This window comes from Myotis daubentonii, chromosome 15 (genome assembly GCF_963259705.1).
Source record: "Myotis daubentonii chromosome 15, mMyoDau2.1, whole genome shotgun sequence".
In the NCBI taxonomy this organism is placed as follows: Eukaryota; Metazoa; Chordata; class Mammalia; order Chiroptera; family Vespertilionidae; genus Myotis; species Myotis daubentonii.
Window position 1 is genome coordinate 40,571,434 of NC_081854.1, and position 123,105 is coordinate 40,694,538.

The 123,105-nt window shown below is 42.1% G+C and overlaps 1 protein-coding gene and 1 non-coding gene across 2 annotated transcripts; one reads left to right on the plus strand and one right to left on the minus strand.

Moving 5' to 3' along the window:
• Nucleotides 1-559: 559 nt before the first annotated feature.
• Nucleotides 560-103,915, plus strand: CFDP1 (craniofacial development protein 1). Its single transcript, XM_059667422.1, has 7 exons — nucleotides 560-763; nucleotides 11,167-11,284; nucleotides 12,682-12,901; nucleotides 13,531-13,658; nucleotides 25,091-25,210; nucleotides 91,470-91,628; nucleotides 103,598-103,915. Exons 1-7 carry the CDS (start codon nucleotides 568-570, stop codon nucleotides 103,686-103,688), a joined length of 1,032 nt encoding a protein of 343 aa, XP_059523405.1. The 5' UTR covers nucleotides 560-567; the 3' UTR covers nucleotides 103,689-103,915.
• Nucleotides 103,916-112,323: 8,408 nt separating this feature from the next.
• On the minus strand, nucleotides 112,324-112,451 carry LOC132217691 (small Cajal body-specific RNA 24). The gene has a single exon (XR_009448965.1). It is a non-coding gene; the product is annotated as a small Cajal body-specific RNA 24 (non-coding RNA).
• Nucleotides 112,452-123,105: the final 10,654 nt, after the last annotated feature.

The following is a 123,105-nucleotide window of genomic DNA, read 5'->3' on the forward strand; positions in this document are numbered from 1 at the left end:
GCTATGACACGCATTGACCACCAGGGGGCAGATGCTCAAGGCAGGAGCTGTCCCCTGGTGGTCAGTGCGCACCCACAGCGGGAGGCCAAGGGGCTCACAGCCGGCCAGCACAGCAGGGATGGCTGGAGCAAAACAAACAAACAAAACCCATGTGGCACTAAATAGACTGCAAAAAGTACACTTATACACAGTATGAGAGCTGAACCAAAAATCTGATCGTCTGCCTTGCTCATTCTTAGCTGGTAAAATGCATCGACTCATAATTGTCACCCTCTGTGCATGTCTGCAAATAATCCCAGAAAGCACTGCTAATTTTGATTTTGGAGTTACAATAGATTTTAGCAAGTAAACGAATACGAAAATACCAACCTGTGACTAGTGAGGGTCAACTGTATTCCCATAGATATGTAATTTTGTGTAAAGCACATTTACTAAATTAACGAGGCTATGTAGCACCAAAGACTACAAGTCCCAGTACGCATCGCTTCGTCACGGAGCCCGTGCTGGGATAACTGCCACGGGATTGGCCCGGAAATGTCGCGTTACTATCACGTACACTCTGTGCGCATGTGCAGACTCAGCGGGGGCTCGCCCCAACCGCCACTGCCCCCGACTCTACTTTTTGGTCTATCCCCAGAGCTTTGCGTTGGCGTCAGCCGCTGCGGTCCTGTGGCTTGGCCCGCCCCGCGTGGCAGCGATATGGAGGAATTCGACTCGGAAGACTTCTCCTCCTCAGAGGAGGACGAGGACTACGTGCCTTCGGGTAAGCGATTCCTCCTGAAGAGGCTTGCCCCGCCCCGCGACCCACGTGAGGCGCGCTTGGCTCGGCGTTCGTGGGCCCGGTGGCCCGTGGCGCGGGTCTCGAGCATCCCTGACCGCTCCGTCCCTGTGGCCCGAGGCGTGTGCGTGTGCACATCTCGCGCCGTCGCTGCCGGCGGCCTGACTGCGGCCGCAGCCCCCTGTGGGAGTGTGGGAACCGTCGCGCGAACACGGCTCTGCCTCAGGGGACGCTGGCGGGGTCCGCCGTCCCGTAGTCACGCCAGTGCTGAAATGGACCGACCGTCTGAGCTTTGGAAGTTATTTTATTCCGACCCGAGGTTATGACCAGCCAGCATCGCGTCCAAGATAGATCTGTCCGCTTTCTGCCGTCAGAAGGGGTCTGGTTGGTGGAAAGTTCACATGATGACGCTTTTTGCCTGTTTGCAACTTATATGCCCATTGCTCCCTTCTCAGAATTTTTTGTTAATTTTCACCTGAAAATATTTTTTCCATTGTTTTTCAGAGAGAGAGAGAGAGAGCAAGAGACACATATCGATTGGTTGCCTCCCCAAGCCCCGACGGGGCGGCGGCGGGGAGCGAATCCTGCCCTTGATGGGGAATGGAACCCGCGAAGCGTCCGTGTGCGGCCAACACTAACTACTGTGCACACCGGCCAATGCCTCAGAACTCATTTTGTGTATTGTTTTGTGTAGGGACCTCAAACTGAGCGGGGCCAAAATAAATCGTCACGCAAACAAACTTACCTCGACCGCCATCCTGCGCCTTCCCCGACTTTCCCATCTCATTAGAAGTATCCATACAATCGCTTTGGTAGAAAGCAAACAAAACCCCGAGGAGTGGAGTCATCCTTATTCCTCACTTTTGGTCCAACCTGTCAGTAAGTTCTGTTGTGTCTACGTGGAGAACACATTTCTGACCACGCCCTTGCCAGTCTCACTGCTACTGAACTGTGGTGATCCTTCGCTAGGGCTCGTCATAGCTTCCCCACTGGTTTCCCGGATTCCAGTCTTGTCCACCAGCTTTGGTCTTACAGTAATGGCCAGAGTGATCATTGGAAGACTAGTTTTCATTTTAATCAAAAAGGCTTGTTTTGAAACCAGGCAGTTCCCATCATCCCTGTCAATCATCCCCAGTCTCATTCCTCCCACTCCCAGCGCAGACTCCACTGCAGGTCCTGAGCAACTCTCCAGTTTGCCATTGTTCTTATGTCCAATTTTGGTTAGGTCAGTATTCAGTTTGTTGATATAAGAAATACCCAAACCTGTAGAGAATTTTTTTATAAGAGTTTATTTGAGCCCCAGCTGGTTTGGCTCAGTGGATATAGCCTGGGCCTGTGGACTGAAGGGTCCCGGGTTCCATTCCGGGCAAGGGCACATGCCCAGGTGGCAGGCTCGATCCCCAGCAGGGGGCGTGCAGGAGGCAGCCAATCAGTGATTCTCTCTCATCATTGAAGTTTCTGTCTCTCCCTCTCCCTTCCTCTCTGAAATAAATAAAAATATATTTTAAAAAAAGATTTTATTTGAGCCAAATTGATGATGTATGTCAGTTGAGTAGCAAAATCTCATATGTTCCAGAGAATAGCAGTTTGCAGTTTCTTTTATGCATTTAAGATTAAGGAGGGCCTGGCAGGGGTGGCTCAGTGGTTGAGCTTTGACCTATGAACCGGGAGGTCACTGTTCATTTGACTCCGGTCAAGGACATATGCCCGGGTTGCGGGCTCGATTTCCAGTGTGGGGTGTGCAGGAGGCAGCTGATCAATGACTCATCACTGATGTTTCTATCTCTCCCTCCCTTTGCCCCTCTGAAATCAATAAAAATATATTTAAAAAGATTAAGGAGGGATCCTAAGAAAGATTACTGAAAGTGGGGGAAGGCAAGGGGAGATTGGGGATTGGATTACAGGATAATTGAGGTTATGTGGCCTGATTTAGGAGGAAGGGTCTGAAAGGGGTTATTTCCAAGGGGGCATTTTGCTTAAGGCAAAAATAAGCCTGCCTATTTATTTATTTATTTATTTATTTATTTATTTATTTATTTATTTATTGTTTTTATTGACTTTTTAAAGAGAGAGAAGCAGGAAGAGAGAGAGAGAAACATCATTATGAGAGCAAAACATAGTGGGCTGCCTCCTGCTCCCTACCAGGGATCAAGCCCCAAACCAGAGCCCTGACTTGAATCCAGCAGTCTTTTGGTGCACAGGACAACGCCCAACCAGCTGAGCCAACTGGCCAGGGAAGGCAGTTCCATTTTTAATTTTTTGAGGACCCTCCATACTGTTTTCCATAGCGGCTGCACCAATCTGCATTCCCACCAACAGGGCAGGAGGGCTCCCTTTTCTCCACCTCCTCACCAACACTTATTGTTTGTTGATTTATTGATGATAGCCATCTGACAGGTATAAGGAGATAACTCATTGTGGTTTTAATTTGCATTTCTCTGATGATTAATGATGTTGAGCATCTTTTCATATGTCTGTTGGCCATCTTATGTCCTCTTTGGAGAAGTGCTTATTTAGGTCCTCTGCCCATTTTTTAAATTGGATTATTTGTGGTTTTAGTATTGAATTGTTTGAATTTTTTTTTAAAAAATATTTTATTGATTTTTTACAGAGAGGAAGGGAGAGGGATAGACATGTGTGGGCGAGCACGTACAGTGCAATTGAAACTTCGTGGCCATGCGCAGAAGTCGGTATTTTGTGGAAGAGCCACACTCAAGGGGCCAAAGAGCCACATGTGGCTCTCGAGCCACAGTTTGCCGGCCACTGACCTAGGGCAATAATACTTACATTTAAAAAAATTGTAACTTACATACAGTAACATTCACTCTTTTTGGTGTACTGCTCTATGAGTTTCTATAAATGCTTAGAATTGTGTAACTACCACCAAAATCAACAAGTCCAAGGCTTATTCTCCCCCCCCATGGAGCATGTCTGTGAGTAGAAACAGTTTTATTTATTCCTTTCCCTAGATATATCTTTAATTTTTTTTGCTTGCCTTATTGTACTTGATATGACTTCCAGTATGATGTTGAATAATAATGATGATAGTGACCATCCTTGCCTTGAAAGAATCAGAGTGAAATGTTAGCTATAGATTTTTCACAGTTGACTTTTATGTGTGTGTGTTTGTTTTAAGCATTTTCATTGACTAACTAAATCACATAATACCACTTTACTGATAAAGGAACTGAGGCCCCCAAAGTGACCCAGCTAAATAGTAGCTAAGCTGGGATTTGAACGCTGGCATTCTGCATATACTGCCTCTCACAGATGCTCTTTATCAGGTTAAAGTTTCCTCTATTCCTAATTTGCTGAGAGGTGAACTTTGTCAAATGCCTTTTCTCTATGTATTGATTATGTGTTTTTCTTCTGTTGTCTGTTAATGTGGTGAATTAGTGATTGATTAAAAATTTTTTTTTACCTTTTTATTGAATTTATTGGGGTGACACTGATTAACAAAATTATACAGGTTTCAGATGCACAATTTTACAACACATCATCTGTATTGTGTGTTCACTACCCCAAGTCAAGTCTCAGTGCATCACCATTTATGCCCCCATCCCTCCTCACCACACTGTTGTCTATGCCCATGAGTTTTTTCTCTTTTTTTCCTTCTTTTTTGCTTCATCCCTCACACTTACCTCCAGCCCCCATTTGTCAGCCTGCTCTCTGTCTATGAATCTGTCTCCGTTTTGCTTGTTAATTGATTTTTAAATTTTGAACAGCCTTTTAATACTGAGATAAACTTATGTGGTCATAATATATTCTTTTTATACATTGCTGTTTGTTTTTGGCTTTATTATGTTAGATCAGTGATGGCGAACCTTTTGAGCTCGGCGTGTCAGCATTTTGAAAAACCCTAACTTAACTGGTGCCGTGTCACATATAGAAATTTTTTGATATTTGCAAACATAGTAAAACAAAGACTTATATTTTTGATATTTATTTTATATATTTAAATCCCATTTAACAAAGAAAAATCAACCAAAAAAATGAGTTCGCGTGTCACCTCTGACACACGTGTCATAGGTTCGCCATCACTGTGTAAGATGCTTTCTCAGATTTTCTGTGATTCTTAGTTGTTTTGCTCATATTTAAGCATGGAGGAATAAAAAGGTGATATAATCTCTGAGTCTTTGGACAATACAGTATTTGTCCATTTTGTGCTTTATTGTTTATAGGGTTGTTATTCTGCTTCTTATTCCCTCCCCATTCCTCCAACCCTGCCCCCATAGTAGCTGCATGGAATTTGATCTTGTTTTGTTTAATTTAAAATGTGTTTATCTCTTATCAGTCAGATTGAGCATCTTTTTACATGTTTGAGATCCAGAGCCATGTGCACCTTCTTGCCTGAACCGTCTGCAATGCAACATTTGTCCATTTATATGATGAAAAGTAACTTTATATTATGAAAGCAGTTCACGGGCTTTGCAGAAAATTAGAAAATGCAGGCAATTAAACATTAAAAAAAATAGAATCATTACATTCTCACCACCCAGAGATTGTCAGTTTTAATTCCTTAGTAAATATTCACTCTGATCTTTTTCTACACCCACAAATAGATATTTGTATTTTCATCAACCTGAAATTATACTTTTTCATGTTACTTTGTAACCTCCTCTTTCCAGTGAATGAATCTTTCCCTATCCATTTCTGTAAACTTTCAACTCATTTAATATACAGACCATATTCATATTTTCCCAGTTGACCCCAAAATAGCTATAGCTTGTCTGTCCAAATCACAGTTCAGTTCAGGACTATACATATCATGTAGTTGTTCCATCCCTGAAATCTGTTTAATCTAATAGAAGCTTTTGTCTAATGACATTGATTTGCCTAAGAGGATCAGGCCATGTGTCCTGCAGAATGTCTCACCTTCAGGATTTGTTGCTCCCTCATTGTATTGTTTTAAGTTGTTCCTTTGTCCCTTGAATTTACCATACATTAGAAGTTAGATCTAAATGCTCAGTTGGTTTAAATAAAATATTTTTGGCTAGAATATATTATAGATGACTTGTGTGTTATACAATGCATAACATCAGAAGACACATTATACCTGGTTGATTCCCATAGTTGTGACTACTGAATCAAGATGATGAGAGTCTGATCCCTCTTTATGTAAACCTTCTTGGAACTGAAAGTATACTCTGTGGCAGTTTACCTAATGGTTAAAACTTAAACTGTGTGTGGGTGTTTTTTTTTTTTTTTTTTAACATTACTTGATAATTCTTGCCTAAATTACTACTATTATTAGAGAAGTGCTGTTTTTCTAATTCTATGGGGTTTTTTTTACATTTATTAATTGATGTTCTTCTGTAAAGTATATATAGCTTTCCCTCATCACTTGGGAGAGGATAAATTTTTAATTCATTTTCCTTAATTGTCAATTTTCAACATGGGGAGTTACTTTATTATTTTTATTGATTGATTTTAGAAAGAGAGGAAGGGGGGGAGAGAGAGAGAGACCTCTCTTAATTGCCTCAAATTCCATGCAGCTACTATGGGGGCAGGGGTTGGGGGTGGGAAGGGAATAAGAAGCAGAATAACAACCCTATCCTATATAATAAAAGCCTAATATTCAAGTCGACCGAACATCAGAATGACTGGTGGAACGACCGGTCTATGACGTGCACTGACCACCAGAGGGCAGACGCTCAATGCAGGAGCTGCCCCCAGCCTGCAGGCCCCAGGCCAGCCAAGGCAGGTGCGAGTGGGCCCCCCCCCCCCATTGCCCCACAGAGGGAGGCGACTGGCGGTGGTGGGGGGCAGGGCTGGCCGGCGAGTGGGCGACACCAGGCCAGCCAAGGCTGGTGCCAGCGGGGACCCTCAATCAGCCCTGCTGGTTACCCCACAGAGGGAGTTGACCAGCAGGGGTTGGGAGTGGGGGCAGGGCTGGGGAGCAGGTGGCGCCAGGCTGGCCAAGGTGGGTGCCAGTGGGGGCCCCTCCCTGATCGCCCTGCTGGTCACCCCACAGATCGGCCCTGATCGTCAGCCACGCCTAGGGACCCTACCCATGCATGAATTTTGTGCACTGGGCCTCTAGTAGATAATAAAGCACAAAATGGACAAATATTGTCCAATTTTGCCAACTGGGGATCGAGCCTGCAACCTTTTGATATGCAGGATGATGCTCCAACCAACTGAGCCACCCTGCCAGGGCAAAATGGGGAGTTATTTTAATAGTACCCTAAAATGGTACAAATTATTTTTAGTATTTTTGGATATCATAAAGGGCTCATAGATTTTAAAATTTTTTTATTGATTACAGAGAGGAAGAGAGAGAGAATCATCGATCAGCTGCACGACCCCTACTGGGGATTGAGCCCACAACCCGGGCATGTGCCCCGGCTGGGAATCTAACTGTGACCTCCTGGTTCATAGGTCAATGCTCAACTACTGAACCACGAAGTCTGGGCAGGTTCACAGATTTTTATCCTTACATGTGTTTTTTAAAAAATACATATTTTATTGATTTTTTACAGAGAGGAAGGGAGAGGGATAGAAAGTTAGAAACATCCACGAGAGAGAAACATCGATCAGCTGCCTCCTGCACACCCCCTACTGGGGATGTGCCCGAAACCCAGGTACATGCCCTTGACCGGAATCAAACCTGGGACTCTTCAGTCCACAGGCCGACCCTCTAGCCCAGGGGTGGGCAAACTTTTTGACTCGAGGGCCACAATGGGTTCTTAAACTGGACCGGCTGGCCGGAACAAAAGCATGGATGGAGTGTTTGTGTGAACTAATATAAATTCAAAGTAAACATCATTACATAAAAGGGTACGGTCTTTTTTTTTTTTTTAGTTTTATTCATTTCAAATGGGCCAGATCCGGCCCGTAGGCCGTAGTTTGCCCACGGCTGCACCACTGAACCAAACTGGTCAGGGCTCATTACATGTGTTTTAATCTACCAACAGTTACTCCTTTTAATGCTCATGTTACCACTTTTGGCCACTAGGACTTCTTTCAAGCTGGGTCTTAAAACCTTTTAAAGTGACCCATTCCTTGCTTTCTGGCACAGCAAACGACCCAGTTTCACATTATGCTTTCCTTCTCTTAGACCTGAAATTAGCTCGTTTTTTTTCTTTTTTTTTCCAGGGAGCACTTTTGGTGATGAAACATATCAAAGAATGAGATCTGAACTTTAAAGAGATTATCATTGCTACTAGTATGATATTTTTTCTGTTCCATTTGAGTGAACAAACTAGAACATATTTATCTTAAAATGAGAGTTCATATTGGTACTTTAAATTCTGTTTTAACATTTGTGTTTTCTCTCTTAATTTCTTTGATTTTATAATTGTGTCATTTCTCTTATTCTCAGCATCCAGATTCCTAACGTGATTAACATAATTCATTACTTGCTTTCACCTAACATATAAAGGAAATAGTTTCACAATACCAACATGGATGTAACTACAAGGAGTAGAACTCTTCATCTTTACACTGCATCTTGCTAAGGATGCAAAATCAAAATACTATGTTTCTAACTCCTTGGAATCCCTTTTTTGTGGGTTATGTTATTGTTTGGTCATATAGTTATATTTATTTACTTAAATTGTTCTTTTCTTTTTTTTAAAATATATTTTATTGATTTTTTACAGAGAGGAAGGGAGAGAGATAGAGAGTTAGAAACATCGATGAGAGAGAAACATCTATCAGCTGCCTCCTGCACATCTCCTACTAGGGATGTGCCCGCAACCAAGGTACATGCCCTTGACCGGAATCGAACCTGAGACCTTTCAGTCCGCAGGCCGATGCTCTATCCACTGAGCCAAACCGATTTCGGCTGTTTACTTAAATTGTTCTTAAGAGAATGTTCAAAATTCTGTAGAAAGATAAACATGGAGAACTCTAGCTTCTGCCTCTGCCTACTCCACCCTGTTCTGTCCTAACCCATATAGATGGCTATTTTCATTCCTTTTTTGTTTATCCTTCTAGTGTTGCCTTTTGCAAATATAAACAAATACAATGCAATTAAGTACCCACCATTGTAGGTTCATGTCTTTTAAAAGTCCTTTGCTGTAGTGATTTTACTGGGGTGTCAGGAGGAATCAAAATTACACTTGTGTGTTCAGACTGCCATCTTAACCTGGTTAAGTGTTCCTCCTTCATGAAACCCTTTTACCTATCACTTGGTGTCAAGATACCAAACTTGTTTCCATTTTAGAACCCTTATATTTACTGTTTCCCCAGCCTCGATTGTTCTCCAGGTTATCACATGGCTGGCTTCTTCTCAGCATCTTACTTCTCTTTTTCTAATCTCTGCTATCATAGTTGTAGGTTTCAAGAGTTTTGTTTTAGCCTTTTGAAAAAAATATTTTAAAATCATTTTTATTTCATGGATGTCTCTTTGAGGATATTAATTATAAAGGCTTTTTTTTTTTTTAAAGTAACTTTTGGGTGTTTTTCTTTTCTGTTTCTTTTGATTTTCTTTCTGCTTGTTTTTAGTATTGCCTTTCATATTGGAGGCCTCCCTGAAGTGGTTGGTTCATTGTGAGTGAGATATTTCAAAGCTGATTAGATGTAAGGAATATTCAAAACAGCACTATTTCTAAGGGTTTCAAACTGGAAACAACCTAAATGTCTATCAACAGAAGAATGGATAAATACGTTGTGGTCTAGTCATACAATGAAATACTATTTTGGAGTGAGAATGAATAAACTACGTCTACATGCAATAATAAGGGTGCCTGTCACAAACAGAAGGTTGAGTGAAAGCAACCAGACACAAAAGAGTACATACTGTAGGCTTCTGTTTCTTTAATGCTCAAAAACACACCAAACTATTCTGAGGTATTGGAAGTCAGGATAGTGGTTGCCTTTGGGATGGGCCCAGTGACTAGTGACTGGAAGGGGACCCAAGGGGCATTGTGGAATTCTGATCATCATGTTCAGCTTCTTTTTTTTTTTTTTTAAATATATTTTTATTGATTTTTTACAGAGAGGAAGGGAAAGGGATAGAGAGTTAGAAACATCGATGAGAGAGAAACATCGATCAGCTGCCTCCTGCACATTTCCCACTGGGGATGTGCCCGCAACCCAGGTACATGCCCTTGACCGGAATCGAACCTGGGACCTTTCAGTCCGCAGGCCGACGCTCTATCCACTGAGCCAAACCGGTTTTGGCATGTTCAGCTTCTTGAATTGGGTCCTAGTTCTTTTTTTTTTTTTTTTTTTTTTTAATATATTTTATTGAGTTTTTACAGAGAGGAAAGGAGAGATAGAGAGTTAGAAACATCGATGAGAGAGAAACATCGACCAGCTGCCTCCTGCACACTCCCCACTGGGGATGTGCCCGCAACCAAGGTACATGCCCTTGACCGGAATCGAACCTGGGACCTTTCAGTCCGCAGGCCGACGCTCTATCCACTGAGCCAAACCGGTTTCGGCGGGTCCTAGTTCTATGTGTGTTCACTTCACATAATTTTATTGAAGTATACATTAGATTTGTGTGTTTTTTCATACATGTGTTATGCTTCAAATAAAAGTTTATATGAAGTGCCCTAGCCGGTTTGGTTCAGTGGATAGAGCATTGGCCTGCAGACCAAAGGGTCCCCGGTTCGATTCCTGTCAAGGGCACGTACCTCGGTTGCAGGCTCCTCCCCAGCTCCGACCCTGGTCTGGGTGCATGCATGAGGCAACCAATCGATGTGTTTCTCTCACATCGATGTTTCTCTCCATCTTTCTCTCTTTCTTCCACTCTCTAGAAAGATCAGTGGAAAAATATCCTCTGGTGAGGATTAACAACAACAACAAAAAGTTTCTATGAAGTAAAAAAGCTAGTTGAATATCTATGTGAGCAGGATTTATTGACTGGTGCCCACAGTGTGGTCAGTCTGGGCATCCAAGCAACACTTTTTCATTGGGGATGCCAGAGTGTCAGTGTCTGAGAATGGGGAATAGATATGTTTGTTCTTTCTGCTATGTCTAACTGGAAGTCTTTAGACCTCTTTCTAAACCTTCGTTATTGACAAGACAAGATATTACTTGCTCACTTTTGAAATGTATCCAAGATAAAGTGGGAACATCAGGTTCTTTGAAAAGTACAGTAGGTAGAATTGGAATTTCTATTCATTCATTTATTCAGAAAAAATCTATAAAGACAAAACAGGATCCATATCCTCATGGTGTGTAGAATAGAGCAGAAATTGCAAACATTAAATCTAAGTGGAATGAGTTATGGAGGAAAATATATACTGCCGTGGAAGCGTAGAATCCGGGAACCTAGCCTTGTCTCCAGGGACCGGGAAGCTTTCTCTAAGGAAGTAAATATTGTAGTTAGGTGAAGAATAGAGGAAAGTACTAGACTTTTTCCTTAATGCAAATGTCTCAACTTGATGTGTAAACCTTTATTCCTGCCTGACCACTCTATTATGTGATTTCAGGTGGAGAGTATAGTGAAGATGATGTAAATGAATTAGTGAAGGAAGATGAAGTGGATGGTGAAGAGCAAACACAGAAAACCAAAGGGAAAAAAGGAAAGGCTCAGAGCATTCCTGCCAGGTAACGCTGCCCTCAGGGCCCTTAGAAGTCAGGGCTAGTGTCACTACCATCCTGATTGCTGGGATTGGAGTTGCTGCTAGGGTTTCTTACCGTTGAAGGGAAACATTTGGTGACATTTCAGGATTAAAATTATTTTGAGTACTAATTTAAAAAATTTAATAGGTAATATGTACACAGTTAAAATGAAAAACTTAGTTACTACCAAAATGTGTACCCCATTTCTAGCCCTTGTTGCTGTGCCTCAGAAGAACTTTGCTACCAGAGATATTCTGTGCATGTGCAAGTGTGTATGTATATATTTCCTACTCTCTTTAAAAACAACAACAGCAAATGTCATACTCTGCATATCGTTTCTTATTTTCATTATTTTACATCTTGAAGATGATACCATGGAAATATATCTAGCTATATTTTATTCTTTTCAGTGGCTGCATAATATTTCACTGTATGAATAGACCTTACTTTATTTAAGGATTCTCTTATTGAGACATATTTAATTTGTACCTCATCTTTCCTACAACAAACAAGACTGCAGTGAATATTTTTTATATATATCTTCATGTAAATGTGGAAGTATACCTGTAAATCAGGTCTGTAGAAGTAGATGTTTAATCAAAGGTTATATGCAATAAAAAAATTATTTATAGATATTAGCAAATTACCTTCCATAGACTTGGTACTGAATTACACTCCCTCCAAAAATTATGAAAATTCTGTTGGGTTATTTAACTCACATAAGAGAATCTTCTATAGAAGTCTTTTACTCTCTTTGATTGGTGTTTCTGTCTCTCTGGCAAAAAGCAAATTGTAATTTATGAAAAGGGAAAAAGGAATTTTAGGTATTAAATTCACTTGAAGTTAAAATCACTTTACTTGCATAAGTTTTGGGTCCAATTTCTTTGTCTTTGAAATTTTCTGTATTCCAGCTTTCATATCATCAGAAAATGGGAAGAAATATGGATCCTGTCCCTGGGGAATTGTAGGAATAAACAGTGCAAATAAATTTGAGGCTCTTCTCAATAAAGCATGTTCTCCAAATGTGTTGACTTCAAAAAGTCAAAAAAATCTGCTATATATATTCTTGGAACACTCTTGCTAGACAGATTGATTCTGTGAGGTGATTTGGGGTGTTTCTTGGTGAAAATAGCTGGTCCTGACTTAGAAGTAGAACACTGTATTTTGATTCCAAGTGTTTTAGAGGAAGCTAAGAGCTCAATTCTTTTTTTCTTCCACAAAATCTCAGTGTACCTCTTCTATGCTTCCTCAGTGTGCATCTTTGTAGTCCCGCATTTAAAAGTTTTCTTGAGTTTGCAACATTATGTTTGGAATTGAGGAAAGATAACTGAAATCATTTTGCATGACTTCTCTTTCTTTTTCCTTGTAATCTTGGTGATTAGGAAGAGAAAACAAAGTGGCCTCTCATTAGAAGAAGAGGAAGAGGAGGATGTCAGTGGGGAATCTGGAGGAAGCAGCAATGAGGAGGAAGACACAGCTGCAGAGCAAGAAGAAGGCACCAAGTCCGAGGATGCAAGGAAAAAGAAGGAGGATGAACTGTGGGCCAGCTTCCTCAATGATGTGGGACCAAAATCAAAAGTGCCCTCGAGTCCACAAGTTAAAGTAAGTTGTTAGGTGAATGAGATGAAGTTTCTGCAGAAATACCCTAAGTTGTCCAAATAGATTTTATTACATTTACAAATTGAGATTTGAATCTTCTAGCAGAAATCAGACTACATAGCCCTAACTAGTTTGGCTCAGTGGATAGAGTGCCGGCCTGCAGACTGAAGGGTCCTGGGTTTGATTCCTGTCAAGGGCACATGCCCAGGTTGTGGGTTCGATCTCCAGTGGGGGACCTGTAGGAGGCAGCCAATCAGTGATTGTCATCGTTGATGTTTCTGTATCTCTTTCTCTCTTCCTTCCTCTCTATATCCCCCAGTGTGCATCTTAATCAGTAGTCCCAGATTTAAAAGTTTTCTTGAGTTTGCAACATTATGTTGCAAAAATAAAAATAGATTTAAAAGAATAAAAAAAGAAAGACTACATAGATGCCTTTTGATAGTAACTCTATTAAGTGAAAAGTAAAGCATTCCCTCTGGTAGGAAAAATTAGCTTTTCCAATCAAATAAGTTTTCAGTAGATTTTTAACTGTTTAGAGATGAAACATTTATGAATAGCCATAAACAGCATGTTTGAATGGTTCGTTTATATTTAATTCTTATGTGAAACTGATTACATTTCTCTTTTCATAGAAAAGAGAAGAGACTGAAGAGACTAGTTCAAATAAACTGTTGGTCAAAGCAGAAGAGCTAGAGAAACCTAAAGAAACAGAAAAAGTTAAAATCACCAAGGTGTTCGATTTTGCTGGTGAAGAAGTCAGGTAAGATGACCTTCACAAACTTGCAAACTAGTTCTTTTAAAAATGAGCATCTTTCTAAATGGTGCTATGAGTCATCTGTCCTCATTCTACCCCATCATAATATTTTGGGAGAGTTATATTTGATCTCAGAGAAAACAGTAGTTCCATGAATTATCAGAGAATGTGAGAAAGGGCCTTTCACGTATGAAAATCTAGTTTTGGAGTATTATGAAGTGGTTGGCTGAACAGAAACAGGAAAATGTATGAGTAAAGTATACGGTTCCACATACTCATTGACATGTCTTGTGACTTCAGCTGTCATTTCTCCATTTATTACTTTACCTGACTATGAAATATGAGCCCCAGTGAAGCCTCTGAAATCAGGTAAGTGCCAGGAGAGAAATTTGGTTCCAATATTATTTCCTTACCTTAATATTACTATTACTATTACTATTACTATTACTATTACTATTATTATTGTTTTTTATTGATTTCAGAGAGGAAGGAAGAGGCAGAGATAGAAACATCAATGATTGGCTGCTTCCTGAATGTACCCTACTGGGGATCGAGCCCAGAACCTGGGCACGTGCCCTTAACCGGAATCAAACCGGGGCCCCTTTAGTCCACAGGCTGACGCTCTATCCACTGAGCAAAACTGGCTAGGGCATTAATATTATTTTTTAAATTGATTCAGGAGGTTTGTTATTGTTACTGGTTTAGAAAAACAGTTAGGGACTTAATAACCTCCTGACCATTCCAGGTAATAACCACATGCCAAGAATTTCCTCTTTCCTACTTACTTAAACTTTATTATGTGAAAACAGCAGATCTGTAATTTAGAGCTAAATGAGAATACATGAAGTGCCAATTAATAATTTTTAGGTAATCACATTTATTTTTTTTTTGACAGTAATTAATTAGACCTGTATGCTCTTTGAAAAGATAATTGCCCCTAAAATTGACATTCTTTTTTTTTTAATCCTCACCTGAGGACATGTTTTTATTGATTTTTAGAGAGAGATGAAGGGAGAGAGAGAAAAACATCGATGTGAGAGAGAAAAACATTAATTGGTTTCCTCCCATACGTGCCCAACCAATAATGGAACCCACAACCTAGGCATATACCCTGACTGGAAATTGAACCTGCAGCTTTTTGGTGTATGGGATGACACTCCAAGTAACTGAGCCACCTGGGCAGGGCTAAAATAGATATTCTTAAAAATAATATCTAAGTTTCCAGCAATTATTTCATCCAGTGAAAATACATCTTGAAAAATAGAATTTGGTAATACTAGTTTTATAAATGGTGCGGAGCAAAACTTCTTAATACTTAAAAAAAATTTTCTCCCCCACTTTTTCTTCTGAAAAATTTCACTTAAAGTTTTTAATGAAATAAAATAGCTTATTTTTTTCATGTTAATGTATCTAATCTGAGTTGGGTTGATGACAATACTACTCCTGGAGGATAATGTATATGTAAATTATTTCTGTGTTGTTTCTTTTTTTAAAAGATAATATTCATCATAAAGAAATTAATCTCAGCCCTAGCTGGTTTGGCTCAGTGGATAGAGTGTCGGCATGTGGACTGAAGGGTCCCAGGTTCAATTTTGGTCAAAGGCACAGGCCCTGGTCGCAGGCTTGATCCCCAGTAGCGGCGTTCAGGAAGCAGCCAATCAATATATTCTCTCATCATTGATGTTTCTATCTCTCTATCCCTCTCCCTTTCTCTCTGAAATCAATAAAAATATATTTTAGAAAAAGAAATTAATCTCAGATATTCCCATGAGAATAGAAGTTTAGATTTTAAAGCCATTTCACTAAGTTCAAGATTTTCATTTTTACTTTTGTTTGAAATGAAGCCAGTGATACTGTATTTTCAAAGTTCATCTTTAGTACTTTATCAGTATCCTGCCCATCAATAGTTTATTCTGTCAAATTATAATTAAACTAGAGGCCTGATGCACGAAATTCCTGCAAGGGACTCGGCCCTCGCAGCCCAGGCAGCTTGCCTCGGCCCTCGCAGCCCCGGCTTCATCCAGGACGTCCAGAAGGTCGTTTGGCCATCTGGTCTAATTAGCATATTACACTTTTATTATAGACTAGAGGCCTGGTGCCTGAAAATTCATGCACTGGACGGGGGCGGGGGGGCAGGGGGGGGACGGACCCTCAGCCTGGCCTGCCCCCTCTCACAGCCTAGGAGCCCTCAGGGGCGGGAGTCAATCCAGCGATCAGGGGAAGGTGATGCCCCATCACACCTCTGCTGCTACCACTGCCAGCAGCGCAAGCCTTGACCGGCCCTGGGTGGCTGGGCAGCTGCCATCCGAGGGTTGCCTGTGCCTCGGGCCAGCCCTGGGTAGCCGGGGGGCTGAGGGGACTGAGGGACTCCGGAGGCAGGCGCACCTGCCGCCCTGGTGGGGCAGAGGGACTGGGCACCACCATCTTGTGACTTTGGGTGCCACCATCTTTGAGGGTGTGGCAGTCAATTAGCATATTCCCTCCTTATTGGCTGTGGGTGCCACCATCTTTAAGGGTGGGGCAGTCAGTTAGCATATTCCTTCTTATTGGCTGTGAATGCCGCCATCTTTGAATGCGGGGCAGTCAATTAGCATATTCCCTCCTTATTGGCTGTGGGTGCCGCCATCTTTGAGGGCAGAGAAGTCAATTAACATATTCCCTCTTTATTAGCTAGGATTTAAGTTATACACACATGAATTCTTGTGTGTGGGTATTATTTTGATAGAAAATACAGTTCTAAACCTTCTATAAAATTGTTAATCTATAGTAACTCTGTTCTTCCAGGCATCTTAATTTTCATTGTTTACCCTTATATTTTATTTGCTACTGAAAAATATGTTGACATGTCCTTGCATGGGAGTACTAAGATTACTAAACATACCAAAGATATCACAGAAATAAGCAAGTTTTATTTACTGTCTAGTTGAGATCTTTAAAATTGGGAAGCACCTGATTATTTTTTCTTTTGGAAAAACTGTTTATTTCCTAGTTCATCATTCTCAGCAGCATTTTTTTCTTCCATAACCATTGTATTTTAGCATGCAGTATAGCATATACACATTTATGATCTGCTTTCAGTTTATCACTTATAGAGTCATTTAAAATTTTAAGGCATTAACCTTAGATAATTCATAATCTTTACTGCTGTAGCAAGATTTTTTTTGGTAGCAAGACTTTTATCCGTGAAGGAAGCAGTGTGTTAATGTACATTCTAGCACAAGCTTCTTAATCTAAATTGTTTTTCCATCTTGCCAGCTGTGTCTTTGGAATATACTCTTCCAAATACTATACTTCAAATCACATTTGTTGACAATATGACCCTAGTTTTATCGTACATATTAGTGTCCGGTATGTTTGTCAGCAAGAAACTGATAAAAGAATCCTTTATATCACCCTTATGTTTAAATCACAAACATACCATGATAATTTTCATGTTTGAAGTAATCTGTCATTCTTCAAATTGCATTGAAAAATCACTTTGCTAACTTTATTTTAGTTTTCACTACTATAAGTCAGAGCCCGAACTACTTCAAGCTTTGGTGTCATTGGAAAGTTGTCACAGATTTACTTTATTTGTCACAGATATCTAAGCAAACATCTTTGATATAGTCTTTTACTAGTGTCTTGGTAATGTTTTTTAGTTAGCAACCAAATGTGCTCCTTTCTCAGAAAGCCGCAATTCACTAATGTTAATGTATGGAATTTTGCATCTGTTTTTTTTTTTTTTTTTTTAAATATATTTTATTGATTTTTTACAGAGAGGAAGGGAGAGAGATAGAGAGTTAGAAACATCGATGAGAGAGAAACATCGATCAGCTGCCTCCCGCACATCTCCCACCGGGGATGTGCCCGCAACCCAGGTACATGCCCTTGACCGGAATCGAACCTGGGACCCTTCAGTCCGCAGGCCGACGCTCTATCCACTGAGTCAAACCGGTTTCGGCTGCATCTGTTTTTATTGGCTTAATAGTTTAGTGCTCTTTCTTTTGAAAAATTCTTTTGATTTGAACTTATTTCTTTATGTTTTGTATGTAAATGCTGCATTAGCCAAAACATCACTGCAAAGAACTCACTTTGGTTTTAGTACTGCATGATCAATGTGGCTCAGTGGTTGAGCATCAACCCATGAACCAGGTCACGGCACATGCCAGGGTTGCAGGCTTGATCCCCAGTAGGGGGTGTGCAGGAGACAGGCGATCAATGATTCTCTCTCATCATTGATGTTTCTGTATCTCTCTCCCTCTTTCTACTCTCTGAAATCAATAAAAGTACATTAAAAAAATCAGAGGACTCATAGAATAAAAACAGTGTGAACTTGGTTGTCCTTCATTTTTTTGGAATTATTTCCATTATCGTCTTATGGTTTATTACTACTGCTGCATTCAGAAAAGATGTGGGATATGGAGAAAAGGGAACCCTAGTACACTGCTGGTGGGATTGCAGACTGGTGCAGCCATTATGGAAAACAGTATGGAGTTTCCTAAAACAATTAAATATGGAACTGCCATTTGACCCAGTGATCCCACTTCTAGGAATATATCCTAAGAAATTCAAAATACCAATCAGAAAGAATGTATGCACCCCTATGTTATAGCAGCACAATTTACAACAGCTAAGATCAAGAAACAGCCCAAGTGCCCATCAGCAGATTAGTGGCTAAAAAAGCAGTGGTACATTTACACCATGGAATACTCTGCAGCAGTAAAAAAAAAAAAAAAAAAAAAGATCTTTTACCCTTTGAGATAGCATGGAGGGACCTGGAGAGTATTATGCTAACTGAAATAAGTCAGTCAGAGGAATACAAGTATCATATGATCTCACTCATATGTGAAATCTAATGAACAAAATAAACTGATGAATAAAATAGATCCAGAGACATAGCAGCATAGAACAGACTGCAGAATCTCAGAGGGAAGGAGGGGGAAGGTGGGTGGGTGGGAAGAGATCAACCAAAGAACTTGTATGCATATATGCATAACCCGTGGACACAGACAATAGGGTGGTGAAGGCCTGGGGTTGGGGGTGGGGGCAGGCTGGAAGGTGTTAATGGAGGAAAAAGGGAGACATGTAATACTTTCAACAATAAAGATTTAATTTACAAAAGAAAAAAGAATAGATGTGTTTTCTTCACAAAAACAGTGAGGCTGCCTGACCGGTGTGGCTCAGTAGTTGAGCATTGTCTTTTGAACCAGGAGGTCACAGTTCTATTCCTGGTCAGAGCACATGCCTGGTTTGTAGTCTGGATCCCCCATAGGGGGAGTGCAGGAGGCAGCCAATCAATGATTCTCTCTATTGACATTTCTATTTCTCCCTCTGTGAAATCAATAAAAATATATTTAAAAATATGTATAATGTATAAAAATAAATGCTTATAATTCCACTTCTGAGTATTCAAAGAAATCCAAAACACTAATTTGGAAAAGATATATGCATTCCTAAGTTCACTGAAGCATTACTTACAGTAGCATTTAAGCAGCCTACATCTCCATCAATATATGGATAAAGATGAAGTGGTACAGATATATAATGGAATATTACTTGGCCATAAAAAAGAATGAAATCTTACCATTTGGGACAAGATGGATGGGCCTAGTGTATTATGCTAAATTAATTAATAAGTCAGACAGACAGACAAATACCATATTATTTACATGTGGAAATCTAATGAAGAAAATAAATGAACAAACAAAAATAGACTTATACAGAGAACAAATTGATGGTTGCCAGATGGGAGAGGGATTGGGGGCTGGGTGAAAAAAGTTAAGGAATTGAGTACAAATTGGCAGTTACAAAATAGTCACGGGGGTGTAAAGTACAGTTTAGGGAATATTATATAGTCGGTAATATTGTAATACTCATGTATGGTATCAGATGGATACAAGACTTATCAGGGGGATCACTTTGTAAGTTAAATGTCTAACCACTATACTGTACAACTGAAACTAATATAATATTCTATGTCAACTGTAATAAAAAAATAAGACAATTATAATTTTGAAAATCAGTGCTTTCATTTTATCACATTTTTGGGTTTATCACCTAAACACATTTTAATGTGGTCTTTCTGCACATGACTAATACACTATCAAATGTGACCACCTTGCAATTTTGACAGTACCTGAATTGATCTATATTCTGTTTAATGCAGTGAGTGCACTGATCATATCTTGAATATTACGACATTGTCAAATTGCAAACAAGTTTCTAAATACTATTCCGTACCTACCTTGTTTTGGGCCAATAACAGATAGTTTTGCAGCCCACATTTTAAGTAGCTCTTTATATAATTCTATTCAGATTTCCCCCCAGTTATTCCAGTAATGTTCTTTTTTCAAAAAAGTATTTTATTGATTTTTTACAGAGAGGAAGGGAGAGGGATAGAGACTTAGAAACATCGATGAGAGAGAAACATCAATCAGCTGCCTCCTGCACACCCCCTATCGGGGATGTGCCTGCAACCATGGTACATGCCCTTGATCAGAATCGAATCTGGGACCCTTCAATTCATAGGCCGATGCTCTATCCACTGAGTCAAACCAGTTAGGGCCAGTAATGTTTTTTATAACTATTTCTTGTTCAGTCCAACATCCAACCCAGGATTATATACTGCATTTAGTCTTTTTAGCCTCCTTGAAATTAGAACTGTTCTAAAGCCTTTTTGTATTTCTTGACATATATTGTTTGAGTTCATCTGTATTGTAGAATGTCCCTTAGTTTGGATTGTTGAATTGTTTCCTTATGCATAGAGTCAGATGAATAACTTTAGATAAAAATGCTACATTGGTGATGCTTTTTCCTCCTCGCTGCACCCAGTATTGGGGGTGATAAGTTAGACCACTTAAGGCAATATCTTTCAGAATTCTCCATTGTAAAAAACACCCTTTTCCTTGCTAAACAGTCATTTTGCAGATCCATTTTGACCAGAGATCACCCTGGAAACTATGGAGTTGTCCAATAGAGGGTAGCAGAACACTGATGTTAAACCTTTAATGGTTTGGAAGGCCTACAAAAGTAATACTGAAAGTGTTTAATATACCTTTAGAAATAAGATTTGCTTTATTTTCCATGTGTCATATAGGACATCTAAGAAAGATTTATTATAACAACCACTGGCTCTACATGAGAGTAAGAAAAGCTGGTAACCGTTATTTTGAGAAATCATTAAATTTCCTGATCAAATTAAATTTTATGGACTTACTACTATTTATTAACAAAGTTGTTTGACACAAATTTCCTATTTCACTTTTAAAGCAAATGAATGGCAATTTTAAATACTGGATGGATGTTCAGGGAGACTGCTATTTCTATGATTTGTCAGAAGAGGGCAGCACCATATTTGTCAACAAATAGCAGGGACGCACTTTTTCATAAATATAACATTCAAAAGTAATATATGCTTATTTTTTTAAAATATATTTTATTGATTTTTTACAGAGAGGAAGGGAGAGGGATAGAGAGTTAGAAACATCGCTGAGAGAGAAACATCGATCAGCTGCCTCCTGCACACTCCCTACTGGGGATGTGCCTGCAACCAAGGTACATGCCCTTGACCGGAATCAAACCTTGGACACTCTATCCACTGAGCCAAACCGGTTTGGGCTATGCTTATTACTTTTAAAACATACATTATAGAGCTATATAACATGACAAGTCAAAGTTCTCTAATTCTTTCGAAGAAAACTAAATAGCAATTTGGCAGGATTTTTTTTTTAACTTAAATTATATTTAAATTTATCATAAGGAACTCTCATGTAGTGACTTGGAAGGCCTGAATTTTTTTTAATTGATTAAGGTATTACAAATGTGTGCTTATCCCCCCATTGCCCTCCCACCCCACCCCCAACAATCCTGCCCTCACCCTCTGTTGTCTGTGTCCATTGGTTATGCTTATATACATGCATACAAGTCTCTTGGTTGATCTCTCCCCCTTACCCCCACCCTCCCCTACCTTCCCTCTGAGGTTTGAGCATCTGATCAATGTTTCTCTGTCTCTGGATCTGTTTTTGTTCATTGGTTTATGTTGTTCATTATAATCCACAAATGAGTGAGGTCATGTGATATTTATCTCTCTCTGACTGACTTAACTTAGCATAATGCTCTCCAGCTCCATCCATGCTGTTGCAAATGGTAGGAGTTTCTTCCTTTATACAGCAGTACAGTATTCCATTGTGTAGATGTACCAAAGTTTTTTAATCTACTCATATGCTGATGGACACTTAGGCTGATTCCAAATCTTAGCTATTGTAAATTGTGCTGCTATGGCCTGAATTGTAATTGACAACCAGATGCAAATATAGTGTCTAGATTCAAGCATATCTTTACTCTTTTCATGTCATTCTGCTTTTTCTTTTTGTATGAAGTTAAGAGCATTACTACATCTTTAAGAAATGTGAGAAAGAACTAGTGATGACTGGGAAGAATTTGTAAGTATAAGCATATGGTAGCATTAGTACAAAATTAGTCTTTTAGTTTTTTCTAATTATACTTTAATAGTTAAATTTTGGGTCTTTACCCCCCCCCCCCCCCCCCCACACACACACACTTGAAAAATGGGTAGCTTATTAACCAGAGGAATGAGGAAAAGTAGTATTTTTTATCCTTCCCTATCACATACCATCTGAGCCAGTTAGCTCAGACTTTCCTAAATGATTCACCTTTTGGAAAAGGCTAGTCATGGAAAGTTTGTGCCTAAATAAATACTTTTCAGGAAGTTCTGAGTAAGTGAAAATGAACTTAAAATGTAATTTCTGCTGATAACACTTGAATTAACTACTGCTAATAGTGGGCATTTTCCTGTCAGGATTCCCTCTTATATATTAGAAGTGGTCTGTAATTTAAACCACTCCTACTTGAAGATATTTGATAGCTGGACCTCTTCTTATTGCTTGTTAAAAGGAGTTCTTTCAGGTGTACTGTCAATGAAGAGTAATCTGCTAATTCAGCGGTTCTGAACCTGTGGGTCGTGACCCCTTTGGCAGTTGAACGACCCTTTCACAGGGGTCGCCTAAGACCATCCTGCATATCAGATATTTACATTACGATTCATAACAGTAGCAACATTACAGTTATGAAGTAGCAACGAAAATAATTTTATGGTTGGGTCACAACATGAGGAACTGTATTTAAAGGGCCAGAAGGTTGAGAACCACTATGCTAATACTACTTTATGTCAATTAGCAAAGACCCTGAAAGAAATACACCAGTTTATAGAACGTGTTTCCTAGTCAATATGAATAGGACGTTGACACTAGAAATTAACAGAGATACTCTCACGGTTATACTTTTTCCATGCTCCCTTTAATGGCACTTAACTCTAGATCATTTATTGTCATACTTGTTTTCATGGTTGGCTGCCCTGATAGACTGTGAGCCCCTTAAGGGCAGAGGCCATGTCATTTTTTTATAGGTTCCACATCTACAGGGTTCTCTCTAGCATTGCTACTTAATCTCTGACTAGTCTTGAAAAAAGTAACTGAATCCCTGAAGATTTAATTTTTCTCGCTCGTAAAATGTAAATGTGTTAGCTGTTGCTGCGGAACTACTGTATAACAAGCCATCCTAAGACTCAGTGATATACACCAATAAGCATTTATTTGTTGCTAGTGTGTTTCTGGCTGACTGGGGCTCAGGTGATCTAGGCTTGGCTCCAAGCTACTGGTTGGCTCAGATCTGCAGCATGTGTCTTTCACCCACCTTGGACCAGCAGCTGCTTGAGGCATATTCTTTTTATGGCTAGAGATTGTCAAGGGGCACATGAAACAACAGAAACATTTAAAGCTTCTGTTGCTGTCAAATCAGTTAGCATCTGACTGATCACTGAAACAAGTCATGTGTCCAAGGTTAACATCAGTGGGGTGGGGAAGTAGGTTAAGAGGGAAGGAGTGAATATTTGCTCAATGATGGTTTAATCTATCATATACATTCTCTCTCTTAGTTTTGACTCTCTACTCTTACTGCTGAGAGGTTCGTTTGGGAGAATTGAGAAGACATCTCATAGAAAGTAGGTCCAGATTTTAGAGGACTTTGAAGGCAAGGTTCAGCAGCTTATGTTTGATTCTCGAGTAATACTGAGCCATCACAAGAACTTGAGTGGGGGATTGAGTTTTTTGTTTTGTTTTTCAAGTCACTCTTCAAGAGTAACTCCTCAATCTTTCCCAGTGAAGATTCTTTTTTCTTTCCCCCCAGTGAAGATTCTTAATATAAAACTCTCAAAATTATATATTCTGTGTCACTTTTGTGGGTGACACAGTACTGAGTGCAGGAGTGAGATGGCTCTTGATAAGAAAATTTGGTTCTGCTCCTAAGTAGCCTACAAGGAAGGAGAGAAGAGATAGAGACTTACATTCCTGCAAAGATGGAATTTATAGGATTCGCCTGTCATTATTCTTGGCCAGCCTTATTCTGGATGACCTGGTTGAACACCCATAACACAATGACTATAATTTTCCACCCTCCTACAGATGGATTGGAATTTAAACAAAATTCCTCAGATGTTTTTGAATTGGCAAGCCTAGGCAAGCTTTAGGCATTTCTCTTTATCTGAAATTTCAGGCACCATGAATATCCTTCTTTGCTCCTTATTTGATCATCAGTTTTATTGAGGGCAATTTTTGCAGATTTGAAATTAGGTAGGATTCTGAACTATAATTTTCTTCCATTCCCAAATTAGTGCCAAATTAGCCAGCTTTAAGGGATCTTGTTTCATCTTTGGGTTCTGGGTGTAGAATAGGACCTTCTACAGAGTATTTTCAAATTTTATACTGTTGCTTTTCTCTTTGAAATAAAACCAGTATTTTTCTCCCAAATATTTCATTCCCCATTTTAATTTTTACTAGGCCTTTAAAAATATATATATATTTAAATTGATTTCAAGAGAAGACGGGAAAGGGAGAGAGAGAGAGAAGCATCAATGATAAGAGAGAATCATTGATCAGCTGCCTCCCGCACACCCCCTACTGGGGATCAAGCCCACAACCCAGTCATGTTCCCTTGACCGGAATCGAATCCGGGACCCTTCAGTCTGCAAGCCAACGCTCTATCCACTGAGCCAAACCTACTAGGGCTTTACAGGCCTTTAAATGTGGGTCCTAATCTACAAGTGAGGTGCAGTAGGAGAGCCTTTTTCAGCCTTCACATCAATAACCCACAAGGACTGTGATTCAGTAGTGACTACTGGAGTGTTTCATGCTGACAGAAGTAATGGAGGGGATTTTAGAGAGCTCAAGTTTATATGCATTGCTGTTTCATTTAGCATGGGAAAATGTTAAATGAATGTTAAATGTTAAATCCGTTGTAGTAAACTTGAACCATAAAGCTTAGCAGCCAGAACTTATTGAAAGCCCAGTGGATGTTTTTCCTTGTCATTTATTCCCTTTATTTAGATTTGTTTCTGTCTTTTTAATTCTTTTGTAAACTTAATGTTTCCTTCCTTGGCACAGGGTGACTAAGGAGGTGGATGCTACATCTAAAGAGGCCAAATCCTTCCTCAAGCAAAATGAGAAAGAGAAACCACAGACTAATATCCCTTCGACTCTAGCGTCACTCCCTGCCGGATCAGGGTGAGTACTCTAGTCCCAGGCCCAGGTGTACCTGGTACATTGGAGAAGTTGTTTTCGGTATAAGGACCCGCTGTCATGACTCCTTTCCTGAAAGGGAAGGAATTATGTTGCTGCTCTGCCTTTGCTGAAATATTTGCTAAATGGAAGATGCAAAGGAAAATTAGCCAAAGGTCTCTCTTGGATACCAGTCTGAAAAAAGCCCTGGTTTACAGTGTTGATCACAGGGCTGAACATGTAGTAAACTTTACATAAAAAAAAAATAACTTACAAATAAAAATATCAGCAGTTCTTCAGAACATCTAATGAAGATTTGGGTCGTGTACTCCAATCCTCTAAGGACCTCAAAGGAACATAAAAAGATGAAAGCTTATTTACAGATAATTCTATTAACACATTTTCAGGAACTTAATAGATTTTCTTCCTTCATATAATCTATATTATTTGAGTTATTTTTAGCTGAAGACTAGAATAGAAACCTTTCTCTTTGGAGAAAATAAAAACCTCTTTTTTCTTAACCTAGATGTAAGAAGTAAAGCCTCACAGTAATATGAGAAACCAGGGCACTAGCCTACAGAGAAGTGAACATGGACCACCCCGTATAGGTAGCACTGACCACCTGCTGACTCCTGTGGGGGACTCTGTGTCCTTGAGATGTTTGGGGTAGAAAAGTCACCAATAGGGGCTTTTCTGACCCTTCTGTCAGAGTTTGCTGCTTCTTCCCTCCCCAGACATACTTATGTCATTGCTATGAATAGCAAAGTTGTTGTTTTTTTACATTAAAAAAATAATTGGTTTTTCTATCAGGGTATGAGCTTTTCTAGGACAGGCCTTTCTCATCTCTGCAGCCCTGGCTCCAAACAACACTATGTTAGACGGGTGTGCTCACTAGGGTTACATTTACCCAGAAGCAAACCCTGACATAGAGGTTTGAGTGCAAGCCTTTAATGTGAGAGGTGATTCCAAGAAGCCCCAGTAGGGAGGTGAGAAGGGGTGGGAAGAAAGCCAGCGCAGGGTGCATTACGCAGCAGGTTGCTGCTGGTGGTGGCTGGTATTCAGTCCTGCTGAGGAACTCAGGGAGATTGTGAAGAACATGGCCAGGGCGAAAAGGCTGGGATATTTATCCTCCAACTCCCATCAGTCCTCAGGCTGGGGGCTGCAGGGGCTGTAGTAAGGTGCTGCTCTCACGGTATGCCGTGGTGGTAAGTGCGAGGACGTGTGGCTGGGGCTCTGTCCACATCTGCGCCATGCTCTGTATCTGCTTCTGACTACAAGTGAACAGTTTGCTCGCTGGACAAACTGGGTTGCAGAGGTCATGTAGTAGTTACACAGAAACCTAGGAATCAAAAGGAGGGAGTGCTTGCTACCACAGTGGGAGTGATACAAACACCGACCAAGGCAGCTCTGGAAGGACCATGGTATGTGAGCAGAGTTTTCCAGGCCTGGCCCTGAACTTTTTAAGCTGTGGTTTGCAATCATCATTTAAAAGAAATAAAATGGAATAAAAGATATTAGAGGACATCACATATTAAGAGTAAATATTGTTTCATAACATTTTTATTTCAGTTATTGATGTGTTTGTCACAAAATAAACTATTTTTAGTGAGGGTTGAGATTTTCAAAAGGTTAGGTTGTAGGCTAAGCAACATGTTTTTAGTCTTATAATCATTATATTGTTTGAAAGGAATTCTCTTCAGACCAGTAGCTTTCAGACTTTATTGACTGCCACTCAAAGTAAGGAATACATTTTACAGTATGCCCTAGTACACCCATAAATATAGGTATGTAAAAAAGTGAAATAGTATTTCCCTTTACTATATATGATGAACTCTGATTTTCTGCCTTACGTTATTATGTCAAGAATGTGTTGCCCTAACCGGTTTGGCTCAGTGGCTAGAGCGTCGGCCTGCGGACTGAAAGGTCCCAGGTTCGATTCCGGCCAAGGGCATGTACCTTGGTTGCGGGCACATCCCCAGTAGGAGGTGTGCAAGAGGCAGCTGATCGATGTTTCTCTCCCATCGATGTTTCTAACTCTCTATCCCTCTCCCTTCCTCTCTGTAAAAAATCAATAAAATATATTAAAAAAAAAAAAGAATGTGTTATTTTAAAAATGTGATAACTCAATTGATTTTACAATCTACTACAACCTGAATTTGAAAAATTCCTGCTTTAGACTATATATGGAGTTAGCCTCTGCAGGCTTCTACTTGGGTTACTGATATTTATTAAGTAATGTCTCTTGCATTTATTAAAAGTGTTACTATGACTGTTACCTCTGGATTAAGTACCAAATATATATACAGGCAAAGGTTCTTCTAACTTAGGTTTCTAGCATAGTTTCAGCTAGCACAATTTTCACTTCTAGCCCCCTTGGGTGGTTTTTTTTTTTTTTGTAAGAGAACATTTATTTGGGGGCGGGGGGGGTGAAAAAAAAAGAGAACATTTATTTGGTAAATCATAGAGGTAGAAAAAGTAATTCCTAGAAGAAATGGGCTTAGCAAACAAGTTCTGGAGGTAAAGGAAGGGCCCTTGGAACTTGGGAGTGGGGAAGCTAATGGTAAAGTGCCTGGGGTGTAGGGGTGGGGAGAGAGGGGGAGGGGGAAGGCACAGGCGAGCTCCCAGGAGGGGAGCCCTCCTTGGGCATTTCTTTTTTTAAATATATTTTTATCGATTTCAGAGAGAAAGGGAGAGGGAGAGAGAGAAACACCAATGATGAAAGAGAATCATTGATCAGCTGCCTCCTGCATGCCCCACACTGGGGATCGAGCCCACAAACCTGGGCATGTGCCCTTGACCGGAATCGAACCTGGGACCCTTCAGTCCATAGGCTGACGCTCTATCCGCTGAGCCAAACCGGCTAGGGCAGGGCATTTCTTAATATAATTCTTATTGATACTTAGAGAATCAGTATGTTTCAGAAAATACCCTGTTGCTATGATTATGAAGCTAACTAGAGAAGGGAGAAGTGGCAGCTTAACAAGGTCAACTTATTTGTCACTAAGTCACTCACATGGAAAGATCACTGCATCCTGTAATCATGCCTTTCTTTCTGGGGATAATAACCTTTCTAGGATAAGAAATCTGCTGTGGGGGGTGGGGCGGGCGGGGGCTGCGGGGGATATGCAGAGATGAGATCTGTATTAGGGAGACCCAGCAGGAAACAGATGGTATCCTCATATTAGGATACTTTGAGGAGAGTTTAATAACTCACAAAGTGCTGAAAAACCACAGGGATAGGAATAGTGCGGTGTCCGCAGGGCTGGTAATAATGAGGCTCCATTACCACCCCTAGACCTGAAGGGGTAGGAGGGGGAGCAGGTTATGACAGACAGAGAGGGCCTCCTGACAGGAACTGAGGCCTTCACTTGAGTGATGGGCCCTCTTAGGGGGTTCTGGGAGAATAAATACCCAGATCTCCCTTCTTCCATCTCTTGCCAGGATGCTCCAGTGACCACTGAGTCTTGTGAAAGAAAAGGTTATTCTGACACTTTTTTATTTTTATTTATTTATTTATTTATTTATTTTTTAAATACATTTTATTGATTTTTTACAGAGAGGAAGGGAGAGGGACAGAGAGTCAGAAACATCGAGGAGAGAGAAACACCGATTAGCTGCATCTTGCACACCCCCTACTGGGGATGTGCCTGCAACCAAGGTACATGCCCTTGACCAGAATCGAACCCGGGACCATTCAGTCCCCAGGCCGATGCTCTATCCACTGAGCCAAACCGATCAGGGCTATTCTGACACTTTTTTAAATGGTAAGGAAGACTTACTCAGGATTATTGCAGTGGATATTAAGACTACCACAATATGGGAGAGAGAGAAGGCTCAACTTTGAAAAACAATAAAGACAGCTGAGGATTCATAGCCAAGGAGCAGAATGAGAGGGGGCGGGATCAGTGGGTAGAATATGACTAAGAGGAGACATCAGGGGTGGGGGGATTCTTGCTGAACCTGCCTAACAGGATTCTTGCTGAAGTCAGGCTAGGAAATATATATCAAAGATGGGAAATGAGGAATTCGATCAGATAATGAGAGTGATCAGATATTAAGAATGGGGGATTCTCTTCAAATTGACTTTGCAGGATTTTTGCTAAAACTGGGCTATGCAAGCCCAGCAAGGACAGGGCCCAAGACTGAAGCCTAGTAGAGAAGAGGGCTCACAGAAGCTTGACTAAGCTTTGATCCAGAAGAAAGTCTTTTGCCCATCCAGGACAGCATCTGGGGCAGAGAGCAGCATGGAGGAGGGCTTAAGGCAGTGGTTCTCATCTTGTGGTCGTGACTCCTTTGGGGGTAGACCGACCCTTTCACAGGGGTCGCCTAAGACCATCGGAAAACACATATATAATTACATATTTTTTGTGTGATTAATCACTATGCTTTATGTTCATTTTGTAACAATGAAATTGGGGGTTACTGCAACATGAAGAACTGTGTTAAAGGGTCACGGCATTAGGGAGGTTGAGACCACTGCCTTAAAGGGAATCAACTGATAAAATATCTTTCAATAGATTAATGAACTACTTACTGACTCCCTTATAAAGGGGTAAAGTGAAATTTGATCAAAATCAGTTTTTTTAAAATAATGAAACATAACAGATACAAGGATATGTCTGCCTGAGTAAAAAAGCCCTCAGAGTAATATATGAAAATGGGGACTCATTGAATTATGATGCAGTATACTTTGAATTTCTGAATAAATCTAGAAGATGACCCTCAAGGTTGGCCTGATTGTTTTTCTTACATTTCAAAAAGCTTCTGCAGTTGTAATTGTGCTTGGGAAAAGACAGGGTCAGGAAGAATTCAGCTGACCTGGGGTGTCTAAGTGGGCACATTTTATTAGTGCCAACATTAGTGTCTTCTGCAGGCTGCACATGCATGTTATGGAAAATCTTTTTAGGGAGAAAAATCTATAGGAATAAACTAATGTATTAAAAGAAAATTATTCTAATATTTTTTCCACAGACTTTTTATTTTAATTTTTGGAGTTGCTTCAGTTTATAGAAATTGTCCAGCAGAAACACTTTATTTATTTATTTTTTCTTTTCTCTAAACAATTTTAAGCAATACAGGAAAACCAGAGCAGCAGAGTAAAACATCCTGTCCCACATCCTTTGCTAGCAAATAGGAACAAATTTACAGCAGCAAATGTTTGTAACTGAAAATGCATTTCCTCCACATGTTTAAAATAGCACACTGCTTAGGCTATAAAAAGCCGAAGTTTATGCTTTGGGAATGGAGTAAACCAAATACCCAATTTTAATTAGAGGCAGGAATTAGAGACCGAAAAAAGCACTCTCTACATTTGGTAGTAGAAAGCACAATGCTCAGTGTCTAAATTCCTGTAGTTTTGTTACTTTAAGCTCGTGAGCACGCCTCCCTCTACCCCACCCCCACCCCCATCATCATTACCAATACTGTTGGCCACTTACATCCAGCTTCTCCCAGCATTTGTGCATATCTGGCTGGTTAGCCTTCAACCCCACATTCATTACTTAACCTTATTCTAGCACTGGGCTATTACAAAGTTTGTACTCCGACAGTAGGCATTAACTTGTCTAATTAAGGGCTTATTATTTAGTTGCCTCCTTATACAGGGGTAGACAAAAGTAGTTTGAGTTACCAGTCATCATTACCTAAAAGATAAATCATAAGCCTGGTTGGGCGTCTTCCTGTGCACCAAAATGTTGCTGGTTAGATTCCCTGACAGGGCACAGGCTCCATCCCTGGTAAGGGGCATACAGAAGGCAGCTGATCGATGTTTAGCTTTCACACTGATGTTTCTCTCTCTCCCTCTCTCTCCCTCCTTCTTTCCTCTCTTTCTAAAAATCAATAAACAATCATAAGTAAGGACATGAAATAATAAGGCAATGACAAATAATACAAATAATAAAATAATATATAAATAATAATGCAAGAGTAAACTTTTGAATTGTCACAACTGTAAACCTACCTTTGCCCACTCCCGTAAATTGGGAATGACCTAAAAAAAAAAAGAAAAGGCTTTCTTGATGTCTTAAACAATCTTATGGGTGGTGTCAGTTTAGCATTATTTGCCCCAAAGATAGGAGAGAGAGGATTCTTTACAGTCATAGTAAAGATAGAAGACCCAGAACTTGGGAAGACAGGAAAAATGCCTGACTTTCTGAGGTTGGTCAGTATTCAGGCTGTTGACCAATCCAGTTCCCAGGAATCTTTAATTTGTGTAACAGAGTATTTCTGTACGAACAGTTAATCTGCTCTCTCCCAAACTCCCTGAACGTAAGTTAATATAACTTTGTTGGCTTTTTAACATTTTAAAAATGTTCAGTATATATAGTCTTTTGATAGAGAGTATTGGACATTTAAAGTAACAAAAGTCTGATATTGCCACTATGTTAGGTAGAAATGTTTCTTCTTTTTTTTTAATCTTCACCCCAGGATATATTTTCCATTGCTTTTTAGAGAGTGTAAGGAAGGGGAAGAGAGAGAGAGAAACATGAATGTGAAAGAGACACATCAATTAGTTGCCTTCTGCATGAGCCCTGACCGGTACCAGGGATCGAACCTGCAACTCAGGTACGTGCCCTTGACTGGGAATCGAACCCGAGACCCTTCAGTGTGCAGGCCGATGCTCTAATCGCTGAGCCATACTGGCCAGGGCAAATGTTTCTTACTTTTTTTAAAAAAAAGATGTTTTTATTGATATTTAGAGGGAGAGGAAGGGAGAGGGATAGAGATAGAAACATTATCGATTGGCTGCTTCCTGCACACCCTCTACTGGGGATCCAGTCTGAAACTTCAAGTATGTACCTTGATCTGGAATCTAACCAGTGACCTCTTGGTTTATGGGTCGATGCTCAACCACTGGGCCACACCAGCCGGGCTGTTTCTAATATTTGATCAGACTCTCTTGTTATGTGATCAATCAGACCTCTGACCTATGTTAATTTATGTCTTTAGACTCTTTTAGTTTTAAAGGAATTGCTTTCATGTTGAGAGGAGCATTTCAAAGCAAATATATTTCACATGTTTTTACAAACAAGGAAGAAAAGACCCCTAAATTATTCAAAGCAAATGTATTTACATCAACAACAACAAAAAGATATATATATATATATATACTAGAAAATATATACTATAAGTATGTACTATAAAGTATGCCCATCAATTAATATACTATAAAATATATACTATATACTTATAGTATATTAATTAATGGGCATAGGGTTGTTTCTACTTTTGGCTATTACGAATAATGCTTCTATGAACACTAATGTATAAGTTTTTGAATAGACATGAATTTTCATTTCACTCGTGTATGTACCTGGGTGTAGAATTGTTGGGTCATATGGTAATTTGAATATGGTCTTAAAAAGGAGAATGCCCATAAGGGAAATATCTAGGAGTTTTAGTTACCCAGGGGTGGGTGACTTGGGTGCCTAGATTTCTTGCACCATGATTTCTTTGAAGCATGTGCAGTTCCGTAAGTAATCTCCTGCTGTAGGACAAAAGAGAGTGATGGAAAGTTGTAATGTCTAGTAGTACTATAAAAGCAATGGCTACAGAAAAGATAAGGCAGTTTCCTCTGTTGTAATTAATTTAGAAGTAAGGAAAGGGAATTAGGCCTTGATTTGTTCCCATAGCCAGCTGTAAGCTTTGTATTCAGTGAGATTTCCTGTTTGATGATAATTTGGGATTTTAGTTTTAGTTGACTCCAGGCTGGCCCTGTCCTTATTTTATTACTGTTTGTAAATAGATGTTCTTGCCCTTCCCACTAACTTTGAAATTAACTTTGTTATTCTTAGCAGATGTGGTACTGCCAATAGGAGGTGTTCAGAAATTTGTGGTGAGATATTTTGGTTGTTATATGACTTGAGGAGACCACTGGTAGGGTCCAGTGGTACTAAATATCCTGCATTGCTTAGGACAGTTTGTACAGAAAATTTTCTTTCCCAATATGCCAGCAGTGTCCCCTTTGAGACACATTGTTTTAGGGAGCTGGAGCCCCTCAGTTATATAACCAGTGAGCTTCCTTCAGTTTCTGGAGACTCCACTCAAGGACAGACACAAATGGGCAGTCCTTAGACAATCTGTCCCTAGTTGGTCATTAGGAGAGCCCTAACTGGTTTGGCTCAGTGGATGGGGCGTCGGCCTGAGGACTGGAAGGTCCCAGATTTGATTCCGGTCAAGGGCATGTACCTTGGTTGCGGGCACATCCCCAATAAGAGGTGTGCAGGAGGCAGCTGATCGATGTTTCTCTCCCATCGATGTTTCTCTCCCGTCGATGTTTCTAACTCTATCCCTTTCCCTTCCTCTCTGTAAAAAATCAATAAAATATATATTTTTTTAAAAACCAGGAGAGTTGACATAAAAGTCTGGGTTACTAGCTTTTCGTCAGAAATGAGAAGTTGTGCCACTGCTCCCTCTTTCCTTACAGCAGCAATGAACTGGAGCAGAGTAAGCGGGGTTTGCCCTTTGCTGGTCCCTCCTCAGCTGCTTCACTCATTTATGTACCTGCTTGGCTCCTGTAGGCAGGGGTTTCTCACACTCTGGGATGACAAGTTTCCCTTTAATGATCAGATCAGTTTCCTTTTGGATCCAGTTTGTTGTTTAGATTAAATATCTGACATATTATCTTTTCAGACTTCAAGTTAAACATTTCTTTACCTTTTTTAAAAAGACTAAATAGCTTCTGTTGACAACTTACCAAATTTAAGGCACAGTGCTAAGTGTTTTATTTCAGAATTCCAGTCCAGATCTATTTGAGACCAAAGCCTGTGCTCTCAGCTGCTGTGTCCTATAGCACTCTCTCTTATCCTCCTAATTGGCTTTTTACGTTAAAAGCATTTCTTTTCAACTTTATAATTCATGAAGGACTTTTTAAAAATATATTTTTATTGATTTCAGAGAAGAAGGGAAAGGGAGAGAGAGATAGAAACATCAATGATGAGAGAGAATCACTGATCAGCTCCTCCTGCATGCCCTCCATTGGGGATTGAGCCCACAACCCGGGCACGTGCCCTTGACCGGAATCGAACCAGGGACCCTTCAGTCCACAGGCCGAAGCTCTATCCTCTGAGCCAAACCGGCCAGGGCTGATAAAGGACTTTTTGAAAGCTCTTTTGTACCTTGCTGGTTTTGAAGGAAATGAGATGACTGTTTCCTCCCTTTTCCTTTGTAAGCTTTCCCCCCATTAACCATGGTTAGTCCAGGTTTCCTCTATTTCAGTCTCATTCCTATCTGATGAAATTGAAGAGACTAGCATGATTTAAAAATTGAGTTTCAGTTATGTTTGTAAATGTACAAACATAATCTTTTAATAGTCAACAAGCTGTGGACAAGATGTGATCAGTCAGCTGGGGAATAATGGCTGTTTCTATATGGTAATAAGCTCCGACTGAGGTCTGAATCCTACGTGGTAAGCAGTGTATATGATAGTGTTGCCAGGGGAGTTGGATAGGAGATATCCTTGCCCAGCTTGTGTTAAGTGCATTTCTTCTGGCAGCCATTTGTTCCAGAATAGCACTAGCTAGAAACAGCTTTTAAGAGAATGCTTCTCGGAGCTAGTGTGGCGAATGGAAATGATTGATTCTGGCACCGCTGGTGGTACTGCTTATCAGCTCCAGAATGATGTGCTTTGTGTCAGGGCAAGAAAACCCTTTATCAGATTTTTACCTTTTTGTTCTTCAATGGATGCTAAACTCTGCTTTGTTTGTTTCATTTATTCTTAACTTGCTTTTTAAATAAACATCTATAGGTATTACAGGTATAGAGTAAATGAATTTGAAAGTTAAATATTTTTTTAAAGATTTCTCTGTGAATAGTTGGCATGTTTTGAATATATTAAAGGTGATCTTATTCTCATTCACATTCTTGATTTGAAGAGATTGTTCCAGGCCATGTGGGTAACTGGAAGAATTATAATTATGTAGAGACTAGTGATAATCCTTTTTGTTGTTGGGGGGCCCACAGTATTTGACACTTGGATCAAACAGTGAAGAGCCTGCCAATGTGAGCATCTCAATGAGATCCCAAACAATGAAAAGCTTTCAAAGCAAGACCTTTTTTTCATTTGTGGTCACCAAATTCGGGTAATTTCTGTCAATTTGGATTAAATACCTGCATCAAATACTATGAATCTAGCAAGTGTCCCTAGTGGTTTTCAAAGTTGCTGAGAGGTAAACTAATTCTGCCTGGTGTTCTTAGAAAATCCTCTGAGGAGAAAGACTTTATTGTATAGTGCAGCCTTTTCCCTTTACCTTTATTCTTGAGCTATAGTGCCACCAAGTTTCAGAAATGTGAGTTTACTAGTAAGAGCCAAGTGCCTATATCTGTTATAAACTTTAAAAACTTTATTTTGCTATATTTCTATATCATTAGTTATGCCAAATTTCTCTTGGTGTGAATTATGAGTCAGTAAAGTGAGGATCTTGGAGATGTAAAGAAGAATAGGAAGAATCGGTAGCCAAAGTTATGACGGTCACAAAGTTTACTGAGTCTGATTATAGGAAATTGATTTAGAAACAAGGATATAGAAGCTTCCATTGAAGGAGAAAATTGTGATGTTCTAGGAATGAAGTGGAAATACTTCATTTCACTAATGAAATCACTTAATTTCACTAATTTATTAATGGCTTCATGTATTTTAACTTCTCTTTGTACACTAGAGGGCAGAATCCCCCCTGGGAAGACAGTTAGTTGTCTTTGGCAAGATCCCAGGAACTTGAAGCGTTCCCAAGGTTTGGTATAAGAGTGTGTCACATTTTTCTTTGGCTAATTAGGTTAGTCTCTTGATATTAGAGTTCTATGTGCTATATAGTTTCTACATTTTTCTTTTATTAGAATTTGTTTCAAATTCTACCATTGTGTTTAGAAAGTGAAGATGATTTTTCTTTTCTCATTTATTTCCTTGAGATGCAAAGCTTTTATTGTTGTTGTTTTTTATTACAAATAAGAAAGTAAAAATGACGCATAGTCCCACCACTTAAATTTTTTCAGAAAGCAGGCAGTGAAAGTTTCTTCTACCTACCTTTTCTTCATTCCCAGTCTAAGAGGCTAATTGTTGTAAACTATTTATTAGTTTTGTGCTTATTTTTCCATATGCTTTGCTAATATATTGTAATTATATATACATTAAAACAAAAATGGACTCACTCTATTTTAGTCTGCAATTTGAATTTTTAACAATCTAGGGCATCTTTCCAGGCTCAGTATAAACACCTCTATTTTTTTTTTAAATGCCTGAATGGTACTTTCTTGTGTGAATAATCTATAATTTGAGTAACAATTCCATTATTGATGAATACTAGTTTTCCAAATTTTACAGTTATGAGTAATTCTGTAATAATCCTTGCAATACAGTATATGTTACTTCTGGAGGATAGATTCTTAGAAGTGTGATTGCTGGGTCACCAGATGTGTGTGCACTGTAAATCCTAATAGATGTTGCCAATTAGGCAACACCAATTTGAAATCTCTCCATTGTTACGCAAGGGTCCATTTCTGCACACCATTACCAGTAGTCGTCAGGGTTTTCTCCACAATTATGTTAACTAGATCTTCACAAACTGCTGGTTTGAGTTGTGGCTTAAAATTTCCCCTCCTTTGAAAACCTCTACCAAAAACATACTTCTTTTCAAGAAGTAAATTAATGTTACATTTTTGTGCTTTTGTCAAGTGTTACAAAAAAAAGAATAAATTAAGATTTGGGGTGTCATCTATATCATATTGTATCAAATCATCAGAGTTAATTCTCAGTCACTTAAGAATTCATGTAAAAATATGAGTTTTATAAATACTGGGGGAAATTGTGAGCCAATTTAGGGACTGTATATTATAGATCCTTTAAAACATTGTGCTACTTCTCTCTTAGGTCCTTAATGTTGGAAGTTACATATTTCCAAATGTTTCAACATTAGTGAAGAACAATTTCTTCAAAGCATGACAATCAATGATTCTTATATTCTCATCAGGTTCTAATACAGGTATTTTGCTGCCATTTCATGGAAGGTTATGATTATATACAAAGATTCATATTGGGTAAATATTTTAATTTGGATTGGGGGATTTTTCTTATGGGAGAGGCTGAGCAGCTGTGTTCTAATTATTTTGGTCAGGGATTGAAGAGCCGGCTGATCTGATGTTTAGCATTTACTGTATTCAGTTACTTAGCCTTGGATTCTTGCCAAAGCCTTATGTTACCCAAGGGAACCTATGATAAATTTAAGCTGAAATAATTTAAAACTTTTAAACTAGGCTAATATTTCCATATCGTTGAGAAAATGGAAAGCTGAACAAGTCTTCATCTTTAGGTCTAGTAATTCTGGATGCATATGATCCATAAAAAAGTCACAGCCTTTTGATTATTAACCTTTCCTTTCCTTTGAAATGTGTTACAATTCAATGGCTGCTAATTTGAGAATGAGCAGGGAAAAACCGTCCTTTGTATTGACTTCTGCTTGAAACTGGGATCCCTTAGCCTTAGCTGCCTGTGAGATGGTGAGCTATAGGAGTCAGAAACCAAAAATGAGTTTTCTCTATAGTCAGAGGGAATGTCACATGACTTATTTGGACCAGAAGTGAGAATTAGAATGATCCAAGGAATACAATGTACCAAACACTCTTGATCTTGGTCTTTTGTCTAGTATAGCTAGCTTCAAAGAAAAGATTTGAGGGAAAGTTTCCTTTAAAATAGTAACCACAAATGTTGTGTCTGCTTCTCAGCTATGTTTCTGTGTTGTACTGTGTGTGGGTTAACTAAATTCAAGTTTTTTATATCATTTCAGAAAGTCATTCTGATTTAACTTGCGTTGGACCAATCTGAACCTTATTTTCTCAGTCTTGATGTGGTGAAGCCAATTTTCCTGTTGGGCTAAACTTGGGTCTGCTGTGCGATTTACATTATTGTACAAGAATGAGCCAGGCAGAATTTCAGCTCTGTGAAGGTTTAGATTATGAAGTATCTGTCTTTATAAAATTGGAGTTATATTTTTTAAAAACTTCTTCGATGTTAGGACTTTGTTTAACACCATAATGAAAGCAAAGGATCATTATTTCCCAGGTATGGAAGGGAAAGTCTATGATAAAGGCTTTTATTTTTCCTTACATTGTATCAATCACTGAGGTAATTGGTTGGCAATGGAAAATGGAACACAACTCCTTGCTCCTAATATGATGTGTCATCTAATTTTGATATACTGTCTCAGAAATCCAAGGTCAAAGATACTTCTTTCTGATAAGACTGGTACACCTTTGAGCTTTCTACTGTCATCTTTCTATATTTGTTTAGAGTTTTCCCCAGATTCACAGGCCTCCTCTCCTTATGCATTTAATAATAGCATTCGTCTACTCCAACAGCTTTAACCATCTATAGGACTGCCTTTTTCCTGAGCTCCTGCTTGTGGAAATGTATTCTGAATTCCCTTAGCACCACATTGGTCCAGCGTTTAACTCATTATCTCTAAATCCTCCCATTTTACAAAGCTGAAGAAATACAGTCTATGAAGTTAAATAGCTTGCAGGAGAGAGAGAGCCTAGACTAGAATGTAAGGCTGCTTTCCAATCCAGTTTCCTAATCTGCTGCGCCAAAGTGTGAACCACCACTATTCTCTCATTCACTCAGGCCCCAACCTCAGTGCCATCTTCAATTCTTCCCTTTTCTTTCTTGCCTTCCCCACTACCCAACTGCCCAATCCATTACCTTCTTTTAATTTCACCTTCAAAATGTCTAAAAAATATTCATTTATATTCTTCCTGTTTTGCTCCTTCCCCTCTTTCCTCTATAGTTCATCTTAATTCCCATTGCCTTTATTTCTGGATTTTCTGAAGTATCTGACTTCATGTAATTTCTTTTGAAAGGCTTGGACTATTGTAATTATTTCCTAAATTACAATATTCTATATCCACTCTACATGCCTCTGCTAGAATAATTTGGTAGAGATTTAATTTAGATCATACCACTTGCTCAAAAATTTGATCTTTGTTTCCTAATATTAAGTTCAAATTCTTTAGCCTGATATTAGTGAACACCACACTTGAGCTCCAGCCAACCACACCTTTTTCTGAGTTACTTTATTTGACAGCCAGAAAGGAGTCCTTCCCTTTGACCCTTACTCTCTTTCAGCTTTGTTCAAACTGTTCGACCCCCTCCTCCGTTGCCCTCATTTCTCTCCATCCTGCCCATTTTTCAAGCCCCACCTCTGCCCTCCCAAACCCTTCCCTAATACATGTCCTCTTTCTTCGTATTCCTGTTCCCCTAATGGCCCTTTAAATATTTGACCATGAAGCATAGTTATTTTATTCTTTCTTATTCATGCCCTACAAAGAGTAAAGACTCTTAAGATCTTTTCTTCGACTTTGGATTTCTGTAGTTTCAGTAATGTGCATGATGTGGATTTTGTTCCTTAAATCTAAGCATTTGTGGCTTTTGAAAGTTCTTGAAGATTCTCAGGTGTTATCTCTTTGAATGTTGCCCCTTTGCACTCTATTATCTCCTAGAATTTCAGTTATGTAGTCAGATCTCATGTTGTTCTCCTTATCACTGTACTTCTCTGGCATTTTCCATTTCATTATTTCTCTGAGTTGTCTTCTGGCTATTCCCTATGTTCCAGTTCTTGTTTTTCAGCTGTGTTTAACCTATTTCAACTTGTCCATTGAATTTAATTTCAGTGACTACATTTTTTAGTTTTAAAAATCCTATTTGGTTAGTTTTCAGATCTACCTGTTCTTTTTCTATAGGATCTGAGATTTTCTTTTATATGTGTAATAATTTTAAGTATACTTTCTTTATAGTTGCTGTCTGATGTTTTTTTTTTTTTATCAGAAGTTCTTGGGGTTCTAAAGCTGTTTTTATTTTACTTGTGGGATGTCATAGTAGATTATTTCCTTTCCTGTTTAGTATTTTTTGCACTTATCGTTAGCAAGGTTTTATCTGTGGGGTGATCTCAGGTGCCCTGAGGTGAAGTTGTATTTCTCTAAAGTGGAGATAAATTTCTTTCTTTTCAGATGTCCTGGCTTGGGATTATTTTTATGTTAATTTCTTACTTTGGAGTTCTTGGAATATTCAGGTATTATATTTGCAAAAATTATGAGCCACAAATTCATGTGATTGCAGGCCCAGGCTATGAGTTGTCAGGAGCCACTCCCCCCCCACCCCCCACCCCCATTCCCTATAGCCCAAGCCGAGAGAAACTTTCTTGTCTGTTTCCTGTGCTGTTAGGTGAATGTTTTCTAGTCTGTCCTTTCCCTGAGGATGCATAGTTTCCACTTTATTTAGGGTTTTAGTTCTAGATTTCCACTTTCTTATAAGCTTAAGATCAGTTCTGTTATTATGTGGATAATAAAACCCATGTCGAAAGTTATTGAAACTTCTTCCCTTACCCCACTGACAACCGCCCCCCCCCCCCCCCCCCCCCCCCCCGCCGCCCAGACTCTGTATCAGCTCATATTCTACTATGGTGGTTTTCAGTTTTCTTTCTTTCTTTCTTTCTTTCTTTCTTTCTTTCTTTCTTTCTTTCTTTCTTTCTTTCTTTCTTTCTCTCTTTCTTTCTTTCTTTCTTTCTTTCTTTCTTTCTTTCTTTCTTTCTAAATATATTTTTATTGATTTCAGACAGGAAGGGAGAGAGAAACATCAATGATGAGAGAGAATCATGGATCAGCTGCCTCCTGCACGCCCCCCACTGGGAATCGAGCCTGCAACCCGGGCATGTGCCCTTGACCGGAATTGAACCTGGGACCTTTCAGTCTGCAGGTCGACGCTCTATCCACTGAGCCAAACCAGCCAGGGCTCTTTCTTTTTTTTTAAAAAAAAAATCTTTTTTAAAAATACACTTTTGTTGATTTCAGAGAGGAAAGAAGAGGGAGCAAGAGATAGAAACATCAATGATGAGAGCATATCATTGATCAGCTGCCTCCTGCATGTTCACTCTGGAGGATCGAGCCTGCAACCCAGGCATGTGCCCTGACTGGGAATTGAACCATCCATCTCCTGGTTCATAGGTCGATTCTCAACCACTGAGCCACACAGTGGCTTTCTTTTGTATGTCCAGTCTGGTACATAGTAAATAATTTATAGGTATTTGTTGAATGAATGAATAAATGAATAGCTTTTATTAATGATCACCATTTTTAAAAAGTCTTGGGTAAACTTTGACTAAGGAGATTTCATTCTTATTCTTTTGGTTATATATATTCTTAATTTTTTAAAGCAGGAATGTTTTTGGTTACATAGTTTGTGCTCCGGAAGTAACTGACCCTGGAAACAGACTGTAATGTCTGTTATACGATTGGAATGACAATGTATTTCAGCTTAATCATGCCATAGTTCAAGCATAGACATGTAGGGAAGTTCCTTACTCATTCCACAAAACTTATTTCATAATTCATTCTATTTCCTTGTTGTAGAAGAGTTGTTTTCACAGCAGTACATTTCATAGTGCACTTACTGTCAGAATGAGCAAAAGCTCTAATATGTGCCTGGAACCCTTGTTCCCCAATCAGGAAACACATGGTATTCCCTCAGCCTTTCTTGCACTTAACTTTGAGTTTCCTTATGGATAACTCTTCAGTTGTTTCCTCCCATTTAACATAGGTGCCAGTTAAAATGTACATAAGGGATTTTGATATATGATGTACATCATTATAAACTGTTCAGGCTGTAGCTTGTGATCACTAGCAAAGTTGCCACATAGAGTAGATGGAATAGTTGTAGGAGATACAACAGAGTTGTGAGCTAAACATTATGCCACTTGGCATGATATCCTATGTATTGCTAAGCCAGTTCAGGTTGACTACCTCTTGGTTGCTTGGAGGATTTTCTCATGGCTTTTATTATGAGAAAAATATAGAACTAAGTGACTCTGTGGAGAAGGGCAGTGGGGGTAAAAGTTTTTGAGCAATTGCCTGGGACTTTCAATCATGAGCATATTTAATGGCTTCATGTTTTTGCTTCTTTGAAACTAAATTGGCTAAATTGCACTTGAACATATGAAGTCTTTTTTCAAATTCTTTAGTGTTGAAAGTATACATATGTCTCCTTTTCCCCCATTGACCTCTCCCAGCCTGTTCCCACCTCCCATCATAGACTCCCCCCGCCCCTCCATTGTCTGTGTCCATTGGTTATGCTTACATGCATGCATACAAGTCCTTTGGTTGATCTCTTAACCCCCTCTCATCCTCCCCTGTCTTCCCTCTGAGGTTTGAGGGTCTGTTTGATGCTTCTGTGTCTCTGGATTTATTTTTGTTCATTAGTTTATGTTTGATTATATTCCACAAATGAGTGAGTGAAGTCTTTTTTTTTTTTTTAAATATATTTTTATTGACTTAAGAGAGGAAGGAGAGGGAGAGATGGAAACATCAGTGATGAGAGAGAATCATTGATTGGCTGCCTCCTAAATACCCTCCCCCCCTTACTGGGGATTGAACCCACAACCCAGGCATGTACCCTTGACCGGAATCAAACCCGGGACCCTTCAGTTGGCAGGGAAGGTACCCTTCAGTTCTATCCACTGAGCCAAACCAACTATGGCTGAAGTCTTATTTCTATTTATCTTCTCTCATACTTAGTTTCTTCTCTTCTTTGCCACCTTTTTTGTTTTATGGACATTCATTGAAAATATTCAAGAAAGGGGTGAGATATAAATAAAACAAGATTTCAGAGAAATCAGGATATTATTTTAGTTGTGATTAGTATTCCTTTATTTCATGTATAAATAACAAAACTAGAGCCTGGCTGGCGTGGCTCAGTGGTTGAGTGCCCACCTATGAACCAGAAGGTCATGGTTCAATTCCTGGTCGGGGCACATGCCCAGTAGGGGGCATGCAGGTGGCAGCCTATAGATGATTCTCATCATTGATGTTTCTATCACTCTCTCTCCTTTCCTCTCTGAAATCAATAAAAATATATTATAAACAAACAAACAAACAAATAAATAAATAACAAAACTAGAGGGAAAGTACATTGAAGAGATTCTTGTCTTTGTACATCAAGAAGAATGATGGAGAGAATTTTAGTGACAATTCTCTCTACTCCACGCTTCGTTATTTTCTCAATCTGCATCTATTCCAAAGATGTATTGAACAGCATTTAGTTCAGTGAGTTTTGACAGTTGTATAAATCCATGTAGCCACCATCCAAAATAAGTGTAGTATAAGTTCATTATCCTAGAAAGTTTCTTCATGTCTCTTTCTAGTTGGTTCTCTTTCCCATCCCCTTGCACCCTTTCCTCAGGTAATCACTAATTTTTATTATGATAGATTAGTGTTGCCTAGTCCAGAACTTCATGTAAATTAAATCATACCTGTGTAATTCTTTTGTGCCTGGCTTGTTTCACTCAGCATAATGTTTTTTAGTCTCATCTGTGTTGCTGTGTCTATCAACAGTTCATTCCTTTTTATTTTCTTTGTATGAGATTATTATACCAACTTATTCATCTTGCTGATGGACATCTAGGTTATTTCCAAATCTTTTTGAAGATATACGTTCTTATTTTTCTTGGTTAAATAAATACCTAGGAATAGGATTGCTAGGTGTATGTTTAATGTTACAACAAACTACCAAAGAGTTCTCCAAAAGATTCTAGTATTTTATATTCCTGCCGTCAGTTTGGTCCATGTCCTACCCACATTTGTTGTCAGTCCTTTTTCTTCAGTGAGTGAGAAATGGTATCTCGTGTGGTTTTAATTTGCATTGCTAAGAAGACTAAGAATGATTACATCTTTTCATGTGTTTATTGGCCATTTGTATATCTTCTTTTATGAACTATCTCTTCCAGCCTCATTTTTTTATTGGGTTGTTCATCATTCTGTTTTTGATTTGTACTTTCTGTATCCTGGATATGGGTACTTTGTCAGATGTAAATGTTACTGAGTATTTTTCCCAGTCTGTGTCTTGTCCATTCTTTTTTTATGGTACGTTTTGATGAGCAAAAATGTTAAGTTTTGATGACATTTAATTGGTTTAATTTTTTTCCTTTTATTGTTACTGCTGTTTGCATCCTAAGAATTCTGTTTATTCTAAGGTTGAGAAAATTTCTCCTTTTTTTGAAACTTTATGGTTCTGACTTACATGTTTGGATTTTTTTTAATCTATTTTGAATTAGTTTTTATATATAAACATTTGGTTTTTAGTTGTTTTTTTGTGTGTGTTTTTAACACCTGGCTGTTGTTTAAAAATTTAAACAATGCACAAAGATATGAAAGACAAAATGAAAGTTAATAGTTTAATGTATCTCTTTCTAGGCCTCCTCTGTTCAGTAGCCAGTAGCTATATATGACTATTGAGCATTGAAATATGGCTAATCCAAATTGAGTTGTACTGTAAGTGTAAAATGACTGGCTATATGCTAAGTTTTATAAATATTAGGAAGGTTATTTCTTCCAAAAAAAAGGGAAACACTTGGAAAAGAAGAAGAAAGTTGTTCAAAATATTTTCACACAGTGGGCATTAAAACTCTTTTAAGCTAAAACAGAGGCACTGGATTCCTTGGGGTAATAAAACTCATTATAGTTTTCTTGTTAAATAGAAATGGTTATTGCAGCTAGAATGGGTGAACTGGGAAGAGGACAAAATGGCTTCATAACTATAATCAGAACAGTCTTAAAGGGGGCAGGCCCTTTAAATATAGTGTATTTCTCCTGCTGGAGTTCAAACTATGCCTGTCTTTTGTTCATAATCAGTTACACCGTGCATTTAGGCCGGATAGAGGGTCACTGATCTGGATCCTGTGGCAATAAGTTGACATTTTTATTGAGGCTTAGTCCGTACTCTTGGCTGGAGTCTTGAAATTGTGGGTGTGTTCCTGCTGCCCAATAGTGGGTTATTCGTGAACAGAAATAAAAACTGTATACATCTGAATTTTGTTACCACTAGATTGTGTTCACTTTTTATTTGGGGATTCTGAGCTTTATGTCAAACTCTTCAGATTGAGACCCTTCTTGTAGCTATTGTTTTGAACTTCTTGTATTTTAAAGTAGAGGGAAGAGAATGAATATTACTGCCTACTCCTTCTTTGCAAGTGCATATGTGCCTTAGATTTGGCCAGTTCTGCCTACTTCAAACCCTAATTTTTCATGAGTCTTTCAGCTGTAATATGGGGACCGTAATTCCTACCTCATAGAGCTGTTTTGAGAATGAAATTAGATGAAGTGTCTTAGTAAAGTTTCTGGAAAAGAAGGGCTCAATAAAAATTCGTTGTACCGAAACCTGTTTGGCTCAGTGGATAGAGCGTCGGCCTGCGGACTGAGAGGTCCCAGGTTCGATTCCGGTCAAGGGCATGTACCTGGGTTGCGGGCATATCCCCAGTGGGAGATGTGCAGGAGGCAGCTGATCGATGATTCTCTCTCATCGATGTTTCTAACTCTCTATCTCTCTCCCTTCCTCTCTGTAAAAAATCAATAAAATATATTAAAAAAAAATTCGTCGTTGTTCCCTCCCCCCTCCCTCTTTTTTTAAGAATAGTTAATTGAGCCCTGGTCATTTTGACTCTGTGGTTTAAAGCATTGGCCCTCATTGTACTTAATTTGCATTTCCCTAATGACTAATGATGTGGAGGATCTTTTCATACATTTACTTGCCATTTGCATGTTTTCTTTGATTAAATGTCTTTTAAAATGTTTTGCCTATTTTGAACAGGGCTATGAATTGTGTATCTTCTTATTGAGGTGGGATTTTACCCCCTCATTTTTCAGCTGTTCTTCAAGCCATGAAAATGCAGTTTTCTGCTTGAGTTCTATCCACTCATGCAACAGAAACTGGCCAGTGCCCACTGGCAGAGCGCTGTAACTCAGCCTCAGAGTCATTTGTCTCCTTAGTGTTGATTTCACTCCAATTTCTGCTTCGTTTTGGTTGCTGTCTTGTGCTTTTAAAATTTGTTTTTCATATTTTGTCCAGAGTTTATAATTTTTCTAACTGTGAAAGGGTTAGTACAAAAAAAGCTACTCCACATTACTATGTTATTCCATTTAAAAATAGCTTTTTATGTATTTAACCTTGTTACTCAATTTCAGTTATCACACATGTGTTATAATTATTTTACGATTTGTAGTAAGCTCTTTATAGGCTTAGAGTAAATCCATATGTTAATACATCAAATATTTATGATGATATGGAAAAACAACTAACCAGTCACCATGGTGAAATTTGTGTTGTGTTATGTTGATGGCCAGATAACCCACAATACATTGTAGCTGCAAATAAGTAACTTGGTTTCCTTCCCATTACTTGAAAACATCCACCAAAATGATGTAATTGATGACCAGTTCTTAGGACTTCTTTACATTCACAAAAATGTTGAGGACCCCAAAAAGCTTTTGTTATCAATTGATATTTACTATATTAGAAATTAAAACTAAGACATTTAAAACATTTTCAAATACTAGTAAACTCATTACATGTTAGTATAAGTAGCATTTTTACGAAAAATAAGTATATTTTCCAAACAACAACAAGAATTTACTGAGAAGAGTGGCATTGTTTTAAATTTTTACAAATCTTTTCAATATCTGTCTTAATAGAAGATAGCCAAAATCTCATACTTGCTTTATACTTTCCATTAGCCATCAGAGTATTGACATTGTCACCTATCATGTAGCTACTGAAAAACTCCACTGTACACTGTGAGAGAATGAAAGAGAAAAGGCAAATAATGTCTTAGTGTTTTCATGAAAATAGTTTTAACCTTTTGACTGCCTGAAGAGATCTGAGGAATTCCTGGACCACACTTTGAAAACTGCAGGTTTAATATATCTCTGGAGAGATACTTAAGCAATTAATAACAATATTTGTCTTAGGGGAGGGAGAATTTGGTATTATTTTCAAATACCTTTTAAATTTTGTTCTTGAGCATTAATTATCATTTTTAAAAGGCAAATTATTAAAGTCCTTATCTAATCTATATTAATAAAGGGGTAATATGCTAATTAGACTGGGAGACCTTCCAGATGTCCTTCCAGACAAAGCCATGGCCGTGGTGCTGAGGCAGAGGTGGTTAGGGGCGATCAGGCCAGGAGGGGAGGGCAGTTGGGGGTGATCAGGCCAGCGCGGGGGGGAGGGAGCGGGCAGTTGGGGGCAAGCAGGCTGGCAGGGGGAGAGCAGGTTGGTGAAGGGGGGCTGTTGGGGGTGAGCAGGCCGGTGGGGGGCAGCAGGCTGGCAGTGGGGGGAGAGTTGGGAGCAATCAGGCTGGCAGGCAGAGTGGTTAGGGGTGATCAGGCAGGCAGGCAGATGAGCGGTTAGGAGCCAGCAGTCCTGGATTGCAAGTTGGACATCCTCTGAGGGGACCCAGATTAGATAGGGTGCAGGCCAGGCTGAGGGACACGCCCCCCTCCCAGCCCCCCCTGCACAAATTTTGTGCACCGGGCCACTAGTTATTAAATAAAGCCCTTATCTTCCTTCTGGCAAAAAGGTGCTTAGACTTTAAAAAATGATTTATATGCTTATAGTTAGAGGGGAGAAGAGCCTCAGGAGGCACCTCTTCAATCTAAATTTGGTTCCCATCATCATTATCTGTCACAGCCTCTTATTCTTTTCTTTCGTAGCTCTTACCTCAATCTGTAATTACATGGATTTTCATGTATGTTTTATTTTTTTCACCTCTCTTCTCCCCCAATAGACTGTTAGCCCCCTGAACACATGAATCTGGTCTGTTCACTATTTTCAACCTAGTATTTAGTTCATAATAGTTTGTCAGTAAATATTAATTGTATGAATAAGGATCTTTGAGGAACTCACATCAGTTTCCCATTTATCAGTACTAAGCAGCTCTGGATAGTTGGGTAAGATTTCCTGCATTTGTTGCAGTCCCCATAGATTGTGCACTAGATGAGCGGTAAGTATTAATGAGCAATTTAGAAGGCAGGTGTCATGAGGGGGTCACAAAATGATTTTTTTGTGCTCATTTTTCTTTTTGTTATTATTGTTTGCTATAAAGATTTCCTTCTCTGTTTCATTTTTTGATTTGTTATGTTTTTCTCTAAATAAAATAAACATTTAAAAAAGACCTCATTTGGCTTTGTACCAAACCTGACACTAGTGCCAGAGTAAATAGCGTTACACCAAACACTTCTTTGTGCCCAGATGAAGTTGGCCAAATGTTTCATCTGTTTTCTTGTGATGGTTCTTTCAGTATTCTCAGCTCATTCATCACTGGGTCATCAGAGGCAAGTGGCTGATTTCAGAGCCAGCAGTTTTCTGATTCAAGGCCCTCCATTGCCACAGGATCTGCCACTGCCATAGTAACAATACCTCAGTGGGAATTCTTGCTGCGGCCATTGAGATCTAGTTAGTGGGCACCTGCCCTTGCCTCTGGTTTTATGTAATATCATTGTTTTTAAATAGAATTAAGGTCTGTTTTATATAAAATAACCCCTTAGAGCAGAAGGTTTATAGTCCTTAGTAGGAGGGCCCACAGTGAACTACCATCTTAAAGTATTTTCCCTCTTATAAACAGAACTTTAGCTTAAGTTTGCTCCTAAGTGTAGGAATGAAGAGCAGAGCGTTCTCTTCTGGAAGGTACCTCAGCTCACAGCTTGTGTTGTAGATTGAAATTGGCTTCATTATTGCGCCACATGTTTTTTTCAGCTATAGTGAAATGTAGTTTATACGTTAAGGAGTAAAATGAAAAAGTTGGGCTGTCTAGGAAAATCCAAAACAGGCTCGGTTATCTTCCCTGGAAGATAGAGCATTATGCTGTATTTTAATTTCCACTTTATTGGTCTTTTCAGTATAGTGTTGGTATCAAACACTCCTAGAGCTGCAGCCTAGCCCTGCCGCTGTAGCCAAAGATGCTATACGATAGGTTATGGGCAAAACCATTGGTCTCTGTGGAGACTTGTTTTCTTGTATGAAGGACATTTTTGCCTTGAAGCCTGTAGAGCAAACAAATGGAAAGAGGAGCAGACAGCGATTAGTACTGTTCCATTTGTTGCCACCTAGTTTGTGTAGATCATACACTGTAGGAACTTGCAAGTGTTTGATGATGGCAAAAAGCACCTCTTCTGGGAAAGAATGACTTGGGCTTTTCTGAGTTTTTTCATCTTATACAAATAACTTCCTCTAAGTATGGGAATTATTGGTCAAGACAGGCTCTTTTGCTTGCTTTCCTTAGGCCTCACTTCCAGCCCATTCCATAGCTACACACAGTGGAATAGGAGAAGGAAGGGAGCAAAGAAATAACAAAGGTTCTGAAAACAAATACAAGGAAACCAGGGGATCCAAAGAGGAAACAGACAATAGAAATTCATAAAGAAACCTTACAAGTAGAGAACATGTGCGTGTGTTCAGAGTTATTTTCTGCAGTATATTTATGGAGAGGACAGGTGCCTTAGCAATTCTATTGTGTATTGTAGAAGTGTTTTCGTTCTCTGAGCTTTTCAAATCATTATCCCTTTCTAAGTTTTTGTGTATCTGACCTCACATTCTGTTTTGAGATGGGATTTATAGTTCCAGTGTACCTTTTCTTGTCCCAAAGCAGCAAACTCTGTAACACTGGGAGGCATTTATGGGGACCTGAATCTGTGGCTTAAACTCAGAATATCACCTATGTAAGTTCTCGTTACGGGTAGTTGCTTGGAATTATCAGTGTATACTGAAGTCATAAGCCACAGGACAGTGGAGAACCCAGTTTGGTTTAACTTACCTCTATATCCGCAGCATCTAGAACAGTTTATATTAAAAATAAGCACTCAGTAAATACTTTAATAATTAATTAATTAATTAATTAATGGTTATAGGAAGAAAATTGAGGAATAGGTGGTGTGTTTGAAAAGAAAGGCAAAAATGCATCTTAATATTCAAGATGTTGGATATAATTAGAAACCATGTGGATTCTCAACTGCTATTTCTTACTATTGCTTTCAAAAAGGAAGTCTTATATACAACTTTTTAATATTTTATCTAACTTTTTGGGGTTGTTTAATAGTCAGTTATTTAATTTATCTATTGAAAAAATAATGTTTAAGTGTGAAACAATTAAAATTTAATTTGGTTTATTTTAGACACTAAATAGCTTAACAGATAAAATGCATTATAAATACAATTATTATGAAATTTATTACTGTTTGGCTTGGGGGTTAAAACTAGAAGCTAATTTCTAGTTATCTTGATTTTTTGCAATTAATAGAAAAAAGAGAAGGGCAATTTAAGTCAGCTACAGAGAGGCTGTTGTCATATCTGCTGTTTTTGTCTTTACCTATTCTCCCCGTTGGGTGTTAGGAGATGGAGGAAGAGGATACTATCCCTTTCTAGACAAAAACCCATTTTAGACCCTCTGAACATCCATTTGTTATGCTAAATTAGCTTTACAAAATTAATTTGTTTCAGCTAACCATAGTTATTTTCTTTTGATGCTCAAATTGTTCCAGTGACTAACAAGATTGTCTTTAAGCAGCTTTTTGTCCTTTCAGCATAATTCTGACAGACCTAAAAGTATTTTTGTTTTCTGACAGTACAAGAAAGTACCAGAACACTGTTTTTTATTTGTTTTTTAAACAAATATATATTTTTTAAATTATTTGAAAGAGAGAGAGGGAGAGAAAAATCTCAATGTGTTTTGTTTATTTATGTATTCATTGGTTGATTCTTATATGTGCCCCGATTGGGGATCAAACCTACAACCTTGGAGTATTGGGACGATGCTCCAACCAACTGAGCGACCCAACCAGGGGGCTACCAGAACACTCTTTATCTTTTTCTTGCCCTAAGACATGGAGTAATCTCCTGTCTAAGGAATCCAGTGAAATGTAATATTTGAGATAAAAATCTGGACTCAAAGGAGCTTGTGAGTGGTGGTGACCATCAAAACTATTGCTGTTACTGTAAACTAATCTTAGTGACAGTGCTTTCTTTTCCTATTCATTGTATTTCCTGCATACAAAAGTATATGGGATGTGTACATAAGAAATACAAACAAAACAAATACCCAGATCTCACTGCCCAGCTTAAAGGAAACATTACTAAACTTTAGAACTTCCCTATGTATCCATCTGTATTGCATCACCTTTCAACTCCAAAGAGATAAGGAACCACCATCTTAATTTTTGTTTATATCATTCTCTTACTTTTCTTCAGTTGTTTTTACCATTTATATGAGTACCCCTAAATAATTATTTATTTTCACTTGTTTTTGAACTTGACCTTCCGAGGAAGAAGTAATTGATAAGAAGTTCCCAGGGACTCCCCAAAAGAAAAATGGCTAATTTTCTATTCCACTCTAAGTCATTTACAGTGCTCGGTTGGGATTTCTCCTGTCCTTGATGCCAATACCCTGCTTGCCCCCCATCCTGAAACCTGTAAAAGTCTGTTATGGCCTACAGCCTTTCATTGGTGGCAGAATTCAGTTGGTGTCTATCATGGGGCCCCAATATACTATATAGAATATTGTGTGTATAAACACTGTGTGCTAAAGATGAAAGACAGAGCAGAGATTATGAATTCAACATAACCAAAAAAATTAAAGCTAGCAGGAAGCAACTGATAAAAGATCCTAAGAATATCCAGAAGAAAGTGGCCAGATGCATGTTTTCCTATATATAAGGTGATTGAACCTATTTTATTTAAATCTTTTTAAAAAAAATATATTTTATTGATTTTTTATAGAGAGGAAGGGAGGATAGAGAGTTAGAAACATCGATGAGAGAGAAACATTGATCAGCTGCCTCCTGCACACCCCCTACTGGAGATGTGCCCACAACCAAGGTACATGCCCTTCATGGGAAACGAACCTGGAACCCTTGAGTCTGCAGGCCAACACTCTATCCACTGAGCCAAACCGGTTAGGGCTTATTTAAATCTTAATAGACAGGACAATTCAGTAGCTTTGAGGCTTTGATGACACCTTGGTAATTGATAAAAGTTACATGGACCCCACTTATACACAACATAATGTGTTTATGTTAATTGACACAGTTAATAAGTGGGTATAATTCTACATGCGTAAATTGATCTTATAAGAAAAACTAGTGGCCCGGTGCACGAAATTCATGCATGTTAAAAGGGAATTAATTAGAGGAAATATTTTAATATTGCTACTTGCCCTTTCTCTATAATAGAAGTGTCAGAGATGAAAGAAAATTAGTAAAATGTATATGAAAATCTTCCTCCTGTCAGAGTCTGGGGCGCACCACGGGACCCAGAGTCAAGTCCCCGCCCACCCACGTGCGCCTCAGAATTGCACGAGACCCAAACCCGACTGGGCCCCCCCCCCCCCCAGATCCAGACCCTGCCGGTCCCACCCTTGTCAAGCCTTGCCGGGCAGGGGGGTGCAGCCTCAGGTCCCCTGGCCCTGCGCTGGGGTAGGGGGCATGGCCTGAGGTCCCCCAGCCTGGGCTGGGGCGAGGGCGTGCTTTGAGGTCCCCCGTCAAGCCCCGCTGGGTGGGGGATGCAGCCTGAGGTCCCCCGGCCCCACCAGGCGGGGGCGCGGCCTCAGGGCCCCAACCTGGCACTGGGGCGGGAGGTGCGGCCTGAGGCCCCCCCCCCCCCCCCCCCGGCCTGACGCTGGGGCAGGGGCGCGGCCTGAGGTCCCCTGTCAAGCCCCACGGGGGTGGGGGGCGGGATGCGCAGCCTCAGGTCCCTGCTGATTGCTAGTTAAGGCTTGTTATGGGAACCCTGCCTTCGCTGTGGACGCCACCATCTTTGTGGTAGAGTGACAGTCAATTCGCATATCCCCTCTTTATTATATAGGATCGTTTAGCCCTGACCAGTGTGGACCCGTGGTTAGAGCATCAGCCACACACTGAAGAGTCACAGGTTCTATTCCCAGTCAAGGTCACATACTGGGGTTTCAGGTTCCGTCCCCTGCACCGGTTGGGGCGAGTGCTGGAGGCATCCAATCGATGTGTCTCTCACATGGATGCCTCTAGGATTTCTCTTATTTATCTAATGCCTGGATTTAAAATTTATCCCACTACTTTGGCTTCAAGGAACTTTATTCACTACCCAGTCATCTGATTCAACACTCAATCAGGGGTTGAGACTAATTAGATGCATTATTCTCTTCAGAGATGTCTCTAGCCCCTTCCTGCCTTCCACCCTAAAGTCTCCAAGCCTATGAAATTAAACTGTATTGTAGTACAAGGACCCTTGTGTTTACTTTCTGCAATGACCTCTTTCCAGAATCCATCTTTTATCTGATGTGATGTGTGGGTAAGTCACAAAACAGGTATTCCAAGCTCTGCTGGGAGATCAGCATTTGAAAAGATAGAAAGTATACAGTATTCAGCCAAACAGAAAACTAGTCTCGCCATTAGCAATGCAAATGTGAGGTTTGATAGCACAATAAACAAAACATTGAAAACTTTAGATGCTACTTATGAAACACTGGCACTCACAGAAATAGACTTTGGTCAAGTAGACAGCAAAGCACATCCCTTTTGAGCCAGAGATTGTTATCCTTTTGTTCTGAATTAAAAACCAGTTATTTTTAATGGTCCTGAATGTGTTTCCAGTTTTGCTTAGGGAGGAAGGATAGGAGAATCTGATAGGAGGTGTTTTAACACTAGGTAGAGGTGGTGATGATCAGGCTGCTCAAGCACAAAGTCTCAGGAAAGACTGGCTCAGTGGTTTGGCACATACAAAGCATGGGAATTGGTAGTTTTATTGTTGTTTTGTCTTATTTTTGCTCTTTAAGTGTTTGTGGGTTTTTTTTGGAGGAGGTGGAATTTGCACAGACTAACTAAAAATTCAACACTTAATCCAGTTTAAAGCTTATCAACCTCTGCAGAGCTTTGTTATTTTGGAGCCAGTGGTGTGAATTATTCCCTGTTAATAAGAATTTTACTTTTTCTATTTCCTATTGGAAAAAGAGCTGTGTGCACATTACCCTATATTGGCAGTTCTTAAATTTTTTGTTCTCAGGACTTCTTTGCATTCTTCAGAATTATTGAGTAGGTTATAATTCATTTATGGTATACTATAAAAATTAAAACAGAACCACTTAAATTATTTATTCTTTTTTCAATAACATTAACAAACTCAATACATGTTAATATAATGTAAATAAGTAACTATTTCCTCCAAATTAATGAGAAGAATAGTATTATAATTTATCTTTTTTTTAGTATGTTTCTACTGATTTCAAAGAGATGAAGGGAGAGAGAGACAGAAATATCAATGATGAGAGGGAATCATTGACCAGCTGCGACCTGCACAACGCCCCCACTGGGGATCAACCCCACAACTGGGACATGTGCCCCGACTGGGAATCGAACTATGACCTCCTGGTTCATAGGTCAATACTCAACCACTGAGCCACATTGGCCGGGCATACTTTTATTTCTTAAATGTCTGGCTTATTAGAAGATAGCTGGATTCTCAGATTTGCTCCTCCATTCAGTCTGTTTTGATATGTCATTTTGGTTGAATTATATGAAGAAAATCCAGCCTCGCACAGGTATGTATTTGGAAAAGAAAGTATTTTAATAGCTTTTTAAATAATTTTGGAAATCATCCTATGATACTATACCAAAATATGAATAGTGGCAGTTTCTTAAAGTTTAGCTGCAATGTGGAATCTAAAACCATATTAATAAACTTTTTGTACTATTATGTTAATATCTTTGGTCTCACTTGCACTTTGAAAGAGATTTTTTTTATCAATATGCATGATATATAACACCATGCATTAGTCATTTGGAAAATACTATTTCACTGGGTTATACAGATCCAGTGTTGACTAATTTCATTAATAAGCCACATACATTAATATTACTGCCAGTCTTATCAGAAAGTCTTTAAGTATTGGGAAGCTGTCTAGCTCACAGTGGTAGATACGAGTTTTCCAAAATTCTAAAGCTGAAAACTAATCATTGGCAGCAGATACTGTCAGTCGTTCTCCTTGAAGTGACAAACTGACTTCATTCACTTTTCAGAAATGAGAAAATGTCTGCCAAGTATGCAATATGAGTAACCACAGTTTATCTGGATAAAGCAGATTATTTAGCTTGCAACTCAGTTGCACAAATGCTTGTCCTGGAGATCACCACTCTCAGCAGAAGTGCTTTATGTTCACTTCCTAAATTGTAAAATAGAATATAAAAAATGTAACTATTTTAAGAATTAAGATTTAATAAATTAACCTCATTTTAATTAAGTTGTATTTATTTAATTACAAATACAATTATACTAGTAAATATGGTATATAGAAATTCATTTTACTTGTTACTTCTTTGTACTTTTTTTTTTTTAATCCTCACCCGATGATATTTTTCTATTGATTTTGTGGGAGAGTGGAAGAGAGAGGGAAAGACAGAGAGAATCATCAATGTGAGAGAAACACATCGATAGGTTGCCTCCTACACACACCCTGACCAGGGCCCAGGTCGGGAAGGAGCCTGCAACCGCAGTACATGCCCTTGACCAGAAACAAACCTGGGACTCTTTGGTCCGCAGGCCAATGCTCTATCCACTTAGCCAAACCGGCTAGGGCACTTCTTTGTTTTTATAAAATTCTTATTTTGGAGTAATTTTATATTGGATACTCTGAATAGATTATTTCAGAAGAGTTGCTAAAATTATGCAGAGTCCCCATATACTTTTCAGCTTCCCCTAATGTTAACATTTTATTATCCTAATATGAAAGCGCAGGCAGATTCAGTGTGTGGTAAGAACCTGCTTCCTGGTTCATGGATGGCTCTCTTCTCACTGTCCTTATTTGGTGGAAGGGACAAGTTCTCTGGGGTCTCTTTTTATTGATTTGTTTTTAGAGAGAAGAAGGGGGAGAGAGAGAAACATGAATGTGAGAAACATCGATTAGTTGCTTCCCAAACATGCCCAACCGGCGATCGAACACAAAACCTGGCATCAAACCCACCACCTTTTGGTGTATGGTACTACGCACCAACCAATTGAGCCACACCGGCCAGTGCTCTAGGGCTTCTTTTTAAATCATACTTAAAAAAAAAATCATACTAATTACTTTTATGAGGGCTCCACCTCATGACCTAATCATCTCCCCAAAGCCCCACCTCCAATTACCATCGCATTGAGACTATGTTTCAACATGAATTTGGGGGAGGGGGGACACAAGTATTCTATAGCAGTGACATCATTCCTTCCTCCTTTATTAGCTGTAATACTTGTATAATAACCACTTCTCATCTGTTTGATTCCCGCTTCCTATAGGAAAGATAGGATAAATGCTAAATGCTTGATTTTATTTTTTTTACCTATCGTCAAAATGAGTTGGTTTACTAACATCCTCTAGTAATAACAAATTGGTGTTTTTTATTATAACTCATGAATGAAAACATTTGATGTTATTTCAATGCATTGCATCAAATTGTTTCATCTGATCAGTAAGTACTTTAAGGAAGTTCATAAGCCCTTTTGACAATGACCCTAATTGTCTTTGATAGCTTCCATGTTCTGGTATGACAAAATTTTCCAGGCTTGTTTTTTACATTTCCTCCCCCAGACCTGCTATCAGTTATCTAACCTAGTGCTTTTTAATGGAAAACATTATTTCAGGACACTGGGGATAAGGAGTGTTAGTTGCTACTGAGTTGGTCATTGTCCCAAGGACTTACCAGTATGCAGAGCAAAGAGTTTAGTTTTTTTGTTTTATTGATGAGAGGGGTGGTTGAACCTGAAAACTTTGGGTGTATGGGACAACCAAGACACACTGGCCAGGGCTGTTTTGCTTTTCTAAAAGTAATACTACTTACTGCTTCTATTTTTTAAAATATATCTTTATTGATTTCAGAGAGGAAGGGAGAGGGAGAGATAGAAACATCAATGATGAGAGAGAATCATTGACCGGCTGCCTCTTGCACGCCCCACACTGGGGATTGAGTCTGCAACCTGGGTATGTGCTGACCGGGAATTGAACTGTGACCTCCTGATTCATAGGTCAATGCTCAACCACTGAACCAAGCTGGCTGGGCACTACTTACTACTTTTAAATCAAATTTCTACTTTAGGACCCTCACGTTATTTTATATGTGGAGTTTCTATCTTCATAAACTGAGAATAAACAGGAATTATAGAATATCACTTTTTTTTACAGTATACACACAAAAGTCTCAGAATGACTATATTGATATGTCTGCCAACAAGAATGATTATTATAAATAGTTTAAGTTGGGTTTTTGGTCTTTATTTCACTAAAAATGTATAGCCAAATGACTGTGTTCTGAAGTCACTTGGAGTTTTTCTTTTTAATGGTTTCTCTTTCTGTTAACAAAAAAAAAGAAAGCTGTCCAGCTCACAGTGGTAGATAACATTTATCTCCCCTTACTTAAATTAACAGTACTATAGTATATACAGTTTTCTCTGCCTTGCTTTTTTCACATAATATATTTTGGAGGTCAATTGATAGTAGTACTTTATTTATTTATTTATTTATTTTGTTTAAAGTATTACAAAGGGTATTACATATGTCTTCTTTTTTCCCCCGCCCTTGACAATCCCCTGGCCTCCCCTACCCCCCAGTGTCTTATGTCCATTGGTTATGCTTATATGCAGATAGTAGTACTTTAGAGAGTATCCTCATTATTTTTATTTTTTTATTTTTTAGAAGGAAGCTATTTCATTGTCTGAGTATACCGGAGTTTTTCATTTAGTTTTCTTTGATAAATATTTAGGTTGTTTCTAGTTTTTTGTTATTATAAACAATCCCACAATGAATGTGTTTTATGCCTATGTGTTTTTGTGGTTTCTGGTAAGGATTTCTGTGATTTAAGGCTATCCTTACTTAAGTTGTATCCCATTAAATATCTGTAGTAATTCTAAAATAACACAATTTTAAAAAGAGCTTGTATGTAATTATAAGGGAAATGGAAATCAATCCACAATGAGATACGCTTTATACGTACCAGGGTGGCTTTAATAAAAAAGATGGAAATAGCAAGTGTTGGTGAAGGTGTGGAGAAATTGAAAGAAGCCCTTATGTTGCTGGTGGGATATAGAATGGTATCTAGCAGCTTTGGAAAAGAATTTGGCAGTTTCTCAAAAAGTTAAATATAGATTTACGATATGACCCAACAGTTCCACTCCTAGGTATATATACTCAAGAAAACTGAAAACATATGTCCACACAAAATCTTGTATACAAATGTTCATAACAACATTATTCATGGTAACCAAAAAGTGGAAATAACCCAATGTTTATCAACTGATGAATCGATAAGCAAAATGTTGTACATTCATTCTGAGGTGTTTTCTAACACCAACAACTAGTTGTCTGATTCCCCAGACACCAACTGGGTGTTCAATGATTTATTTCAAATCTTACACTATTTAGAGTTTGTGTACATCTCACAGCTTAAGGACTCAGTCCCACAAGATTGCCCCCACTTCAGAAGCCAAGTACAAGTCCTGGACCACTTCTGCCCAAATAATAAAAAGATCTAAATAAATGGAAAGACAGCTACGTTGATTGATTAGAAAACAATGTTGTTAAGTTGGCAGTACTACCAAAATTGATCTACAAATTCAGTTTAGTTCTTCTCAGAATTTTAGCTGGCTTCTTTGTAGAAATTGATAGGCTGATTCTAAAAATCATTTGGAAACTCAAGGGACCCAAAATAGCCAAAACAGTTTTGAAAAGTTGGAGGATTTACATTTTCCAATTTCAAAACTTACTACAAAGGTATAGTAATCAAATTGAGGACAGCCATGTAGATCAATAGAACCAAATTGAGAGTTCAGAAATATACCTTCACATGTATGGTAAGTTGATTTTTGAATAGGCAGCCAAGACAATTAAATGGGGAAGGAATAGTCTTTCAACATATGGTACTGGGACAAATGGGTAACTCTTACAGCAGCATTATTTGTAACTAGAGGTCTGGTGCATGAAATTTGTGCATGGGGGCGGGGGTGTCCCTCAGCCGGGCCTGCACCCTCGTGCAATCCGGCACCCCTCGGACATCCTTGTCACAATCCAGGACTGCTGGCTCCTAACTGCTCACCTGCCTGCCTGATTGCCCCTAACCGCCTCTACCTGCCTGCTTGCTCACCCCAACCACTTGCCTGCCTGATTGCCCCTAACCGCCTCTGCCTGCCTGCCTTATCACTCCTAACTGCCTCTGCCTCGGCCCCCACTGCCACGGCTTCATCAGGAAAGACATCCAGAAGGTCATTTGGCTGTCCAGTCTAATTAGCATATTATGCTTTTATTATAGATAGCCAAAGAGCAGAAACAACCCGAATGCATAAATAAAGTATATAAAATGCATACAATGGAATATTTGGCCTTGAAAATGTGTGAGGCACTAATTTGTGCTACAAAATAGATGAACCTTGAAAACCTTGTACTAAGTGATAGAAGTCACAAAAGGTCATATATTGTATGATTCCATTTTTGTGAAACATCATCCAGAATAAGCAAATCTATAGAGACAGAAAGTAGAATAATGGTTGTCAGAGGCTAGGGAGGATAAGAAATGGGGAGAGACTGCTAATAGGTACAGGGGTTGTTTGTTTTGGCAGGGGGAGGGCCAGTGGAAATCTAGAATTAGTAGTGATGGCTATTTACACAACTTTGTGACTATACTAGTAACCACTGAAATGAACACTTTAAAAGAGTACATTTATGATACCAAATTATATCTCAATAAAAAAAAAGAGCTTGCAATAAATTATTACCTCAATAGAGTTTGATTTAAGGTAAACCCAAAGGGAAAAACAACTTGCAGTATACCACAGTTTTAACTATACAACAGACTTTATTGGGATTTCACCAGTTTTCCCACTTTTTGTGTTCCAGGATCCAAACCAGGATTTCACTTTGCAGTTAGTTGTCATGTCTCCATAGTCTCCTCTAATCTGTGACAATTTCTAAGTCTTTATTTTTCATGACCTTGACATTTTTAAAGAATACTGGTCAGGAACAGTATTTTGTAAAATGTTCCTCCATTTGAGTTTGCCTCATGTTTTCACATGATGAGACTGGGATTGTGGTTGTTTGGAAAGACTGCCAGTGCCCTGACCGGTTTGGCTCAGTGGATAGAGCGTCGGCCTGGGGACTGAAGGGTCCCAGGTTCAATTCCGGTCAAGGGCATGTACCTTGGTTGCGGGCACATCCCCAGTGGGGGGGGTGTGTGTGCAGGAGGTAGCTAATCAATGTCTCTCATCGATGTTTCTAACTCTCTATCCCTTTCCCTTCTTCTCTGTAAAAAATCAATAAAAATATATTTTTAAAAAAGAAAGAAAGACTGCCAGAGAGATAGCATGCCCTTCATAACACACATGGTAATATTTTACTGGTGATGTTAACTTTGATCATTTGGTCAAAGTGAATTGCTAGGTTTCTCCACTGTAAAGTTAGTATTTTTCCCCTTTAAATTGATCTTTTTTTATTACTTTGTTTTTCAAGTTTTTCAGGTCACTTTGCATTAGTGTTCTATTGATACTAATAAAGGAGTGTTGACACTTATTACTGAACTTGAGCTCCCAGAACATATTGTGGCAGCAACTATTTCCTGTTACATAGGAAGCATAGATGAGACCATCTGCATTTTCCCAAAATAGCTAAATCACTTTTCGAGGGTGAGTGGGGAAGTCCTACTGACTGGATTTTCAAGTCTTTATTAGTCAGCACAGTCCTGCCTTAGAGGAAAGGAATGGAGTAGAGTCTGGATGGTATACCCATCTCTTTCGCAGGGAGTGTTGACTTTTACTAAGTGGCAAGTTTTGTAGAATATCTAGAAACATAATAGTTTATTCTTGGCTTCCTTCATCCTATCTGTCCATCTGATACTATGTGTGGTAGAGCATTTACTCCCAGATAACTTTGGCAAGTTAACATTCCTGGTCCTTGGGCTACTTAATTTACATTTTACCAGGAACTTTTATGTCAGAATCCAGGATATGACTTTACCACCTTTCTGTTATCAACACTAGGTAGATAACTAGTAAACACTGTGAAATTTATGAAAGGCGAGTCCTTGTTGGAGATGTATTGTGAACACTGAATATTTACATTTGAGCTATCACTCAGTATTGTTCACACTGTCATCCAATTCTGTTATTCTCTCTTAATGGATGTTCCGAGTTCTTGGGTGGAGACCTGGAAACCTCCAGATTTCATCTCAAGAAGACCTTGATTATTCCCTTGTGCAGCCTCAGTGCAGTCACTGGTTACTTACCAGGTCTTGTGGCAGCTGGACACCAACTTAAGACCAAATAATATGTGTCTTAAAGGGATCAACATTTCCTCAGATCTTAAAGCTCACTTGATTAGATTTCTTATTTGAGCTTCCACATTGGTCTACCTCAAACCAATCACAATAGGAACAAATGATCATGATCTCCTATTACCAAACTCTCAGCTTTGGGGGATGTTCTTTCTAAATAACATTGCTTCTGGGCTCTTCTTAAGGATCATTATTTTCATCCTAAAAATTTATTTTAAGTAGTTTTTCATTCAGCTTTCCTTCTCTTTTGCTTTCCTCATGAGAATATACATGTATAATAAAACATCTAAACATGAGCTATAATATGGTTGGTCATCAATTATACCATTACTAGAGGCCTGTTGCACGAAGAGTTTCGTGCAATAGGCCTTCCCTTCTCCTGGCTGCCAGCACTGGTTTTCCTCCGGCACCCAGGACCCAGGCCTTCACTCCAGCCAGAGCCACCTTCCATCCTCCGTCTTTGCGGCCCTGGCCGGAGCTGCCTTCCATCTTCCGTCTTCGCTCTGCCCCTTGGAGCCTAGGTATGCAAATTAACCGCCATCTTTGTTGGTGGTTAATTTGCATATTGTGCTTATTAGCCAATGGGAGGCATAGCGAAGGTACAGTCAATTACCCTGTTTGTCTATTATTAGATAGGATTTTATAGGTATCTTTCTAATTAGCATACTTCCCATGATTTTGCTTTTTAAAGCAATTAAAAGGGTTTAACTCCTGATTCTTTGTTTTCTTTTTGAGGTGAAATTCACATAAAATTAACCATTTTAAAGGGTACAATTCAATGGTATTTAGTACATTCACATTTTTGTGCAATCATTATCCTGATTTCTTTTTATATTTGTGAATAGCAATGAAGAAAAACATGCATAGCACCCAAAGCCTATATATGCCAACAGGGCAAGGTTTTCATTAGTTTTAGAATTTGGGCACTATTTCTAGAGATTAGTTAGTTTCATCCAACAGCCGGACAATTGGTCCATTGGGTTTTAAGTAACTGTGGTTTATTATAGCTCATTGTCATACCATAATTGCACTAAATAGTAGCTCTAAAATTGTTCATGCTGCTTTAATTTTGAAATAAGGGGGAAACTGTTTCATACTAGAGATTCTTAAAATCTCCTCATAATTAAACAAATGCCTTAAAATTTTTCCACAAATGGCTGCATATTCATTTGTTGCCCAGGCTACTTAACAAATTATTCACCAAATTATTCTTTGCTTTGCCTCCTTACGAAATCTGCTTTGCATAATCTTTCATTGATTAACTGATTTACAGTAGTATGACAGGAAAGAGAGTAGGTAGGGTTAGTCACTATTAGGATATTGATCATTTTCATCTCATCAGGCGACCTTTGAGAGTTCTACTTAGTTTACTAGCTAAGGCAGTTGCAAAGCTTATTGCTCAATTTCTGTTTGAAAGCTTTTAAAATAATTGAGCTAGTGATGAAATCATGAACTCCCTCCCAGGCTTCCCTCATGTGCTATGGGGCCTTGTGCTCCACTAAAGATTGTGTGAATTGCTCCTATTTTATCATATACATATATTTTCTCTAAAATTCCTTCCCATCTTGGAACAGTTCCATTAGCATTTGTTTCTCATCTACATGGTGTGGACCAGCACCTTTTTGCTGGAGAAAAAAATGGACTCAACACATTAGTGTGAGGGAATCATAGCCAGGCTGTTCCCAGGCCACTTGAGGGCTGCTCAGAGGTGGAATCCTCAACAAAGGAACTGCTATTCAACAAGAGAGAAGAACATGCAGAGGAAACTGGCTGTCTAGTGCCGCGAGCATTTTGTTCTCCAACCAGCTAAGATGTGAAAGGGTTTTCGCTGAATGGTATTTAGGAATGCTTAGTGTTATGCCGTAGAATCTAAATTTAGACTTTTTTTATTTTCCCGAGGACAAAGCCAGTTCCATTTCCCCCAACAACAACCAGAAATTGGGACTTGTAGGGTATGTTCTCTGATGGACCCAACTTTAAATCTAGTTTTCTTCAAGGAGCTCAGACTGCATTATCAGGGAGACTGCTGTCCACATTGCAGCAGATTTAGAGAGTTGTTCCCATTGGACAGAGGGAATACCACTTCACCTAGGGCAGGGCTTCTCAACTTCTGCACCCCTGACATTTGGGCTGGATAGTCCTTTGTTGTGGAGAACTGAGTTACAGGATGTGTAGCTACATCCCCGGCCTCTACCCTCTAGGTGCCAGTCATACCTCTTCTCCCCTCCCCAGGCTGTGACAACCAAAAATGTCTTCAGACATTGCCAGATGTTCTGTAAGGTGCCAAAGTCACCTAAGATTGAGAATCACAGACCTACATTTTCTCCCAAAGTAAAGATGAGGGTTCCTAACCCTTCACCCAGCTACCTAACCTCAAAATATTTTTTCTTCTCTCAAGAGTAGAGAAAGAATGCCTCTTCTACTTTTGTGTGCAGATTAGAGAGTGGGTGTGCTGATCTACAGGATTTGGTTAGAACTGTAACTGGATTTATCTTTGACAAGCACGTGGGGGATGGGAAGTGATGAGCCAGCAGTGAGTGAGCTTCTTACTACCTGGCTTCTTGTTCTAATTAAACAAACTTTTATGGTCTTTCTGTTAATGAGTCATCTGGTAAAGAAAACACTCTTCTTTTCACAAAGCTGTTGTGGGGTAGGGACATAGCAGAGTTTATACACATAAGTTCCTGTTGTGACTTTTTCTTCCTGGAGAGTGGGGAAGGATCCCAGTAAAAAATGGAAGTGCCATCATGGATTTGTGACAATAGTGAGTAGCAGTTTTTCAAAACAATAAGTCTGAAATTTTTATACAACAGTAACCATGAGGAAGTACCACTATTTCCTACATCTTATAGTAAAAAGTAAACTCTGGTGTCAACTGGGGATTATAAAACCCTTTGCATACCATGCCACAGATTGGTCCTGGCATTAGATTTTGTGACATGGTGCTGGCAACGGCTAACACCCTTGGTGTGGCCTGTGATAGATACTCAGGTACCTGAAGTGCATATTTGAAGTATTTAGCTTGAAATGTGTGTGCCATACAAGTATTAGGACTTTTTAAAAAGAAAATGCCACTAGAGATTTAGACGTGAAAGAGACCATGGGAAAGGAGCCGAGACAGGCTAAGGACTAGAGCAGAATTAAAAGACTGAGGCCTTTTGATTCCTCCAGCCAGGTCTTTTGTACCGCATTGCCTCCTGAGCTGGCTGCTTGAGAAGAGCAATCAACTGAACATATAAAGGGAGCCTTAGAAATAGTGGCAAATGCAAAGCAAGGAGTGGAAAGGGAACTCAACAGCTTTGCCTCCTTCATGAAGTGCCTCGGCTGCCTTTTCTTCTCGTGGAGTTATGGAAGGTGTGTCAGCATCACTGGTTCAGGGCTGAGAGGGGAGACTGGGAAATCATGTCTTTTTTCCTTGTACGCTACTGAAACCTTCTCCAATTTGTTGCAAAACAAGCCTTTCCAAGGCATCATTGCCAGAGCAATGCCAAATAACAGGAGTTATGCTTATAATTCCCCAGCTGAGAGGTTTTACTTTAGAATTTTGCTTTAAGCATTCTGCTAATCCAACCAATCACTTACTTTGGAGAAAAAGTACCTGTGTTTTTTTGACAGTGCGATGATTGCTCAGTCTTTCATGATTTTTGTCTTCAAGGTAGATGCCAGGTTCAGCAGTACAAAAGAATGCCTTTCTGAGTATTATAGCAAAACCAGTTGGGATTCCATAGGGTTATTAATAGCCTTGAATCGCATTTGGACTAAGAACTGTAGGTCACAGTCGAGAACAGCAGCCATGTAGGAGAATTGTAGCTGATGGTATGTGGTGCAGGTGGATGTGCAGGCAATTAGTGTTGAAATGTGCCTAGTTTACAGCTATTAATATTTACATAAAAATTTATTTAAGAGAGAAATCAAGATGGCGGCATAGGTAAACACTGGAGAATGCTGCCTCGCACAACCACTTCAAAAATACAACTGAAAGACGGAACGGACATCACCCAGAACCACAGGAAAGCTGGCTGGAGGGGAAATTCTACAACTAGAAGGAAAGAGAAAAGCATACCAAGACTCAGAGTACGGAAGTAAAATACTAAGGTGCAGAGGTGTGTGCGGAGCGGGCTGGCGGCTGAGGGCGTGGTTGTCGTTTTCAATCGGGAGGGAGTCTCAGGCTCTGGGCTCCAGTTCCAGGCAAGTCTCTGGGGACCCAGACTCAAACAGGAGAAGCGGGACTGTCTGGCATCGGTCGGAACTCAAGGGCAGCTTTCTCTACGAGGTACTTGCAGCGGTCTCTGGGACACTGAGAGGCAGAGCCTCTGGAGACGGGACTGAGAGCAGCCATAACTGCTCGCTCGGCCCACCCCTGTTGATCCCCTGGGACCCGCCCTGCCCAAGCCCTGCACAGAGGCATTGGCTGGTTAGCTTCAGGCAAAGGCTAGATTAGCACTTCCCTAGAGGACAGAAGTTCTCCCACTGCAGACACAGCTGATTCTCACAGCCAGTTGGCCTGGAGGTCAAATCCCCCCCAGTGTTACCTACAACAATCAAGGCTTAGCTACAACAAGACGGCACACAAAGACCACTAGGGGATGCACCAAGAAAGCATAAAATGCGGAGACAAACAGGACAGAAATGAAGGAAGGCAAAATGCTGGATATAGAGCTCAAAACCACACTTTTAAGGTCTCTCAAGAACTGTCTAGAAGCCGCCAATAAATTTAGTAAGACCCTCGAAAAGACTGGTGAGACCGCCCATAAATTTAGTAAGGCCCTCGAAAAGACTGGTGAGACCACCCATAAATTTAGTAAGGCCCTCGAAAAGACTGGTGAGACCACCGATAAATTTAGTAAGGCCCTCGAAAAGACTGGTGAGACCACCGATAAATATAGTGAGATCCTCAAGAAATCTAATGAGACCCTCGATGTTGTGATAAAGGACCAACTAGAAATTAAGCATACACTGACTGAAATGAAGAATACTATACAGACTCCCAACAGCAGACCAGAGGAGCACAAGAATCAAGTTAAAGATTTGAAATGCAAAGAAGCAAAAAACACCCAACCGGAGAAGCAAATGAAAAAAGAATACGAAGATAGTGTAAGGAGCCTCTGGGACAGCTTCAAGCGTACCAACATCAGAATTATTGTGGTGCCAGAAGATAAGAGAGAGCAAGATATTGAAAACCTATTTGAAGAAATAATGACAGAAAACTTCCCCTACCTGGTGAAAGAAATAGACTTACAAGTCCAGGAAGCACAGAGAACCCCAAACAAAAGGAATCCAAAGAGGACTACACCAAGACACATCATAATTAAAATGCCAAGAGCAAAAGACAAAGAGAGAATCTTAAAAGCAGCAAGAGAAAGAAACTCAGTTACCTACAAGGGAATACCCATACGACTGTCAGCTGATTTCTCAACAGAAACTTTGCAGGCCAGAAGGGAGTGGCAAGAAATATTGAAAGTGATGAATGCCAAGAACCTACAACCAAGATTACTTTACCCAGCAAAGCTATCATTCAGAATTGAAGGTCAGATAAAGAGCTTCACAGATAAGGAAAAGCTAAAGGAGTTCATCACCACCAAACCAGTATTATATGAAATGCTGAAAGGTATCCTTTAAGAAGTGGAAGAAGAAGAAAAAGGTAAAGATACAAATTATGAACAACAAATATGCATCTATCAACAAGTGAATCTAAGAATCAAGTGAATAAATAATCTGATGAACAGAATGAACTGGTGATTATAATAGAATCAGGGACATAGAAAGGGAATGGACTGACTATTCTTGTGGTGGGAAAGGGGTGTGGGGGGTGCGGGAAGAGACTGGACAAAAATCGTGCACCTATGGATGAGGACAGTGGGTGAGGAGTGAGGGAGGAGGGTGGGGTGGGAACTGGGAGGAGGGGAGTTATGGGGGGGAAAAGAGAGGAACAAATGTAATAATCTGAACAATAAAGATTTAATTTAAGAAAAAATGAAAAAAACACAAAAATAAAATAAAATAAAAATATTTTTAAAAAATTTATTTAAAAACTAGTCCCATGTCAGTAAAACCCAATGAGGTTACACGTAGAATCATTAGAACATAATTAAGGGAGCAAACCAGCATTAGAAAGTGCTGTGGGAGTAGGAGCCTCTTGCTTGCCTATTGTGCTTTTGGGCCAAATGTAACACCCGCCTGAGAAAAGAATAGTCATCATGAAAATGTTTTTTTTCCTTCCAAGTCAGGAAACACTCACAATGGAGTCTACTTCTCCATTCTGGGTTTTGAGATGTGCAGGAAACAACCAGCCATTACCAGCTCAGGTTTTCCTGCTGATAAATGAACTCTGAGGCCACCGTGACCTGTCTTGTTAATGAGTTAATGAAGAATCTGGTCCTTGTATTGACCCTATCCTTAAAAGCTTTCTGTGGAGCTGAAACAACATTCCTCTAATTTATGAGTTAACTCTTTCTTACTTAGCAAATGAGAAACAGGGGGGAGAAAAGGACCTGTGAGGCAGAGAAGTAAAGAGTCTACTAAGGGGCTTCTTTTTTTAAAAAAATTGAACATCATTAACTTCATTTGCAGACAGAAATTTTATTTCCCCCAAAATATTTTCCTTTTATTGCAGAACCTGAATAAAACTGGTCTTGTACTTTCTATGTTACCCGAGGCAAATGACATTGTATTGAGGGATTTTCCCACTCATTACTCTGATCAGAAACTACTTTGAATCGAGCAACATAAGTACTTGTGTTCTATGAAAACACTTAACTGTAGAGAAAAGAAAATAAATTTTTTTACTTCTGTACGTAAATGTTATTAATCTAGCATTTATTAAAGGGGACAGATTCTCTTTTTAGCTTACTAGCTAAAGTCTCCTTTATATTAAGTTATCTTTGAAAACCAGAAATGATTTCTTCTCTTACACTGTTTTTTCTCTTAGTGATTGATTGTTGGTGGTGTTCCATGAGTTGAAGGGGCCCCAAGGTGGTGGTTGTTGTACAGGGTTATTTCTCAGCTGTGAATTCTAGAAATGTGATTTTATCAGTTCATGTGATTCCAAAGAGCTGATTCATGGCAGCCATACACACAAGGCTGGTATTACATTTGGTTTAGAATGCTTGTTTGTTAACTTATCATTACTATTTCATTAACCAGAAGAGTCTGTCCTATTGAGGCATCCCAAAAGTAGTACCTGGAAAATCATAAAAAGTGACAGGAGGCTTTATTTGTTTGGTGAGCAAAAAAATGAAAACTGATCTGTCATCTCAAAGGCACCTTTTCCATATGCCATTTGGAAATAACTAAGAGTTGCCAAATATCAGAGGAAAACGAATGTCATAAAGAAAATGCCATGCTTGAGAAATTGAAATGCTAAATAAATAGAACACAAAAAAGGAGACTTTAAGAGAAGTGTGTTTATACCCTGAAAGGGATAAAAAGAGAATATTACATTCATGAAACAAAAGCACACTATTACGGGAAAAAATGAATTTTATTTCCTAGATCTTGGAAATTGAAACCTGATTATTTAACTGGAAACTTGTTAAAAGGGCTGCACAGCATAATTGATACAACTAAACGGAATTAGTAAGAAGGAAAGGATCAAAAATTTTTCCTAGAATATAAAATAATAAAAAGAGGGGGTTATTTAAGAACTTCTTGAGGTCATCCAGTATGAGTTTTGGGGGGAGAAAATTGGGGGTGGGCAAATACCCAAAGAAATAAGGGAAGAAAATTTCCCAAACAGAAGAAAAGCAAGAATCCTTAGAATGAAAGGGCCCACCACAGAGAGAGAAATCAAGATGGCGGCATAGGTAAACACCTGAAATTGCTGCCTCGCACAACCACTTCAAAAATACAACTAAAAGACAAAATGGACATCATCCAGAACCACAGGAAGGCTGGCTGAGTGGAAATTCTACAACTAGAAGGAAAGAGAAAAGTACACTGAGACTCAGAGGAGGTGCGGAAGTAAAGTGCAGAGGTATGGAGGCGCACGCAGAAAGGGCTGGCAACTGAGGACGCGGTTGTCTTTTTCAATCGGGAGGGAGACACATGCTCCTGCTCTGAACTCCAGTTCCGGGCTAGTCTCTGGGGACCCAGACTCATACGGGGAGAAACTGGACTGTCTGGCAGCAGGTGGAACTCGAGGGCGGTTTTCTCTCAGAGGTGCTTGCAGCGATTACTGTGGGAGACTGGGACCCAGAGCCTCCTGGGGCAGGACTGAGGATCAGCCATAGCTGTTTGCTCCGCCCTGTTGATTCCCTGAGACCCTGCCCCACCCAAGCTGTGCACAGAGGCTTTTGCATATGAATGGGTTGGCCCTTTAAGATCTAAAATTACCTAACAAACTGCAGCTGGGTCAGAGAGACCCAGCACATCCAAAAGAAGTCCCAAGGCCCCACAGCAGCTTGCATTGCTTCACAGCTGGGCCTCATCTGGGCACCTCCAAATCCCAAACAAAGAAGCGGAATCTGCAGATCTCTTTGTAGCTCCTGCTGGTTAGCCTCAAGCAGAGGCTAAATTAGCACCTCCTTAGAGATCCAAGTGCCAGTGTACCCAGTGGTCAGAGTGGGACCATCCAGATTATAACTCCTCAGATCCATAAGGAACACACTCAGGGGGCAGACTCAGTGAGCACCAAAGCCCCACTGAAGCAAGTCTTGCCACATAAGGGTGTCTCCAGCACAGAAGTTCTCCCACCATAGACACTGCTGATTCTCACAGCCAATTGGCCTAGAGGTCAATTCCTCCTAGTGATACCAACTACAATCAAGGCTTAACTACAACAAGACTGTGTACACAGCCCACAAAGGGGTGCACTGAGAGTGTCCACCTCAGGTAATTGGGGAGGCTGAGCTACTGGGCCCTATAGGACACGTAGCACAGAAAGCCACTCTATCAACAGGGAAGCATAAAAAATGTGGAGACAAAGAAACAGGTCACAAATGACAGAAATGGAGGAAAGCAAACTACTGGATATAGAGTTCAAAACCACACTTTTAAGGTTTTTCAAGAATTTTCTAGAAACCACCGATAAAATTTAGTGAGACCCTCAAGAAATCTAGTGAGACCCTCAAGGATATGAAAAAGGACCAACTAGAAATTAAGCATACACTGACTGAAATAAAGAATATTATACAGACTCCCAACAGCAGACTAGAGGATCGCAAGAATCAAGTCAAAGATTTGAAATACGAAGAAGTAAAAAACACCCAACCAGAAAAACAAAAAGAAAAAAGAATCCAAAAATATGAAGATAGTGTAAGGAGCCTCTGGGACAGCTTCAAGCAAACCAACATCAGAATTATAGGGGTGCCAGAAGATGAGAGAGAGCAAGATATTGAAAACCTATTTGAAGAAATAATGACAGAAAACTTCCCCTACCTGGTGAAAGAAATAGACTTACAAGTCCAGGAAAGGCAGAGAACCCCAAACAAAAGGAATCCAAAGAGGACCACACCAAGACACATCATAATTAAAATGCCAAGAGCAAAAGACTAGAGAGAATCTTAAAAGCAACAAGAGAAAAACGGTTAGTTACCTACAAGGGAGCACCCATACGATTGTCAGCTGATTTCTCAACAGAAACTATGCAGGCCAGAAGGGAGAGGCAAGAAATATTCAAAGTGATGAATCGCAAGAACCTACAACCAAGATTACTTTACCCAGCAAAGCTATCATTCAGAATTGAAGGTCAGATAAAGAGCTTCACAGATAAGAAAAAGCTAAAGGAGTTCATCACCACCAAACCAGTATTATATGAAATGCTGAAAGGTATTCTTTAAGAAGAGGAAGAAGAAAAAGGTAAAGATACAAATTATGAACAACAAGTACATATCTATCAACAAGTGAATCTAAAAATCAAGTGAATAAATAATCTGATGAACAGAGTAAACTGGTGAATATAATAGAATCGGGCATAGAAAGGGAGTGGACTGACAATTCTCGGGGGGGAAAAGGGTGTGGGCGTGCAGAAAGAGACTGGACAAAAATCGCACACCTATGGATGAGGACAGTGGGGAGGATAAGGGCAGAGGGTGGGGGAGAACTGGGTGGAGGGGAGCTATGGGGGGGAAAAGAGGAACAACTGTAATAATCTGAACAATAAAGATTTAATTTAAAAAAAAAAAGAAAGGGCCCACCACAGAGTGCTCACCGTGAATTTATCAACTTAAGAAGACTCACATTTTACACAAATTATTGAAGTCTCAGAACACTAAGGATAAGGAAAAATTCTAAAAGGTAACAGAGTGAGAGAACATTCTAGCCCATTGATGGCGAATCTATGACACACGTGTCAGAGGTGACACGCGAACTCATTTTTTTGGTTGATTTTTGTTAAATGGCATTTATATATATGAAATAAATATCAAAAATATAAGTCTTTGTTTTACTATGGTTACAAATATCAAAAAATTTCTATATGTGACACAGCACCAGAGTTAAGTTAGGGTTTTTCAAGATGCTGACACGCGGAGCTCAAAAGGTTCGCCATCACAGTCCTAGCCTATAAAGAAGCAAGAGTCAGGTTGACATCGTGGCAATGCAAATGCAAGAAGACAATAAAGCACCATATTTATAGTTCTGACGTGGAACCTGAGAGTCCATATCCAGGGAATCTATTCCTCAGATGGCAAGGGCAAATGAAGACGTTTTTCAGGTACACAAGAACTGAGTTTAGAAACAGACTCATACTAGTAGATGCAGAAAACAGACTGGCAGCTCTCAGAGGGGAGAGGGGGCGTTGGGAGGTCTGGGTGAAAAAGGTGAAGGGATTAAGGAAAAAGGGGGAAAAACCTCATAGGCACAGACAACAGTATGGTGATTACAAGAGGGAAAGGTGAGGTAGAAGAGGGTAGAAGGGGGATAAATGGTGATGGAAAGAGATTACTTTGGATGGTGGACACTTGAAACCTATATAATTTTATTAGCCAACATCACCCCAATAAACTCAAAATTTTTAACAAAAGAACTCAGTTTCTCATTTGTGGCCACTATTTTATAGAACTACCAGGGGTTTGTTGTCCAGGAAAAAAAGGGGGGCGGGGGAGGAAACAAAAGAGGTATTGATAGGGGGATTAATTTTAGGGATGCATGAGTCTTTCTCACCATCCATAGACATTTCCTTAGCTTATCAATGACCTGCTGAGTAGATGTTTTTTCTTGTCTCCAGCTTTTTTCAGTTTGGTAGGGTTTAGGTTGTGCTGGGAGTGTTCCACCTTTTGTTTCTTTTTCAGCCTTGTTTTAACCAAGTTTAACATGAATAGTAGAAGAGATTTCTTCTTGTATCTTACATGACCTTTCTCCCTCCTCCCTCCTTTATTCTGATGCAGACCTCCTTCCCCCATTGCATCACCTTCAGCTGATGGCTTTTGCTTTGCAGCACAGCCTAGGTCAGTTGGCCTGGCTGGCAGCCTCTTTCTGGGGCTTGCATTACCAGGGAAGTGCAGATGTTCTCAGAGCATTTCAGACTGGACATGTGGGATTGCTGCAACAGTTTATCTTTATTTTATTATCCGCTTTCCTGTTCCTTTTCATCTGTTTCTGTTGTTTTAAAAGGTTTTGCTTATATTAATTAATTACAAGAGAAAAAATAAGCAAACTTCCACAGTTTCTGTGGCTCAGGTGCTACAAGGAGGCAAGTCGTGGATGGGGGAGGAAGGGTGGATGGCAGTGATTGTTGGCCTTTCTAGATGATCATGAGTAGCTAATATTGCAATACTGTTTCCACAGAGGCTCTTGCAGAGCATTAATGATTAATTATGCTCACAGTCTCTCACAGTTAAATTGGTCTCTCAGTCACTAAAGTAGAAAATGCGTAGGACTGATTTATCCAGGGTGGGGGCAGCCCACACAGCAGATGAATTAGGAGTGCACCCCAGAAGTTGTATCATCTGAGCGCCTTGCTGTAACCACCATAACTTCCTTCCTTATTTTTTAATCAGTTTAAGAAGGAAAGGGCTGTATTAATAATCAGAATGCGGTATGGAAGGCTTTAACGACTTCCTTTCATTGCTTTTTTTAAAATTTCCCTTCCCCTGTTTGAAACAAAAACAAAAACTTGACGACATTCTTGGTGGCATTTCAGGACTTCCCTCTCTAATTCTCATTTGACAGAGTCATGTCTCTTAGCCATTTTTGTGATTTGATTCTGCAGCACAGTGTATATCTAAAGGGGCAGCATCAAAGACTTTGCCTTTCCAAAACTTAGCTTGCTCTTAGACAATGGAATGACTATGATGGTTCTGCATTCACTAAGATATACAGTTGGCTTTTTTTTTTTTGCACTTTTTTTTTATTAAATCTTTATTGTTCAGATTATTACATTTGTTCCTCTCTTTTCCCCCCATAACTCCCCTCCTCCCAGTTCCCACCCCACCCTCCTCCCTCACTCCTCACCCACTGTCCTCATCCATAGGTGCACGATTTTTGTCCAGTCTCTTCCCGCATCCCCCACACCCCTTTCCCCGCCAAGAATAGTCAGTCCATTCCCTTTCTATGTCCCTGATTCTATTATGATCACCAGATTATTTGTTCACTTGATTCTTAGATTCACTTGTTGATAGATGCATGTTTGTTGTTCATAATTTGTATCTTTACCTTTTTCTTCTTCTTCCTCTTCTTAAAGGATACCTTTCAGCATTTCATATAATACTGGTTTGGTGGTGATGAACTCCTTTAGCTTTTCCTTATCTGTGAAGCTCTTTATCTGACCTTCCGTTCTGAATGATAGCTTTGCTGGGTAAAGTAATCTTGGTTGTAGGTTCTTGGTATTCATCACTTTGAATATTTCTTGCCATTCCCTTCTGGCCTGCAAAGTTTCTGTTGAGAAATCAGCTGACAGTCGTATGGGTATTCCCTTGTAGGTAACTGAGTTTCTTTCTCTTGCTGCTTTTAAGATTCTCTCTAGTCTTTTGCTCTTGGCATTTTAATTATGATGTGTCTTGGTGTGGTCCTCTTTGGATTCCTTTTGTTTGGGGTTCTCTGTGCTTCCTGGACCTGTAAGTCTATTTTTTTCACCAGGTGGGGGAAGTTTTCTGTCATTATTTCTTCAAATAGGTTTTCAATATCTTGCTCTCTCTCATCTTCTGGCACCCCTATAATTCTGATGTTGGTACGCTTGAAGCTGTCCCAGAGGCTCCTTACACTATTTTCATATTCTTTTTTCATTTTCCTTTTCCAGTTGGGTGTTTTTTGCTTCTTCGCATTTCGAATCTTTGACTTGATTCTTGCGCTCCTCTGGTCTGCTCTTGGGTGTCTGTATAATATTCTTTATTTCAGTCAGTGTATGCTTAATTTCTAGTTGGTTCTTTATCACAACATCGAGGGTCTCATTAGATTTCTTGAGGATCTCACTACATTTATCGGCAGTTTCTAGAAAATTATTGAAAGACCTTAAAATTGCGGTTTTTAGCTCTATATCCTCCATTTCTGTCATGTTTCTTTGTCTCCGCATTTTTTATGCTTTCTTGGTGCACCCCCTTTTGGTCTTTGTGCGCAGTCTTGTTGTAGTTAAGCCTTGATTGTTGTCGGCAATACTGGGGGTGATTTGACCTCCAGGCCAACTGGCTATGAGAGTCAGCTGTGTCTGCAGTGGGAGAACTTCTGTGCTGGATCTCTAGGGCGGTGCTAATCTAGCCTTTGCCTGAGGCTATCCGGCAATGCCTCTGTGCAGGGCTTGGGCAGGGTGGGTCCCCGGGGATCTACAGGGCGGGCCTGAGCGAGCAGTTATGGCTGCTCTCAGTTCCGTCCCTAGGGGCTCTGCCTCACAGAGTCCCAGCAACCACTGTAAACCTCGGAGAGAAAGCTGCCTTCGAGTTCCGACCGAAGCCAGACAGTCCCGCTTCTCCTGTTTGAGTCTGGGTCCCTAGAGACTCACTCGGATCTGGAGCTCAGAGTCTGAAACCCCCTCCTGATTGAAAACAACAACCGCGCCCTCTGCTGCCAGCCGGCTCCGCGCGCACTCCGCACCTTAGTATTTCACTTCAGCACTGCGCCTCCTCTGAGTCTGGGTATGATATTCTCTTTCCTCCTAGTTGTAGAATTTCCACTCAGCCAGCCTTCCTGTGGTTCTGGATGATGTCCGTTCCGTCTTTTAGTTGTATTTTTGATTGGTTGTTTGAGGCAGCAATCTCCGGCATTAACCTATGCCGCCATCTTGGTTTCTCCCACCAGAAAACTCATCCAGTTGGCTTCTTAAAGCACATATTTTAAAGAAGAAATGCTGATGGACTTTTCTTTAAATCTGTAACATTACCATTTTTTTCCTTTTTATGTTGAGCCAATAGCCATACAGATACCCTTCCATCTTTTGATCAAAAGGTATTATTAAGTGATTAGGCAAGAAAAAAATTTGAAAAATATATATATATATCATGACAATAATTAAAAAGACAAACCACAGACTGCATTTGGCCACCATTGGAAGGGGGCAGGTTTGAAGTGTGGCCATCAGTGTTTGGCACCCCCACTCAGTAGATGGAGGAAGCAGTACCTGATGGAAGAAGAGGCCCATCCTTGAAGTGGGTTTATTCCCTCGTTTTAATATAGCTCATCCTCCAGTAACATCCTGAGGAAACTGTTTATGGGAGATAAATTTTTGAAAGTTGGCCTGTCTAAAAATAAGTTTGTTCTAACTTAACATTTTTAGTGGTTTTGTGGGTTGTAACATTTTAGAGGAAAATTATTTTCCTTCAGAATTGTGAGGACATTGTTCCCCAGTCAGGTGTCTATAAGTCTGAAGCTATTTGAAAGCCTTGAATCTTTGTACATGATCTCATTTGTGCCCCCTCCTTGAAGTTTTTAGGATCTTTTACCTCTGGGATTCTCATGAGCAGTGAGAACCACCAATTCCTTTTCTAGCTGCTTATCACCATCTTATCCCTTCTATTGTGTACAGAGCTCAGATTCCCACTAAACAAGAGAGAAAGTTAGTGTCTGCATAATTCTCTTATCTTGGTGGTTGTGATAGCTGGAGGGAGTGGTCATCTTTGCCCAAGCTCAGTTTGCTGCCCATAGCAAACCTGAATAATTCTTTCTGACAGATTCTGACAAGAAGTTGTTCTGTTGGCTGAATATTGAGTTAGCTAATTGCTCCAATTACATCCGTATAGTGTTGGTTTTAGTTTCAAGGATGGTCGCAGGCATTGCTTCTGGCTCATAACATATTAGTGTATGTGACTCTAAACTACCCCCCAAAACAAACAATCAAACGAACAAAAAAAAGCTGTGGGGCAGCCAATTGCAAGGGAATAACTCATTTGCCACATACAACTAAGTCTCTCAGTAGATTTTCACATAAAATGAATCCAAATGCCACTTTTTTTTTTTTTTTTTGCAAAGGACCAAAAAGAAAAGATTGGTCCGGCATTGCCCTTAATTCTGTCCCTCATTTCTGTTTCAATTAAGATATCTTAGCCCCTGTCCCTCAGATTACAGTTAATGACAGGGTTGTCGAGCACTCTTCAGGCTCTCATGGGGTGGTGCCAAGGCTGGTCTAGGACAAATTCCAGGCTACTGACAGCCATTCCAGGAGGTCTGTCATCTGTTCCAGTGAACAAATGCATTTCCTGTTCCTGCCCTGAAGTAGTTAGTTCTCCTGGAGAAAACCTAGCTAAGGATGGGCAGCAGCTACAAGATTAGCCATCATAGAGAATTGTTACTTTAGTAGGTATCATTATTGGAATCTGTTTATAATGTATGAAGTTGATATATTTTCCCAATACTCATACTTTTTTAAAACAAATTTTTTATATATATATTTTATTGATTTTTTACAGAGAGGAAGGGAGAGAGATAGAGAGTTAGAAACATCGATGAGAGAGAAACATTGATCAGCTGCCTCCTGCACATCTCCTACTGGGGACATGCCCACAACCCAGGCACATGCCCCTGACCGGAATTGAACCTGGGACCCTTCAGTCCGCAGGCCGATGCTCTATCCACCGAGCCAAACCGGTCTCGGCAAAACAAATTTTTTTGAATGCTTACCATGTGCCAGTCATTGTTCCAGGCGCTTAGGTTATATCAGTGAACAAAACTGACATGGGTTCCAGCCTGTGTGGAGTTTCCATTTCAGCAGGGAGTAGATAATAAACATAAATTATATGGTATGTTAGAAAATGTTAAGTATTATGGAGAAAAGAAAATCTGAGATGGAATGAATGGGGGTTAGTTGTAGGAGAGGAAGTCTGAGACCTAAGTCCTGGGCCAGGTGTTGCTACCCTCTACTAAGATGTGGAAAGCTGCTGAGGGAAAGTCCACTGGGCATCCAAGTAGAAATGTCCAGTGGGCAGTTTGTTGTGTAAGGCTGGAGTTAGGAGGAGAGGTCTGGGCTGAGGATAAGACTTTTGGGGGTTAGAGGCATATAACTGGTATTTAAGCCTTGGGACTGGATGAGGTCACTCAGGAAGTGAGTGAGGATGGAGAAAGGCAGTCCAAGAATTACATGCTGGAAGATTCCCAGATGCCTTCAAAGAAGCCGACATTAACAGTCAGACGAGTCCAAATCGTGGGTCATTGTACTGGCAGGGGGACTGTTCTAGATTAAAGGAGACCAATTTTCTTGGTTTGAAATTTTTCAAAATGAAAAGTGTGTGAGGGAAAAGGAAGTCAAAATTTAAAATGTACTTTGCTGCCAAAGAATAATCAACCACAGGAAAAAAAAAACAAGCAACTCCTACTTAAGTTTCAGATCCGTTAATTTTTCTTCAGCAGCAGCAAGATTTTTGTTTCTTTCTGGATTCCAGAGAGCATCTTTTCAAAGAGGATAAGAGTGGGGATGACAGGAAGTATTGATTATCTATGTGCCAGGCGTTGTGCTAAGTGTTTTCACATACATTGAAGGCATTGTTTCTGGATTTCTCTATTCCAGCTTGTTTCCTTGGCAAATTCTATCCCAGCTTTTACATTGCAGATATCTCCCCCTCCTCCTCTGCACTTCCCCAACTCACACTCTTATGCTCCTACTGCTGCTTACTGTGCAGCTGTTTTCTCGTAATGTAATTATTTGTTTGCATATCTTTCTCTTGCGCAAATGAATTAAATGAGGATAAGAAATCTGTGTGTCTAACTCCAATGGCCAGTGAGAAGTCTGGCACGCTGAAGGCACTTAGTAAGTAAGCACTGAGTTGACTAATAGCTCATGTAATCATCACTCTTCAAGGTAGTTATTATCCTCATTTTACTAATTGGTTATTTGAAGCTCAGAGAAATTAACTTGTCCAGGGATTTAAAAAAAAGATTAATTGGCAAGGGCAGGTTTCTGTACAGGGTGTGAAGCCACTCTACCCCACTGCTTAAAAAACACAGCTCCAAAATAGTATCGGTGATATGGGGACTATCCAGTCAGTGCTCAGATATTCCAGTATTCTTGTCTGAAAGCTAGATTTTGGATTTTCCTGGCCCCTATGAAATTAAATATACCCAACAGCATAAAGGACAAATTAAAAGTTTAAATGTGTTTCCTGTAGGAAGCTGTAATAGGCATCAACTGAGAGATGTGTTGCTTCTGAATGATTTAAAAGTATTAGCTGAGAGAATAGGTAAATCTATAGAGACAGAAAGTAGATTAGTGGTTGCCTAGAGTTGGGTAACGGGTTGACTGCTAACCAGTGTGAGGGGTTTTTTTGAGGGGTGTGACAAAATGCTCTAATATTAGATTGTGGTCATGGCTGCACAACTGAATGTACTACAAACCATTGACTTGCATACTTTAAATGGGTGGATTCTTTAGTATGTTAATTATATCTCAGTAAAGCCCTTTTAAAGGCATTAGCTGGGAACAAGAAATGGTTGGTCATCAGATTTTCCAGCATTCTTCACTCTTAGAGGAAAACTCTTCCTCTGTACAGCTAAGTAGTTGGGGGTGTTTGTGTGTGTGGGTAGGTTTTTTTTATATGTGTGCCCTTTTAGTTTTAGTTGTGTCACTCAAATGAGACTATCAGTGTCCCCTCGCTCCTAGCCTCCTTCTTTCATCTGGGCAGTGAGCGTGATGAACACGCTCACACAGGCTGCTAATTACCAGCTGAGCCTCACAGTGAAGGGAAGGGCATCATGAAGCCCCCAGCCCCCCAGGAGAGGGTCATAGACTCTCTTGGGCTGCTATGCTGGCTTCGGGGCTAGGAGCCTTGCTCTCACAGCAGGGAGAGAGTGATGCCTAATTTCCCAAAGCAAATGGTTGATAGTATGTGAGGATGAATCAAAGAATTCAATAGTCCACGCTTCACATCTTTAGTTGATCACATTAGTTTTGTTTTGTTTTCATTCCCTCAAATCATCTATATATGGCAGGGTTGGCCAGCTTCGTTTTAGCAGAACTTATCTCCAGCCAGTGATTGCTAAAGCACCTTTTTCTAACATTTTGGCCATGGCGCAGTCATGCATTCACATTATAGATCATTGTGATAAAAGCAAATGCTCTGAGGAGATCCCAGAGTGCAAAGAAACGAGATTCGTTCGAGATTTGTCCATCACTCAGCAGTGGGATTGGGTGACAGGAACCTTGAAGAATAATCTACATGTCTGAATGAAAAAGCTGCTTTAGCAACCTGAGCTGGCAGATTAAGGAAAGAGACTCTACTTACCGTTCCCTCTTGCCTTAGAGAGGGAGGATGGGAATTCTTTTTTGGTGGTCAATGCAATGAGTGATGCAATGAGTAAACATCTTCCATCTATTAAAGAGAAACTATTTTGTGGTTATACAGATTGCCCAGCTGTGGTTAGCCTCTATGAGAACCATTTCCTGTGTGAAGTAAAAAGAAAGTGTCCTGCTTTCTCTAACAAACTCTGTGGGAACAGATATTTCTCTTTGTTGAAATTTCATTGTCTTAGCAAAGTGACATCGTGGGCTCAGGCTGAAAAAGCCCCCTTCTTTTGATCACTCTTGTGCAGATAATTGCTCTTCAAGTCCTGGATTGTAAGGGTACTGTGTCACGGGGAAACTGCTGATGCTGGTGATAGTGTGCCCTAGCTTTTTGAGGAGCAGGGGGAGCTGCCCTGGGGAGGGGAGCAGGTTGAGGTCTGAGCCTGGAGTTGCCCACTGAGTTAGCAGGATTATGGCTTCTAAGAGGCAGAAGAAGATACCCTGACAACTAAGTGAGCAAGCACCGTGACAGATGCCATCATGAGAGAGATTTGGAGTCAGGCCCCAGCAGGAGTGCCAAGTGCTGCAAAGGACCTCTGTTACCACTTTAGCCTCATTAGTGAAAGGACCATAAAACACACTCCTCTCCAGACAGAACTTTGAGGTGTCAGGAATCACAGCTGTGTGCAACGTCTCTACCCTTCTCATTTGGAATTTAGCATGCTTATTTAGTAGCTGTGAGATGTTTTGTTTTTTTGGTGGGTTTTTTTTTGGGGGGGGAGGAGTAATTTTGCAAAATGTATGCTAGCCAATTTGTGAGTTTCATAGAAAGCCAAGTGGTTAATGTGCTTACCCATTTCTAAAAAGGAGTACGGGCATGACTTGTTCTCAGTGATGTCTCTGTGATGTCAGACTAAAAGAATAGTTCTGGTCTGCCTGAAAACAGTCCTACATCCTGAAACTTTAACCTTGATGTCAACCTGGGTGGTACCCAGGAATTTAAAATGTATTTTATGTTGACATCCTCAGATATTTTCTTTCTTTTTTTTTTTTAAATATATTTTATTGATTTTTTACAGAGAGGAAGGGAGAGAGATAGAGAGTTAGAAACATCGATGAGAGAGAAACATCGATCAGCTGCCTCCTGCACATCTCCCACTGGGGATGTGCCTGCATCCCAAGTACATGCCCTTGACCGGAATCAAACCCGGGACCCTTTAGTCCGCAGGCCGACGCTCTATCCACTGAGCCAAACCGGTTTGGCTTCTTTTTTTTTAATTAAATATATTTTATTGATTTTTTTACAGAGAGGAAGGGAGAGGGATAGAGAATTAGAAACATCGATGAGAGAGAAACATCAATCAGCTGCCTCCTGCACACTCCCTGCTGGGGATGTGCCCACAACCAAGGTACATGCCCTTGACCGGAATCAAACCTGGGACCCTTCAGTCCGCAGGCCGACGCTCTATCCACTGAGCCAAACCAGTCAGGGCCATCCTCAGATATTTTCTTTTCTTCTTTTTTTTTTTTTAATTAAATCTTTATTGTTCAGATTATTACATTTGTTCCTTTTTTTTTCCCCCCCAATAACTCCCCTCCTCCCAGTTCCCGCCCCACCCTCCGCCCTCACTCCCCACCCACTGTCCTCATCCATAGGTGCACGATTTTTGTCCAGTCTCTTCCCACATCTCCCACACCCCTTTCCCCCCCAAGAATAGTCAGTCCATTCCCTTTCTATGTCCCTGATTCTATTATAATCAACAGTTCATTCTGTTCATCAGATTATTTATTCACTTGATTCTTAGATTCACTTGTTGATAGATGCATATTTGTTGTTCATAATTTGTATCTTTACCTTTTTCTTCCTCTTCCTCTTCTTAAGGATACCTTTCAGCATTTCATATAATCCTGGTTTGGTGGTTATGAACTCCTTTAGCTTTTCCTTATCTGTGAAGCTCTTTATCTGACCTTCAATTCTGAATGATAGCTTTGCTGGATAAAGTAATCTTGGTTGTAGGTTCTTGGTATTCATCACTTTGAATATTTCTTGCCACTCCCTTTTGGCCTGCAAAGTTTCTGTTGAGAAATCAGCTGACAGTCGTATGGGTATTCCCTTGTAGGTAACTGAGTTTCTTTCTCTTGCTGTTTTTAAGATTCTCTCTTTATCTTTTGCTCTTGGCATTTTCATTATGATGTGTCTTGGTGTGGTCCTCTTTGGATTCCTTTTGTTTGGGGTTCTCCGCGCTTCTTGGACCTGTAAGTCCATTTCTTTCACCAGGTGGGGGAAGTTTTCTGTCATTATTTCTTCAAATAGGTTTTCAATATCTTGCTCTCTCTCATCTTCTGGCACCCCTATAATTCTGATGTTGGTACGCTTGAAGCTGTCCCAGAGGCTCCTTACACTATCCTCGCATTTTTGGATTCTTTTTTCATTTTGCTTTTCCGGTTGGATGTTTTTTGCTTCCTCGCATTTCAAATCATTGACTTGATTCTTGCGCTCCTCTGGTCTGCTGTCGGGCGTCTGTATAATATTCGTTATTTCAGTCCGTGTGTGCTTAATTTCTAGTTGGTTCCCCAATATAAGATCGAGGGTCTTATTAGTTTTCGTGTAGATCTCATTAAGTTTATCGACAGCTTCTAAACAGTTCTTGAGAGACCTTAAAAGTGTGGTTCTGAACTCTATTTCTTCCATTGACAATTTTGTCCTGTTTCTTTGTCTCCGCATTTTGTTATGCTTCCTTGGTGCACCCCCTAGTGGTCTTTGTTCGCAGTCTTATAGATAAATCTTGATTGTTGTAGCTAATCCCAGGGAGGGTTTGACCTCCAGGCCAAGTGGCTATGAGAATCAGCTGTGTCAGCAGTGAGAGAACTTCTGTCCTCTAGGGAGGTGCTAATCTAGCCTTTGCCTGAGGCTATCCGGCAAATGCCTTTGTGCAGGGCTTGGGCGGGGCGGGTCGCACAGGATCAACAGGGTGGGCCGGAGAGAGCAGTTATGGCGGCTCTCAGTCCTGTCCCCAGGGGCTCTGCCTCTCTGAGTCCCAGCACCCGCTGCAAAGCTGGGAGAGAAAGCTGCACCCGCTCTGACCGAAGCCAGACAGTCCCGCTTCTCCCGTTTGAGTCTGGGTCCCTAAAGACTCGCCCGGATCTGGAGCTCAGAGTCTGCGACTCCCTCCCGATTGAAAACGCCAACCGCGCCCTCCGCCGCCAGCCCACTCCGCACACTCCGCACCTCAGAATTTGACTTCAGCACTGCGCCTCCTCTGAGTGTCCGTATGCGTTTCTCTTTCCTCCTAGTTGTAGGACTTCCACTCAGCCAGCGTTCCTGTGGTTCTGGGTGATGTCCGTTCCGTCTTTTAGTTTCACTTTTGAAGTAGTTGTTCAAAGCAGCAAACTCCGGCGTTAACCTATGCCGCCATCTTGGTTCTCCTCCATCCTCAGATATTTTCATAAGGAGGTGAGATCTGCCTGGAAGAAAAAGAAAGCTGAACGTCAAAGAAAAAGCAGAATGCTGAGGTTTGAGAAAGCATGCCAACTCCCTAATCAGCAATTAGCCAAACAACCCATAATTGAGGCACATTTATCTTACATGCCCCGTGCTTTGCTTCTCAGGTTAGCTAGTTTGAAAGATGTCCTGTTTACCCAACTGTACTTTCCTGATGGGAGTGATCAGAGTGAGTATGGCTCCTGTTCTTAGCCCTGGCAGGTAGGCTGGCCGCAGACCCGCCCTGGCTTAGCCCTGTCACAGGAGAAAGCCAACAGAGCTCACCTTAGAGAAGTCATTGACTTGTTAGCTACCAGATCCTGATTCAGCCTCATCTTTTCTTTGCCTCTGTGGCTGTGATTGTTTAAGAGCCCATATGGAACCAGTATCTGGAAAATAAGCTATGCTGTCCTCAGTTGAGCTCCCAGGGTTCTGCATAAAGAAAAATGTCATTATGCACTTTGTTAGAAGCTGTATTTAATAATTCCTTTAAAATTCTGTCTCATAAATATCAATGGCCTATTTGTGTTGGTCAATAAATTATTCTCCCCAGCTGTGCCTGATCATACAAATTACAGCAACAACAGTTTGCACCTTAGAGGGAAAGCATCCTCCCTCCCCAGGCATTATCCTCATTCCTAATAAACTACACATTTCCTCCTTGGAGAGGCCCCAGGCTTCTTCACTCCCCAACTGCGATAAAATGGAGGCCCTTCTCTGCTTTGCCATGACCCGCCACCATGGGAATGGCACAGGAAGGAAATTACTGGAGCAGAGACAGGAAGGGATATGGCATTATCTCTTTCCCAGGGAACGAGATGAAACCACATGGGAGTGGGACAAAAGAGAAAGGAAACTCAAAAGCATCATTTTCTAGAGGTCTGGTGGGCTCGCCAGAAGAGTTTTTCTTTGCCACTGACTTCTGTGTCACTTAACCCTTATACATACAGTCCCCTAGCTCCTTTTTCAGACATTTAGGTAAATGCTTCTGGGTTGGCTGGCGACCTCTGTTCTCACCATTGGCCTGTCCAATCTAGGACTCTGCTAATGACCCATAAACCCTGGCCTTTTTTCTAGTTACCACTCTTTCACTGTTTAGAGACTTCCTTATAGCCAAAATGTTACCGTCCCTTTGTGATTTTCTGAATATTTGTCCATCAAATAGGATTCTTAGACATGGTCAGGGTATTATAGAGTGAGGCACCAGAAATGAGCATTCAAAACTCTTGAGAGTATGGTCCTACATATTACACATTAATTACAGATGGAGACCATGCTAGATTAAAAGATGAGAAGAGACTAATGAAACTTCAAACATGGACTAAAGTAGGCATTTTTCAGAGTTATGTTATAAAGATGTAGAGCAGCTGAAATCAAATCAGACAAACTTAAGTGCAATTCATTCTTGGATTGGCATAAGAGCAATAACACTTTATAGCAAAAAAATTTCTGTTTGTAGAAAAACGGTGAAACTGCTGCTTTTTGCCAGCTTTTATTTTTACCTTTTGCTGATAGATGCCACTTTTTGTTGTTGTTGTTGCTGGCACCTTATCAATGTCAATAATAGATTTAAGAGTACTGACAATTTTGCAAGCCACAGAATGTTAAAGATCATGTGGAACTTCTTGTGTTACTTCTGGTTTTCCAGTTTCCTGAACCCGATGTCCCATAGAATACTGTCAGTACAAGGTTGGGAGGTGAATGGGATTTATTTTAAATATTTTTATTGATTTCAGAGAGGAAGGGAGAGGGAGAGAGAAACATCAAGAGAGAGTCATTGACTGGCTGCCTCCTGCATGCCCCCTACTGGGGATTAAGCCTGAAACCTGGGCATGTGCCCTGACTGGTAATCGAACTGTGACCTCTTGGTTCATAGATTGACACTCAACCACTGAGCCACACTGGCTGGGTGGTGAATGGGATTTAAACTCTCTCCCTAGAGTACTGCTGGCATCCAGTCTGTTCATTGAATGGTCTGGCCTTTGGGGAGATTACTTAGAGATTTACACAAATGTGGAGTGAAATTGGCCCAGGGATTGGGACTTTACTTTCCATTCTTATGGACTTCAGCTAAGTCCAAAGAAAATCTGAAAGAGAACACTGGTTCCAAGCAGACAGTTCTCACTGAAGAATTGTCATCATAAACTTTCTTCCCATTATTCAGAAAGTACCATGCCATTTCCAGATCCTTGTATGGTTCTGGAAAATAGTCCATGTATGAGCTACAAAAAAGTCCACTCCTGCATTGTAAACAGATGACAAATACTAAGAAAACTGCATATCTCTGCCAAAGAATCTTTGTTCCAAATAATTTGCATTTCAATGGTTATGCAAGTTATGAGATGGAAAGCATAGACTTGAGCCAGGCTCTGTATGTTTGAAGTTAAATAAAGATCAGTAGTGCTTCCAAGCACATATGTTGACCCCATCCTTGCTGGTTCAGTTTTGGAGCTATCTTTTCTGGCTTGTCAGTTAAAGTATAATATTGAATCTTTTTGCTATGAGAAAAAATTGGGTAAGTCTATTGTCAAGTCTTGGGGATTTAGTTCATTAAACATGTAGCAATCATGTACCATGGCAAGGCTTTGTGCTACATTGTGACCGAATCAAAAATGAGTAAGACATGGGCCTGTATCCTACATTGAGATCCAGGGCAACAGGGGAAATAAGAATACATCCCCCCAAAATTAGCAATGATAGAAATCAGAGTGTGGAAGGCATCCCCAAAAGTAATCCCCATCTCCAGCATCAGCAAGATGGAGAAGACAGGCTGAATGTCAAAAGCACGGGGTACTAGTCCCAACTCTCCCTCTGTAACCTGGGCGGGTTTCTTAATCTTCTTGGAATCCTTCTTGGATGCTCTAAAATAAAGAGGTTGGATTAAACAGCCTCTCAGCTGGTCCCTCTTTGTGCCCTCCTAGTATATGGTTACATCTGTTAGATTTTCTCCTTGAAGCCAAAGATTATGCCTTGTATTGTGTCCACAGTTTCAGGTATAATGTCTGGTATACAGTAATTTCTCAGTAATCTCTGTTGGATTAATACAATGATGAAGGACTCTAAATGTACCCCCAAACCTTAAAGTCTATTATGTGGGATGCCTGGGTGCTTAAGCTGATTTTAAAGATAAGGGAAAAGATGTTCCCACTTAGCCTTCACAACCAGTTGTGTTCTGTCAACTTTTCTAGTTCCACTTAAAAAGTTACTTTTCCATATTTCAGAGAGGAAGGGAGAAGGAGAGAGAGATAGAAACATCTATGATGAGAGAGAATCATTGATTGGCTGCCTCCTGCACGCTCCCTACTGGGGATCGAGCCCACAACCCAGGTATGTGCTCTGACCAGGAATCGAATTGTGAGCTCCTGGATCATAAGTCGAAGCTCAACCACTGAGACACACTAGCCAGGCTCCAGTACCTCTTATAAGTAACAGTAGGATCCAGAGCCTCACTGAGGGTGGCCATATAGAAGAGTGCTTTTGCTACAGTTTGGGTGAACCTGAGTCCATGCTTATGGCCTGGAGCCAAGCAAACACTTACTATAATATCTTTATGACAGATGGAGTTCATTTAGTTGCAATCAATATTCTCACGCTTACATTTCTGGAGCTAAAGAGAAACAGTAAATTCTAGCAAATTATCGTCGTAAACTTTGGATTCAGAGACGAAAAAGACAACTATCTTTTTTGTCCCTTTTCCTTTTCTGAGTTTCTGAATTGTTTTCTGTGAGGTCTTGGCTGGTATCTGGTGTTGGGAGAGGTCATTAGGCGAGGTGGAAAGGGAATTGAAGATATAATTGCTGATTGATAGAAAACTGGACAGAATACACAAGAAGAAAAGCTTGGTGTCTTTCACCAGAATGCCTACTGCACTCAGCCATGCTATGCTCTCTCTATGGTGGGAAGCTGGCTGGTTAGCTTGAAAGCCCTGCTCCTCAGACAGAATTAGTGTTTATATCGAACTATGGTAGTAAGGTCAATGGAGTAGTGTGACATTCAGGAGGAGGTGGTTGAAGTATCATTGTTACATTGAAAACATCTTGGCAACAATACTCTGGACATGTCTGAGTATAACATTCTGGATGTCATCTGTGAGTGCGCTAGTGCACAGTGCCTTTCTTTGGACTTTGACTTGCAACAGGTGGGTGAGGATTCTCTTGAGTGAAGTACTACGGTCTTCTGTGACACAGCTCACCACACTTTAGAAGCAAAACCAAGAAATCCATGGCTGGAGCTGGAGGTGGTCTGTGAAAGCCAACTTTTGGTAGTACCTTGCCCTTATGGCTTAGGCTTCAGGACAGAGAAAAATCAGTGGTGCTGGAACTGCATTGGTTCATGCTGACAGCAAATAGGTCTCTAAGGGAATTCTGACCTCCCTCTCCACAGCTTTGCAGTCTACACAGTGGCAAATGCCTATGGGAAACCAGTGCTGATTTACTGCCTTTCAACTCACCACAGTGCTTAGAGACGGATATGTACTGCCACGGTGCCCTCTTCAGTGTCCTTTCACAGCACAGAGAGCCAGCAACCCCTGCCCAGAGCTGATTCCTTCTTGCATGCCTCAGCTTTCCTGAAAGTCTGATAGGTGAACCTTAACACAGAGATAGGGCCAAGGTAAACCTGCTTTTTGAGACCTGTGATGGAATGTTGTCAGGTTATGCCACTAAAGCTCCCTGTCAAGGTGGGAGAGTGAGTGGGAGCTGGAAGGCCTGCAGGGACCCCACATGCCAGGTTCCAGGAAGAAAGTGCCGGTCTCTATGTTACGATGAGCCTCTGTGTGTCCTGGCTGCTACTATAAATGTGTCATTCACTTTGATTTAGCTTCAAATAAAAGACAGGTAATTTTGCTTTCAAGACTATCAAATTAGGAAATTACAACAAACCATGTTAATGATTCAATGAAGTCAGACCTAGAAGCTTTCCCCTAAAGCATAATAGCACAGGTGACATTGTGCTGATATTCAGGGTGAACAAGGCCAAGAGGGGGGTGGGGGGTTATGGGTTTTGCTTTGCTGGAAGTCTCTTCACTGCTATGCAGCAAAAAAAATCATTCTCTCATAGACTTCTCAAAGTGATTTGTGGGAAAGGTGGTATAATCTGGGAATATCAGAGCTGTGGGCTGAGGGGCACAGATGGTGTCCAAAGCCTGTGGTGCTGCCCCGATACAGTGGGGAACTGGTTGTTGAGAGCTGATGGGTGAATACAAGTGGAAATTACTCCCCTTAGAATCTCCCGACTTAAAAGTGTTTTGAACACTTTTTATTCTACAAAGAGCTGCTTCACTCCCACTGATTGGTTCTTTGATCTAGGTGACATTATTGGGTTTATCAAGTGCCTGCTATTTGCAGAACTATATCCATGTTCTCTGGAGAGATTTGAAGTATCCACATAGGGAAAATCCTGTTTCTCTTAAACCTTTTAGATTCCTCTCAAAGCAGAATTTTAGGTAAGGCTTTAAGTGCAGGTAGGTTATTTGGGAAGTCATCCCAGCAAGCAGGAGTGGGGGTAGGGGGTGGGACAGTGAGATAGGGAATCAGGAAAAGTCGATACAATCGTGTATTTCCAAGGCCACGAGGGCTCAATGCCACCAGAACTTCTGAGAAGCATTCAGAGTATCTCCCAGAATTGCCTGTGTGAGGACAGGAGACTGAGCCATTTGGCCACCAGCTCTTGTCCCCATGAGGGTGGTCTCAGTGGCATGAACTCTACCACATGTCCAGGCATTGCTTGTGACACGTAGTCAGGGTCAAAGGAGGCCCCGCAGTCAGAAATGGAAAGCCTCTAGGTGTGTGCTTTGGTGGAATGTTGTCAGCAGTGACTCTGAGTTTACTCAGAATTGACCAGTGTGGGGGACAGCTAAAATTAGAGTCCTCGAGCATCTGCTATGGAAAGGATTCATGCTGTAATAGGAAAAGGACTGGGGTGCAATAGAAACAACACCAGGAGATAGCTAATCTAGAGATTGAGGGGAAGGGTCTTGGAAGGCTTCCTGGAGGAAGTGGTTTCTAAGCTGAGACAGGGCCAGATGAATTGGAGGTAGGTAGAGGTGAGGTAGAGGTTCAGCATAGGTTGGAGCATAGGTTCCAAGGTTAGAGGAGGCAAGAGAAAATCATGAAGAACTTGTAAGTTAAGGAGTTTAGACTTATTATGAGAGCAATAGGGGCCCAGAAAGAGACATTTAAGCAGGAAGACATGGTAAGCTTTGTGTTTTAGAAAATTCATTCTAATGACACCATGTAGAATAGATGCCAGGATAGAGCAAGTTGGGGAGATGGGTGAAGAGGCTGCTGAATTATCCAGGTGAAAGGCTATAATAGTGTGAACCAAGTTAATGACGGTGAGGCAGGTGAGAAGTAAAAAGACCTAACATATTTAGTTTCTAATCATGCTCTGCTCCTGGTAAAAGTGTGTGTGTGTGTGTGTGTGTGTGTGTGTTGATGAAGAGATTGTTGTAGGGAAAGAATTTTTAGAAAACATGATTGAAAGCTCATGAAGAGCCCTTTGGAAAATCCTCATGCAAATGGAGAAGTAAAATAGCTGTCAAAATATTTCAAGTAAATTCTCACCTTAGAGGCGAAATAGCACAGTGCACTGCTTCGTCCTGGGTCTGCATTTTCTATTGGTTTGACCTTTGTTGTATCATTTAACCTCTTCAAACTTTGTTTATTTGTTCAGCTCAAGAAAACTATTCTTATTAAGCCTTGAGATGAGGATGCCTGCCCAGCCTATTCTGAGTTGATCTGAAGCTAACAGCATGTAATGAGATAGGACCACAACAGGGAAGCTAACATCCTCTCAATCAACATGAATACAATGAGAGTGTGGAGGGGAATTTTTCAGCTCCAAGAATCTTGTGTGCAGTGTGGACACTGGCCTGTCAGCTCACTCCAGGGCAGAGACAGGGACCCATCCTTCACCAGCTCCGTGTTGCAGGGAGATGGGGTTTCAGAATGGTTAGTGTGACACAGGGTCATCTCGAAGCCTCCTCCTCCAACTCTGAGACATGGTGCTCCTCTTTCACAGGCCATTGGGGGAATAAGATAAGAAAATGTTTATGAAGGCACTTGGAGAATCAGCATTCTGGGCAAGTGAAAGTTATTGATGTTATCAGTAGGTCTTATGATGTTGTTAGCTCATAGAGGCGTTTAAATGCTTTAACTCTCTTGCATATTCCAGAGAAGCAGAAAATAACTTCCAGTTTCCTGCATGCTGATATATAACTGGCCTTAGTTTCATGAAGAGGCCAAAAGCCGTATCCTTCCCCTAGTACCACCTCTTGCTGACTAGCTGCTTTCTGTTTCTCTTATTTTATCGCATAACATTGACTGGAAACATTTGACCTGCCAAGACTTGAACTTGGGCATATGGGGTTTCTCCCACAGTCCATGATAGCAGCACCAGCAAATAGGACACAGGCTGTACATTCCCTGCTTTCAGAGTAGGGAATGTTCTCCACCTCCTGGGGAAAACCAGGACCCTGACTCACAGGAGTTGAAAGGAAACTGATCTCAGAATCCTTATAAGATATGTGACTTCTTGATCATCACTGTTGGGATCTGGTTCTCTTTCTCTTAAAAGAATTCCCTGGGGCTTTAGTGCACAAATGATGACAATGATTCAGTATGGCTAACATGTATTGCACCTTTATTCTGTGCCAGGTGCTGTTTTAAGCACTTTACGAGTAAGATACTCTATAGCATATGAGTAACTATTCACTTTGAGATTAGGAAATCAAGGCAGATGTGGTTAAATAACTAGCCTCAAGTCGGTTAGAGCTGGAATATGAACCTGGGCATGTGATCCTAAAGCCGTGTCTGAATCATGCTCTGCTTCTCCATCCTTGCAAGCAGAGACCTGTCAGAGCATACAGAGGTCTTCAGGATTTTCTGTCCCCAGGTCCTTGAGCGGTCAGAGGAAAAGTGCATTAGACTTCTGCTCTATTTGACGTGTTCTCCATACTAGACAGGAAGTACCCTAGATCCAAACATGTCCCATTAAGATAAATACTTGAATCCAGGGAGCCCCATGCCAATCAGAAAAACCATTAATCAAGAGATTATAGTTTTCACATGCTACATGTTTCATGTTTTCGCTTTCCCTAGATTAAAAAGATCCAGTGGAATGAGCAGCCTTTTGGGGAAAATTGGAGCCAAGAAGCAGAAGATGAGCACCCTAGAGAAGTCCAAATTGGACTGGGAGAGCTTCAAGGAGGAAGAGGGCATTGGTGAAGAACTAGCCATCCACAATCGAGGAAAAGAAGGGTAAGAAGAATAGCTACTATTCCTCTGAAAAACCCTAAGAACTCTGTAATAGTTTATTTTAGACAGGCCACCCGATTTAAATGAAAACTGTGAGTACTTTGGTTTGTCAGTGAAGCTCTGTTCTAAGTAGGGGAGGTCCTGGCAGTGAGAATATCACTGGGGGTGACAGGAAGGGAGGGCCATGTGAGCAGCACTTCTCTCGGGGACAGCACTTCTCTGCTGATCTGAACTTGCTGAATTACAGCTCCTGTGAACTCTAAGTCACCTCGTTGATTCACATGGTCAGATGTGGCTCACTGTATCAGTCTGGGGCTGACCTGAGTTATTTGGCCTTCTGAGAAGCCAAACTAACTCAGTGCTTCAAAAGCAGCCAACAGAAGGCCTAGATGTCTCATTACCGTGGGATTTATTTTTATCCATGTCATTATGATCCAGGGTGGGGCTTCACCCTTGGCTTCAGCCTGTATGACATGCCAGCCCTGGCCATCACTTGCAACCCCTTCCTTTTCACTTTGCAATACAAAGAGGATGTCCATAAACTATGTATTTAAGAATATCGAGAAAGTGTTTAGTGAGTACTTAGGAACCACAGAAGGATAAGGAACAAAGCTACTACGGAAGTGGGTCCATGGTTCAAGGTCAACATTCCCCACCCCTAATAGTGACAGGAAGTGCTGTGTGGCTCATCAGACAGTCCTGGATGTTCATCACCCCACCCCTCACCAGTAAGGGCTCTCTCTGAGGCACACTGGACGTCTCTGAGACTTAGCTCCTTCCCCAATAAAATTGGAATAATGATACCACCCCTAGTGGTTGTGAGGATCTCATGAAATACTACATGTAATATATGTATAATACATACAAGTAATATACATAAAGCCCTTTGCAGAATGCCTGTCACATAAAGTCGTGCATTAAGTGGTAGGCACTTAGATTATTTACAAGCTAAACTATAATAAAGACAGATGAGGGGTTTATTTGGAGGGTTATGTATTTTAGGCTTTAAGATTATTTGAGTGAACTTGGAAGCTGATCAGTATCAGTAGAAAAACATTTTTTTAATGACTTTATGAGCTTGTTTAACTACCAGACTTCTAAGTTAGTCTGTCAAAGATGGAATGTCACAGAACAGAGGCGGAAGTGCCAGAGCCACCTGGGAAGGCCCAGGTAAAGAGCAGACAGGAGTCAGTGTTATCTAGAGAAGGCTTCTGACATTTGCCCCAAACTTCCCCACTCCTTGACTCAGCTGTACTCACTCACATTTGCCTAGTGATCTAAGGCAGCAAAGGAACTGCCAGTGTGTTTCTCTCAATATTGATTACTAGAGGCCCAGTGCATGAAAATTCGTGCACTGTGGGGGTGTCCCTCAGCCTGACTTGTGCCCTCTCACAGTCCAGGAGCCCTTGGGGAATGTCTGACTGACGGCTTAGGCTGGCTCCCTGTCTGTAGGAGGTGACGGGAGGTGACTGGCGGGCCAATTGGGAGACAGCGCCAGCCGGCCACAAGTGGCCAGCCCTGTCCCCCCATCGCCCCACTGCTGCCACTGCTGCTGGTGGCTTTCCTCTGCGGCAACTGGAGGGACTATCAGGAGAGTGACACGCGCGCGTCCCCCCCCCCCCCCAATCACCATCTCCTCCCTCTGCCCGCTGGCACCCACCTTGGCTGGCCTGGCACTGCCCACTGGCTGGCCCTGCCACCCTCCTACTGGTCGTTCCACTGTTCGGTCGATTTGCATATAAGGCTTTTATTATATAGGATATGGGTTGGACAATGTTCATTCTCCTTGAGCTTATAGAGGTCTTATAAAAATAAGGAGTGATGCTTAAAGATAAGGGACAGTTAATAGAGTTAAAACTGGAAGAGAACACGAGATTGAAAAAGTCATCTCCATGAGGAGGACTTTTCAGGCAATGGAAAATTGAGGAACTGGGTTAGAGAACAATTGATTGTGTGCACCTTTTAAATTCACCACATATATATAACTTCTTGTCTGCTGTGGGCAACTCTCTCAGCTCTCATTATTTGGAAAATGTCCATGTGTTTCCTCATTCTTGAAGGAGACAGACGCACACACACATGTAAACAGATGAGATATGAGTCTCTCATATCTTTTATCTACACACACGTCATACAGAAGTCTCTATATTACGTGTGTGTAGATAAGTGCTTTGCTTTTCCCTCTTTGAGACTTTTCCCCTGGCCAGGTGATTCTGCAGGTCTGATCAAGTTTTTCCAAGGCAGATCTGATAACTTCTGTGCTTTGCCTTTGGCTATTTTTACCCTTCGCTCACTTGCTTTCCTAGCTCCTACAGGCAGATCAAAGGGCCCAAACCCCATCCTCTGGGTGTTTGTCCAAAGTTCAGGGAACAGACCCTTGTACAGAGCTGCTAAGTCAGAGTCATAATTATCTCTCTCTTTAAATTCACCCCTTAAGTCAGGGGTGGGGCACCTTTTTTCTGCCAAGGACCATTTGAATATTTATAACATCATTTCTTGGCCATTCAAAATTATCAACTTAAAAATTAGCCTCTTATATTTGTTCAAACATTTAATTAACTCACCCCTAATGCTTTGGCAGGGCCAGACCAAATGGTTTCCTGGGACTTATATGGCCTGCGGTCTGCACATTCCCCACCCCTGCTAGGAGCTTCCAATGCACAGCCAGGGCTGAGAATCACTTAGACCACAGCATCAGAATTCTAAAGATGAATTAACTAATGTCACCCCAATAAATTTAATTAAAATTTTAAAAATTCTAGAGATGAGAGCAAGACAATCAGCTGCTGGGTCAGCCTTTCCAGCACATGGTAACTAGAGAGCCAACTTCAAAACATGATATCAAGAAGGGCAAGAAGATTCCTATTGAGAAGTGTGCCCAGTGCCACAGCGTTGAAGGGAGGGAAGCACAAGAACCAAACCTGTAAGGCCTTTTTGGGCAGAGGCAGGTCAGGCCCCCAAATTCTCCTACACAGATGCCAACAAAACCAAAGGCATCATCTAGGAAGAGGATCCTCTCCATGAAGATGTGGAGAATCCCCAGAAGTGTACCCCTGGAACAAAGTGATCTTTACTGGACAAAGAAGGGGAAAAGGGCACATACGATAATGTCTCAAAAAAGCTACCTTTGGCCGAGACCGGTTTGGCTCAGTGGATGGAGCGTCAGCCTGCGGACTGAAGGGTCCCAGGTTCGATTCCGGTCAAGGGCATGTACCTGGGTTGCGGGCACATCCCCACTGGGGGGTGTGCAGGAGTCAGCTGATCGATGTTTCTCTCTCATCGATGTTTCTAGCTCTCTATCTCTCTCCCTTTCTCTCTGTAAAAAATCAATAAAATATATTTTTAAAAAAAAAGCTACCTTTGAGTGATGATTGGCCTCCGCCATATTTATTATGAGATCGTGACCTTTTTAATAAGCACCATATTTAAGTTGATCTCATGTATAAGAATTCAGGTCATGACCCATGATAAAATTATTCCTGTTATGCAGTTCTGGTTAAAATAAGATTGGATTGGAGTTAAAAGATTGTTGTCCTTTTTGTGTTTTGATGTTAATTCCAGTTTAGTAAGTACTATCATGTTTTTTGCCCTTGTAAAGATTTGATAGAATTTGAAGATAGATTTGTTATTATTTCCAATTTTTTAAATAATGATTTTGCTATCTTAAAATATTCACATAAGGGAACAAGGCGCCTTGAGAAACAGCAGCACAGAATCAGATCTGCAAAGAATTTTTAGGCAATGGAAATATCAGGTACAGATTTTTAACTTTAAAAAATACCCTCACAGATTTGAAAAAGATAAAAATAATTTCTAGAAAAATATAATGACCATAATTAAAAACTAAATGATTAGATTTAACAATAGATGAACCAGCTGAAAAGAGAATCCATGAACTGGAAACCAGTCAGAAGAAATTAATTCAGAATCTAGTTCACAAAGACAAAAAATATGGAAGGGAAGTTAAGCACCTCGGAGGACAAAGTAGGAAAAGATGAAAGACACCTCTTTATAGACTTTTTAAAACACAAAAAATCCCAAGATAAATAAAATAGAAATTCAAACTAGGCATAAAAGAGCAAAACTGCAGAAAACCAAAGACAAACAAAAATCTTAAAGAGCAGATTTCACAGAAAAAAGACATTTCTGTGAAAGGAGGGGCTTTAGACTGACACATGGCTTCTCATCTGCAACAGTACAAGCCAAAGACACTGGAATGATCTGCGCAAAGTGCAAAAATAAACAACCCCCAACCTAGACTTCTGTATTACGTGTGTGTAGATAAGATATGAGATTTATATCTCATCTGTTTACGTGTGTGTGCGTCTGTTTGTCTCCTTCAAAAATGAGGAAAAATATGGACATTTTCAGAATAATGAAAGCTGAGAGAGTTGCCCCTAGCAGACAAAGAGGTGTATGTATGTGTGTGTGTGTGTATATATACACACACATATATACATATATATATATATACATATACATATATATATAAATAATTTAAATGAATGTTGATTATATAAAACAATAATGTTAATGTCTTGTATAGTGATAGGGTTTTTTTTCTTTCTTTTTTTTTAATCCTCACCCGAGGATATTTTTCCAGTTATTTTTAGAGAGAGTGGAAACAAGAGGGAAAGACAGAAATATCTATGGGAGAGAAATACATTGATTGGTTGCCTCCTGCACACACCCCAACGAGGGCCCGGGCCGGGGAGGAGCCTGCAACCAAGGTATGTGCCCTTGACTGGAATCCAACCCAGGACCCTTCGGTCTGCAGGCCAACGCTCTATCCACTGAGCCAAACTGGCTAGGGCAGGTTTTTTTCCTTAAAGCCAGATAGTATTTAAACACCTGGCACGGTTTGGCTCAGTGGAGAGAGCGTTGGCCTGCAGACTGAAGGGTCCCGGGTTCGATTCCAGTCAAGGGCATGTACCTTGGTTGCGGGCACATCCCCAGTAGGAGATGTGCAGGAGGCAGCTGATCGATGTTTCTCTCTCATCGATGTTTCTGGCTCTCTGGCTCTCTCCCTTCCTCTCTGTAAAAAATCAATAAAATATATTTAAAAACATAAAACACCTGGCAACTAATATATAAAAGTTCGAAGATGGTAAGTGGAGTTTAGTTTTTCAAAGATCTTGTATTATCCAGGAGGAGGGTAAAGGTGTTGATTAAATGTGCATATTTGGATAAATTCCAAAGGAATGAAATAATGAAATGATTTATGAAAGAAGACACTAAAAGAGAATTAAAGAAACCAAACATTCAGGACAAATAATAAGCACAAAATAAAATGATAGCTTTACAACTTAATGTATATTAGACAAAATAGACTTTAAGGCAGATACATTACCAGAAATAAAGAAGGCAGTCTCATCATGATAAAAATGTTCAGTTTATCTGGGAGATAAAATAATGCAAATTCAAATATACCATTTTGCATTATCTACTGAAGCTCAGTATAGTTATTTCCTGTGACTTAGCAATTTCACTCCTAGCTGTATTCCCAACAGAAATTCAGTTATATATTCCCCAAAAGACAGATGTGAGAATTTAAATAACGGTACTTTTCATAATATGCCCAAACTAGAAACAACTCAGATGTCTATCAACAAATAGTGTGACAGGCAACGTGTGATATGTTCACACACGGGGATGCTCTTCAGCAATGGGAAGGAACGTGAATAAATTTTAATAACATAACACAAAGATGTTCATGCAGTATGATTTCATTTCTATGAAGGTCAAAAACAGGCAAAACTAGTGTGTTTGTTAGGTCACAAAAGCAAGTCACAAAAGAATACACATAGTGTAAGTCTTTGTCAAGTTCAAAATGCAGCACAACTAGCCCGTAACGTGGAGGGAACAGAGACTTGAAAGGAGAGCAAGGAAAGGTGGGCAAGCCCCCACCTGGCCAACCTGGGTGCTGGGTGAGCTGCAGAGGCCTCGAGGCTGGCAGCATTCTGCTTCTTGAGCTGGTGATGGCCGCATGCCTGTTTGCTTTATAGCAATTCATTTGTCTTGCACATTTTATATACTTTTCTCTCTGTGTATTTGTGTTATGTTTTACCATAAACTGAATTGAAACTGAATACAAATCCTGTCTTTACTACCAACCTGCCAAGTGCTCGAGTCCCAGATTCTTTATCTATAAAGTATACCTGTCAGGTTTATTATGGGAATTAAATAAGTAGAGGAAATGCCTGGCATGTTTGTAAATAGGAATCCCTCCCCACCCCCACCCCACTCCCACCTCCACTCCTTTCTCCCATTTGCCTTTATTGACCACCCCAAGTCTAGGGCTTTACAGATAAGCTAGGTGCTTTATTCCTTTAAATCCCTTGCTGGTGTATTCCTGCCAGCCCTTTAGGAAAACTTTCCACAGTGGGTGCAAATACAGCTTGGGGGCATCTCCTCCTACTCTCCCTGGCAGACTTTTCTTCCTTCTCTGAGCTTTTAAACTTGGGAAGTCCCAGGGCTGAGCTCCTCACATTCTCTCCCCTAACAAAGTTCACTAGTTCCACAGATTAAGTACGTTTTTCTGATGACTCCCAAAAAAGTGACCATTCCATTGATCTCCAGACTCCCATATCATTTTTTAGTTGACATCTCCATGTCCAAGGCACACATTAAAGTTAACATCCCAAACTACATGCCTATTTTTTTTCCATAAACAGACTCCCTTAGACTTCTCAAAAAATGGCACCATCGCCATCCGCCCAACTGTTAAAAGGAAAACCTAGGAGTCATCCTTGGTTTCCTCTCTTTCCACTCATATCCTGCCCACCTCTCATCCTCTTCTCCCATGCTCATGGCAGTCCAGTCTCTAGTGCTCCTCCAGACACTACTCCACAATGGGCTCCCCTCAGATGCCACTCTCTAGAGCAGTCCCACCCCAGGGACCCTCAATCACATCACCCTGTTTGATTTTCTCCATTACACTTATTACCAACTGGTGCATGTCATTGTGTTTGGTTTCCTAAATAGTAAGTTCCGATGGATGGAATCTGGTTCACCACTTTGTCGCCAGCACCTCTAAGTGCATCTGCCCAGAGTAGGTGATGAGCCACTGCACTGTCTCAGTGAATGTCCCTCTGGCTAGCTGACAGCCATAACTTTGATTTGGAACCCAGGATTAGAATTCACCACCTAGAAAAGAAGGGTAGAATACATCCCAATGATGTCTCCACCCAGGCATCATTTTTGGTCAGCAAAGTTGGTTATACCAAAGATGCTTTTCCTTTGAGCCCAGATTCCCAGGGCTGGGTCCAGCATTTCAGGATATGTGTTAGCAGTCTGCACTTGAGGCGTTTGGCATTGCTTCCCTCTCACTTGTAAGTGATCCCACAGGTTCCCCAGCAGCAGAGGCCAGCAGGCTTTGGGGAAGGGATTAGTGCATAGAAAATGAGAGAGATGCAGGTTTGGTTTGGGCTGATGATTGGAAACCAGGTGTGCTTGTGATTTGGAGAGGCATGAAGGGGAGAACAGGGAAAATAATTTTCTTTCTCCAAAGAATCTGTTTCCATGACCCCCAAGAGTCACTCTTTCAGAACCAGCCCAGTGTGGAGGTGAGATGGGAGGAAAGCAGTGGAGAAGAAAGTTAAAATCACACCCTGTCACTTCGGCCCTCAAGATGTTGGCCAGTTACAGCTCTTCTGTGGAAGGGGAGACACAGGCTTGGGCACTATTGGACAGATTGCTTCGTTCAGTTGCATTTCTCAGGGCAAAAAGTGCCCATCTCATTACACCCACCCCAGAGCTTTATTCTAGCCTCGGAGCGCCTCCACTGCCTGTTGCTTTGGTGTTGAGTGTTGAAGTTCCCCCTTTCCTTCTTGTGTTTGTGCTGCACTAAATGCATATTGGCTGTGCTTGCAGCCAACTAATAACGCAGCCCTGAAGTTCTGTCCCTGCTTCGGTTGTCCCTGCACCTCCCTGTGCTTTTTCCTTCGCTGGCCAGTGGGCAGGAGGCCTCTGGTGGCTGGGTGACCAGCATGGAACGGGGCTTCGGGAGTGAGCACACCCACTTGGAGGTGAGGGTCTTCCCACCCTCACAGACCTCTGATGTCTCAGGAGGGTGGGTGGTCACCCTCTCATTTGTGATGTGGGCTTCCAGAAGTAGGTGCTGACATGCTCCCTGGAAGCATTTTTTATTCTTCTCTTGTCCTTTTCCATTTTCCCTTCCCTCCTCATGGGCCTGGATCTCACGAAAATTGGTGGCAGAAAAGTAATTTGGGTTGAAAGAGCAAAAAGATGTCAGAGCCTGTTGTGTCTAACCTGGTTCTGAAAGGAAAGGCTAGAAAATCCCTGAGGTTCTGATGCTATTAGCACATTTTATTAATGAAAGTGAAGAACTGCTGTCTCTTAAATGGGCCACATACCGCAGTGGTGGAGGGAAAGGATGACACCCCTACGGCCCGCTTCCCAGTGGACTAGGCCAAATCAGCCTTGGTCCCCCGAGTGAGGGTACAGCATTTCAGGTCAGAAAAGCACTTGTCAGCTGGCAGTTCTCTTCTGGGACTGTAACCTGCTTAAAGTGCCTGGAAACTTCCTGAGGCTCAGTTTACCTTGGAGGAGGGGCTTTCCCCATGAGCCTTCCTCTTTCTGGAGCGTTTGGTCCCTTGGTCCCTGTTCCAGCTGCCCCAGATTGTGAGGCTTTATAGTAAGCAGTCAAGTCAGAAATGGGAAGCCAGAATCCTGAAGTGCTCATAGCTATTTGGGGTTTTATTGTTTATAAAGCAGTTGTCACGGTTTCATTTTATCATTAGAGTGGCACAGTAATTTTCATTCCTGTTTTACAGAGAAGAAAAATAAGGCACAGTATCTTGCCCAGAGTCACACAAATAGTAAATGCCATCCTCATCCTTGGCAGTTTTTCTCTCTCTCAGTGGTGGGGGCGTCCCTGTCCAATAGAAATTTTGTTCCTGGTCAGCTCTTGGCAGTAAACCAAAGCCATCACAAGGATCCCGTTAGCAGCTGCAGATGGCTGTGAATAGGGGAATGAAGTCAGCAGACCTGTCTTGATGGCCTTTGTCTGGAGTGCCCTTGAGAATTCAGTTGCATTCTGCACATGTGCCCCTCTTTGCTGCCTGAGGCCTCCCCTAAACCTGAACTCTGCCTGCATCTGCCTCTTTAGCACCCAGTCTGGCTTCACTGTTGATAGTCTCAAGGTCAGCTGGACCAGCACAACTATCAGGAACTTTCAAGGCCATTATTCATGCTCAGCATGCATCCTAATTTAAGTATCGTTTCCTCTTCTTTATTATTTTTATTTTTTATTTTTTTAAATATACTTTATTGATTTTTTACAGAGAGGAAGGGAAAGGGATAGAGAATTAGAAACATCCATGAGAGAGAAACATCATTCAGCTGCCTCCTGCACACCCCCTACAGGGGATGTGCCCGCAACCAAGGTACATGCCCTTGACTGGAATCAAACCTGGGACTCTTCAGTCCACAGGCCAACGCTCTAGCTACTGAGCCAAACTGGTCAGGGCTCTCTTCTTTATTTTTTAAATATATTTTTATTGATTTCAGAGAGGAAAGGAGGAGGAGAGAGAGATAGAAACAATAATGAGAATTATTGATCGGCTGCCTCCTGCACACCCCCTATTGGGGATTGAGCCCGCAACCTGGGCATGTACCCTGACCGGGAATTGAACTGTGATCTCCTGGTTCATAGGTCAGTGCTCAATCACTGAGCCACACCAACTGCGCCACTTCCTCTTTTTTAAAAGAAAGTCAAGAAGAAAGACCACAAATTCTCAAAGCCACATACCATACTTCCTTTTCCTTACCACTGACCTGCTCTCAGACAGGTAGCACTGGATCGTGGCTCTCTTGAAACCTGCCCTAAATTCCTCTTGAGCTCCAGCTCACCCCTTTTTTCTGCTGGAACTTCGAGGGGCATTTAAAGCACACTGCTGTCAAAACACTGATCCCCACTGTGATCTTCACCCAGGGCTGGTTGGCTGGGGTGGGGAGACATGATGGTTGTAGTGTGACAGAGCCCTTCAGTTGATTTTGATTAACAGTCCCCACTGGAGAATCCTGGGTCCTTTGGTGACAGATGGAAGGGGAATTTGTTCTGCCATGTGTCTTCCTCCCCATTAGTCTCCCTTATTTTCTCTGTGTATCAAAAAGGGGTCCCATGTCTGTGGCTTCTCTGTCTACCAGGGAATCTGAAATTCAAATTTAATGGGCATCCTGTATTTCACTTGCGAAATATGACAACCTAACCCTGAGGGCTTATGTCAAACCTAGGAGCAGACCTTGCCCTTGTGTTTCTAGCCATTCTGGCTTCTAGTTGGCAGGGGTTTTTTTGTTTGTTTTTTAAAATATATTTTTATTGATTTCAGAGAGGAAGGGAGAGGGAGAGAGTGATAGAAACACCAATGATGAGAGAGAATCATCGATTGGCTGACTCCTGCACCACCCACACTGGGGATCGAGCTCGCAATCCGGGCATGTGCCCTGACCAGAAATCAAACCATTGACCTCCTGGTTCATAGATCGACCCTCAACCACTGAACCACACCAGGCTGTAGTTGGCAGTTTTGCCACAGCCCCTTAGTTCCTGATCCCAGACCAGGTGGTAGCTGGCTACTAGTTGCTAATAACACACATCTAGAGAGTTGACTGTTCCTCTTGGATCAATTGTCCTCAGGACCCTGACAGAAGCTAGTTTCCCAAAGTAATGGTGACAGCATTCACTGCCATTTTGTTGAGCACCTTCTCTATGCTAGCCAAATTGGCAAGGTTATGTGGCTTAGTCAAAGTCAAATAGCCAGCAAAGGCAGAGTCAGGATTCACAGTTAGAGCCATCCTCCCTGTAGTAAGGCATAGGGCAGCTTGGCTGGAAAGCAGAAAGGAAAGCCTGCATTTCACAGGGTGCTGTGAGAGGGAAAGCAAGGTCCGGGACTCAGCAAAGGAGCATAAGTTCCTAAAGCTGGTAAGGTTCTCACCATAAACATAATGACCTTGTAATGACAGATGCACATTTTCCAAGATGCAACAAAGAAAAATTAGTGCAGAGATTCAATTATGTGTCCCATTGTCAATGGCAATTTTGCTCTCTCAAATAGATTAATTAGCAGCAGAGATCCCCCTCCCTCAGGCAAATCTCGGCACACTTTATGGCTAGAAGGAGTATTGAAATGCAGCTGTGTCTCACCTGCCTGCTTCATCCCTGTGCTTCCTTCCCATCCTGCCTGGGAGGACCCAGGGAAGCCTTGTCTACTGAACCTGGCCTCAGATTTAGGGAGCTAATCACTGACCTTTTAAGGTACCCCAGTATGTGGACTATGGGCAGCAGAGGCACTTGATTTCATTTCCTTAGAATAATTTAGGGAAAGGTCTCTTCTGTCAGCCTGGACGCAACCTGGTCCCAACTGGGTGGAGGATATATGGAGGAGGGAGGGTGAGGGGAAGGAAAGGGTGGAGGCAGTTAAATACCTTCTAACGTGAGCGCTCTATGTACCTCTTCACTTCACCTTCCCTGCAGCCCTGTGAGGTGGTTTTTGCTACACTTCTCCTTCCATTTTCAGATGACCTTTTGTGACATTTTGATGTGTATACGCAGGGTGCATGGCCTCCTCTCCCCACCAACTCAGCACACCACTAAGTGAGCTGGACTCTGAACCTGTGCTTGGCTCCGCCCCTGTTCTCTCTTTAAAGCCTTGTTACATTTTCTTGCCACCAAAGCCTCTCATGTCCTTTCCCTTTGATAAGTTATTGCTTTCTTTTTTCATTCACATCTAAACCAGAAACATCCTTGTTTAGACCAAATGTGAGGGTCGTGTTACTGAGAGTCGTGGGTGGTCATTCTGGGCACCAACTGTGGTCATCTGTTTGTTTTTGCTGTGACCGGTGATCCTGCTGCCCAAGTGGATCTGTTCACACCTGGGGGGATGGAATAGTGCAGCGGAGGCACTTTCTCTTACAGGATTCTGACAAACATCTTTTTCATTTTCTTCTAGGTACATTGAACGGAAAGCTTTTCTAGACCGAGTGGATCACAGGCAGTTTGAAATTGAGCGAGATCTCAGGCTGAGCAAAATGAAACCCTGATGGTGTGGGGGGACATCAGTAGCGGCTTAATCCTGTTTACAATGTGAGCTTCTTGTGGGCCTGTGAAATGTCTCTAGTGTTTCTCCTCGACTGTTTCCCAGCAAGACCTTTTTTTCTACATTGAATTTTTATCTTTGTATCTTCATCTCACATGGTTTCATTCATTTTTACTTTTAAAAGTTTGTTCTTAAATAAAAGTTGGTCCTATAAGAGGCTGGTGAAGTTGATGACACCACTCGCCTTCTTTTTATTACATTCCAGGCCTGTCCAGCTGGCCACGGTGAGGATGTGAACTTGGGGGCCATGGGGCTCTTTCTGAAGTCAGCCTGGCCCTGGAGACTGATAGCAGGGGGCTCCATAGTCTTGGTGAATGCCAGGTCTCTGGGCAGTTTAGTTCTCATTTCTATCTGTGCTTCTCTCCTGAATGGGATTCCAATTACTGGTATTAAGTAAGACTGAGCCCTAGCCAGTTTGGCTAAGTGGATAGAGCATTGGCCCGAGAACTGAAGGATCCCAGGATCCCAGGTTTGATTCCAGTCAAGGGCACTTACCTCGGTTGCAGGATCAATCTCCCAGCCCCAGTAAGGGTGGGTGCGGGAGGCAACCAATTAATGTGTGTCTCTCATCTCTCTCTCTCTCTCTCTCTCTCTCTCTCTCTCTCTCTCTCTCTCTCTCTCTCCCTCCCTCCCTCCCTCCCTCCCTTCCATTCTCTCTAAAAATCAATGGAAAAAATACCCTTAGGTGAGGATAAAGAAAAAGCAGCCTCAGAGCAGGCTTTCATTTATGTGTCATTGGCCATAGCTGGGTCATTAGACACTCGTGGCTGTGGCGGAGGCTGGAAAAGCCTCTGACCTGGGAGACAGGAAGTGGGCTGAGTGGAGAAGATTAGGGCTAGGTGATAGGTCAGCCAACCAGTGGTACCTCGTACACTCAGATCTTTGTAATAAACAAGCAGGCTTTTCTCCATTTGGTCTTTAAAATTGTCCCAGAGGAGTGAGTGGAGTTAGAGATGAAACAAGATAGGCCATGTGTGTTGGTAACTATTGAAGCTCTTTATATAGACTTAAATTTTATATAGACTTACAATGTTCATAATCCTTTTTTTAAATTGAGGCAGAATTGAGCTGTGTATAAGGAAAGGTTGAAGTGCTCTGCCTAGTACAGGACAGAATGGGTGGCCTCCCAGAGAGACCCCTCCCCCACAGGTCTGGCAGTGGCCAGGAATGAATTGGAGGGGACCCTGGTATAGGAAGAATTGTGCCCCACCACCAAAGATCAATCTCCCAGATGTGGAAGCACCTTTTCTAACCCTAACGTTCACTCCTTACTGTGTGGCTCAGTTCCAAAGGACAGGAACTGGCCAGCAAGACAGGTTCTCGGGCGTGGACAGCTGGTCTCTCCAAATGAATGGCTGTGTCTTGTAGGTGTAAACCAGGCCCCAGGAGATGTTGTGGCAGAATGCACAGGAGAACGATCAGCCAGCACTCCGAGGAAGGAAAGTTTAACCTTTATTTCGCAGATCTGCTAGTCCAGGGGAATTCCGGATCCAAAGCCTGAACTGAACTCGTGGGGAGGCCCTGACCTATATATCTCCTCCTGTGGCGGGCCCCTGAGGGTCCCCCTAGCTCCACCCAAGTCAGTCTTGGCGGAACCTTGGAGGCATGCTCTGCAGCTCCGCCCAAGTTAACTGTGGCGGGGCCCTGGGGTTAGGCTCTGCAGCTCCACCCAAGTCAGTCAGAGTGGGGATTTAAGACTACAGTTTTAACCAGATACTGATCTACGTTGCAAGTGCCCTCCCCCCCCCCCCCGCCCTATTTTCCTTTTCAATATGCATTTTCTTGACCCTGCCTGACCATCCCCAGTGGGTTGAGCGCCATGGCTCTAGAATAGAGTGTCTGCTGCCTGCCAAGCAGAGGACTAAGGTGTAAGAGAATAGGAAGGAAATGGCACAGCCACTATGAGGCAGGCCTGCATGACTCAGTAAGTGGTGAACTCTGGAGTGGGTGAGGTGGGCTAGAGGCAGGCATGGTCCAGCCTTGGGCCTTCCTCTTGGTCATCTGTGCTCCTGTCTGAAACCCATCTGAACCTACTTTCTCAGCCAGCATTGTACCTGTCCAGACCTCTTCTTACCTCATACAGAGGACAGAGCTGCCTCAGCGAATGCCTGGCCTTACTTGGTCAGCCCACTGAGGCCAGGCTGGGTGGTGAGTTTTATTGAGGTGTGTTCGTCTTCAGTCAGGAATCACCTTTTTCATCAGTCTTGTTTGAACCACAGCAGACACTCTCTAACCCACAGTTTTAAGAACAAATGTGTAATATTTTATCTAGCTCTTCACATCCACATTTAGTGAAAACTAATCTGCCTCACTCCCAACAAAAATACTGTTCCTTTATCCCAGAGTCGGGAATTGTCAAGGAAAACGTTTGTGGGAAGTGGGAAGTGGAAAGACTGAGTCAGTGCTAAGAGGCAGTTTGGCACCACTTTGGTGGGCATCATATGCCTCCCTTGCTGCAGCACGAGTGACGGAGGAGGACGGCCCAAGGTCACTTCCTGGCTGGTCTGCGGAGTCCAGAGAATCCCTGAGAGTTGGGTTTCCTGGCCGTGCTCTGGACATCCATTTTGTCTTCTCCTTGTCCCAGATGGGTGTGCAGGATTTCCAGGGCCTCTGGTACCTTCCCATTACCAATAAAACTGCCCTATAACAGCATAAGGTCAAAGAATAAAACAAGCTGCTTTGTGTTCTGCTCACCTCTTTCCTGAGGAACACGGTGCTCTAATTAGGAGCTCTGCATGAGGTCTCTAGGGGAGAAGGGGCCGCATTAAGAATGAAATCTTGAGCGAGCTGATGAGGAGGAACTTTACTAAGAGCCCTGGCAGACAGCCCAGTACTCGAGTTCATGAGACCTGTCTAGGTGGAGGAGGCCAGCTGATGGCTGACCCACAAAGGGACAGAGAGTAATGGCGCTTCTGTTACCCAGGCAGGGACCACGAAAGCCAAGGGATAGGGCTCTCTGGGTGCTATGTTCCTCGTGGCACTGGCAGAACAGAGGAGGGGTGGTATGGGTGTGTAATGTATAGTTGGGGAGGCATGGGGTGGGTGGAGGGGAGGGGTGGGAAGGACCTAGAGCAGAGTACACTGGCATTTGGCTTCAGAACTGGAATTGCTCAGGCATGTTGGGTAAGAGTTCATGACCTTTTTCATTATCCCCAAACAAGTGAATAAATAGTAAGTGGTATGAGATGGTGGCCTCCTGGGGAAGGATCAGAAGCTCTTAGCTTCATCAGCAAATGGTGGCCTGGTTCCATGTGCCAGGTGCTTCCTCACATGTTATCAGATCCTCCTCGTTTTTGAGAAGAGGAAACTTGCCTGAAGTCAAACTGCAAAACAGTCAGTGGTCACACCTATATCTCATGACTGGAACAGGAACAGGCGAGATTAAACACTCATCGCCCTTGGATCTCTGTGATGCAGGGTTCATGTTGGGAAGAAAGGACTTGAGTGCTACGGGGCAGAAGCGACAATGAGGCGAGCTTGCAGTTACATGGTGGCTGGCATACTCGCTGCCAGACTTTGTGTCCAAAGTCGCCAAAGGCCTCACTTCCCATCCCACCTGTGCCCAGGGGCACTCCCTACAGGGGGAGGAGAGTGTGGCCTCACCCAGACCCCTCAGTCCTTGTTCAGACAGGCCTCCTGGTAAGGTGTCACACCTGTGTAAGCTCCGTTCCTGAGCCAGGTTTCTGTGCTGAGCAGTGTAGACAGCGGTGCCCTCTCCTCTTTGGGATGCTGCCTGGTGTCAGGGAGTGAGGGGAGGAGGATGACTGCCAACATACCCTAAATGTCAAGGTGCCTTAAATGCCACTCCCTCTGCACCCAGGCAGGGACCAGGAAGGTCAGGGGACAGGGCTGCTTCCCTGGCTTACAGGCGAGCCCATGGTTCCTGCTTGGGACTTTTCTGCAGTCTTTTCTCTTTTTCTGCAGCTTTTTGTTTTGGTACCCTTCTAGGGCAACTTAGATTTAAAATACTATCAAATGCAATCTTTGTGCACAAGCAAGTTGACAACAATGGGATGTGAGAGTCCAGAAGATTCTGTCCTAGTTCTCCGCAGCCTGGAATGGCCCAAACCAGAGGCCCTCCTTCAGGGCCTTCTCTCCAGGGTCTGCCAGTGAGCTTTCATTGCTGTGACCCCAGAAAGCTGGTGGGTAGACTGCCTGATCTATACTCAAGTAGGGTACAGGTGTTGGTGTTGGGGAGGGGAAGGAGGCGAAACAGCATGAGGAGAACACTCCCAGGGTCAGACACTGGGTTGGTCTCCTGCCTCTACCCTTAAATCAGTGCCGGGATCCAGGATGAGACCCTCTGAGTCTCAGATTTCTTGTCTTCAAAAGGTTGCTGAGAATGGTTAATAATCCTGCCCTGCCTACCTCACAGCAGTTTATGAAATGAAATACACTCTCCAAGTGTTAAGTTACTATAATTAAGTTGTGCACCTGGCTCCCAGCTTCCTAAGACAGCCAAGCTTATGTGGATATAAACTAGCACAACTTTGAAGAACACTGGCCACGTCTAACAAATCTGAAGCTGCACAGCAACTCCGCTGGGTGCCTGAGGTGGACCCTCTCTGTCCCTGACACCTTCTCAGATCGCCTCCTCTTTGTTGTCTCTAGCTAGACCTTGCAGTTCTGTTACAGTTCTGCCATTGAGAGCCATTGTGGGATCTTTGAATTTGAGGTTGGGGTTCCTGAGAACAGAGAGGGGAACCTGCCCATCCATCTCCCAATCAATCTCTCTCTCTCTCTCTCTCTCTCTCTCTCTCTCTCTCTCTCTCTCTCTCTCTCTCTCACACACACACACACACACACACACACACACACACACACTCACACTCTCACTCTCCTGCACCAAAAGAGCACCAGCATGTGCACAGGGAGGCAGGTTTGTTGGTGATCGGGCAAATCTGGGACCCCTCCCCCACAATGCCCATCAGGAGAAAGGGTCAATTGTGAACTAGCCACTGGTAGAATATGATGCACAGGTAGGTAGAATGAACCAGGGTTATATGCATCATTACAGCTGAACCTCATGAGCAGCATTGATGCAAAGCCAGTTGCACAAGACCTAAAATACAATCCCAGTTATACAAGTTAAAAAACACGCGAACATGGAGGTGATGGTTGCCCAACGTTGTGAATGCACTAAATGCTACTGAATTGTATGTTTTAAAACAGTTAATTTTATGTTTGTGAATCTCGCCTTGAAAAAATTTTAAACTTGTATCTCCTCTGTCAATCTCCTTATAAGTGAGATGTCCAAAGGATGGGCACTTCAGGGATGGAGTGGTTACCATGGTGATGAACTTGCTGGGTTTGACAAGGAGCTTGGTCTGCGTCCCAGTCTGGGCTAGCAGGCATTCCAATATGACCCCCCTTCCCCCTAAGCAACTCCTGGAACATTCCCCAGGAGATGAGTGACTCCCATAGGTGAACTACCAGGGGCCCCCCAATTCCCCTTTCTCTGAAAAGCAGGCTGGGACCATTTGCTGCCTCCCAGCCTAGCCGATGGGCAAGGCCTGCTGAGTTAGCCTTCCTCTCGCCCACACAGCCTTGACAGATGCACAGAGACAGGACACGCACAAGGCATATGGAGACAGATATTGCAGCAGGTCTTGACTTGTTCAATAGCAAATAAATGGTTCCTGATCTGGATAAATAAGCTTGAAATTTGAAGACACTGAATTGAATTACAGTTAATGTCTGGGATTTCTAGCAGAAATTATGGAGCTGTCCATCTTCAAACTCTGCCCAGCATTCTGAGCTGTGACACGAGGCTGCTGTGGGTGCCCTCTCTCCCTGAGAGTTGTGGCCAAACTCTCCTGTGTGTGGAGGACGGTGCCGGGCCCAGCTGCTCTGCTTTCCTCTGCAGGGAGGGCAGGATGCTAACCGCTTTGACTAGCTCCATTAATTTCTGTTAATAATGTAATGTCTTGCTTCTCCCACTTAATGCCTTTGCATTATAACCTACACAAGTTTGAGGCACCCTTACTGACAAATGGAAGACATTTTTAAAGTCTAGAAGCTCTTTGGGTGCCAGAGAATAGCAGGTGGACCCTCTCTGTCCCTGACACCTCCCCACATTGCCTCATCTTTGTCATCTCTAGCTGGACCTTGCAGTTCTGTTACAGCTCTGCCATTGAGCACCATTATGGGACCTTTGAGGTTGGGGGTCCTGAGAACAGGGAGAGGAACCTGCCCATCCCTCAACCTCTCTCTGTCTCTCTCTCACACACACACACATATACACACACACAAGCCTCCTGCACCAACAGCGTCTGGCGTAACCTGTGTGTGCCCGTGAGACTGCTGTTGACAACTGGGGCTAGAAATGATGAGAATAAGCATCATTGTAGAAGCCTATTTTGTCTTTGCAATGCAAGTGGTATTTTCCAGATGATTGCAAATACCCCATGTGGTATAATAAAAAATAAATATTTGGTTTTTGTGCAGTTCCTGGCACAGAGCCCCTAAAACCCTTGGAATTTACTGTCTTTGTACTCTAATGAGATGATTCCTGAGGGAGCCCTAGATAGCTTCAGGATGTGACTAGAAGGTTAGAACTTCCAGCCCCACCCCCAACCTCTGGGGAGAGGGAGGCCAGAGATGCAGCTCAATCACCAAGGCCAATGATTTAATCAATTATGCCAACGAAATGAAGCCGCCATAAAATCCCCTAAGCAACAAAATTTGGGGAGCTTCCAAGTTGATGAACATATCACGTGCTGGGAGGGTGGCGTGCGCCCAACTCCACAGGCCCAGAGGCTCCGGTGCACAGAACCCCTGGCCATCCCCATCTGGCTGTTCATTTGTAGCCTTAGTGATTAAGCCCCTTTCTGAGCCTGTGAGTTGTTCTAGCAAATATCAGACCTGTGGGGGTGGTCGTGGGCTGGGCAGAAGTGTGGGTAGCTTGAGCACCCCATTTGCAGCTGTGTCTGAAGGGGGGCCGTCTTGACTGACTAAGCCCTTAATCTGTGGGGTCTGCACTAACTTGGTAATTAGTAACAGAAATGAATTGAATTGTTGGGCCTCCAATTGGTATTAGAGAATTGGTTGGATCCCACTGTTGTCTAACACTTCCCTTAATGCCAAACATGTGCCACGGGCGACCGAGCGGCAGCGTGATATAGTGAAAGACACGCACGCAGCACAGTCAGGGCACCCGGATTCTAATCCCAGTTCTGTTGACCAGCTTGTGCCCCCTTGGCCTTCCCTGTCCCCATTTCTACATCTGTAAAATGAGGAAGGATTGATATAATCCGGGGGTTTCTATCAGGACTCTGCATTCCTAACAAGCAGCCAGGTGACTCTTACACTCTTATGCATTCTGAAGTTGGAGAACCACTGCTTATGGCCTCCCCATTCATAAAAAATGTAAAAGCCTCCAGCTATGTCTTTAGGGAAATTCCATCTTCCTTTATTCTTTCCACTTCAAATAATTCAACCTCTTAAATTCCTGACGCACCAGTGAACTGCATCATCAGTAAGCCCAGGTTTCGTCCGTCTGCTGAGACCCACCTGCAGGAACTTTCTCCTACTTTTAAGTCTTTGGAGGCCCAGTGGAGAGCTTGGCTGGAAGCTCCTTAAAGTTATGAGTAACTTGAAGAAGCAGCTGAAGTCAGGCCTGGGAAGCAAGAGAGAAATTCAAGTAACAAAATCCCCCCCAAGACCCAACACACACAGCTGAAGAGGCAACACTTCACTGCCAGCTTGGCAACAGATGGCATGACCTACGTGCACACACACATGCTCACACCAGCTAAACCGAGTGGTACTGTGTCAGCTACAGCTTGGAGACGACCCAAGCCACCAGAGGCACAACACTCCTGTCAAAACAAGCCCCTCTCAGGGCAGATTGCCCCAGTTCCCAGGCCAGCACCCCGGCCTTGCTGCCAGCGCCAACTCCACCTGTGCCAGGCTTTTCCTCTCTCCTCACCATTGCAATATGTCTGATTTTCTGATTTTAGAAGGAAACTATTCATTGTTGGGAAATGGGGAAGCAGAAAATTAAAATTTAAATCTCCCATAATCTTACGGAGAAAACTACTATATACATTTCAGAGTACTCTTTCCGTCCTATTTCTGCACACCTTTACTAACCCAGTTCAATTTATACTGGACCTCTGCAGCTCAACATAGAAGTTAGTTATATTTACATGTGTGGCTCTTTACATTTAAGTTTTAAATTCATAGAATTCAAAATGATGTTCCTTAATCACACCCATCAAAGATTTCAGGTGCTCAGAAGTCATATGTGGACCGGGGCTACGATGGTGGACAGAGCAGGTACTGAACATGTTCATCATCACAAAACCCTATTGGCCTGTCCTGGTGTATCCAGGTTTTTGAACCTGTGGTCTGCCCTGTGAGCATTTCTTCATTTATTCAAACATTCCTTGAGAATATGACTTTTAATGATTGTATAATATGCCATTATGTGTTTGTCGCATAATTTATTTTACTAGTTTTTTACCATTGGTCACTAAGATTACTCACTTTTGGTTATTATAAATAATGCTGTGATGACCTACCTTGTCCTTAGATCTTGATCTGTATCCCTGATTATTCCTTTATATATATATTGTATATGTCAGTAGTGGAACGATCCACCCTTTTTACTTGCAAAGAGTGACAGGAAGCTACTATATTTCTCTAGGACATTTACAAAGAGTTTTCTTCATCTTAAGAAGAAACTGAATAAAGTCAATGTCCACTAAAAATATATTTTTAAGATTTCAGAAAGGAAGGAAGAAAGAGAGAGAGAGAAACATCGATGAAAGAGAATCATCGATTGACTGCCTCCTGCACTCCCCACACTGGGGATCAAGCCCATAACCCAGGCATGTGCCCTAACTGGGAATCGAGCCCTGACCTCCTGCTTCATAGATCGAGGCTCAACCACTGAGCCATGCTGGCCAGGCATCCCTGATTATTTCTAGAGTACTTCTATAAGAGGAGTTGTGTCAGGGAAAGTGCATATTTTCAAGGCCTTGAAATACAGTGCCCAGTTACCTCCTAGAAAGGTCTCCCTCTCTCCAGCAGGGCAGTTATGCCCTCTCCCCGTGAAAACCCTCAGAGAAGACAAGATTCAGCAAGGAAGCTCTGCCTGCCTGTCTGTGAGCACAGAGCCCAGTGCTTTGGGCAAGACATGTCCAGAACTAAGAGGAGAATGGCCACCCCTGGAGAAGAGTGGACCAGATCACCCCTAAGTACCAGAACTTTCTATAGTATCAGCCTGGGCTCTATCTCTGGAAGGGGCATTTGGATAGGGTAGATCTGATGGTTAATTTTATGTGTCAACTTGATGGAGTTAAGAGATGCCAAGGTAGCTGGCAAAATAATGTCTGTAAGGGTTTTTCTGGAAGAGATTAGCATTTGAATGGGTAGACTGAGTAAAGAAGATCATTGACACCAGTGTGGATGGGCATCATCCAATCCGCTGAGGGCCTGAATAGAGCCAAAAGGTGGGACAGAGGGCAAACCTGCTCTCCCCTTGACCTCAGACGTCCATTTCCTCCTGTCCATGGGCACTCCTGGTTCTAGGACCTGGTTCTTGGACTGGAACTTAGACCATCAGCTCCCCTGGGTCTCCAGCGTGCAGAGGTCAGATCGTGGGGTTTCTGCCTGTATCCATCCCATTGGCTCTGCTTCTCTGAGGCCCCTGACGAGTGCATCTGAAATATGCCCCAATGACTTGACTCATCACAAACCCAGTTTTGAGGCCCATTCATTTCTGAATTGCTCTAAACTTCTGAATCCATTTATCCTGTCACCTTTCAGGGTAAGTGAGTTTTGTTCAGGTAAGAGGTGGGGCTTCACTTCCCTCACGCTTCTCAAATGGTTCTGAGGTTTGGTGAGCAGGTCCACGTATGCCTTCGCTATTATTCACAACCATGTATCCTTCGATCTTATCCCCTCTCTGCTTTTATCCTCCCAAACTGAGGCTCCTCTTCCTTTGATGACTTGCCCACCCCTTTGTCATTTCAGTTGCCCCTTGTGTGTCTCCAGGTCTACCATCTGGTCCTGACTTGGGACAGTCAGACCTGCATGCAGGATTCCAGAGCATCGGGCCCCAAGCGTCAGATCTGGCTCCACTGTTTCTTTTGTAAGTTTGGCTGCTTTGTGCAGCGCACTTTTCCTCTCTGTAATGTGGGGGTGCCTCTGGACAATTATGAAGCAGCGCAGACTGGACTTGTGGCGACGGCTCCATTCAGTGCATCCTTGACAGGAGGGAGCCAGTGAGGATGAGCAGTGTGGGTGCCAGATGGCCCGGTCCTGTGCTTGCAGGTGGAGAACTGGTCTGTGCTCCCGGGATGAGTGGGGCTTAGGCCCTCACAGGCCTCAGAACCGGTGAAGATTCCTTCCTTGTAGATGGGTGAAGGGATCGTCTGGGAGGAACCATTTAAAACCAAAAAGTCACATCGCCTGAGACACTGGCAGCAGGAACAGCACCCCTCGGATGTTCAGAGCCCTCGCCCTTCAGAGCCCCCAGCTGCCGGCCTGTCTCTGAGCCCAGTCATGGCGGTTAGTCTCCCTCCGGGCTGGCCCAGGGTTGCTGTGTCCTTGCTCTCTGGTCTCACTATGGGCTGGGTGTTCAGAGAGGAAGAAGGGGGCTTGCTTCTGGAGCTTTCCCCACTCTCACCCCCAAAAGGGAGACCCTGCTCCTGCATACAGGGGAGTCTGCCATGGGCTTTCTTCTTGGTGGGGAAAGAACTGGAAATTGGAGGCCTGGGGCCCAGCCGCAGTTCCAAGTGTTTTGGTGAACCCGTTTCTCACCTGGGGCTCCCCCTGAGCAGGGAAGGGTGTGGGCTGAGACTTTCTCCCTCTGAACTCTGAGTGGGATGCTGTAGGGATCCTAAGGGGTGGGGTGAGGGGCAGTGGCCGGAAAGGCTATCTGGAAATCCATCCCCACCTATATGCAGGGACTTTCGGACTGACTTTCACAAGCAACTCCCCAGACATGCCCAGTGTAGCCAATGGTTTTTGGCTCCTTAAGGGCAAAAGGACCTGTAGAGCTGCAGACTGGTTGACTCATCCACCTCCAGGGAGGGTGCTGGAGGTAAGCAGTCAGAGCTGCCCAGACCCCTTTTCTCAGGCCCACCCAGCCCCCAGCTGCTGGAAGACGTGACTGCTAACTGCTACAGCCACCCTGTTTCTGGCAAATTGCCTTTGGCTGAGCGAGACCTGTCTGGACAGAGGTTACCCTTCACCCCAGGCTAGGCAGTGGGTCAGGAGTCTAACAGCCCAACCCCTGCCTAAGGTGGGATCAGTTCTGTGTTGCAATCCCTATGCCAGAGCTCCCGGCTGGAGATGGATTACGGCTCAGGGCACCACTTCCCAGTTCAGACCTCCGCCTGCCCCCTCCTGCTCCCTCACTCCCCTTCTCTCAAAGAGGTACTTTCAAAGATTCCCCACCTTAGGCTCTACTTCCAGGAAATGGCAACCCCTGCAATGTCTTGAACGTATTAGGTATACAATAACTTGTACAGGTTTCTGCTCACCTGGGACTTCGCAGGTCTGGGTGCCCAGCAGGAGTCTGGTCCTGATGCCTTCAAATACCTGAGAGATTTGTTTATCAAGGGAAAGACACACACATTGTTCTGAGGAAACAAGTGGATCCCAAGAGGGCTGACCCCAGCTCTCCCGCACCCTCTCTTAGCACCCTGCACAACTGTCCCATTGCCCAGAGAGGATGCTGAGGTCTGGGGAGGGGTGACTGGCTCAGGGCAGAGCATGGCAGAGCCAAGGTTTGAAGGCAACCCTCCCACCGGGCTCTGCTTTCTGGAACCTTGGTGTGTTTCTTCCCAGGAGCACATGGGACTGAGGCTGCGCGACCAGGTTGTGGGGGGGACCAACCTCCACATTGGCTTTGCTGCCCACACAGCTCCCTGAACTCTCACTCCCAGGCCGGCCAGGAGGGCGGAGCCCAAGTCCAGCTTCCCCATCTGGGTCTGTTGCAATGTCTCTGGGTCTTATCCTGGTGTTTGATGGGTCGGTCATCTGGACAGGCGATGTGCAGCCTTGTCTTTCTAGAACCTTCTTCCAGCCATACCTTCTGTCAAATGTTGAGCCCAAGGGCCTTGTGTAAAGAATTTGCCTGAAAGTATCTTTATTACTGTAAGTGCAGCCTCCAGCATCTTTATTACTGTAAGTGCAGGGCGCAGGGGGGCCTTCAGGAGAGCTGGCGTCTCCTGCCTCAGGGGAGCACAAGAAATAGGAAGCTCGGGACCAGGAAGGGTGGGCTGGTGGGTGGAGGGTGGAGAGACCGAGTCAGTGATCCTGACAGCAGCAGCGTTTAACTGATGCTTCCCATGTTGGAGCCATACCAGCCCTTACATGCCTTGTACCCCCGACCTCCCAGGATGTTGAACCAGGGCACTCACTGCACACTCTCGGGCTCCCGTCTGGAATGAGATAAGGATGGGCTCCCTGGGGCTGTGGGTGTTTGGGTGCTTTATTAAGCCCCATTTGACAGATGGGGGAAACATGCTTAGAGCATAAACACTGAGCCAAAGTTCACATGGCAGAACCAGACCCAGGCCTGCCCTATGACCAAACCCCAGCCTGCCCTGCTGCCGGAGGTCAAAGGTGACAGGGAGCCTGGCTCCTGCCCAAGTGCAGACCTCACTCCCTACAGGGAGTACTTTCCTGTTTTCACTCGGGTCAGTTTCAACCCTGGGAGCAGGGAGACTTTCCCAGCGCCCCCAGGCCGACCCTTAGCCTCCAGGCAGCAGAGCATCTGGTTGAGGGTGGGAGCCTGTTGGTCCTGCCTCGCTGAGAACTCCAACTGCTGCTCTGGGGACTTGCAGTGGTGACCCTGGTGTGCAGCCCCTCTTTTGGGCTTTTTAGTAATTTAGAGAATGTATATTATTCAGCTGGGCGATTTCATCTCTGGATTCAGAAACACAATGCCTTGGGGATTGTGTTTCCAGTGAAGAGTGAAATTCCACTTGTCACAGTCACCGGGATCACAAGCCTGTTCCTGGAAGGGACTCTGGTCTCTGGGTGTTTACAAACATCCCGGGTCCTGGGAGCCCAGGTGGGAGCCTGCTGTTGTACAGGCTCAGCTGTCAGGTGCTGGGGGCCCCTGTCAAGTCCCTTCCTCTCTGTCCCCTGCCTGCTCAGGGGTGACAATGCTGTGTGGATTGGTGTGTGTGACCCAGGGCCTTTCTCTGCTCACGTTCAGTTGTACCCCCTCCCCAGCCTCACTTGGGTGACCCCCTCGGAAAGACCCTTGTACCAGGCCCCAGGGGGTCTGTGGAAATCTGTCCAGCGTGGCTTGCATTTCCTAGAACTTGTCAAAGAGTTCTTTAAAAAAGAAAAATCAGCCCTGACCGGTTTGGCTCGGTGGATGGAGCGTCAGCTTGCACACTGAAGGGTCCCAGGTTCGATTCCGGTCAAGAGCATGTACCTTGGTTGCGGGCACATCCCCAGTGGGGAGTATGCAGGAGGCAGCTGATCAGTGTTTCTCTCTCATCAATGTTTCTAACTCTCTATCCCTCTCCCTTTCTCTCTGTAAAAAATCAATAAAATATATTTTAAGAAAAGAAAAATCACATTTTGAAAACATTTTACAAAATGCAATAAGCCATACACAAATGGATAGATATTGCACACTTACACTTATATGTGAGGTACCTAGAATAGGCAAATTCATCGAGACAGAAAGTAGAATGGTGGTTGCCAGGAGCTGGGGGAAGGGGGAAAGAGGTTACTGTTTAATGGGGGCAGAGTTTCTGTTTGGAATGATGAGAAAGTTCTGGAAATGGATAGTGGTGATGGTTGCACAACATGGTGAATGTGCTTTATGCCACTGAACTATACACTTAAAAACAATGTATAATGGTAAATTTCATGTTAAGTTTTACCACAATTTTAAAAAGTGTTTACTATAAAAAAATTTCACAACCAATGAATGTTCATTCAAGTAACATGAGAAAATAATTTTATTTACACTGAAACCTCCTCCCCTTCTCCACCAAACAAACTAGTTTTCTGTGAGATTCTAATCCATGAAGAGAGAAAAAGTCTTACTTCCTAACTACCACAGTAAGTACTAAGCACCCAATAGGCCTGCCCTAAATATTACACAATGGTTAAAATAAAACCTACCCCCACCCCAAGAAAACCACAGCTGATCTTTTGGTATCTATCTTTCCATACTTTTCCCAATGCAAAAATGTGACAAACATAAATATGTGAATGTTTTTAGAAAATATTTTTATTGACTTCAGAGAGGAAAGGAGAGGGAGAGAAATAGAAACATCAATGATAAGAAAGAACCATTGATTGGCTGCCCCCCACAACCCCCCACACTGGGGATTGAGCCCACAACCCAGGCATGTGCCCTTGACCGGAATCAAATCTGGTACCCTTCAGTCCTCAGGCCAACGCTCTATCCCCTGAGCCAAACTGGCTAGGGCTAAATATGTGAATTTTTGTGACAATAGGGTCCAACTGTACTTATTATTTGGGAGACTATTTCCCCCCACTTAACAGGATATTGTAAACGTATTCCCATGTCATTCTGTGTCATTCGTGGTGCCCCTGGGATTGGATTCTGTGGATGTTCTGGGATTTCTTTAACTGGCGCCCATTACTGAACATGTAAGTTGTTTGCATGTTTTCCTGATCAGCAGGAAAGCTGCAAGTTCTATTCTGGCACATATGTCTTTGGATACTTGTGAGTGCATGTTTGAGGGTAAATTCCTGAAATTTGGGGGTCAAAGGGTCAAGGCCTATTAGGGGTTTTTGTCTCGTCTTGCCAGACTGCATGCCAGAGCCACACGTTGTTTATAGCTATTCCCGTGAACTGAGAGATGCTGCTTGAACTGAGTGAGAGGATCCCCCGCTGGCCAAACTCAGCCATGGGGCAGTTCAGGCTGTCTTGCCGAGTAGGGGAGCAGTTTGGAGGGCCAAGGGCCCCCCCTCTATATATCTGAATCCCTAGAATATATGACTAAGTCACCTTACAAAGCTTATAAAGCAAAAAGTGCTTTGCGGGTATGAGTAAATTAAGAATCTTGAGATGGGGAGATTTTTCTAGATTATCTGAGTGGGCCCAATGTCATCACAAGGTTTTTATAAGAGGGAGTCAGGCCCTGGCCAGTGTTTCTCAGTGGGTAGAGCATCAGCCACACATGGAGGGGTCTCTGGTTTGATTCCCTGGCCAAAGGCATCTACCTGGGTTGCGGGTTTGATCCCCGGCCCTGGTTGGGGTGCGTGCAGGAGGCAACCAATTGATGTGTCTCTCTCACAATGATGTTTCTCTCTCTCTCTCTCTCTCTCTCTCTCTCTCTCTCTCTCTCTCTCTCTCTCTCTTCTCTCCCTCCCCCGACCTGCTTCCTCCCTTCCACTCTTTCTCAGAAAAGTAATGTAAAAAATATTCTCAGGTGAGGATTAACAATAAAAAAAAGGGAGTCGTAAAGGCCAGAGTCAGAGGAGATGTGATGACGGGAGCAGAGGTGGGAGTGATGCAGGGCAGGAGCCAACGAATGCGGGCGGCCTCTGGAAGCTGAAAAAGGCAAGGAAAGGGATTCTTCCCTAGAGCCTCCAGAAGGAATGCAGCCTTGCCAACCCTTTTGGACTTCTGGCCTCCAGAATTGTAGAATAATAAATTCATATTGTTTCAAGCCATTAAGTTTACAGTAATTTGTTGCAGCAGCAATAAGAAGCTAATACATCTCCCCTCTGCCATCAGGTCCCGAAGCCCCAGTGTCTGAGGGACAGTGGTCTCCCTCTGCACCCAGCAACCTGATGACCTGAACATCACCCGCTCCCTTAACCTGAGGCCCCCAAGGTTCTGCGCATAGAGGACAGACAAAGAGGTACCCTGTCCCAGCCCCCAGGGCCCACCTTTGACCAGACTCTGAAATTACCCTCAAGGGTTGGAAACTGGGACTTGCTTAGGGGTCATAAGGGTCAGCGTGAGGTGGTGCTATGACCAAACCCCAAGGTCTACCCTGGCAGACCAGTGGGTTCCCCACCCACTCCACTAAGCCTCTCTTTCTGTGCTAGTCTGACTTGCTTTTCCGGGAGAGGTAGCCATTCGCACTTTTAGAGTGAGTGAAACAGGACATCTGGTTCTGCGTTCTCTCCCACCTGTCAATGTGGCGCTACTACAGAGTAGTAGCGCTCAAATCTCATGTTGAAACCCGGGGTTGGGGTACGCAGTTCCCATTCTCATTTACTCCAGAGCTCACAGGGTCCCGTTGGTCACTTCCAACCCTCTCAGGCCTCCCCAAAACAAACTCAATTCTTGCCCTCCATAGGGAGTTGCTTAATCATACCTGGCTCATGTGTGTGGCAATAATGTTTAATAAGCCAGGATTCTGTGTCAGGTCCAGTGCCCCAAACTTTACCTGAGTCATTCAACAGAATCCCCTTAACCACCCAAAGAGTTTTATCCTCCCATTTCACAGAGGAGGAAACTGAGCCCCAGGCAAGTTAACTCCTGCATAAGGTCATTCAGCTGCAAGCAGCAGAGCAGGATTCCAAGCAGGTAACAACTCCTGAACCCAGAGCTGCCTGCTGTTGTCCTGCCAAAGAATTTCGTTTGGCTCACTCAGTCAACGTTTCAAAATCCAGAGATTTTATAAAACAATGTGGATTTCTAGATTCTCTTGAAAAATCTTATTTACCAACAGAAAAAACTCCCAATAGCCAATACAGGAACAATTTGAGCAAGAAAATGAAGCGATATGGGTTTCTAATCCAAAGTGTAAAATAAATATCCATGAGTTCACACTGATATGAATGATTCGATAAATAAATAAAGAAGAGACAAATTTCCAGTACAGAGTAAATCCAAATAATTTATGTAGATACTGTGTCCTCAGGAAGGTAGAGCATAACACCTCCTTCCAAAGAATACAAGTAGAGGATAAAAAGTCACTTTATAGTGGAGAAACCTGCCTGACAAACACTATATCAGCCAGGTGATCAAGGTCAACAGCAGCAGCAATAAATCTTGTTGATATGTACCCTTGACATCATGTGATGAGAATGGCATTTTACCTCTGGGCTCTTCCTTCCAAAAAGTCACACCTAACCATAAGAAAAACATCAGACAAATCCCAACAGAGGGACTGTCTAAATTAAACGTCCCTGACCAGTGTTCTTCAAAACTGTCAAGGTCATTAAAAATAAGGAAACTCTGAGAGATGGTCACAGCCTAGAGGAGCCTAAGGAGACATGGTGAGTAAATGTAATGTGGGTCCTGGGTGGATCTTGGAACAGACAAAGGATAGTAAGGAACAACTACGGTAACCTGCACAGAGCTTGGCATCAGGTAACAAGGATGTGTCAACGTTGGCTCATCAATGGTGACAGATGCCCCAGGCTAATGTAGGAGTATGACAGTGCCCACAGGAGCCTCTGAAGACTCACTGCACTCTCCTAGGCCAGGGGCTCCTCTGCCGTAAAGGGGCACGGGTTACCCTGGGGTGGGGAGGAGGAAAAGGAGCCACCTCTAGACACAGCAAGGCCCAGGGGACAGCAGCCAGAGAGCTGGTATGAAGCTTATCTCTGCCCAGACTTACTCAGTGGCTGTGTCCAAATTCCCTTCCTCCCAGTGCCAGGAAAAACAGTATCCCCTGTCTCCCTGGGCCCCTGGTAAGCCCTCAAGGACCCTCTGAGGGTGCTGGCGCCGACTCAGGCAGCCCAGCTGTTGCTTCTGGTGTGATCTGCTATTCATGAGGCCCCAGAGCCTGTTGTCTCCAGGACTGAGTGAGTCACCCAGGATCATTTGCCTGCTGAGGACAGGGTGGGGTGGCAGGGGGTGGTGAGAAAGGAGCATCCCTGTGTTCACAGACACCTGGTAATGTCAGGAGGGGGGCTCTCAGTGCCCTGTGGGGCTCCTCTGCTTGGCCCCAACCCCACACCCAACGCCCTGGGTCCCTTGCCCTGGCCAGGGATCCCTCTTCCTGAGCTAAGGGAGGAGTTGGGGATGCTCTCCCCGAATAAGCAGCTGTAAGCAGTCATTGCGGCTCAGGTGGAGAAAAGGATTAAATGGTTTCAAGGTCCTGGCCCTAGCTGCACCCCTCCCCTGGGTTTCCATTTCCCTGTGGCTAGGGGTGTGAAAGGGGTCTTTCCCTTTCCGGGGCACCTAGAAATGGGGCTGATGGGAGAGGAAATAGAGTGGTAAGAATCCAGTCAAACCCAGCTGGCATGGCTTAGTGGTTGAGCATTGATTTATGGACCAGGAGGTCACGGTTCAATTCCTGGTCAGGGCATATGCCCAGATTGCGAGCTTGATCCTTAGTGTGGGGGACGTGCAGGAGGCAGCTGATCATTGATTCTGTCTCATCATTGATGTTTCTATCTCTCTCTCCTTCTCCCTTCCTCTCTGAAATTAATAAAATATATTTAAAAAAAAAAGAATCCAGCAAAGTAGGAGAGAAAGGAGGAGAGGCAGGCTCAGTAAGGGGGAGGGGGAGGGGTGGCCTCTGAGGCCGCTGAGACAGTGGGTGCATGTGGCTGGGAGCCCAGGCACCAGGCTGAGCTGCTGTTCCCAGCTCAGGAGCCCCCATGCCAGCTGGACACGGGCGGGTGGGCACGGGCAGGGCTGCCTGCCAGACACACACAGAGCGTCCTTTGAAGAGGTGGCAGCTGTCAGCCCAGAGCCCTCTCTGCTCCCTGTGGCCCTGCCTGCCCCCTCCAACTACGCCTTGCCAAGCACTGGGCTAGGGAAACTGAGGTGCACATTTGGGAACCTCCACTCAAGGGGTAAAGTGGGGGCAACCCTACTCAATTGGAGCAGGAAGGGACCCTGGTTCTAGATCTGCGAATTGGGCCCTGTGGCAGGCCTCAGTTTCCCCCTTTCTTGCACATCTTGTACCCCTCTCGTTGCTGGTGGCCACTGTTAGGGAACCCTTGGGAGAACGATGAAGACAGTCCCACCTCTTGGGGAAGGAGGCTGGAAAGCTTCCTGAAGTCCACTGGATGACCTACTCATTGGCGGATTTTGACGTGTGGAAGCTGAGGGGCAGATCTGGGTCTCAGAAAAAGCCCACCTGCCGTTGCTTCTTCCCTCTGTTCAATCCCCTTGGGCTTCCTGGCCCTGCACTCCCGGCAGACAAAAGAGCCTGTCCCCCTCGGCACCTGCCTCTACAGATTTCCTAGGGAGCCGGGCTCTCTGTCTGATAGAACCAGCTCTGCCTTTCCTCCTCTGGGTGGGCTCCCGTGCTGACCCTCCCAGACACTGCCCTGGCCACCGGAACCTTGGCCTTGGTGCTCACTCATCCTCCCCACACAGTCCCTGGGCGAGGAACTGCGGGGAGCGCAGAGCGGAAGAGCCCTGGGCGGCCGATGGGGGTTACCTGGGTCTCTGGGCTCTCATCTGGGCGGTGAGAAGGGTTTCTAGGAGC

Bases quoted from the DNA above. Each gene is read 5' to 3' on its own strand.
- CFDP1 (XM_059667422.1), top strand. From the start codon at position 568: ATGTGCAGACTCAGCGGGGGCTCGCCCCAACCGCCACTGCCCCCGACT. The intron at 764-11,166 runs GTAAGCGATTCC...ATGTGATTTCAG, and splicing joins CGAGGACTACGTGCCTTCGG to GTGGAGAGTATAGTGAAGAT. The intron at 91,629-103,597 runs GTAAGAAGAATA...ATTTTCTTCTAG, and splicing joins CACAATCGAGGAAAAGAAGG to GTACATTGAACGGAAAGCTT.